The 108,175-nt window shown below is 37.2% G+C and overlaps 5 protein-coding genes across 5 annotated transcripts; 3 read left to right on the plus strand and 2 right to left on the minus strand.

The window, feature by feature from the left end:
* Positions 1–3,949: 3,949 nt before the first annotated feature.
* LOC126973900 (probable actin-related protein 2/3 complex subunit 2) lies at positions 3,950–21,761 on the minus strand. The gene is made up of 9 exons (XM_050821268.1): positions 21,558–21,761; positions 21,050–21,143; positions 19,862–19,961; positions 16,867–17,053; positions 15,046–15,181; positions 11,953–12,037; positions 9,985–10,085; positions 7,682–7,788; positions 3,950–6,929 (listed from the first exon to the last, which is right to left on the minus strand). Exons 1-9 carry the CDS (start codon positions 21,629–21,631, stop codon positions 6,902–6,904), a joined length of 912 nt encoding a protein of 303 aa, XP_050677225.1. The 5' UTR covers positions 21,632–21,761; the 3' UTR covers positions 3,950–6,901.
* A 2,586-nt stretch (positions 21,762–24,347) lies between these two features.
* On the plus strand, positions 24,348–46,424 carry LOC126973762 (serine/threonine-protein kinase mTOR). The gene is made up of 10 exons (XM_050821079.1): positions 24,348–24,713; positions 25,540–26,337; positions 26,870–29,451; positions 29,523–29,695; positions 31,772–32,057; positions 32,340–34,220; positions 37,199–37,414; positions 40,076–40,441; positions 41,752–42,066; positions 42,889–46,424. The coding sequence occupies exons 1-10, from the start codon at positions 24,494–24,496 to the stop codon at positions 43,300–43,302; spliced, it is 7,251 nt and encodes a 2,416-aa protein (XP_050677036.1). The 5' UTR covers positions 24,348–24,493; the 3' UTR covers positions 43,303–46,424.
* A 7,077-nt stretch (positions 46,425–53,501) lies between these two features.
* LOC126973789 (cytidine deaminase-like) lies at positions 53,502–58,579 on the plus strand. The gene is made up of 2 exons (XM_050821110.1): positions 53,502–53,664; positions 58,057–58,579. Exons 1-2 carry the CDS (start codon positions 53,637–53,639, stop codon positions 58,482–58,484), a joined length of 456 nt encoding a protein of 151 aa, XP_050677067.1. The 5' UTR covers positions 53,502–53,636; the 3' UTR covers positions 58,485–58,579.
* A 4,016-nt stretch (positions 58,580–62,595) lies between these two features.
* On the minus strand, positions 62,596–83,361 carry LOC126973760 (serine/threonine-protein kinase Tor-like). Its single transcript, XM_050821078.1, has 11 exons — positions 82,891–83,361; positions 81,654–82,424; positions 74,362–76,946; positions 74,116–74,279; positions 73,722–74,007; positions 71,895–73,636; positions 71,318–71,477; positions 70,151–70,366; positions 68,175–68,546; positions 65,716–66,030; positions 62,596–63,983 (listed from the first exon to the last, which is right to left on the minus strand). Exons 1-11 carry the CDS (start codon positions 83,108–83,110, stop codon positions 63,549–63,551), a joined length of 7,266 nt encoding a protein of 2,421 aa, XP_050677035.1. The 5' UTR covers positions 83,111–83,361; the 3' UTR covers positions 62,596–63,548.
* Positions 83,362–101,458: 18,097 nt separating this feature from the next.
* LOC126973784 (ubiA prenyltransferase domain-containing protein 1 homolog) lies at positions 101,459–104,856 on the plus strand. The gene has a single exon (XM_050821106.1). It carries the CDS (start codon positions 101,683–101,685, stop codon positions 102,682–102,684), a length of 1,002 nt encoding a protein of 333 aa, XP_050677063.1. The 5' UTR covers positions 101,459–101,682; the 3' UTR covers positions 102,685–104,856.
* The last annotated feature ends 3,319 nt before the right edge of the window (positions 104,857–108,175 follow it).

A 108,175-nucleotide genomic window follows, 5' to 3' on the forward strand; every position in this document is an offset into this window, starting at 1 on the left:
CGCCATTTTAATTTGTCCCCGTCCACACACCCATTTCATTGATGTACCCAGCGATGGGCGTACGGGCGAAGACAAGAATGAAAGTTTTGTGTTAACGATAAACATCGCCCGCCTTATTCGTTTGAGTCACCGCGCGCCGATGTTATCTATACGCCATTGGACTGAGGTCAGGACGATGACCTTAGTTTACTGGTAGAATAAATAAGTCAGGGGTTTTCAAGATATTTGAAAACACATATATATTGAATTTATAGTGGTGTCCGCATTCTACTTCATATCCGTATCAATTATCGTACAGGGATTTTTTAGCATAGTAAATAGATAACTCCATTTTCTATTAAGTGTTACAGATAAAACAATATAAATCATTAGGAAGTCTACAATACATAACTGAATACAGAGAAAATGCCATCAAGACGTTATCAGGAGGAGACCAAGCCTCCCACAATTAAGGATGCGGCCACACTTGGTACCGGTTCTATGAACTGACCCCCATATAAAATGCACATTATATTTCCTTCATGAATTTGGTGTTGACTTGAGCATATACAATCTGTGCATTAATCTGTGTCCTGTAAAACCTACTTCAACACTAGCATGAATAAAATTTCATTAAAATCTCAACAAGAGCTATTTTAAATCATATTAAAAACCATTCATACCGGGGCCTAAACTAGCGACACTAGACCGGATTACTGAACTCGGGTAAATAAGGCCATATCGATACAAACCACCGCCCATGGAATACACTGAGAATATACACTTTCACTTACACGATAATAATTGAATGATACCTACCTAAAAATAAACAATGTTACATATTAATATTATTGTTCGTGAAACTAATTACAACGGTCATTATTATAACAAAGGATTAATTCGTAAGGGTTTGTGCATGCTCTCCACTCTTGTAAGTTGTAGTTCTAACGTGTAAGCATTTGTAGCGATAACAGATACGCCGCGAGGCGAGAGTATTATCGATAAAGCTTGCTTTCAAGCTGAGGCGAATTTCGCTTGATTAGGAATGACTCGACTTAAAATTTAAAAATAAAAAAAATATTCTTAAATTACCATTTTTTTATGTAATGTTCTATTTTTCAATCAAACAAATACACAGGGTTCTGTAACCGAAGCAGCAGAAAGCAGCGGAATTCCTACTACTAGGAGTTCGCTGTCCTTACGTCCGTTTGTCTGCAAGCAGACATGTTGCTGACAGAAGTATTTATAGTGTTATATTATTATTTACTATAATAGTACAGGACTGTGCGAATCAAGTCACATTGCTTTCTAACGGTTCGCACTAGACTGTATGTTTTTTTATTTAATGGGCCTGCCACACACTCGACGAGTACCATGGGAAGGGAAGTTGGTTTTTGAGCGCGAGTCAAAGGACCGGCAATATGAGCGCGGGAGGCTGGCCACACCACAATCGCAGTACGCATCAAAGAGAATGTAAATACTACGTAATAAGATGCTGGACTGCCTAAGTAAAAATTGAAATTTAGTTTAGTATGAAACGTGCAGTCATTTGACATAAGTTTCAAATAGTAGTAATTACAGTGTGGCGATTGGCGACGAAGTACAATCCGGCTATGTTTGAAAGCGAACAGTTGAACAGTTAAAACGTAGTGGGTTTCGACTATCTCCGTTCTTTACAAGATTATAGCCGTCATCTGTCAATCTATCAATGACTGCACGTTTCATACAATCGAGTGAATTGCTTTTTTCTGACAGTTTCGCTAATCATATCGCGCTGTAGAAAGTTTAATGGTGAGGAGCATAATGTGACGGGCCCATTAAAGGTAAGAGTTTATTACATTAATATATTATATTAAATAATCTGTATAAACTCAATTGCCAATGTCAGTAAAGGCTGAATATTCTTATTTCGCATGTGGTCCGTTTTTAATTAGAAAAAAAAGAAACGGACAGGGCATTACGAGCGGGATTCGCCTCAGTATGATAATCCTTAATTATATCAACAAAAGTTCATAAGCTAAAAGAACACACGTATGACACTACTGAAATAAATGTATCATTTGACGATGTACACAGTCAACGTTGAACCATCTACAAAATCTTAAACTGCAGTTCAATTACGAAATAATTGTTTAAAGAGTAGATCATTTATACGTCTAGACCAGTGGTGCGCAAGAGTCAGAATATGGTCCACGGACCGCGAACCGATTTCAAAATTCGCGGGTGATATGATACGTGCACCCTGCACGTTGTGAAAAGTTATTGATCTCACGAGAACTGGAAGCAACCTCAAAAGGTATCATCGTCCACATGAACATGATATTTGGCCAGCAATGTTGGGATCACGCTCCGGTCTAGCGACGCGGTTAGTAAAACAGAAGAATCCTAAGGCAGCAGCGCATTGTATCATGCACCGCCAGTTGTTAGGTTCGCAGACTCTTCCCCCAGATGCGTTGAATAGAATACAATGCAAGTTAAAGTTTATTTTCAGATTAATTCAGTTTCTTGTACATCTTGGTAACAATAAGGAGATCGAAGTGGTCCTTGGCCAGGAAAAGGTTGGGAACCACTGGTCTAGATAGACTATGACAGCTGTGAAAACTACGAAAAAAAAAGACTTTAGAGCTAACCTCTATTTTGAGCAATTCACGCACAATAACACAAAGTGTCATACAAATTGCGAGTGTAAGACGTAGCTTGTCACGCAAACAAAACTAATGTTCCTGGCCTGTTTTATCGGCTGTTAGCAGCAAGCGACTATCTAGGCGTATATATTATCTAAGGTTTAAAGTATAAAACGCATTTTAATCTATGTTTAAATATTCTTGTGAATATCAACATTAATACAATCTGAATGTTCGTAGGCTAAATTACACACTTTGTATCCATTATAAAAAAGAGTTTTATTTAAGTGTTACTTACGCTCATCAAATAATGAAAAAAAAAACGATAAAATAAATGAAATAGTTTGTAAAACAGCGACTATGCGACATTACTAGAAACTTCTAGATAAAAATCGATAAAATAGCATAATAGATTATTTTTCTATGATAATTCATTAAAACTATCTACAACCCTACACACCGATGAATTATGGTGCAACGGGCAGCCATTGTTTGACATTTGTCTGTCTGTCATATTTATTAATATTCACTAAAATTTTTTTATATTAAAAAAATTGTACTCACCCGACGTTCGTATTAGAATGGCAACGTTGACTGTAGACACGCAATAAAAATTAGGAACCCAGGTGATCACGCAGTGTCACCTACACATAAACTCTCACAGTAATAAAGCATTTTATTTTGTTAATAACAGTACCTACACTCCGGTCGCGGATGACAGAGAATGTCGGTCATTGACCCATGCGCTGACACAATTAGCATTACATTACACTCATGCATTTAAATAAAATGCATGAGAAATTTCAGTCGGTAATTTATGGACTCATGCATTGAATTAACTTACATGAGAACTTTAGAAGGACATTCTTTTATGGACTCATGCTTTGAAATAAAATACATGAGAAATTTAGGTCAGTAATTTATACTCATGAATTGAATTAGCTTACATGAGGACTTTAGAAGGTCATTATTTTATGGACTCATACTTTGAAATAAAATACATGAGAAATTTAGGTCGGTAATTTAAGGACTCATCATGGATTGAAATATACTTTTGGAATGGACTTTTATAGGAATAGAATGATTGGAGAAGGCCTTTTTAGGAAAACCAGCTGTTCACTAACAACCATTCTCAAGTATTTTTTTAAAGGAACTGCATATATTTCTTATAGAATGTGAACTAAGAACAGGAGTAAAGGTATTTTATTTTATATTTATTTATTATAATATAAGAACTAGCAGATAGAAAGTCCTGACTAAATTGGAACCAAGATTAAATCTATGACTTAAGTCAGTTGTTATACAAAACAAAAAAGGCAAAAATGATATCCATTAGTCTTCTGAGAATATATTGAGGTTTTACATTATTGAAATATTTTTTTCTACAGCTAAAGTCATGAATGACCGACATTTTCTATCCCCACGACCGAATTATACAAAAATCACTAGGTTAGTTTTGCGATGGGAAATTATTGTAATTACAATGTGCACATTTCACTGAATATTATTAAGTATTTTGATTATGGAGCATTACATTTGGCAATGTGCGGGACTTAATTTGATTCACTTTTCATCATATTACCTACATTACAATGACTGTAAAGTATTTGGGTAGACAACCGTCAGAAGCAAAGTATAGAAATAAATAACAATATTAAATAACTTATTGCTAGTAAAATAATTTTTACAGCGGGACGATCGCATGCAATTTACAGAAAGCCTTGTTGTTTATCTCAAAACATTACTCAACCGACACTAAAACAACAAAGTAAGTAGTACTTGTAAGTCAAGCGGCAGTAATATTTAATTGAGCTTGTATTATAATGCTGTTGAATGAATAAATAATGAAACTGTTGACATTTCTATGTTAATCATACGCAAATCTCTAACTGGGCTCACCGCTTTTTACTATTAATAACCCTCTTACTATCCATAAATTTGTATTATTTTACCTAATGGAACCAGCTTGGGTTTAAAAGTATTATGTGGGCCATAAAGAGGCAATGTGAAAATTACCGTGCAATGGCAGAACAATGTTTGAGAAACACTGCTTTAAGCTATTGATGTGCTTTAAGTGTGACTATTAGTAATAACAAAAATTTCAAGTTTGGTACTAAGTACTATTTTGTCCAGGTTAATTTGTTAAATATCTTATTTACAAAATACAGCGAAATAGTCATCTACCCTACGTGTTTTGTGTTGAATTGAACAAAATAAAAATTCAAATTACAGACAATCCTCGCTATAACGCGGTAGAATGGTTCTGCGTTATAGGAAAACGCGATATACTTGTATAACGCGTGTTTACTACCTCGTAATTCCTAATTCTTTCTTTTCTTTCTTTCTAATAACAATAAGTAGTCAAAATTCGTAATAAGTATTCCCACTTGTTTGCCTAGTTTTAATATTTTATTAAGGTTTTTAATACACAAATTTAATAAAATAATTTAAATTCGTATTAACACAATCGACACACGTGCAAAGGCACGAGAAGCTTATTAGGAAATGTACAAATCATTATAAACTTTACAGTACATAAAAAAGGTATGTGGGTAATCCTAGCGTTATATGGGGGAATATGCAATGGCGTAATAGGGAGGATTACTGTAATTGGAACCATTTTTTCCAAGTTACCTTCAATATAATAGAGTACTTTGTGACAGTTCAGGGATTAAATTTATATCATGAAATGATTAAGAAATTAGCACATTGTCGACTTTATCAACTCTGCATAACAAGTTCATTCCGATACAATCTTAACATTAAAATATTGCTTCGTAATTTAATAATAAATACACGTCTGTACAATTAATATAATAATATATTTAGCATGATCTGCATGACAGAAAATTAAGATACATGCCAAACTGAAACAGTCTGATAAATTATTTAAAAGTGTAGTGTGTATGTGCCTTTACATTTTAACAACCATAAAAGCTCATTCATATCATAATAAATATTTAAAAAAAAACTACAAATGAGTTTATTTTTTACAAGCGTAAAGTATATTTTTAACTATAAAATTCATTTAAATACACCAATCATTATGTCGACATATTAAAATTCCTCAGCTCCAAAGGCACTGAATAAGTTACAACTTTAAAAATAATTTATTTTTCTATTTAAAAACAACAACTAATTAATTAAAAAGAGAGGTCTATCTGTAAGTTATAAAGTCTATGTGCAGTCTGCACAAGGACTTTATACACAATACTTTTTCATGTCTAAGTTTTTTTTTAATTTTGACATGACTTAAGGGGTATTTTATTTTGCTATTAAAACACTTTTTTAATCTAATTTACGATTGCAGTATTTATAAAATATTTGCATAATAAGTTCCAAAACGTATCACTAAAGAGACAGGTTTAAGAACATAGTTTGAGATCAAAGGTAATGTGTCAATTAAATTTCTTACAAAAAATTATTTCGAAACCAACAAGCTTAATAGTTTAAACTTTTTTTAATTAATAGCCACCTGTAACATTGCATTCATCTATTTTAATCAGCCAGTCAACTGGACGGCTACCTATCTCATTAAATTCCGTCATTCAATTAATATTTGTATGTTCACAGAATTAACAAACATTTATCAACATAATATAACCTAACCAAACTCGGTCCAACACTATAAATTCATTAATATTCACTTCAACTAAACGGCTAAACGGCGTACAACTATCTATATGTATTTCAGTCGTTTCATTAAATGCCGGTATTTAACGAAAGAGCTAGCCGGACTGGGTGGCTAAACAATGAAAGGTATAAACCATTTCATGACAGCTTATATAAAGCTCATATTTTTACAAAAAAAAAATACATTTTTTCTTTACATTTCTATTATTTATAGACAGTGCGAAAAAAATCACTAAAAAAAAACCCCTAACTTTTTCAGTTGGAGCCATGCTAATCATTCAGTCTAGATAAAAATTATACGAAAATTTATTAATTGTACACCAATACTATTAAACACGACTTAGTTTTGTAAAGAAAACTGTATTATGTTTGTAATAAATTAAAAATGTGTCTAATTCTGAATTAAAACTAAGGCGATCTTGTGCGAGGGAGGTAAGCTAGCTTCGCTCGATTCCTCAAGGTCATTGGCTCAGTCCACAGCCTTAACATTTTTGAAAGATGTAGGAGCAACATATAAAAGAAACCAATGCGATAAATGTATATAAATGAGCTTTTACAGCCTGTTTGTTCGTAATAAGTGTATTGTATTGTAGAGAATATCGGAAAGTACACGTTACTTGATGAACAACGGAACAACGCCACTCGGCTTACGGGGCCACTCTTAATCAATCTCGCCTCACAAACGTTCGTCCCCTGAAAAAAAAAATACAAATATTTATTCAATATCAGTGGCGTAGCGTGCCTTGGCGGGGCCCCGTATAAAAATTTGTTTTGGGGCCCTTATTAGATTTCTCCACAAATAGAAAAAAAACTGTTTGCATAAAATTAAAAGAAATATTTATTCATCATCACATCTGTCACTTTTTACAAACAATCCAAATTAAATATACACTCTCCTTGCCTTTTTTTCGGCAAGTAGCAAATATTTTTATTTTCATTGATACGGCAGATACGGCGGTAGCTACGCCCCTGTTCAATATCCGATAGCAATAGTCTTGAACGAGTGTAAACTGATTGAATGACATTAAATAATAAAAGTTATGACAAACAGGTCATCTGATGGCATGTGCGTCAAAATTAGTTCTCTGGACGCTCGCGAGTGGCGCTTCAAATAGGCACAAAAAATTGCTGTCAAACATATGGAACAGCCTGCCCAGAGGTATTTATACAGGTCAGTGGTACATATGAACTCGAAAATACATTGGTACGTGGCGGGCGAAGAAAGAAGAAGAAACAGGGGTACTGTGGTGTGACTCAAACCAATTTCGATACCGAAGCAATTAAGATAAAAGTGCGATTCTAGGTGAATAAAAATGTAGGTTATAGCGCTGTGCGATCTGAATTGCACCTTATTGTATGGCTGCAAGAGTCCCTATTTCTTTAATTGATTTTGCAGCGTGAGACTTCTGTACTTGTACTATTATATATTCTTTGGTGTCACTTACGAGATCGTCTTCCGTTCAGTTGGCCTGGTAGTGGACTGCGGCCGCGCTCTGTTCAGCACCTTCAATAACTCCCCCGCCTTAGCACGCATGCGGGAATGCACGTACACCTGACAAGAAACATTGTATACAAATTATATATATCGAAATCTGTATAAGCTTCGATCATGGGGTATCTATGCACTTTTAGATTTCGACAACTACGACGATATCTGTATACGATTTAGAATGGAACCTCTGTTTATACAGCGAAAATAGCGATTTACTGATACTCCAAATGTTATGCTATAAGCTGATAGATTGTAATTATTTTATTTATTTTTATTTATTTATTTATTATATACAGACACTTTATCACATAATATTACATTATATTTGGTCCCTACACTAGGCGTAGCCTGTCCTGTAGGCAAACAATTTACATCCTAAGGTTAACAATATGAACCGAAAGGTCAAAAAGTGCACTCTGTATATGTGTGTGTGTGTGTGTGTGTGTGTCTCTGGGTGTGTGTGTGTTATTATGACGGGTACTCTTTTTTTACAAAATTTTTCTATTTTCTATTTTTTTACAAAAATTAATTAACTTAGATATTAAATTAAACATTAATTACAACTAAATTAACTATAATAAATAAATTAAGTAGTAGTTGCCTCTACGGCTAAGGCCTCCCCTAAACCTTTCCGATTTTTTACGATCTAATCTCTTTTCATCCAGTCCGGTCCAACTCATTAAGTATAAATATATATCTTATTAGTTTGATGCCGATATTTCGATCCAATTGCATGAATCGTGGTCGCGGCGGGAATGCGGAGTCTAAAACCATCCTCCCTATTAAAATACGCGTCATAATAACTACAGTGTTGAAGTTCTGCGATGATAAAAGTTGAAAAACAAACCTGATATATTGTTCAGAATTATTGGGATCTTTATATCTAAGTGTACCGGTCTATAGAACCCGTCACAGAGCACTATTTTAAAAAGTATAACATAACAAATGATATAATAGTGAACACACGGGTGCAGACATTTTCGTGTAGTCAAAGCACCGATTTTTACACGACCTCGCAATATTTTATTATCGTATAAAACGAAAACATTCAATCACCCACCCCCTCACTCACCTACACTTATACATACATACATACATACTAATAATATTATTAATAATGTGGAAATGGAAGAGCTATTTAACTACACGGAGTAAATTTTAGGTATACCTTCTTGATAGTACAATAAGTAGTGTTTTACGAAAAGTAACAATAACACACACCACACACACTCACACCTAAACATACTCACACACACACAGACTTCCTGTTTGCATAATATTTTTCTTTTGTTACGTTATATTTTTAGACTTAATTTGTAATCCCTAGTTTTTGGTACTGTTAATTTTAATTGATATGGAAGTGCGTGGCCTTGGTCAAGGTCACATCCACTATTATGTTTGTACCATTTTTGTTACCGAAATAAATATTTTTCATTTCAATAATGAACGTAATAATACTAGCATTAAATAAGATGTATTCCTATTAATGTTTTGTAATTATTATTTTTAAAGTTAAACATTTCTATATTAATTAACATTTTGATAAAATGCATAATACTTTAACTATATAATTACAATGTGTGGAGTTTAATGCACCTACTAAAGAAATAACATATGCATTGGAAAATTTAAAAAAAATCTGCGCACTTAAAACTTGCGCCGATAAAAACTAAAGTCCCCGCACCCTTTTTCCGTCAACTTCTGTATGCCAACATCCCATTGTTTTTGTTCCTATTTGTACAGAATTTAACGCAAGTTTAAATCAAGTTTAATTGTTTTTATTTGTTTTTAGTTTCAATTTTAGATCCGAGTTTCACTATTTTTTGTGCTTTGTGCTCATAGTGAATTAATAGTTTGTACACCTTCGTGTGACAGGACTGTGCGTTAGTAGCGCTCTCTGGGTTTCCACGGAAGACCAGCATTGTGGATTCTTTCGAAACCACAACTATGCTGAGTTGGGGGCCCATTGGCGTCATTAGATCGTAATTAGATTTGTATTATATTGTATTATATATATTGTAACTTTAAGAACTATTATGAGAATGTATAATGACGTCAATAAACATTTTTTCTTTCTTTCTAAATTTCGTCGTATTGGCCATACGTACCGTTGGAGTCATGTATAGCGTTCCTTGAATTGGTATTGGACCGGTGGAACGCTAAAAGTTAAGTCGAGTTTGGACGGCACCCAGGAAGTAGATTGGAAGATAGTTTCTTTAGAATAACAGCACTATGGATTTAGCCATGACACTATACCTTAGAACACTTGATGTGGTAGTGGAGATAGTCGCGGAACATGTGTAGTAGGTCTATGGTGTTGTCTCGCGCCGCCTCGCAAGTGTGTCTCGGGAACAATACTGTCAAGAAACATACTAAATTGCAAATTTTATTTTTATTCCATTTACATACAGTTAACGACTACACTCATAATAATTGTCTGAAGCAAAACGCGTCTATTAGGCAGAGTTTTTGTTCAGTTGTTTTGACCGCGCTTTGAATACAATACCACGCAATGACAAAGTATTAAGTGAAAAACTGTCCAAATAACAGTATATCCAAACCTTAAAATAATGAAGTGCCCCTTTAAATTATGTTATATTTAAACACCCTTGTGCAGAGTTTCCAGGACGATACGACATAGGTATATAGTAGGCGTACATCTTCCTTAAAGGCCGGCAACGCTTCTGTGATTCCTCTAGTTTTGCAAAAGAATGTGGGCGGCGGTGATCACTTTACACCAGATGACCTGTACGCTCGTTTGCCCTCCTTTTATAAAAAAAAATATGTAACTAACTTGACGTTTTTAATCATTTTGCTAAATAATTACATTTCAAATGCTAAAACAAAATTCGTCACATTCGCACAACCATCAATGAGCTTCTTATGAGCGTATACAAAAGACTTTCACCCCCTTATAGTAATAGCACAATAGTCTGCTAACTTAATGCATTGCTAACTCTCACTCTGTCTTCTTCTATTGACCTAAGTCAGAATGAGAAAAAACACTCCTTAGTGGCTGTTTAAAGTTAGCGGACCATTATGAATAAGGGGGTATATGTTTTAATGTTATCTGTATATTTGTCATCGCTAAAATTTAATACGACGCCACTCGGACATTTTTGGCGACCTTCGGGCCTACCATGAACTCTCATTGCAATTCAATTGACAACCTAAAATGAACTGCTCTGCTATTTCGTACCATGACTTGATTAGACCTATCTAATTTAGGTTGGCATCAAGCCAACTGATTAAATCGCAATGATGTCAATTGAATCGCAAACTGATTTAGTTCGTTCATTCATTCGTAACATGAGGTAATATTTCAACCTAAACTGGATAGCTTATGTGTCAAAGTGAGCGATTCGAAAATTTCCTTAGAGGAAAGTAAATCGTGTTTTGTTGTTGAAATGGAAATTCTTCATTTTAGGTTATCAATTGAATCGCAATAAGAGTTCATGGTAGGCCCGCTGATTTTGTTGAATCGTGGTTCTGTTACTCACTAATCCCATTTCTATGAAATGCCTTCGTTACTACGTTTGGTAGATTTTTATTAATAACCGCGGCGTAAAGTTATTACAAATTTAAACATTTTTATATATATCTTACCTTTGTCGCTACAGAATTACATAGTTTATTAGGTCAAAAAACACACCATGTATTGAGAACTGTTCGCGATGAACAAAAGAAAGATTGATATCTTCTTAAAGATTTATATTTCGTCTGTCTTAACAGGATTAGATGAAATAGTTCTTATGTAGTTGAGGTGTCGTGTGCAAGTAGCTGAAGTAGAAGGGTGAATGAATGAATGTTGTATTTGACAGATAGATGAAGTATGATTGACAGAGTAGGTAAATGGAGTAATATTAGAGTAATTGTTTGATAGGTTTAGGTATATGACTCGATATAATAATAAAATTAAATTTAATCCAGTCGACGATAGGAAATCAGGCGTCGACAAGACCTTTATAAATTCGTTCGGAATAAATGGCTGTTTAATTTATTTATTACGACCTGACCCCACATACGTTGTCCTAATAACAATAAAAAAAAACTCTTGCGGGCGGAATTTCACAATGTGTTCCTAGCTGACCTTTATTAAAGGAATATTTCTACCAAATTTCAAGTCTCTACGCCTTATCGTTCCAGAGATATCGTGATGAGTCAATACGTAGGTGGATATTTCTTATATATTAAGATTTAATTGTTCTGTATAATATAACTCACCAAATGTAACATAACTGATGTTTTCTCCCACTCTCGCGTCTGTATCTACAAGTTCTAATGGAGGCTCTTTGTGAGAAAATAGCACCTGGAACATAATTTTCACATTCAAATACTAGCTTACTCATAGTCTGTCACTACATATTTGTAATACAAATCAATCAAAGCCTACAAATATGATCATAATAATAAGAGTGCCACATAATTTTAAAAATAATAAATAATGCCAGTGGGAGGCTCCTTTGCACTCGTTGCCGGCTATGTTATGGGTACCACAACGGCGCCTTTGTCTGCCGTGAAGCAGTAATGTGTAAGCATTGCTGTGTTTCGATCTGAAATCTATCAATTGAAAATACTGGGCAAATGAAACTTAGCATCTTATGTCTCAAGGTGACGTGCGCAGTTGTAGTGCAACTCAGAATTTTTGTGTTTTTCAAGAATCCTGAGGCACTGCATTGTAATGGGCAGGGCGTATCAATTACCATCAGCACGTGTCGTCCCTTAATGTTATAAAAACTGTGAAAATTAATATTTCATCTTGACTAGTACTTGTAGGTGAATTATCTAACATCAGAATATATTCTAAAGGAATCAATTTGACAAAATAAATGACTTATGACCTTTTTACTCCCGTCATCACAGAGATGGTGGAGTTTTTGTGTTAGAGGTCATAGTTTTTTAAATTAAAATTAGTTATTTTATTATGGTTGTACGAGTGTACGAGTCCTGGTGTTAAGTGATCACCGCCGCCCACATTCTCTTGGAACACCAGAAGAATCACAGGAGCGTTGCCGGCCTTTAAGGAAGGTGTACGCGCTTTTTTTCAAGGTATCCATATCGTATCGTCGGGGAAACACCGCACAAGGAAGCTCATTCAGCTTTGTAGTACGTGGAAGAAAGCTCCTTGAGAACCGCACTGTGGAGGACCGCCACACATCCAGGTCGTGGGAATGATATCCTAATTTGTGACGTGTCGTGCAAAGGAATCACGTTAAACAGCTCTTCGGAACACTCCCTGTGATATATGCGGTAGAAAGAGACACAATGAAGCTATGTCTTTACACAACATCAAGTTAATCTAATATATAAAATTCTCGTGTCATGGTGTTAAACTTTGAACTCCTCCGAAACGGCTTGACCGATTTTCATGAAATTTTGAGTGCATATTGGGTAGGTCTGAGAATCGGACAACATCTATTTTTCATCCCCCTAAATGTTAAGGGTGGTCCACATGGATTTTTTTTTAATTTGTTTGTTTATTAGTCAGCATTAAAAAATACATACAACTTCAAATTTTCACCCATCTATGATCAACAGTTACTTTTGTATCGCGATTTTAATATCGGCAATACAACGTTTGCTGGGTCAGCTAGTCTTTATATATATAAATTACGTGACACGTTGTTAGTCCACAATGGACTCCTAAACTAATTAACGGATTTGAATGGGGATTACTTCATGGAGTGCAGTTTAGTCCAACTTGAGAGATAGGATACTTTTTATTTCGATTTGGGACCCATAATTATTTTTATTTCCAATATTTGTTTTGTATGCACATATTTTCTGTGAGAGAATTTATTGACGCACGGTTTGACAGTTCTGCTGTGAAACAATTTCACTATAACAACAGGGAGCATATTTTACGAAATAATTCTTGATGTTATGAAATATTATTGACAAATTCATTAAAAACAGTATTTTATTTATTACTAGCTGACCCAGCAAACGTTGTATTGCCATATAAAGTAAAAAGATTAAATCAAGAATTAAAAATTTTGGGGTATAAAAATTAGATGACGACCGATTCTCAGACCTAACAAATATTAAATCGTACATAAAATCTACCAACTGTAGGTAGCTAAAATTAAGTTTGTTTTACCTCCTGAGAAAGATAGAAAGATATAAAAATATTCTAATTAGTTATTCATTTTAAATTGTTTTTTCAATTTGATTTCTGAACGAGGGAGGACACATCAAAGGAAAAAACAAAATTGTTGTTTTTATTTAATTCCGAGCATTTTCGTATAATTATTCATTTCATTCAAGACTAAAATTAGCCAAATCGGTCCAGCCGTTCTCGAGTTTTAGCGAGACTAACGAACAGCAATTCATTTTTATATATATAGATGTACAGAACAACGTCTGTCTGGTCAGCTAGTTACCTATAAATATTCACTTATTAAATTTATTATCTAACTTCGAATTTTAGCAATACTAACAAAATAAGGAAAATGAGGCAATCTACATCCCATTTAAAACGTTGTAGTGCCATATAAAGTATTAAAAAAAATCCAATAGTTAAATTTTTGGGGTATAAAAAAAGGTGATGACTACAATAATCATTATATTCGAGTGCCATCTTGCAACTCTATTGCGTATCTGTGGATAGAATAATATTTAAATCGCGATACAAAAATAGGTGTTGATTGAAGACGGGTGAAAATTTAAAGTTGTATGCATTTTTTAATGCTGAATCATAATAAAATAAAAATAAAAAAAAATGTCAAAAAAAATATTTAGGGATACCCCTAAATATTTTTTGCCTTATCATTTAGGGGTAGGAAAAATAGATGTTGGCCGATTCTCAGACCTACATGATATTAAAACAAATTAGTATAGCTGTTTCGGAGGAATTTGGTAACAAACACCGGGACGCGAGAATTTTATAAACAAGATATTCTAGTTAATATTAAACATTCCTACCAATTCCACCTTCGCACGACACGCCACAAATTAGGATTTCATCCCCACCATCTGGATGTGTGGCGGTCCTCCACAGTGCGGTTTTCAAGGAACTTTCTTCCACGTACCACGTAATGAGCTTCCTTTGTGCGGTGTTTCCGGGACGATACGACATGAGTACCTTCAAAAAAAAGCGCGTACACCTTCCTTTAAGGCCGGCAACGCTCTTGTGATTCCTCTGGTGTTGCAAGAGAATGTGGGCGGCGGTGATCACTTAACACCAGGTGACCTGTACGCTCGTTTGTCCTCCTATTCCATAAAAAAAAAATTGGAGAGTTTTCATAACTCATATTAATAGGTGATAGGTTTATTTAATATTCATATTTAATTTATTATTCATAGTAATAGGTGTACCTGTGGAGCAGTATGGGAAGCTCTCCTTCCTTCTTTGAGCTCTTGCATGAACACTTTCCCGATAACCATGTCATCTTCATGTCTGAATACCGTCGAGAACACCACCGTAACTCTATCCTCCTGAGCTTCTACGTATCTGTAAGTATAATTATTACACAGTGCACTCATAAGCTACAATCTAATCTATTAATTACTAATAGTTTCACAGTATATCTAACTAACAACAATTAGGATATCATCCCCACCATCTGGAATTGTAGCGGTGTTATCCTCCACAGTGGGGTTTTGAAGGACCTCTCTTCCACGTGCTACAAAGCTGTGGAATGAGCTTCCTTGTGCGGTGTTTCCGGGACGATACTACATTCGGTACCTTAAAAAAAGCGCGTACACCTTCATTAAATGCCGGCAACGCTCCTGTGATTCCTCTAGTAATGCAAGAGAATGTGGGCGGCCGTGATCACTTAACACTTAGAAAAAAACTTATTTTTACTTTTGTGAGAGAAATCTTTAGCCTTCATAAGGGCCCCCAAACAAATTCTTATACGGGGTCCGCCATGGCACGCTACACCAAGTGATCTGTACACTTGTTTGTGCTCCTTTGCCGTAAAAAAATATTATGTACATAATACTAAATTCCATGACAATGAACTAAATTGTTGTTATATGTTTATCAATAATAACAGGAAATATTGGTAAAATATTACAGGATGTCATGTAATCATGTCTATTAAAATGCAACAAATATTGAAGTGCTTGTATTACTTGTGAATACTTAATACTTTTTATATAATATAATATTGACACACTTTTTACACAAATTATCTTGCCCCAAGTTAAGCATATATAGCCTGTGTTATGGGTTACAAGACAATGATATATTTAATACAATATACTTACTTAAACATACATAAATACATATAAACATACATATTAACATGCATAAATACATTTAAACATCCATGACTCGGAAACAAACATCCATATTCATCATATAAATGCTTGCACCTAACCGGGATTCGAACCCGGGACCTCTAGCTTAGGAGGTAGGATCGCTAACCACTCGGCTATACAGGTCGTCAAATACTTAGATCATTTATACGTCTAGATATACTAGGGCAGCTGTAGGAAAACGTGGAAAAAAAAATTGTTTATAACTAACCTCTATTTTGAGCAATGCACGCACACTAGCCTAGTAACCCTCACTTCTGGGATTTATTACTCAAATTAAATTTAAAACAAAATTTATGAACGATGCGGGACGCGAACCTGCAACCTCTCGCATTTCGTGCGAGCGCGCTTCCACTTAGCCAACCGTTCGAGTGGCGTAAAGTTCATAAATATTATATTATAATATGTAGCTTCATCTACAGGATCTACCTTACAGTTGATAACCTGCTCAACCCCAATATTTGCATATTAGGAAATTGACTTGAGATGTCACTCTTTGAAATCTAAACAATTTGTTATTTTTTAAAATGATAAACATTACTTCTGAGATTAATTATGCAGGGCTCGAATCCGCAAATAACTTCATATTAAATGAAGATATCACAATGTTTTTCTTTTAGATAACAGTCAAGTGTCTAAGAAATAAAACTTAAAAGACTTATTGAAATCTATCCAGTCGTTTTCTATGATATGCAAAATAATGAAAACTTTAAAATTTATTTATACAGATTACCTGAATTTTTAAGTTTCTTAATTCCTTAAATTAAAAATCCTATGCCTTTTTAGTGTATAACATTTAAAACAATCAGTGAATATAGTTACAATTTCTTTTATCATCACGATGACTAAAAGATAAATCTAGTTTTAACTCACAGAGTTTCATCCTGGCGATAATTGATAACAGCTCGCTTGTGACTAACATCACCATCTTCCTGCAGCCTAAAGTATCTCTCAAACACGGATGCAAAACAATTTCTCTTCAGCAAGCCAACCTTCTTCACTACATCTTCCCAATCATCGGAGATATTCTCCAAGTCCAATAAGATTGATACATTATAACCTTTAAGAAAAATTATCTTAATTATTAATTTTAATATAGACCTGTTTGAGCACTCAACAATGAGAGACAGGCACCGAGACAGGCTTAAGTACTGCCAAAGATCTATGGAACGAAGTATGACGGGAACACATAGATTAGACAAAATTAGAAATGAAGACCTGAGACAGAAAACTTTAGTAACAGACATACTTAATAAAATAGATCAGCAGAAGTGGAGATGGACTGGCCACATGTTGAGGGATGGCCGGGAGATTTGGAGCAGAATTGTCACAGATTGGTATCCATAGGTTGCACGAGGAGCCAGAGGAGACCAAGAACAAGATGGGAGGATGAACTCAAACTCACAGCGGGCCCGAACTGGAGAAGAGTGACCCATGACAGACTCCAATGGAAAGAGCTAGAGAGGCCTTTGCCAAGTGGCAAACTGAGTTAAGAGACACCCTCTAACTAAGAATAAAAAAGGGCTTAATAGATAGGCCTGTTTCCACAATCCAACTCGTTTGGGTGGCTGTCTATAAAGAATCTTGCCCCCTAGAAGCTCGAAGGCTTCCACATAGAGGCAAAGCATTGCAGGATAGCTGACTCTACAGAACAAAAAGGTCTGTCTGCCTTGTTCAGAGGAGAGTTTTTTTTATGGAATAGGAGGACAAGCGAGCGTACAGGTCACCTGTTGTTAAGTGATCACCACCGCCCACAATCTCTTGCAACACCAGAGGAATCACAGGAGCGTTGCCGGCCTTTAAGGAAGGTGTACGCGCTTTTTTTGAAGGTACCCATCTCGTATCGTCCCGGTAACACCGCACAAGGAAGCTCATTCCACAGCTTTGTAGTACGTGGAAGAAAGCTCCTTGAAAACCGCACTGTGGAGAAGCGCCACACATCCAGAGTAGCCTGTTATTGTCCATATCATTATTTTGAAGGTTGTTTGGTTTGACTACATTGTTGCATGGAACTTTGTAAAATCCACATATGTCATAGCAAAAGAAAAGACATTCACTACTATAAGAGATTTCTTAAATGTAATAAATCAAGTTAAACTTTATTCATTTAGGTCCACGAACTAACATATTTATGAATGTCATCTAATCTTTATATATATAATTCTTCTGTGTGTGTGTTGACAGTGAACTCCCCCTAAACGGCTGGACCGATTTGAATGAATTTTTTTTTTGTGTTCAAGTGGATTTTAGGCTGGTTTGGATTCACAATTGAACTACTTCCAAAATAGCTGGACAATTTTGATGTTTTTTTGTGTGTTTCAGTGAATTTGAGACTAGTTGAGATTCTCAATTCAGTCCATATATAATTCTTCTGCCCATATGTATGTTAGTGAACACCTACTAACGGCTGGACCGATTTTTAAAATTTAAGACACGTGTACAGGACAATGTCTGTCCATTTGTTACCAGTAGGTCGAGAATCAGCCAACACCAATTTTTCATACCAAAATTTTTTTAATTGCATTTTTTTTAATTAATTTATATGGCAATGTTTGCTGGTTCAGCTAGTAAATTATATATTTTATCATTTATCAGAAAAGATTGCTTGGTTGGATGATTTACACAAGTTAAAAAATAAATACAATGTAATTAGTGAGCATATTGTTAAAAATTATAAAAGTGTGGAGAGTGTCCATGTTATATTAAGTACAAAGATTTTCCAATCTTCTTTAGTCGATTAAAAGTATTCAAAACTTTTATCACTTCCATTCCAATATTTTTAACAATAATTTTAATCTTATCTGTTTAGTTGCTGATAAACATAGTGATAATTTCTACAAATCATTTAAGAAATGTGTTTGCATTATTTTCTAAACTGTTGCCTGGACTTATGTTCTAATAGACAGGTGGCAAGAAAAGATACATATAAGTCAACTCGGGTACTTATAAACCTACACTCTCAAATACATTATTCTAATGTGCTGCAACACTATATTTAAAAAAAAATTACTAAGTTGTACACATACACATGCAATCCTTAAGTAAATTGTGGAGTGATTTAGTTGGCATACCTCCTAAACCTACATATCTATGCCAGATAAATTTATCATGTAGCTATTTCTCGTGACATGATTTGTTTGCTCACAGTAGTAGTTTTTTTATTAAAAGAAAGAGAGACAGACAGACAGATACTAAGGTGGGCAGGTGATATAAAGAAGGTTGCTGGACCAGTTTGGAGTAGAGAAGCGCAGGAGAGAGAGAGAGTGCTGGAAGGTCTTAGAGGAGGCCTATGTCAGTGGACAAGCTAGAAATAAAAAATAGAGGAAATATAATAAAATATGCTACTAAATATTATATCTAGCAATAAAGGCTATCTTTATCTTTACTAGTTGATTGGTATGTCTCTGGTTTGTCTGATTCCTATAGCACCATAAGCTCTACAACCATCTATACCATAGGTTCTCAACGTGGGCGATAACGCCCCCTTGGGCGTTTGAGACTTTCGGGGGGGCAGTAGAAGACCCAGAGAAAATTAGGGGGCATTGAGATGGCGCAGATGGGGGAGTGGGTAGATTAAAAAATATAGTCTAAAAATGCAAAAAAAATACACGAAAATACTCTAGAAAAATCATATTCTCAAAGTGGGCGGTGAGCAAAATAAGGTTGAGAAACTATGATCTATGATTATGTATGATTTATTACTTCTGAATAAAGAAAAATATCCAGTATGGATGAAAAAACACTGACTCAATCTGGGATTTTCTATACAAATTCACAAGAAACATAGTGTTGCCAAGTATAAAAAACCTGCACACAAAAACTTCCATATCTATTTTAAATAACTATAATTTTTCTAATAAATTGTTACCCGTCTCTGGCTCCGTAAGAAGCGGCCCATATACTCTTTTCAATAATTCATCAGCTCCATGCTCTTCTAATTGCTTGTAAAACTTCAATGATATACTAACCTGAAACACAATTATTACATTATATTAATAAAACCTATTACTTTACTTGTTTTTTTGTTATAACTTACAAGTCTAACACAATATCTTAAATAGTGGTACTATTTAATACTAGCTGACCTGGCAAATGTTGTTTTGCCATATAAATTCTATGTGTAAACCTTCCTTGAGCTTCAATGAATCTATTACAAAAGATTTCATTGAGATCGGTCAAATAGTTTAGGAGTTATGACGGAACATACAAACATACATTCTCTTATATATAGAGAGATAATATGAGATTAGATGTTTATCAATACAAAAAAAAATATATTTTCAAATAAGTTAATATAGTACAAATGTGAAACACTATAGTCCCTTTAATATAGTATTGCAACATAGTACAACATTTAACAAAATAATCCTTAATAGTCTAACAGGATGTAAGTATATTTATTTCTTTAAGGCATAAAATAAAAAAAAACTTGTACCAATCTTTAACACCAATCACTACCATTAAAATAAGAAACCAAATACGCTAGGCATTGTGGTCTTCTTTATCATAACACTAGCTAACTTGTGGTATGCCTTCCACGGAAACCACAGTAGGAAGAATCTAATAGAAATGATTATAACATTGACATTTTTTATAAAACATTTAGATTTTACAGGAAAAAACTATTAAAAATATACAGCCATGATATATGTACTAAGATATTATCCTGCTTACTAAGCTAGAGGTCCCGGGTTCAAATCCCGGTAGGTGCAAGCATTTATATGATGAATATAGATGTTTGTTTCCGAGTCATGGATGTTTAAATGTATTTATGTATGTTTATATTAATTTATGTATGTATAAGTAAGTATATAGTATTAAATATATAATACCATAACACAGGCTATATATGCTTAACTTGGGGCAAGATAATTTGTGTAAAAAGTGTGTCAATATTATATTATAATGATTGATATGTTACTGATGTATTGTTATTTCTTCATTTTATAACATAAAATATAAATGTGTTAATAGCAAAGTCAAACTAATACATTATTAGTTACCAATCCAATAATAAAAGTGTCTTGAAAATTTATAAAAACTTTGTAAAACTTACCCTAACTTTGGTTTTATCCCCATTGACATTGGATATGTGGAATAGTACTCCATCAAAGTCTGCTACAGTTACATCAATTGATTCTGGTTTTAAGCTGAAAGATGATATATTGATGAATCATTGTATAACGATACAAACATACTTGACATACTCCAAGTTACAGCATATATCCACACTACAAACAATATTATGACTCATCATTGCTGATACCGACCGATTATGAGCGTCATGTTTGGAATTCTATTTATGCGAAAGTAAGCCATGAATACATCATGTACAATACAAATGATATTCTAATTTTGCATAATCCGCGTCCAACGTGGGCCCACCCAGTGATAGTATTTGACACTTGTCAATTTACAGCCCGAAAAGGGGTTACTATGGGTCGATCACTAAGCATTTATTTAAATAAAAATAGATTTCTAAACGTTTTAAAAAATATCAAATACACACCACACGTACTAATTATTTGTAAGAGAAGTTAACTTTCTAAGCGTAACGTACTCACCGCGCCAGTGCATTTTTATATTTAACAGTTAAGGTTTCTTCTATTATTCTATTGTTGATCTCTAGCAAGATCATTATTTAAAATTTATTTCCTACAATTTTAGCATAAAATAAACACCTAAAGCACCTTCATTTAATAATTCTTACGAATTATATACAAAATGACGACCACACAGTTTCCTTACGAGTTACGACCACGGACCAATAACTTACAAATACGAATTACGATAGACAAGCGATAGACAGTGAAAGAAAAAGAAGCGTCAAATGAATGAAATGTCGGTCAACCGTCAAACAAAGGGTTGTCAGATCATAAAAATGAAAAAATAAGATCATAAAATTGACCAGTTTTTGCATTTTTTTTATATGCGTTCAACTTCACTGATATTAACACAATAATACTCGCTGTAGCAAAAGTGCAGGAAATCTGCCCTTGCACTTAAAACATATTGTGTACCTAAATTACTTCTAGCTTCATCTGTATATATTTTTTTAACTGACTTCATAAAGTAGGAGATTCTCAATTCGATCGGTTTTTTTTGTGTATGTGACACCGTGTACTCTGAGATTTATGACCCGATTTACGTGATTATTGTTTACGTGAACGATGCAATTTTATTTTGTGTACAGATTTTTTAGGAGCTTTCATTTATGTTGGTTATTTATTATTATTATTATCCCCTTTCCCGATAAGTGGGTCTTCTCTGAGAAGAGGAAGACGCTACCTACCATTCATAGCTAAAAATCGTTTTTCGTGATATTTCACTCACTAGAATGTGAAATAAATTTTCGAACGGCATTTTTTTGGAGTTGATTCATTTTTCCATTCCCGTTTATTGGGATCTATATTGTTTAAGACGCGCGATACAAGGGATATAATATATTAGTAGGCCTACCCATAGCTAAGCACTTAAAAAATGACTATTAAATATATGACAAATTAAAACAACAAAATATTATAGTTTACATGATTTAATCGAGAAAAAATCTACTGCGAACATCCTATTGGAGACAGAAAAAGAAAAAAAAATCTGTTTAGAAAAAACGACTTCATAAACTAAAATGTATAAAATAACTTAAAAATATTTAATTTACTAGTACATAAAATACTATTATTTGTATGTGCCATATTATTGATGGCATGATACCTACACTCTCCACACGGAACTGGAACGGTTGATAAATTTACAGTTAGTAAACTGATTATAATATTATTATTAAAAGTTTTATTTTGTTTTAAGCTTGGCACCGACTTAAAATCTATGAATAGGGAGCACATACAACTAATAGTATTTTATTAATATTAAAAGTAATTAATTATGTTGAATACGACTCGTATTAAATTAAATCTGTTTTGAGTTATTTTATACTTTTTTAGTTATAGTCGATTCTTTAAACTAGTTTTTTATGTAGGGCTGGTCACCAAACAATATGTATAGAGGTATACGAGAAATGTATAGGGACAGGGTAATAATCGGTAATAAGAGGTATTTTTTAATTTTCTGGTTGGATTACGGGAAAACGTGATCAAGGCAATTTTTTACGCTGGCAAAGCAAGTCTACACTTGCTAATAATTCAAGTACAGCATGTAAAGTCACCGCTCTTCGACAACACTTCCCTTACAGCCTCGCTTAGTATCGGAATACTGGGTCTCGAAATCTCGAGTGATTGCCAATTCTGCGGCTATCTGGAGGGCAAAGCCAAATTAGCTTCAAAGAAACTGGGCGTCATAAATAGAGCATGGCAATACTGAAAGCCGGCCCACATTTTCGCGGCCCAGCGCTCTACAAAGTGCAGGGCCAGACACATATGGAGTATTGCTTTAATCTCTGATCTGGCGCACCCCAGCTCGATCCATTTGACCGCGTGCAACGTAGAGCAGCACAAATTGTCGGGGAACGTGTGAACAGCTGGATCACTTGGTGTTGCGTAGAGACGTCACTTTATTGAGTGTCATCTAGAGCATTTATCACGGAGAGTGTTCCGAAGAGCTGTTTCACCTGATTCCTGCCGCCGAATTCCACCTCCACACGACACGCCACAAATGAGGATATCATCTCAAGTCTGGATGTGTGGCGGTCCTCCACAGTGCGGTTTTCAAGGAGTTTTATTCCGCGTATTACGAATTTCCGGGACGATACGACATGGGTACCTTTAAAAAAAGAGAGCGCCCACCTTCGTTAAATCCAGCAACGCTCCTGTAATTCCTCTGTTGTTGCAATAGAATATGGTCAGCGGTAATCACGTAACATCAGGTGAGCCGTGCGCTCGTTTGTCTTCCTTTTCCATAAAAAATTGTAATATATTCATTTTCCTTTCAAGTTTCATTTCCTGTCAAGGCTTTGATGATATAGTGCATCAAATTTAAGTTCATGTCCCCGAAAACAACAACATTGTTTGAATTTGCAATTGATGTAAGGATATTATTAATATCTCTCTATCTAAAATGTAATTTGTGTTGTGGATAGGTAGGTATTAGGTGATCAATCGATTACGATTACTATTTGACATTTAAATTATTGTAGTGTGCAAGTTATACAGTTAAGATCAGAGTAATTAAGCTTAGTAACAGACTGTGTCGAGTTTAATTTGATATAAAATGTAATAACATCATTTTGAGTCCTGTTTTATTAAAAATCCCACCAATTGAGAAATGACAGTGATATTTAGATAATAATAAAAGACTCGACTTAGAAGCCTTATTTACCAAGTCATAAAATCCCAAAAAAAGTCAAATTTCAATAATTGTCACTTGTCAGTGATACAATGAAGTAAAAAAAGAAACGTGTTTGTTTATTTACAAAAAATCAAATATGATTTTTAAAATTTAGTAATACTAAGATTTATAAATTAAAATTGATACGCCAGCAATGGTGCTTAATATCTTGGACTTCTTAAACCTTTTTCACTAACAGTGAAATATAAACAATAAAAAAATGTCGAACTTAGTAGCTACTTTTGTAGCGGGCCTAAAGTCTCGAATTGTTGATGTTCAAATAAAAACTGCTAGGGAACTATACCATTATGCCAAAACTGAGCTGCGGGAAGTACCACAAGAGGAGCTCACTCAGTTCCTTGATGAATTCAATCACCAAATTTTTGAAATGGTATCAAGCAATGATGTACACGAGAAAAAAGGAGGAGTATTGGCTATAGGTATCTCTTATTTTAATCTGTTAACTCAGTAATTAAGCATCTATCTAATGGCGTGTCCCAAATAGGTTTTTGACCTATAGATGTGTTAAATACACTACAATAATTACAAAGAGTGGTGTTCATTCACAGTGCAGTTCTCAATTATCTTTCTCCCATGTACTACATTGGAATTAAAGTCCTTGATTAGTGTTTCCAGGTCAATATGCCAAGCACAACATTATTTTTAGTATTTTATTTGGTAAAGGATGAGATGACACAAAATTGCATTATAAACAACCTCATATAACATAGATCTCCACATCATCTATGTAAAGAAGGTATCTCATAGCATGTGCAGTGTGGGCTTAAGAAATTGGGCAGAAACAAATCCAATCATCCATTCATTCTCTATCATCTTACCATTCTGAATAGCAAATAATCATGAAATTACATATAAATAAATATAAACCTTACTGGGCATCAATATTTGCCTATTGCATTTGGTGCCTTCTGGAAGACTCTTTTTTTACACATTTTTTATTAGCTTCACCTGTATGTATATTTGTTTGTGAGTGATTTTGATCCACTTTAAATGATCAGATTTTGTTCAAACTTCGTAGATTAATTGAAGACCGATGACAATACATTAATTTGATAAAATTATTCCATTTATCAAATTGCTAAAATAAAAAATTACATAATTTTCATATATAAGGCAGGAATTGGTGTTAATTTTAATTTTATTTTCTATTTTCTAGATCAGTTTTCTATAAAAAGAGTGTTTTTTAATTTTTATCTATTATTTATTCATGTTATATTCAAGTACTTAAAATATTTCAAATTACAGTGTGTCTAATTGGAGGTGATTGTGATACAACAAAAACTAGAATAACTAGATTTGCAAACTACCTGAGGAACTTGTTACCCTCTTCTGATGTAAGTGTTATGGAACTTGCTGCTAAAACTGTTGGTCGCCTTGCAACCGTTTCTGGTGTGAAAAGATCTGAATATGTAGATTTTGAAGTAAAGAGGGCTTTTGAATGGTTATCAGAAGAAAGAAATGAAGGTAGGCGGCATTCTGCTGTTTTGTTGTTAAAGGAACTGGCAATAGCAATGCCAACATATTTCTATCAACAAGTTTCCGGCTTCTTTGACCACATTCTTGTTGCTTTGAAAGATCCCAAGCAACAGATAAGAGAAGCTGCCGCAAAAGCTCTTCGAGCTGGTTTAGTGGTTACAGCTCAGAGAGAAACAGCTAAACAATCGACAGCTAAACCGCAATGGTATATGCAATGTTATGAAGAGGCAATGCAGTCCTTTGATGATGTCCCTATTAAGGAAAAGGGTATGACAAAAGAAGATCGGGTCCATGGAGGGCTTTTGATACTTAATGAGCTCCTGCGCTGCTCAAATGCTGCTTGGGAAAGGAAATATACACATTTGATGAGGAGTCTTGACACACAGAAAGATATAACTGTATCAGATGATATTATATTCATAAGCACTAAGTTACACAGCCCATCAGTTAAAAGAGGATACTTGTGTGATGGATTTAAGACTGAAAATGTACAATATCCTGTTCCCATTTATGAGTCAGAAGTAGGTAAAAAGCTTTTGATGGAAAAAATCGAAAGAATTTGTCATGGTGAGTAAACAGTGTGTTTTAATAATAAAAAAATATCTACAGTAAAACCCGTTTAAGAGAATTTCACAGGGACCCAATCAAAAACGCGTCTTAAGCAATACTAACATATTATTATATATTAAGTTCTAATTTCGTGTTCGTATTAGATTATACATTTATAAATAAACATTAACGTCCTTACAAATAAACTTAATATAAAGTTATACTTGAGAATAAACCAAGAATATGCTAAATGTTTCCAAATATACATTTTGATTGAGATTTATTCATAGGACAACATTTCCCGCGTTTATTTGCAAGTATGTGTGTCGTTCGGAAAACTTCAGAATTGTCTTTGTATTGGCAGTGTTGTCAGCTATATAGTCAAAATTTTCATATTCTTGGCTTATTCTAAGCTACAACTTTATACTTCAGGGACGTCGTAAAAGTGTTATTCAAGCAGTTACATTGATATTCCAACATAGTATTCCAATATATAAATATATATATTCCAATATATAAGTAAATACTCATTTATATTGACATGTTTTAGATGTGATGGCTCAAAGATTACTGAAGATACAAGGTGTACCTCAAGTTTTACTCATTATTATACCAAGACTGGCTGCATTTAATAAAGAGTTATTTATAAAGAAATATTTAAATTCGACAATTCATTATTTATTGTCGTCTATCAGGAGCAGGGACAAGGATAGAAATATGGCTTTTACAACTCTAGGTTTATTGGCAGCAGCCTTAGAGGGTGAAATAAGAAATTTTATTCCCAGAATAATGGATGTTATAAAGCAAGCTTTGCCAGTCAGAGATACCCAAACCAAAAAAAGAATTTGGATTGATCCATCCATTTTTGCTTGCATAACTTTGCTGAGTAGTGCTGTCAAAGATCTTGTTGTAAGTGATATAAAAGAGTTATTAGACTCGATGTTTGCTACTGGCTTAAGTGCGCCATTGACCATTTGTTTAAAAGAGTTAAGTCAAAATTTACCATCACTAAGAGCAGAAATTTCAGAAGGTCTTCTGAATATGTTATCATTAGTATTGAGAAGCAAACATTTTCTGCATCCAGGCGTTCCTAGAAGCTTGGAACAGCAAATGAACAATATGAGTCTGGTTGTAGAACTTCAAGACACAGCTACCATTGTGCTGGCTCTGAGAACGCTTGGTACATTTAACTTTGATGGTCAGCACAATTTGTTAATGTTCGTCCGCAGATGTGCAGACCATTTTCTTCAAAGTGAGCATCAAGAAATTAGAGTAGAGGCGGTCAAAACTTCGGCCAAACTCTTAGCTGATTCCGCTAGGAGAACCAGAAAAACGCCATCCAAAACACTTGCAGTATTAACAGCTGAAGTGGTCGCTAAGATGCTTGTAGTATCTGTAACAGATCCTGACTATGAGCTTAGGTACTGGGTACTCGAATCATTAACAGACGTGTTTGACACACATCTAGCACAAATAGAAAACCTTAGCTTTCTCTTTATAGCTATGAATGATGAGCATCTCGAAATTCGTGAATTAGCTGTTTGTACAATTGGTAGATTGAGCACTGTTAACCCAGCATATGTAATGCCTGGGCTTCGTAAAACTTTGATACAGTTTCTAACTGAATTAGAACACTCGGGGATGAGTCGAAACAAGGAACAAGCAGCGCGGATGCTGGATAATCTAATTTTGCACGCACCTAAGCTTGTTGAACCTTATATGGAAACAATTCTAAACGTACTGGTGCCAAAGTTAAAAGAGCCAGATGTAAATCCAGGCGTAGTTATCAGTGTTTTGAAAGTAATTGGTGACTTGGCTGATGTTCACGGTGATAATACAGGTCTAAAAAAATGCTTACCGGAACTACTAGGACTGCTTTTAGAATTACTTTCTGACGCAACTCCAACAGAAAAGCGAAGCGTCGCCTTATGGGCCTTTGGTCAGTTAATAGGCGCGACGGGATACGTCGTTACTCCGTATACTGAATACCCTAATCTTATGGATGTGCTTTTAAACTTTCTGAAAACAGAACAACATCCGCAGGATAGACGGGAGACAATAAGGGTCTTGGGATTGCTTGGAGCATTAGATCCATATAAACACAAGGTCACGAGGGGATTGATTGGCGGTAAACCGGATTCCAGCTTAGTTCCTGTCGCTGATAGCAAAGCGGAAGAAAACAATTTTGACATGACAACAAGTGAAATGCTGGTTAATATGTCCTCCTCCCTATTGGACGAATACTATCCAGCCGTTGTTATATCTACGCTTATGCGCATACTCCGTGATACGACACTTCAGCAACACCATAAAAGTGTTGTTCAAGCAGTTACAGTCATATTCCAATCGCTTGGAATAAAATGTGTGCCATACATTTCTCGGGTAACACCAAGTCTCCTCTATGCTGCTAGGGCAACTGATAACAACAATTTCCGCGAATTTCTTTTCACCCAACTGGCACAACTGATTGCAATTGTGAAGCAGCACATTCGGAATTATTTGGACAAAATTTTCGATCTTATTAAGGAGTTCTGGACTCCGAATAGTCCATTACAACCAACATTGATATTATTAATAGAACACATAGCGGTTGCCCTCGGCTCTGAATTCAAGGTTTATCTCCCTCAGCTAATGCCACAATTATTAAGAGTCTTGGCTCACGATACCAGTACAGATAGGTTTGTTACAGAGACATTGTTGTATGCGATACAAAAATTTGGGGATAACCTAGATGATTATATGCATTTGGTGATTCCGGCGATAGTAAAGCTATTCGATGCGAATGATTGCCCAGTAAAAGTGGCTAAAGTTGCGATGGAGACGGTAGATTATCTTTCCGATTCGTTGAACTATAGTGAGCTGGTCTCCCGAATAATTCATCCGATTGTACGGAGTTTGGACACTAATTACGCTTTGCGACCAACAGCCATGGACACCCTGTGCGCATTGATCGCGCAGTTGGGACGGAAATACATTGACTTCATACCTCTTGTCCAAAAAGTCTTGACTAAGCACAAAATTCAACATCACAATTATGAAACCCTGGTAGCAAAGTTGCAGACGACACAAACTTTGGAGTTTGATGAGTTCTTACAAAGCTTTAGACTTAGACCATGGAATAATAATCAAGAGGTTTGTATGTTTACATTTCTTGTCGTTTTAGCGAATCCGCATGTCATTTTAAACTTTTTTTTTCTGTACAGGCTCGTATCGTTGTTTGCGACACCTCTCAATCAATCCGCAAACTGGCCGTTAACGCACACAGTCTGAAAGAGGTGTGGACAGTTAGCAGTCGTGTGTCAAAGGATGATTGGTTGGATTGGCTCAGAAGATTCAGTATTGAACTACTTACATGGTCGCACAGTCCTGCGCTTCGGTTTGTAAACAATTCAAATGGAGTTATTTTTGGCGTTATTGTAAAAATACCCGCTCCGAAGCGCCTAGCTATGAAACCTAATATTTCGGAATGTACCTACACCAATATATCCGTATACCAGTGGGAGGCTCCTTTGCACAGGAAGGCGGCTAGATTATGGGTTCCATAGCGGCGCCTATTTCTGCCGTGAAGCAGTAATGTGTAAGCATTACTGTGTTTCGGTCCGAAGGGCGCCGTAGCTAGTGAAATTACTGGGCAAATGAGGCTTAACATCTTGTCTCAAGGTGACGAGCGCAATTGTAGTGCCGCTCAGAAATTTTGGGTTTTTGAGAATCCTGAGCGGCACTGCATTGTAATGGGCATGGCGTATCAATTACCATCAGCTGAACGTCCTGCTCGTCTTATTATCATTAAAAAATAGCAGTATACCTTATATTTATGATAAAACATCAAAATTAACCACTATAGTTTTATTTGTAATTTATGCTATATCGGTAGGTATGTACTATATAGGCGTACAGCGCTTATATCTACGTACAGTACAGGCCAAAAGGTCGAACGTGTCGGAAATTTATTGGCGCTTATGCGTTCCGTTTAACATTTGGCAATACCTGGTCGCTTTAGATGACGCATTTTAATGAACATTTTGGCCTATGGACTTGCATCCCGTGCCACTAAATAAAAAAAAAATTAGATGACGTAGCATTTTAATGGACAATTTTTAATTAGTATTATATTACGATATTAATACCTATTTATTCACTTGAACAACAAGTACATAATCTTACATATTTGACTGTTGCATTGTTATCTATTTATTAGCATGGCCAACACAATGATCACTAATTAACATTAATAGAGCACGACAATACTTCAAGCTGGCCCACATTCTAGCGCTCTTCAAAGCCCAGGTCCGGCAACATATGGAGTATTACTGTCATCTCTGGTCTGGCGCAGTATCAGCTCGTTCCATTTGACCGCGTACAACGCACAGCAGCTCGAATTGTCGGGGATCCAGTGCTCTGTGAACGGCTGGATCACTTGGCGTTGCGTAGAGACGTCGCTTCGTTGTGTGTCTTCTACCGCATTTATCACGGGGAGTGTTCCGAAGAGCTGTTTCACCTAAATCTAGACGAATTCTACCTTCGCACGACAGGCCATAAATTAGGATATCATCCCCACTATCTGGATGTGTGGCGGTCCTCCGCTGTGCGCTTTTCAAGAGTAGTCTTCCACGTACTACACAGCTGTGGAATGAGCTTCGCTTGTGCGGTGTTTCCGGGACGATGCGACATGGGTACCTTCAAAAAAAAGTACACCTTCCTTAAAGGCCGGCAATGCTCCTGTGATTCCTCTGGTGTTGCAATAAAATGGGCGGCGGTGATCACTTATTATCACCGGGTGATCCGTACGCTTTTTTCCTTAAAAAAAATAAATATTTTTCTAAACAAGTCCTAAGTGTTATTGCACTTACAGGCAACGACCACAGGCAATTATAACATACCTATACATAATTTTTGAATTTTAATAATTGTGCAACATAAGAACTAATACTAAGATATAATGTAATTAGTTTCAATAAGGTGAAAATTAATTTAAATGAACAAAACTCATTTTAATTAAATACGGCAGAACTAAAATATAACATTAAATGAATAATTTTCAAAAGCAAATTATATTCCTGTCTAGCAACAACAAGCTTATACCGAAAAGCAGAGAACTTATCATTAAAAATGTCTATTATTAATATATCTACCAGGTTCACACTTTGATGCGTATTCTCGTATCGCCAGTACCGCTCCGTTTGCGCCCATTTCGTGAATGTCGAAGCCGCACAAATTAAGATGTACGGATCGCGGTACAGTTCAGTCGAAAATAGAATGTTCAGGTCGCGAAATCTAATGTGCTGTACAAAAATACCGATATGACAGTCCTTGTATACCTTTTGGTTTTATAGCGCGAATACACGGCGGCGACTACGCTTTAAATCTGATTCCGCGCGCTGCTGTATGGAATTATAATATAGCGATGACTGAGGGTCTTAATGAAAGTATCTAAATGAAAATTATATTTCAGAGCATGTCTTACGTTAGCCCATAACTACTCTCAGCTACTCCGTGACCTATTCAACGCCGCGTTTGTATCATGTTGGACCGAGCTTGATAGCAGGTCACGCACAGAGTTATCGAATGCTCTAGAACAAGCTCTAACTGCCCCCGATGCGGCCGAGTTAGCCCACACTGTCCTGAATCTGGCCGAGTTTATGGAGCATTGTGATGGAGGCACTCTGCCGATTTCTACCCACCTTCTTGGTGAAAGAGCTATGCATTGCAGAGCTTATGCGAAGGCATTGCATTACAAGGTGAGTTTAGAATGATTCTTATAATCTGAAGGCAATACTGCATTGCATTTATGAAAAAAAAATTTTTTACTATTCAACACGACATAATACATCAACAAATATTTCGTTGTTACCAAAAAATTGTCTCAGAAATCTTCATTAAAAAAAATCTTAAATCTTATTTCTTAAGTCGGACCTAAATGCACGCAGTGTAGAATTTTATTAAAATCGGTTCAGTTTATCCCGAACAAACCTCCTGATATTTTTATCTATATAAGTATAAGAGCTAATGTACATTTTCAGGAAGAAGAATTTCGGAATGGTGCAACTTCTCAGGTAGTTGAAGCCTTAATTCATATAAATAATAAGCTACAGCAGAAAGAAGCAGCAGAGGGTTTACTCGAGAGGGTCATGACACAAAGAGAAGCGGGCGACACCAGTCTCAAAGTTCAAATAAGATGGTATGAGAAGTTGCATAACTGGGAAAAGGCACTTAATTTGTATGGGGAGAAATTATGTACAGAACCAGAAAATGTTGAAGCAAGCCTAGGACAACTCCGATGTTTTGAAGCTCTAGGTGAATGGACAAAATTGTATGACAAAGTTTCTAATACTTGGACTAAAATGGCTGATGAAGATAAATTCAAAACGGCGAGATTAGCAGCCGCTGCAGCTTGGGGTCTTAACGAGTGGGAATCAATGGGGAATTATGTTAACTTCTTACCTGAGAACACACAAGACGGTGCCTTCTATAGAGCTGTTATAAATATCCACAAAGAGGACTACAAAGAATCGAAATTGTACATAAACCAAGCTCGGACACTATTGGATTCTGAACTCACAGCTGTAGCAGGAGAGAGTTATCAAAGAGCTTATGGAGCTCTTGTTAATGCCCAATTACTAGCAGAGTTGGAAGAAGTTATGACGTACAAACTAGTACCAGAGCGAAGAGAATCCATTCAACAAGCTTGGTGGACCAGACTTCAAGGAGGGCAGAGGCTTGTTGAAGATTGGAGCAAAATACTGCAAGTACGAGGACTAGTGCTTACTCCCAAAGAAGACATGGCGACTTGGCTTAAATTTGCTTCTTTGTGTAGAAAAAGTGGGGCTCCTCGACAAGCGCATAAAACCTTGGTGATGCTTCTAGGAATAGATCCCAGTGCAAATAGAGACAAGCCTTTACCCACTCATGAGCCACGGCTAACGTTAGCATACGCTAAACATTTGTGGGTCGCGGGTGATAAACAATTGGCATACGACCAACTGCAGCGCTATGTGGACAACGTTGAAAGCAGGGAGCATTGCAGGTTACTTGCAAGATCACACCTAAAACTTGGGTCTTGGTGTGAATCTCTGCTCGGCATCAACAAGACCTCGATTCCGACAATTCTGCACAACTATAAAGCCGCTACACAGCTTTCATCAGACTGGTACAAGGCATGGCATGCGTGGGCGTATATGAATTTTGAAACTGTCCTTTTTTACAAGCACCAAGAGGCGGATTCTTCATCCACATCTGACGACCTTAAATCTGCGACTGATTACATTCAAACATACACCGTTCCAGCGGTGGAAGGTTTCTTTAAATCGATTAATCTATCTCACGGCAGTTCGCTCCAGGACACATTGAGGCTGTTAACATTGTGGTTTGATTACGGACACCATCCAGCAGTGCACGAAGCGCTCGTTGAAGGTATAAGAACGATCGAGATCAATGTATGGCTTCAGGTCATACCTCAACTCATAGCTAGGATTGATACTCCCAGAGCTCTAGTGGGGAAGCTTATACATTCTCTACTGATTGATATAGGGAAATACCACCCACAAGCACTGGTATATCCATTGACAGTGGCTTCTAAATCGTCCTTTGTGGATCGCAAGAATGCTGCTAATCAAGTTCTGAAGTCAATTTGCACGCATTCAAGCAACCTGGTCAGTCAGGCGGCAATGATATCCGAGGAGCTAATCAGGGTCGCTATACTTTGGCACGAGCAGTGGCATGAAGCGTTGGAAGAAGCATCGCGGCTGTACTTCAGCGAACATGATGCTAAGGCAATGTTTAAGACGCTGGAGCCACTACACGCTATGCTGGAACGTGGCCCGCAAACGCTGAAAGAAAATTCGTTCACGCTGGCTTACGGCAGAGACCTGAATGATGCGCAGGAGTGGTGTAATCGGTTCAAGGTAATATAAATAAAATATTGGTAGCACCCACGGACGAGTAAAAAAATAAGGACTCCGTGGTCTTACATAACAGTGAGGCACCAAAACAAGCCGGTAAACGTGTAAATACAAGCCCCACGCATACACTTACATTAATACAAGCCGATCGGCCGCCATTATGAGATTTGCCATCGTCTGTGACAGATCAGTTTGCGTCGCAATAAAATATTTTAAAAATGCCGTCGTGCGTTGTGAAAAAGTGTAAAAACAATTATATAAAAGTATTTGTGGATATATGATTATTTAAGGGAGAAAAAAATTTGTAACTAACCGCACACACACTAGCATAAAGGTGCTTCACTTGCTAATATCACGGTGCGGAGTCCTTCTTGTTTTACTAGTCCGTGCTTGCACCACGGTCGAATTGAGTGTGCATCTACTGCAAAATTCTCCATTATTTGTGGTAATCTTGTAAGCATGTTTCAATTAGTGAAAATTTCCCCAAAGTCCCTCTTTTATCATTGGTTCTATAAACTGGGGATAGACTACTAGAATAGAGACATACTTGTACAAGCCCGAATAATCAATTTGATTTTTTTTATTACGGGTCGCCTGGACTTATCACCGCTGCCCACATTCTCTTGCAATACCAGAGGAATCACAAGAGCGTTGCCGGCCTTTAAGGAAGGTGTACGCGCTTTTTTTGAAAGTACCCATGTCGTATCGTCCCGGAAACACCGCACAAGGAAGCTCATTTCACAGCTTTGTAGTACGTGGAAGAAAGCTCCTTGAAAACCGCACTGTGGAGGACCGCCAATTTGATATTGGCATTTTTGGGTGGAGTGCGTTTAATACATAGTTTCTCAACCTTATTTTGCTCACCGCCCACTTTGTGAATATGTTTCTTTCTAGAGTATTTTCGTGTATTTTTTTGCCTTTTTAGACTATATTTTTTAATCTACCCACGCCCCATCTGCGCCATCTCAATGCATCCAAATTTTCTCTGGGTCATCTACTGCCCTCACGAAAGTCTCAAAGTAAGTAACAAAGGGGCGTTATCGCCCACGTTGAGAACCTATGGTTTAATAGTTGTAGATATAGTTCAGAAAGGTTTAACCAAGACTTACTCGACCTTGATACGATCTCTCGCACCTCTGTCGCAAAAACTCAGTATGGTTTAATATTTTACAGACAGGCACCGGGTTTCGTTATCGTGGGTGTCACATCCTCAATTTATTTCTTGAAAAGTGTTAAGACGCTTTCATTTTTATACGACAATATTATGTAACTCCTTATGAAGAAACTGCCCACGAGTGCAGGAAGTGTTCGCGTTTCTATATTCCACCTCGAACTTACTGCATAATTTTATTCTTTCCAGTTTCACTGGTTGCCTAACCTATCAAGGTCTGATATGGCGTTAATAACGTTTTAGGCGAGTAGTTTATCGTGTTTAAAAAAAACAAATCAAATTAAAATCACCTTATTCATGTAGGTCACGGAAATGACACTTGTGAGTGTCAATTTTTTTTTTCATATTCAACCTAACGCTACTGGGTTCGGTGTTGAGCTAATGAGAAGAAGTAGCAAGAAACTCATTGCCACTCGTTTATATCGTTATTTACATTTTCATCTATTTACAAATCATTTCCATTACAATATAATATGTAAAGTGATGCAAGAAACATAGTCAAACGTCAAATAGTCAATGCCTTACACGAGTAAGTTAAAAAAGTAAATGTAAATTAATACAAAAGTTATTGAGTACAGTAGCTGCATCATCCACACACACCGTAAATAAATAAAGGTATTCTGCGAGCATTTTATAAGCGATTATAAATAAAAAAAAATATATATAAATAATAAATTTTAAGAATCTGAAGCCGAGCCTCCGGTAAAAGGATCATCCTGCCACCACAAGCAGCGCCCGTTCACGAGCATGACGCATGAGCCAGCCATCGCCTCCCTCAACAATATTTTAGGAAAGCGAACGACCCGTTACGTGTCGCCGCCACAAGCAGTGACTTTTAAGCACATGTTGAGTTTTACAGTGAATGGGTTAAATAAGTGAAAACGATCCCAGGAAACGTTATTTACCTACCCTATATATAGATAATGCCCTGCTAATAATTCATTTTCCTTATTACAAAGTTGTCTAAAGTCTACATCTAAGCAATATCCGAATTCCGAAAGGGTACGAAACTAGAAGGTTTACTTCTAGTTTTTGACCGATGGATTGTTTTAATGTGTCTTACAACCTTATTAGCATGAGATCTTTATTAACGTTCGTTAAAATCGTTAAAAGAAACACTAATTTGAACTCATTCGTGTATCGAATTTTTATCGAGCTATATTCGAAATTAGGCGCTGGGCGACAGAAGTTGATTGGACATTTTTGAATTTCTTGTTTCGAGTTTTAATATCAAGCATTACTAACCCTCGTGCGAATGAGGCTTAAAAAAGAGACCTGAAGGCCTACCATCTACTTTTAATTAGCGATTCAATTCCGATGCAGTTCAGTTTAGGTACCTAAACTGAATCGCTAAGATTCGTACCATGAAGTGCATATAACTGAATGGCGTTTGAATCGGATAAGGAAGAATGAACGAAAGAAATTTGTGAGTGGTCCGCGGTGTGAGAAATTGATGACGCTGTACAGTCGTTGCATAAGTCTGTCTTTCTTACTCAAACCATATGCGCTGCGGTTTGAAACCTAAAATAATATGATTTTAGCGGCTTTTTTACGTAGAAATTACTACAAATACATTTTAAAATTGCGCTAATGGTATGAAATAGCAAAGCAGTTCATTTTAGGTCGTCAATTGAATCGCAAGAAGAGTTCATGGTAGGCCCGCTGATCAACATATTCCATTCCCTTTTTGATTACCGCTTGCGATTGCCATATATTTAGATTTGTAACCGATCCGCGAATAAAGCGCTTTCACTGCATTTGTAATCTATGTAGTTATTCTTCCTGAAATTGAAAAAAATCGTTACTGCAGGAATCTGGCCAAGTACGGGACTTGAACCAAGCATGGGACCTTTACTACCATGTCTTCCGACGGATCAGCCGCCAGATGCCGCAGCTCACTAGCTTGGAACTTCAATACGTGAGCCCTCGTCTACTCAGCTGCCGTGACTTGGAGCTGGCCGTTCCTGGCTCCTACGTGCCTGACCAAGAACTGATCCGCATTGCTCATATACAGAGCAGTCTGCAGGTGAGATTGTGCTTAGTCAATAGTATATAGTCCGTTGTTAATTTATGACCTCTCGGGTTTCATACGAGCGCTCTAACCAAAGTATACCCAGATTTACCGAACCATGTCTCAGAGCGCTCGGACGGAACCCGTGATATCGCGGGTTCGAGTCCCGCATTGTTCATTAATTTTGGTTACAAATTTAATTAGTGCGTAGCTCTCTGGAGTATTGCAGTGTCGTATGGAACCCTCACTACGATGTTTTCAATGAGCGCTTGGAGAGTGTACAAAAGAGATTTTTATGGCACCTATCTTATTCGTGTAATTTAGCCAAAAAACTTCCAAACTATAAAGATCGTTTGCGATCTTCGGTTTAGTTTCGTTAAATAACCGCAGAAAAATGCATGATGCTGTATTTTTGTATAAACTGGTCAACAGCACAATCGACAGTCCTTACCTAATTTCAAAATTAAACATTTTTGTTCCAAGAATACTGCCCAGGTCCAAGAAATACACCCCATTTATAATGAGTCCAGCACGGTCTAATCTGGGCCTCAATTCTCCTTTGAACAGAATTACAAGAACTTACAACGCTGTTCATAACTGCACTGTTAATGGAGATGATAATTATATTAAGGGTGGCCAAGCTATTGATATCTTCTCTAATCACCTTCATAGCTACAAAAGAAAAATACAGCACTCTGTTATGTCCTCACGCTCTGTTACGTACTAGCTTTCGCTAATATGTGTAATATGTCTAATTTTGCAATTGTAATCGTTTTAGTTCTAATGTACTAACAATGATTTATTTGATGAGCTCTTTTTCCATAGGACTTTAATTTAAATTTAATTTCTCATAGTTTTAATTAATTTAAAATTTTGAAATACATTTTTTTTTATATTTATTGCTTATTAATTTTGCTAAAACTCTGTTTGTGTTCGTTTGTTAATTGTTCTCGATTTGCACCTATAATTGGGGTGTCACTTAAATTGTTATATCTGTGTTAGTTCTTAAGGAATTGTATTGGTGTTCACCCTGTTGGAGCAATAAATAAATAAATTGTATAGTCAATCCCAAAAGTGAGGGATATCACTTTCAAAATAACAAATTATCTAAATAATCAGTCTTTACATTTCTAATTCGTTGTTTGGATGGAGACATGGTAGAAATCTATTGTCTTAATATTTTGAGTTTTTGTTAATTCCGCCAATATTTGTCTTTAAACAATTCGACACGTGTTTCACCTCTACACGAGGCATCCTCAGGAGATGTTGACTCGCCAAACTCTGGCACGAGAGACAGTCACACTGACTCAGTCGTGTAGAATTGTTTAAAGACAAATATTGGCGGAATTAACACTGAAGAAAACTCAAAACATTAATTGGATAATTATTATGGATTCCCGCAAAGTATCGCCTAACTCAATAAATTTTCAGAAATCTATTGTAAATTATTTTTGTTTCTTTTTGTGTAACAGTAGTATATTGCTTTGAAGGGTGCAGTCAGCCTATCGAAACTCTCTAAGGAAAAAAGTGATTCACTCGATTGTATGAAACGTGCAGTCATTGACAGATGACGGCTATAATCTTGTAAACAAAGGAGAAAGCCGGAACCCACTACGTTTTAAGCAACTGATCGCTTTCAAATTTAGCCTGGTTGTAATTCGTGGCCAATCGCGATACTGTAATTACCACTATTTCAAACTTTTGTCAAATGACTGCACGTTTCATACTAAACTAAATTACAATTTTTACTTAGGCAATCCCGCCTCTTATAACGTAGTATTTACATCCTCTTTGGGTGCCGTAGCTAATGAAATTACCGGGCTAATGAGACTTAACATCTTGTGATTCAAAGTGACGATTGCAATAGCGATGCCACTCGGTTCTTTTCGGTTGGTTCAACCTTCGGTTCAAACCAGAAATCCTGAGCGGCACTGCATTGTAATGGTAGTTTTTCATAAAAAAGCTCTTGTTCCAAACAGTATTTTATCTTCCTTCGCCTATAGAACTATATGCTTTTACAATATGATCACAGAAAATGTAAAAAATATATTTAAAAGTATTGTTAAAAACGTTTGTGTGGGAAAGGTTATATAACTTAAATGAATTTCTTAATGATACCACAGACTGGGAATTAAGTGAACACCCTCAGGCACTATAATTAAAAATATTTATTGTATGATATTACATTGTAATCCATATTTATATAAAAAAGGCCGCTGAGTTTCTTGCGCCCGTTCGTCTCAGGTCTGAGGCAGTCCATTTTGAATCATATTTTCAATAAAAATATTTGAATTTATGGAATAAAATTCACAATTTATGAAATAAATTTTACCAGTGGGCTCCTTTGCACAGGATGCCGGCTAGATTATGGGTACCACAACGGCGCCTATTTCTGCCATGAAGCAGTAATGTATAAGCATTATTGTGTTTCGGTCTGAAGGGCGCCCACCTGAAATTACTGGGCAATTGAGACTTAACATCTTATGTCTCAAGGAGACGAGCGCAATTATAGTGCCGCTCAGAGTTTTTGGGATTTTCGAAAATCTTGAGCGACACTATATCAATTACCATCAGCTGAACGTCCTGCTCGTCTCGTCCCTTATTTACATAAAAAACATACCTGAAATGGTGTTCTTTTACCTAACGGAACTTTGAAATTCAATAATATTTTTCTAGGTGATCACATCAAAGCAACGCCCTCGCAGGCTTTGCATACGCGGTTCCAACGGAAAAGACTACATGTTCCTATTGAAAGGCCACGAAGACCTTCGGCAGGACGAACGAGTGATGCAACTCTTCGGTCTCGTCAATACATTGCTGCAAGCCGACCCAGACACGTTTAGAAGGGACCTGGCCATCCAAAGATATGCTGTGATACCCTTATCTACTAATTCTGGCCTGATTGGTTGGGTGCCTCACTGTGACACGCTGCACACGCTGATTCGGGACTATCGGGAGAAGAGGAAGATCTTGATTAATATCGAGCACAGGATCATGCAGAGGATGGCGTCTGATTTGGAGAAGCTGATGCTGATGCAAAAGGTATACTAACATACTTAGATAATTTATACAACGTAGATCTTATAGAGTCTTTTAGAGTCTCTTCCTGTTAGACACTGTTCCCGTTACATATAAAGACAGGCCAGGAATATTAGTTTAGTGTGCGTCATACACTCGCGATTTGACACTTAGTGTGCGTGAATTGCTCAAAATAGAGATTAACTCTAAACTCAATTTTTTTTCGACGTTTTCACAACTGTCATAGTCTATCTAGACGTATAAATGATCTTAGTTAACATACTCCTTATTCATAATATAATGTATACACTTTTATAATAGAGTTCCAGTCGCTGTGCAGGCATTATCTATAAATATATTCAAATGTTTTATTAAAAAATGGCACTATCGTAAATACACAAATAAAATTTTAAAAACAAAATTTTATAAACGATGCGGGATTCGAACCCACGACCTCCGGCGTTCCGTGCCGGTGCTCTAACCAACTGAGCTAACCGTTCGAGTACCGCCTCGTTATAAAATTCTGTTTGCTTTGTTCAACTCTCAGGTTGTGGCTTCATCTACAGGATCTACTTTACAGTTGATAACCTGCTCAACCCCAATATTTGCATATTAGGAAATTGACTTGAGATGTCGCTCATGTAAATCTAAACAATATGTTATGTTTTTAAAGTAATATCCCTCACTTCTAGGATTAATACACAAATAAAATTTGAATTTGTATTAATCCTAGAAGTGAGGGTTATCACTTTAAAAACATAACATATTGTCTATCGTAAATGTTACTACTCCACGGCTGAATATCTAAGCCATCAGACAGCCTGGGACTAGATTATATGATTATTTTATAGCAATAACAAAGACAGTACAATATCTTATATTTTACTTTACTAAAAAGAGCGCAAACAGTGTTTGAACTGAAAAAGAATCCTAAAGAAATAAAATTATGAGAAAATAAATGCCTTTTATGCCTTTATAGTCTTCTACTGTCTAGACTGCCGATACAAGTGAGAGGTTAGAACTTTTAGTATTCAAATTTTTAATTTATAATGTTTGAAAGCAATTAAATTATTACTTTCAATTTATTTTTAAAACTTATTTTCAATAATATATTAATCAAGCAAAAACACTATTTCAATAATGCGCAGTTTATACATATTGAACTTTTCACCCATCCAAAAAGTGTCTAACTATATAATATATTTATAAATTTTTTTTATGGCCATGTGGCGTGAACCCATTTTTCCCTCCCCAAAAAAGTGCTCAACGCTAAATAAATATTTTAAATTATCACTTAATTGTTTTTTTTTTTTTTTTCAATATTTTGGCACCAGGTGGAAGTATTTGAGCACGCTTTAGAGCATACGGCTGGCGACGATCTCGCCAAGTTACTGTGGCTCAAGAGTCCTTCATCGGAGGTGTGGTTCGAACGCCGCACCAACTACACCCGGTCCCTGGCAGTGATGAGCATGGTCGGCTACATCCTGGGCCTGGGAGACAGACATCCGTCGAACATCATGCTGGACAGAGTGACAGGAAAATTCCTGCACATTGACTTCGGCGACTGTTTCGAAGTGGCAGTGACCAGGGATAAGTTCCCGGAGAAGATACCTTTCAGATTGACCAGAATGCTTATTAACGCTATGGAGGTAAGGCCGCAGCTGTTATAAATCTTCGGCGTGAATGTGAAGTTTTCAAACTAATTATTTTTTGATTTACTTGCGTCCACAATAGCCAACAACAAGTTCACAGCATTAACTTTTTTAAATTTACCTCGCCAAATGTAAAAAATGTAGATGCGAATATTTTATTAAACGGAGAGGTGGTAAAACCAGTGGAATCTGCTATATTTCTTGGCATTCGTTTTGATTACATTATAAATTTTTATTGTACGAAATTACATTGTCATCCATATTTTTATAAAAAAAAGCTCGCTGAGTTTTTTTGCGCCCGTTCTTCTCAGCTTTGAGGTAGTCTATTTCGAATGGGTGGTAGATTTTTCACGTTCAATAAGTGGTTTTAAATCCTATTTTGAATCAAAATATTTAAATTTATTTAATTACTTAACTTAGTGCGGTGTTTCCAGGACGATAAAACATATGTACCTTAAAAACGTTCCTGTGAATATTCTCGTGATGCAAGAGAGTGTGGGCGGCGGTGATCACTTACTCTTCCATAAAAAAATGGCTCAATACTCTATCGATATTTATCTTATAAATTCACTTATTCTATAATTCTAGATATTCCTGGAAGAACCTTAGTGGTAGCGAAGTACCTTTGTTTGTTTTTGAATAAGAAATTAAGTCCTAACGTATAAATATATAAACATTCCTAAAATCTTTATAATCACTTCAGCAATAAGTAGTCACCTAGAGGTTGTTATTCAATCAAAAAAAAGCGGTACGCACATTATCTTATATAGGACTCTGAAGTTTTTGCGACGCTTAATAATATAATGATTTATCATCTAGGTAACCGGAATTGAGGGTACATACAGACGCACATGCGAATCAGTCATGGAAGTGCTTCATCGTCACAAAGACAGCGTAATGGCCGTGCTGGAAGCCTTCGTGTACGACCCATTACTTAACTGGAGACTCATCGACGCTGCCCGCAGGTCGAGGACCGACGAGCCGGCAACTGACTCGCCTCAGCCCAGCAAAAGTAGAGTGAACGAGAGCATAGACCAGCCCGCGGAAGCGAATCTCAACAAGCGCGCTCTGGCCATAGTGAATAGAGTTCGAGACAAGCTGACAGGAAGGGACTTCCCCCATATTGATGATAACTGTGTCACAGTGCAGCAACAAGTTGATCTGTTAATCCAACAGGCCACGAGTAACGAGAATCTTTGTCAGTGCTACGTGGGGTGGTGTCCATTTTGGTAATTTGGATTAAGTTTGCTTCCATTTTGTTGATTACAAGTATCATATGCATCATAGGTAAGTTGATGTGAAAGTGGTGTATCATCAGAAGAATATACGGTAATGGTGTGTGGAAAAATTAAGGTAAGTCATAGGACAAAGTTTCATTTTAACTTTGGCTTACTGCTCAATGGGTTAAATAGGAAGACGATCTATGGCGAAGGAGTACGCCAAGAGATTTTTTTAATGATTATTTATAATTTTCATCAAATTACAGATGTGTATCTCAATAACTAACTTTGAGACGTGTTATTGTCGCAGATTTATCCACTAATGTATGTTATAGTCTTATACCATAAGACCTTGTCCACATATACGGAACAACAGCGAACGAAAAATAGATATATAGGTAGGTCTCCCGTCCCTTATACAACATATTTGTATCTGTACTATGTCTTTATGGTACATATATTTTTTTTCATAATCATGTCTTATTGAGAGCCTAACATAATTAAAAATTTTGATCTGCCCGTGTTTGCCTCTCTCGGATAAAATGAGGTAACAAATGGATGTTCTTACAAACCAATTTCAATTCGATTACATAAGTCTAAATTTAACGTCGCATCTTCATCAAACTTACCACACACAGCCTTTAGCAATAAATATACTTGCATGGCACTTTTTCTTTTCCTTCCGCTTTTTGATCATATCTTCTAATACTTTTTTTGTATAAGGCAATGTAAGACAGTAATAATCGCTGCTTTTCCTTGTTTACACGCGAAAGCATTTGTTACTTGAATGAAAGGTTTGATATCCCATACCCACTCAAGCCGAATTGAATCAAATATTAACCTTTAAAAATGTATATCCTACCAACAATTATGAATGACTTTATATGTTTGTGTACAGAATAAACACGTTCTAAATAAATTTAAAAGCTTTAAGAAAAACTGTTTTGTCTGCTACAAATAAAAGTTGTGTTTCAGTGATGTCTTTAACTTTAAATTATGATGTAGACGCTTATAATCTTAAGTCTCCAAAAAATCTTGAGATGTTAATTGGTTTATAATTTAAGGCTTTTGTCCGCCACCCGGTTTTAACCGCCTTCCCATATCTCGATAAATTATTATCTGAATTGATTTCTGAAATAATGCCATTATACCAAAATAAATGATTTTAAAGATTTACTTTTACAAGTTCCTTTTTATAACGCTGATAAATCGTTAAGTTACTTGGCATTTTTGCTTTTGAACGTCAAACTCCGGTTGGAATCTTTGACGTTCGCAAGGAATATGGACCCTTTTAGACCGGGTTAACATATAACAAATATACGACGAAAGTAAGCTATGGAAAGCGTATTTGTAGCGAGTGTATGAGAGAGCAGAGAGATTTTTATCTAGCTTTCGTTCGCCGTCCTTCTTTATATGTGGACAAGACTTAAATAAATGTTGTATTTCATCTGATCAATTGGCACGGCAGAGTAAACCAATTCCGAGGAAAGCTCGATTGATATGACTAATTACTAATATGTAACAATTGATACTTAGTATTTATATGTATAACTAATTTTATATGAATAAAATAATAATTATTATTATTATATACAGCGTGGTGCAATGGCGATAGTAAATAAACACACAGGTACGTACTCATAAGAATAAATTAAAAAATAAACCAAAGTAAATAAATTATCCATAATATAATTTCGGCACAACCTGTAAGTATTCTAGTAGCGGTGCACTAGCGTTTTTAATGACTGTCATCTTGAGCGACCACATAAGGGTGATTAAAATTATGTTTCCTAAATTTAGTTTGTTTGAAAGTTTCAATTACTTACTTAATTTTTTTATGATTTAAGGATATAGCAGATCTACCCCATGTTCATTTAATGTCACTATTTTAGCGCCATGATGTATTTAAAATTAGAATAATTTGTTTTTGTTTCATGCATTTGCACTACAGATAATCTGAAAATTTCAGATTATTATAGTAGAGTGTGCAAAAGGCGGAGTTCACTTGATAGTAAAAGGTTACCGCCGCCCAAACTCTTGAAAGAGCTAAGAAGTAGTCGGTAGAGGAAAAAATAAATAAAGTTATTAATTTATTTAATATTATTTGTACTCATAAGCAGTTTCTGTCAGACGTTATTGCCAAATAAATCGATATTTTTTTTGTTAGGGCCCCGGGCTAAAGCTTAAAATATCTCATATAAATCCACCCCTGCCTAATACCGTTGCAGAATTCGAGCGCTGTGACATATTATATCAAAGACTTAGTTACGGCTTTAGTATACTATTTTGTATAAAATTGTTATTTATTATTAGTTATAGTCCATGACTAATAAATTTGTGACTTAATTTTAATAAATTGAAGCTCAGATAACATTCTGAACTGTGACAGAACTAAGATACCTTGGGGTATAATTTATTTCGTAATATGTATGGGTATAATGAATTCATATTAATAAGTAATGATAGCTGTTAAGATAGTTTTAGAATAAATTGTTGAATATAGTGTACCTAATTTGCGTATTGATATATTTTTTTGGTAATTTAAGTTAACTTTGCTAATGTCAAACACTCCCTGCCCGCGTCCTGAGACAGGCGCTGCCACTTTTTTGTTTTTACATGTTTTTAACAAAAAAAAAATAATTATTGAAGTAGGCGTTACTTTACGGAAATCCATAATTATCCAAATGATTTGAGTATTCTTTAGTGTTAATTCCGCTAATATTTGTCTTTAAACAATTCGACACGTGTTTCACCTCTACACGAGGTATCCTCAGGACGTGTTGTCTCGCCAAAATCTGTAAAGAAAACTTAAATCATTTGGATACATGTTTTTAACATCAACATAAGCAGACATAAGTGTGACAAGGTCCCGTCCCTGTTTCAACGCGCAGGGATTATACGGGCGAACATTTAATCTCTAAATATTAAAGAGATACAACTTCATTGGCAGAAATATTGTATTTGTATGTAAAAGTGCAGCGAGTGTTTGATATTAGCAGATATAATCGTTTGTAAATCTTCATAATTTTGTTCGAAACGAACATTTAATATTCCTATAGTGCTATAAAAGTTATAGTGCGCAAAAAGTCATTGTCATTATTGCCTTATTAAATAAAATATAATCATATTGCGGTAGTTTGTTTTTTAATACCTTTATCCTTAATTGCCCTTTCTCCGATGAAGATTAATTCAACTGTAAAGTAGTAGTAACTACCTACTGTGGTCCATAAATTTGTATCTTGATAAAAAAATATAAACCGGTTTAAGGGTAAATATAAAATGGCTTTATTAAAAAACAACAGGAAGCCGAAAATTTCAGTTATAGTTTAAGGAAATAACTTCCCATAAATAAATATTTTTCATAATTTAACCATAACATTTGCAACTCGATTTATATCGATTTTCGCCCTGTACTTTCCCCGGGGCATAAAAAGAATAGGGGAGTCCCAGGCCCATGGGTGTCGTAAGAGGCGACTAAGGGCTTTTTAGAAGTGGGAGAGTCACGCTGCCGTCTTTTGACGTCAGCACAATCGGGCCAGACTCGTCCGGGTTAATTACCACACTCGCACAGAATAAGAATACCGGCGTGAAGTAGCGCCCTAGTGCCGCTATGTTTCGCATGGGTTAGTGTCGAAAACCGGTGGCCATCCTACCCTTGGGGTAGAGTTTGTTTCCCTTCGGATGATCCTATTGCGCCGATGCAGTAGCCGATGTGATACTGCAGGGCATGGATATTTTTATACCAAGCTCTGTAGTACCGATCAGTGGCAGATCACAGCCCTGGTTCGATGCGTCTGTTAAAGCAGCATCTGACTGCAAAAAACAGGCGTATCGAACTTGGGTTGCGGCGCTGGGCACAAAGGATCCGAACTGCATAGTTCTCCAGAGGAAATACAACCGTGCCTCCAGATTTTTTAAGCGGCAAATCGCCCGTGCAAAATCAAAACACGTCGTCAAAATCGGCGATCAGCTTTCCAGTTACCCGACCGGAACACGCAAGTTCTGGTCGTCGTCGAAAGCTGCTCTTGGTAACTTCAGCCAGCCGTCCATGCCTCCGTTGCACATGAGGAATGACACCCTGGCCCATACGGCAAAAGAGAAAGCCGATCTCCTGTGCGCTCTTTTCGCCTCCAACTCGACTCTTCACGACAACGAAAAAACACCGGTGGCCATCCCGCGGTGTCTGAGCTCTATGCCTGAAGTACAGTTCAGACAGAAAACTGTTAGGCGAGCTCTGTTTTCGTTGGACGTCAGGAAGTCGAGCGGGCCGGATGGTATTTCTCCAATCGTGCTCAGAACGTGTGCCCCTGAGTTGACGCCGGTGCTAACGCGATTATTTCGGCACTCTTATTCCAAAGGCGTAGTCCCTGACTCGTGGAAGTCAGCCCTTGTCCATCCGATCCAAAAAAAAAGGAGACAGTTCGGATCCGGCAAACTACAGGCCTATTGCTATTACCTCCCTGCTCTCCAAAATCATGGAGAGCATAATTAGCCGTCAGCTCTTGGTATACCTAGAGGGTCACCAGTTGATCAACGACCGACAATACGGCTTTCGCCATGGTTGGTCGGCAGGTGATCTTCTGGTATACCTAACACATAGATGGGCTGCGGCTAATGAAAGCAAGGGGGAAGGCCTGGCAGTTAGCCTGGATATAGCGAAGGCCTTTGATCATGTATGGCACAAGGCGCTCCTCTCAAAACTTCCATCATTTGGGCTTCCCGAGAGCTTGCGCGAGTGGACCTCCAGCTTCGTCACTGGGCGCAGCATACAGGTCGTTGTCGACGGACATTGCTCGAATCCGAAGCCTGTGAATGCTGGAGTGCCCCAATGCTGTGTGCTATCTCCTACGCTGTTTCTTCTGCATATCAATGATATGTTGGACACCTCCAACATTCATTGCTATGCGGATGACAGCACTGGTGATGCCTTATACACGGGCCATGCAGGTCTCTCTCGGGAAATCGTCGACCAGTGCCGGGAGAAACTTGTGTCTTCTATCGAGTTCTCTCTTGAGAAGGTCGCGGATTGGGGTAAATTGAACCTTGTCCATTTTAACCCCCAGAAGACTCAAGTTTGCGCGTTTACCACTAAAAATACCCCAGTTGACGTATCACCGCTCTTCGACAACACTTCCCTTAAAGCCTCGTCTAGTATCGGAATACTGGGTCTCGAAATCTCGAGCGATTGCCAATTTCGTGGTCATCTGGAGGGCAAAGCCAAATTGGCTTCAAAGAAACTGGGCGTCATTAATAGAGCACGGCAATACATCAAGCCGGCCCACATTCTAGCGCTCTACAAAGCGCAGGTCCGGCCACACATGGAGTATTGCTGTCATCTCTGGTCTGGCGCACCCCAGTATCAGCTCGATCCATTCGATTCCGCGTGCAACGCAGAGCAGCTCGAATTGTCGGGGACCCAGTGCTCTGTGAACGGCTGGATCACTTGGCGTTGCGTAGAGACGTCGCTTCATTGTGTGTCTTCTACCGCATTTATCACGGGGAGTGTTCCAAAGAGCTGTTTAACTTGATTCCTGCCGCTGAATTCCACCTTCGCACGACACGCCACAAGCTAGGATATCATCCCCACCATCTGGATGTGTGGCGGTCCTCCACAGTGCGGTTTTCAAGGAGCTTTCTGCCACGTACTACAAAGCTGTGGAATGAACTTCCTTGTGCGGTGTTTCCGGGACGATACGACATGGGTACCTTAAAAAAAAGCGCGTGCACCTTCCTTAAAGGCCGGCAACGCTCCTGTGATTCCTCTGGTGTTGCAAGAGATTGTGGGCGGCGGTGATCACTTAACAACAGGTGACCCGTACGCTCGTTTGTCCTCCTATTCCATAAAAAAAAACATTAAACTGACACATTGGCACACACTCATATATTTATACAACACACACACTCACAAATACACAGGTTGATGCATTTAAAAAAAGTTTCGATTTCTTTATCTGCATTGTAATAGTTATTAGTTTGCCCTCTCTTTACTATGTATCCAACAGGAGCTCTGGTTTGTGTTGCTAATTTTAAGATTTATATAGTTATAAACCTTCTAATGTTGATTACTTTTACCATATTCTTGAATACCGCTAAAACGTGGACACGGCAAGAGGTTGAAAAGTAGAATATAGACGTTCTGGAAATATGGTGCTACTGAAATACGTACTTGATGATTTAGGTATATGGTATGACAAAAGGAACGCATTTTAGATGCGTGACAGCTATGGGTGACAGGAGACAGTGTATTAAACGGAAATTTTAAAACATCGAACAACAGCTGTTGGGATGACGCAATGAATTTTTGATCTCCATTTTGTTTGAATTATTGTCTGAGTTTTTCCTAAGTCGTCGTTATGGTGGACTTAAGTGCAAGCTAAGCTTATGTCTGAGTAAAGTCTAAGTTCGCTCTATTCTTAGTCTGGCCATAAATACTGTTACAATTAAAAATAAACAAGATATTACATTTGAATTTGGAATCTGTCATTTTTGTATGATTCAATGAGTTTTCTCATTTTGGCGGCAATACATTGTACAATATTTTGCGATATTGAAATGGAGTGGGATGATAAAGAGAACCGAATCGCTGTGATTGCATTACACAAAGTAGGTATGGAGCCAAATGCAATTTGTAAAACTCTCCATACGCTTGGTATTAGTAAAATGTTTGTGTACCGGGATATTAAAAGGTACAATAAGACCTCCTATGTTTGCGACAGAAAAAGATCTGGCCGTCCACTTAGTGTTCGTACGAAAAAGGTGGTCAAAACAGTAAGGGAAAGAATTCGAAGTAGTCCTGTCCGATAGCAAAAGATTTTATCTCGGGAGATGAAGATAGCACCTAGAATTGCTTGACTAATTTGGAGTCACTAAAACAATCCGTACGACTGGCAGTAAAGAATTTTGCCATGGAAAGAGTGCGTGCTTCTATTGACAACTGGCCTCAACGTATAAAGGACTGTATTGCAGCCAATGGAGACCACTTCGAACAAGCTTTTTATATTTTAAATTTTATATATTTATCTTTTAAACTAAAACACTGTTAAACTAATAAATGTTATTTACAACACGGACGAGTAAAATAAGAAGGACTCCGTGTCACCTTACATGACAGTGAGGCACCAAAACAAGCCGGTAAACGTGTAAATACATAGCCCCACGCATACACTTACACTAATACAAGCCGATCGGCCACCATTATGAGATTTGCCATCGTCTGTGACAGATCAGTTTGCGTCGCAATAAAATATTTTGAAATTGCCGTCGTGCGTTAAGAAAAAGTGTAAAAACAATATCTACTATAAATGTATTTGTGGATATATGATTATATTGTGTATCTGGTATACCCCGTAACCGCACACACACTAGCATAAAGGTGCTTCACTTGCTAATATCACGGCGCGGAGTCCTTCTTTTTTAACTAGTTCGTGATTTGCAATACATTTTTTTTTCCTTTGATTCAGTATCAATGGAAAGACTAGGTAAGTATATGGCGTTTCTTGTCAGAGCCCCAAATTACCGGGCAGAACATTACGAGCCTGACCATACATAAATTATACTCAAAGGGAGTAAAGCACCTACTGTATTCCGTCATCATATTGGATTGTGAGTGCACCGAAGTATGTAAGGTCCGGAGTGAACACAGGTATTGAAGCCGCCCAAGAATAAGACAAGTTTCATAACAATACCTACTCTACTTTTTTATGCGAGATAATAAAAAGAAAAGGCTACAAAAATAAACATTAAATTTTTTCTCCATTGATCAAAGTCACAATGTTTCATAATGTAGATACTTATTTTGATATACAGAAGTTAGGTACTTATTTATAAAGGCGCCTTTTTATGATCTAGGTACCTACTCGTAGGGCTGGCTATAATAAGTAAATTTCGTTCATTTCTAAGATTACATATACGTTTTTAGGTGTTGAGACTTCCCAGTAAGTTGTCTTAGGACACTTGTATTGGGAATATCTCGCAACTTCCTTAGCAGATACATACTATTTAATAAACAATATAGAAATAAACAGAAATGATTAAAAACCAAATTTTACAATTATCGCACAATGAAAAAAAGTCTGAAAACTGTGTGTGTGTGTGTGTGAGTGAGTGTGTGCATGTGGGTTTGAGTTTGGACCTTTAATTGGGTCCATCTATAGAATGCGTGTGCTTGTCATGTCAGTCTGATAAGAAGATTTTCCACTTCATCATAAGCACGTCAAATTAGCCAATAATTTAAATATGTATATATGTACTGTTAGAGTATGAATTCTTCGCCTACCCTTAAGGGATCATCTATAAATTACGTGAGGCAATTTTCGAGTCCGAAAAAATAACGTGATATTTAACCAGATACTTGTGAGATTAGGTGATATTCGGTTCGACCCCTTCGCCCCTAAATGTCTCACATCGGAGTTCCGATTTAGTTAAAAAAACAAAAAAGTCAGTGTGTCTTCGTCAAGTGAGAGAGAATGAGTGTATTATAGTGGGTCAGTGTTTTACCTTCACCCTTGAAGAAGGCAATATTGCATGCCATGACAAGTACATTCTATAAATCGACAAATAATTATTCACTACTAGAAGATTATTTTAGTTGTATTTCCAAAATTTTTCAAATTTAAATATTATCCTCTAATTATTTCTAGCACCTAAATAAATATGAGATAAACATATTTTCTCATAGAGGTGATAAAAAGTGGAATGTCCACCACGCGCCAGTATTTACTCGAGTGACGTAGTATTCTTTCAATCCATCGATTGGCACAGGTTAAAAAAACTCCTTAAAAATATTGGTTTGCTCCCGAGACGAAACAATCTACATTTGCCAACTTTTTTGTTGCGCCTAAAGACTAATAATAATCTACCATTTCCTACCAGCCTAGCGAAACTCTCTAAGAAAAAAGTGATTCACTCGATTGTATAAAACTTGCAGTCATTGATAGATTTGCAGATGACGGCTATAATCTTGTAAAAAAAACGGAGATAGCCGAAATACATTACGTTCTAAGCAACTGTTCGCTTTCAAACTTAGCCGGATTATACTTCGTCACTAATCGCCATACTCTAATTACTACTATTTCAAACTAATGTCAAATAACTGCACGTTTCATACTAAACTAAATTTCAATTTTTATATAGGCAGTCCCACCTCTTATTACGTATTTACACCCTCTTGGTTTTCTACCTCTGTAAAAAAAACACCCACCTGTATAGGCTTTAATATCTTCAGCTTTGGTAAATAGCATTGAAAGTATCCCCTTGACGTTATCGCTCCTGGCTCGAGCTGCGACCAGTGCCGCATTAACTATGTAGCAATCGTAGCAATTGCTACGGGCCCCATGCGAAATGGGGCCCCGCATATTTAAACCCATTCATCTCTGCCTGAGCATATTTTTTTGATTGAAACTTATGAAGATGTGGTAAATTGAATTGACTTGATGTCACAAAAACTTAAACGTTACAACTTTTCCAACTTAGACAATCCACGTCACTCGGAAACTACTACTTCCAATATAGCTCAAGGGTTCTTATGTTATGTATATAAGCACATACCTAAGTGAATTTGTTAGAAACTTTCATAAGCATAATGTTAACACCAGGAACAAACATAAACTTATAATGCTACTACTCGGCAAAGTCGAGCTAGTAAGTCTTTTGTAGGGCCTTATTTTTATTCAAAATAAGATGTGACATTACTTATTGAAAGTACCACCACCCATTCCAAAATGAATGACTCAGTATATGCTTTTACAACAAGATCCCAGAAAATTCAAAACAAATGTATAACGAAATTCAAAAGTATTATAATTGTAAAAGTTACTATAATCCCTTCTCAATGATACTACAGATTGGGAATGGAGCGCCCGCTGTCAGGGTTTTAAATAATGAGATGAATTGTACGATATTACTTTGTAACCATATTTTATATGAAAAATATGAAGGCCGCTGAGTTTGTGTCGCCCGTTCTTTTCAGGTCTGAGGCATACTTTTTGGAATGCGTGGTAGTTTTTGACTTTCTATAAGTGATATCATATCCTATTTTGAATAAAAATATTTAAATTTGAAAGAATACGCTACGGGCCCCGCGCTTGCTTAATCCGGCACTGGCTGTGACTCGTTTTAGTCATTGCAATGAAACTGGTAATAATCCAATTGGCTTTATTACGCCCGCAAATGCGGTCAATAATAAGTTTGGAGCGGCGCGGAGTAAAAGGAGCATTCAATTATGACGTACTATATCTAATCAGAGATCCATTCCATTGCCATAATCAGTTGGCCGGTGACCGCTACTCGGTAGCAACGTCTGACGCAGACACTCCGAGTTTCAAGTATTTTACGAGACACACGAACACAATGGATATCAGAGATTTTGAATCGTTGAGTAAGTATTTTATTACACTTCTATTATTTAAAAGAACAGAGTCTAAACTATATAGGAAACTCGAAGGTTTTGGAGTTTCACTCCCGAAAAGTTTATTTTCGTTCGCAATGACCTGAATTTCACATATTATATTCTGTTATTTAGGACATTTAGAATGAATTGAATATTTCTACGTCAACAATAAAAATCATATCTGGTACATAGGTATCTTTAGTTATTTTATCATCATAATCATAATTCATTTATTATTCGCTACTACCAATTGGGCCTTATGCATAATAACGGTGGCATAACAACAACCCTTTGAAGTGATAGTGCGAACTATAAAAATAGTTCAAAAATTTGTATGGATTTTTTTCAAACCGACACTAAAAGGATGCAACCTTCACCCACAGATTATATTATTTTGTGAAAATATATAAAAATCCTAACACTCCCAAAACTATAAAATAAACATAGCTTGCACAGTAAAAAGAAATGGGTGGTTTTCTATGTTTTCACATATTAAACTATTAATATTATAAAGTATAATTCTGTATTGTTCTACCTAATTGTTTTTTCGGACATACTACTAATGATAGATGACAATGTTAATATAATAGATAAGTAATGGGTTGGAAACAATAATGTAGATTATGACAGATAATACTCGTGTTAAGTTTTATATATGTATTAATACGTACACAGAGATTTAATCCAACGTAAGTATTTATGGAGTCGATTTTTGGAAATTGGCTTCGAAGAAGCTGGATGTCATAAATACTTCAAGCCGGCCCATAGAGCGCTAGAGATCAGCACAAAGCGCAGGTCCGGCCACATATGGAGTATTGCTGTCATCTCTGGTCTGGCGCACCCCAGTATCAGCTCGAACCATTTGACCGCATGCAACGCAGAGCTGTTCGAATTGTCTGGGACCCGGTGCTCTGTTAAATGCTGGATCACTTGGTGTTGCGTAGAGACGTCGCTTCATTGTGTGTCTTCTACGGGGAGTGTTTGAGCACGTATACCTTTCTAAACGGCTAGCAACGCCTCTGTGATTCCTCTGCTCTTCCAAGAGAATGTGGGCGGCAGTGATCACTTAACATCACGTGACCCATTCACTCGTTAGTCGTCCTCATCTCTTCCTCTTCCATAAAAAATGACGAAAACTGAATTTTACTTGGCGTCTGTTAAGTGCTCTAATAGTATTTTTATTTGATTTACGGGAGTGTTACACATTTAAATAAAACACTATAAGCTAATCCGAAGTCCCGTCGCTAAAATTTTACGCAAAAACGAATGTAGAAGCACAGTTACAATTACACACATTTAAATCCTTTAGAGAGTGTTTTATTTAAAGATGACACTGTAAGCGATTTCTACAAGGGTAAAGTACTTAGGCACGAGGCGAATCTGAGGGTCTCAAAACACATGTATTTCTTAAGCACATAGGCTTTATACTACACCTGTGAGGAGAATAACAATTGAACCTATCATTACTTAGGAAATTAATTAAAACTATAAATTATTTAACAAGTGGACGCCAAGACCTGCCTAAAATCCTTTTCACAACTTTTAAGAAATATTATTAACACGGTTAAAAATTGTTACTCTCTCGTTTTCCGTCAAAATACCCATTCAATAGCCAAGGACAAAAACTAGTACGTAAATTTAAAGTTGTAGATAAGCATTTAATGCTTCATTCAAATGAAAGGTGTTTTTATAAAGTTTAATTATAAGTACTTAGATATTGTGATGGTCACAATGTTAATATTAAGTAAAACGACTGATTTATTATAATATTAGCCTTGTGAGTTCTGCAGAGTCTTGTTCATGCAAGGCCGTTCGAAAGAGTAATTGTATTTACGTGGGTAAAACCTAAATTTTATACTCATTAACTCTGGAAGGAAAAATACAGGTACAGATTCTATAATTATTATACTTAATACGCAATGAAAAAATACTACTTTAAATTTTGTTTATAATATTTTAACTTATTAAGGAATTGTATTACTTATATTTTATTTTTCAACACACTTGCTCGTAAAGTGAGCCTTATTACATTATTCTTAATAATTATAATAGAATTATCCTTACAAAGTTAGTACCTAACTGCAAATTATATGAGAGGAAACAGAACATTTTCAATTTACCAGTGTATTAAAGTTTTTTCAAACAACAAAGAGGTTTTATGCCGCTAAAATCCATTTACATTTTTGGAAGAAGTAAATAAATGTGTCTCTAATTAAAACGAAAAAACATTTATCATTATCAAATTATTTATAATGTACAATAATTTGTTATAAAATCTATGCATTTTTCACTAAAATTATAATTTTGAAGTAGGCTATATGTAATCTATCACCTTACATTTAGCGCGTACAAAAAAAAATGCGCGCCATTTCCATAATTTTCTTATTTTGTTTTGTCTATTTTCCACGCGAGTGTGTTGAAAAAGTGCGAAACTCGTAACCAACTTCCTCACTAGACACTCGGCTGATTTACGCCCTCGCGTACGGCTCAGGCTGCAACTCGTGTATAATGAGCAACTTAGCTCACTTGTACTCTAATATACTATCATTGCTGTGTCACTAATGGAGATGCCATATACCTAAGCTCGCGGAATGGGGTAAAATGAACCTTGTCCAATATAACCCCGAGAAGACTCAAGTTTGCGCCTTAACCAAAAAAAAAAAGTGCCAATTCCGTGGTCATTTGGAAGGCAAAGCCAAACTGGTTTCGAAGAAGATGGGCGTCATAAATAGAGAATGGCGATGCTTCAAGCTGGCCTATGGGCCAGTTGGATGGATTGGATGGGAAATTGTTGAGGGCTAGAATATGTTCTAGCCCTCAACAATTTCCCAAATCGCAAATTTCAAAGCGCAGGTCGCATATGGAGTATTGCTGACATCTCTGGTCTGGCGCATCCCAGTATCAAGTCAATCAGTTATACCGCGTGAAACGCAGAGCTGCTCCATTTGTGCTCTGTGAATGGCTAGATCACCCGCTCTGCCGCATTTATCACGGAGAGTGTTCCAAAGAGCTGTTTGTCCTGATTCCTGTCTCCGGATTCCACTTGGCAGGACACGCCATTAATTAGGATATCATCCCCTATATATGGATGGGTGGCACTCCTCCACATTGAGGTTTTCACCACGTTAAACCAAGTTATAGAATGAGCTTCCTTATGCGGTGTTTCCAGGACGATACGAGATGGACACCTTCAAAAAATGCGCGTACACTTTTATAAGGAGCCGGCAAGAGAATGTGGGCGGCGGTGATCATTTAAAATCAGGTGACCCGTACGTCGTCGTCTGTCCTCTCTTCCAATTATAAAAAACAATGGCCTACAGTGGTCCACCCACCACCACCACAAGTTAGTACCAAAAATTAAATCTTCATAGGTAATTTGAAAATTAGATTTTGATAATCACAGAACACAGATAGTATCTAGATAATATATCTACTATTAATTTTAGCATGTTAATAACGATTTATTTTAAAGTGACATCCCTCACTTTTGGGATTAATTATACAAATTAAATTTTTTTACCATAATTTTTGAACGATGGGATAGGGACTCGAATTCGCTACTTCTCGGGTTCCATCCGAACGCTCTTGCCAAATGAGCCAACCGTTCGAGTAACGCATGGTTCGTCAATCTGTATGTCTTATACAAATCTCAGGTTAATATCTGCGCTGCAGCTGTTAAACACGCCCTGCGTGTAAAAAAGCGTTTATGATTAAACCGTGATTGATGCCAATAGGTGTAATCTTCACTCTTCTCGCTACATCTAGGTACATTTTACATGTTTTATTCCATAGGAGCAATTCACCATTGTGTGTTGGAATATGTTTACCCTGGTTAGGACTTAGGTACTGACGTAGGTACCTAATCGCCGATGACTTGACTCTGCGAATCACCCTAATATTTTTATTAATACTTGACGGCATAAAGGAACCTTGACCTCAGAGTTGTTTGTTGGTTTATAGTATACACAAGAGTATATTACAACTAACTCCAGCGATGTGTATGATTTCATGATCAGCCTACCATACCTATTCTCTCTTACAAGTTTCAACACAAGAAGAATCACAAAGCTTTTTAATTGAAGGTACACATGTCGTATCGATCTGGAATGAAGTTCGCTCCAAGGATCGGTTAAAACGTAGTGATATTATGATTGTGAGTATATTCCCTTGGGATCGGTTAGTTTTCAGTAGATTTGACTGCCAATATCGTTTGCTGACTGTAAGCCAATGCTGGAATTTACTCAAATAGCTATTCGCGTCTTAATAAGAAATCTGTATAAAAGACTCTTGCACTTCACTATGCCATAGTATCAACCGGTACTAAACGTAGATTTACTGTGGAGTCAATCCAAGAGTTAACCAACACATGTTTGATTCCAGGTGAAACGGTCCGGAATCTGATACGCGAAGCCGTCGAGATACGAAAAATGGCCTACTGTCCTTACTCAAACTTCGCGGTCGGGGCTGCTCTTTTGACCGAAGTAGACGCCAAAGTGTACACCGGATGCAACATTGAGAACGCAGCGATGACACCTTGTATCTGCGCCGAACGCGTTGCAATACCGAAAGCAGTATCAGATGGTTATCTCAAGTTCAAATCGTTAGCAGTTGTTGCGCACCAGAAAGATTCCTTTACAGCGCCTTGTGGTGTTTGTCGGCAAACGCTGAGCGAATTCCGCGGTTCGGACGGTGACATAGAAATATATATTAGCAAACCAACCATGGACAAAGTGTTGTGCACCAAATTGTCGCAGTTATTACCTTTCGCGTTTATAAGTTACAAAGTGGACAGTATAGCGGAGAAATAATACCACAATCAGTTCAAATTATATTTATTTTTACTTATTAAGTATTATGTACATTTTAGTAGGAGATAACTTAAAATAAACGACTATAATGTAAATGTGTGGTTGTATTAATACATAGGTAGGTAATTACATAAAAATAAAAGTAGGTACATTATTTAGATGACTATAAAAATAATATTGAGTAGGTTCCTACATTTACTAGAAATTAGATGTTCCCCTTTTATAGAAATATACGGGGATCTCGAGCTGGACAGTTAAATGCGAGAGGCGCTACCGGGTTACATTTACCACATACTTAGTATTTAAACTCATAAATATTTTATATCTGTTTAACTTTGCGCCGCTTTAGGTACCTTTCGAGGAACGTGCGATAGTCCACCATTTTGAATAAACAGACGCTTAAAGTCCGTACGGATATTTTTTACAAAAAAAAAATGCTTAATTAATACTTGTAACAATCATTACTATTTTAAGAAAGAATATGTAATATTCATTTGATATTGATATTTTTTAAATATATTTAGAGTCAAATTTTTGTAAATAATATATTTACACAATGTTTGTGGAAAATATATTAAAATATAATTTAAAAATTGGTTACGTTAAAATGCCCATACGATTAGAAAGTCGCGACAGTCCGTGTGGGGTGTGCCTCTCACCGAGTCAAAAAAAAGAAAAATTATCGCAATTATAATTGCGTCGGGGTGTTTCTATTGATATTTAAGTATTTTCCAGTTATTTAATCACACCAAAACAATGCTTATCAATATCTATATAGCTTATCTATATTTACAATAGGCACTTATTCCTGTGATTCCTCTGGTGTTGCAAGAGAATGTGGGCGGCGGTGATCACTTAACACCATAAAAAAGCGTGTGTCAGCTCCGACGCACGACTGGAGTTTACTCCTCAAGAACGATTGTCTTTGAACAGGTACTAAACAAAATCAAGTCCAATGGAGTCGGTAACAAACAGGCATACAGCAGAAGCTAATAAAAGCGTATTAATTAAAAATTAATATAGATAAATATTAAAAAAATAAAATAACACCATAGTTAATACTGATTTTTCTTATGGTCATGCGCCATCTATCGAAAACCGTTATTTATTTATTTATTTTGAATAAATCGGTCACAACAATAATTACATTAACCAAGTACATTATACTATTGCTAGACGCTATAATGCGAGGACTCACAAAGTTGGAGTAGGAGAGTTAGGTGTATGCAATCGAATCAGCTCATTATGAATATCAGGGGCATCTATTAAGCCCCGGCTAACTTTAACCAAGGTAGTTGCCTGGTCAAGAGCCCGTCTGGTTTCCAGAGTGTTCCGAGGCAACCGATGAGATACGCCGTCGGGTACAAGTACGGGTAGTAACCCAGTTTCTGCATATACAGAAAATGAAAAAAAGATTTTTGTATTTTTTTCTCTAGCATAAGGGATAGGTTACTTCGTAGGGATTCCATACGCACGAGCTCGCTTCAAGCTTACTACGCACAAGAGTAAAGCAGTTGTATTATATTGACGCTGTGGAAATCGCGCGCATTCCTTAATACGAACCGTAGTCTCATAAAGGACTCTTGAGTGACTGTTATTATATCGTGATCGTGTCGTGGAAGGTTAGCTTTTAGTCAAATGTCACACCCAGATCTTTCATTGAATTTCGTCTACGTATGAGCTTACCATTAATGCGGTACTGAAAAGTGATTGGTTGTCGCATTCGACACACAGTGACAATACCTATAGCATTTAGTGAGATTAAATTCCATTTTATTATGCCAATTATAAACAGCATCTATGTCAGCCTGAATAGCCATATTGTGCCTCATTTTGGATGCTCGCATATAATTTTAGGTCATCGGCGTAAAGAAGCCTATAGCACAAAGTATAGCAAGCAGGATGTCATTATTAACCCTGTCGAAGGCCTTACGAAGTCAATCAAAGAAAAGCACATCTACTTGTAATCGTATATCTAATTGTGTTGTTATAAATTCTGTTAATGTTAACAAATTTGAATTTACTGACCTTCTGCATCTAAAACCATGCTGAGCATTATTAAGAAGTTTAGCTACCTGTAAATAAATTGGTCTGTGGAGAACATTTTCAAATATTTTAGCTGGTGAAGATAGATTTGCTATGGGTCGATAACTTTCAACATCGGATTTATCAGAACTCTTCGGTATAGGCGTTACACGCGTTGCTTTCCATTGGAGGGGATAGCAACTTGTTTTCTAAGATAAATTAAATGTATGACATAAAGGGGAGGCAATGCATGTCTTTAAATCCTTGAAGAGAAAAGATGGTAATCTGTCAGGTCCTTCTGAACTGGAAGATTTTAATTTATTAATACTTGTTGTTATATTATAGTTGCTATTATGAGAAGTGTCATTATTATTGGCTTGTGTTGTATTTAGTTAGGGAATATCAGTAGAATACACACGTTGCAAAGAACCTGGCAACTGCATCAGCAGCTGCAGCTCCCGTAAAACTGTCACCCTGGAACTTTACCGTTGGCTCAAAACCTCCTTTGAAACGAAGACTTACTATGTGCTTCCAGAATTCAAGCGGATTAGATTTGATATTGTTTTCTACGCGTATTAGATATGCTTTGTAAGCCTCAGCAGCTCGACGTTTTAATGAACTTCTCATATCCGAAAAGGCCCGGAAGTCATCTAGCCGCTGGGTTTTCCTCCAATTTCTATGTAATTTAAGTTTATAATATCAATAAGTTTATAATGTCTTTTATAATATCAACCGATATAAATATAATAAAAAGTTATGTTGTCGTATTACTCGAAAGATTCAGCGTTCGATTTGGAAATACGAAATAGTTTATGAAAGTGACAATAGATGACGTTTAATCTAGTATTATTTGTTTTTAATTTGAACTAAGATGGGGTCTGTGGTTCAACGCCATCTAATAAAGTTTAGGAAACTAACAATCATTAGTTACTATTCTTATTGCAAAATAAAATAATTTAAAAAGTAACGCTAATTGTTGCCTTATTTGTAAGCTGACAAAGTCTGATTTTATTTAAAAGATAAAAACGTTACTATCATTGATGAGCAGATTTTACTCTTCATATTTTTCTCATACCGGGCTTCTTATATAAAAATCGATTCTAAGGGAGTAAACTCCAAAAAAAAAAAAATGAAACTTCTTTAGAAGCTGAGCACGTTTCGTGGGTATCAAAGAGAACTGAATCTTCATGCTAGGCTATGTAAAGCGTAATCGGCTAGATTAGGCGAGTCGGTCACGGGAGACATGTGTTTTGACTTTCGAGTCGTCACAAAGTGGCTTTTTGGATTTAATTCAAGGTTAACTTATCAATCTATTCTCGAAACAAAAAAAACGTGGAAAGATGCAGAGAAAGTGGCAGATTTTATAATTATCAGATTTTTGGCGTAATATCATGACGTTGTTTAAAAACATTTAGCATTATATTCCCAATGTATTCAATAATAAATAATTACGGTTAGAATATGTATTTAATATATTTTATGTTACAAAGTTCACGCTCAACGTTAGCTAGAGTTAACTCCCTCATTCATGATGGTCCGCTAACTTTAAACAGCCGCTAAGGAGTGTTTTTTCTAATTCCGACTTAGTTCAATAGAAGAAGACAGAGTGCGAATTAGGAATGCTTTAAGTTAGCAGACTATTATGAATAAGGGGGATAGTATTTGACACTTACCGGCGTATAATAAATAACCTACTGAAAATACAGTTAGGTGTATTTGTAACCAAGGTATTTGGTATACCAAGATTTACGAACGATACGTCACCATACGATTTGCTCAGTTGGAAGACCACTCTGAGGTTTGAGTCGCGCATCGGTTATATATTTTTGGTTACAAATTTAGGAAATTTATTGATGTAGACAAAGTCAAATGTCTCGTGCCAGATTTTGACGAGTCAACACGTCCTAAGGATGCCTCGTGTAGAGTTGAAACACGTGTCGAATTGTTTATCGAATATTGGCGGAATTAACACTAAAGAAAACTCAAATCATTTTGATAATTACGGATTTCCCGCAAAGTAATGCCTACTTTAATAAATTTCCTTCCTAAATATTGGCGGAATTAACACTAAATAAAACTCAAATCATTTTGATAGTTACAAATTTAATTTAATTAATCCCAGAAGTCAGGGTATCACTTAAAAAAAATAACATATTGTTTACAAAAACATGTTTTTCTGTCTTGTTACCGACTGTTCGAGAACATTCGAGACCGTATGCTAATTTGTATATTTTAAATGGAAGCAGCCTTGATTCATTCATTTATTCATTCAATTGAGCAATAAAAATGAATATTCACAGCGATACTAATGTGTTATTGGTGAACAGTATTAGGCTGAGATCTATAGAGCTTACTCAGACTAATCTAGAGAGTTAGGTCGCAGTCCATTTTTATAAACATTGCTTTGAGTGCGAGCTAATCTTAAGCTTAAGTACACCATAACGACGACTTAAGAAAAACTCAGACTTGCCTAACAATGAGGAGATCAACAATTCCTTGCGTCATCATAACAGCTGTATTTTGACGTTTTAAAATTCCCGTTTAATACACACATCGCCGTAGTTAGGTTTTTTTTATGAAAAAGAGGGACTAGACGAGCAGGGCGTACAGCTGATGGCAATTGAAACGCCTTGCCCAGTACAATGCAGTGCCGCTCAGGATTTGAAAACCCAAAAATTCTGAGCGACACTACAATTCTCTAACTACAAGTCTTGTACGTGTTTGTACAATTTCCTGTCACGTGTGTAAAAATGCGTTCCGTTTCTCATACCAAATAGGTTAACAAGACCGCATATCGCAAAAATCATTCATAGATTTCCACTTGAAGGTTGATCTCAGCTGAGTTTTACGTGTCTAAAATCTGAGAAAATCTTTTTTTTTATTTATTTAGTGGCACGGGATGCAAATCTATAGGCCAATGAACAACAGTATATTTCTGAGTGTTGCTACATGTAATAATTAATTATGTGCGAAATTATACTTGTTTTCTAAACCCTCCTCACGCGTAACATTTATTTTCTTGACAGCAAAGATTTCGCATTACCAAAATGGGCACCATCCTATGTAACACTGGCACAAATTCTCATTATTAGTAGCCATAGTGATGAGAAGGTCGACCTGTTTGGGTACGCTCACAACCGCCTCGATATGGGGGAAGTCCCGTCCAGTCAACTTATCTCTGATCCTATTCAAAATGGCCAAAGCTCGCTTGTTAAGATTGGATTCAGGAGGCATTTCTAACGACTCGTAATGGAGTTGGTTGCGACTTCTGCTCGGCAAAGAGTAGGATGTATCACTGTCTGATGAGAAAGTGGATTCCGATAGGGAATGTTTGTCGTTATCTATGAGTCGCCAGTTGAGTAAGGGGTCATAGACAAACGCCTCTAGGACCGCCATGACGCTATCTCTGTGCTTGTGCAGCACGTGCATTACAGATTCGCACGCAAAGCGGTAAGTGCCTTCGATACCCGTTACCTGGCGAAAAATAATTGCTTTCATTATAATATTCAAAAAATAATATAAACTTGTGATACAATTTAAATTTAAAATCTAACATTTAATAGTAATCTAAAACGTGCAGCGACGGCAAACGAGAAAACTGAAAAACGCCCACTACATCGTACCAAACCATGGCCGTGAGTCTGAGCAATAAACATGACACGAACTTAAATTTCCCTATAAGGCCTTGGACCATAGACCAAGTATAGTAACTAGACATAGGTTTGGCGTGGCCAACATGAGACAGGTAATATCCTATATATATAGGTATAATAGGTACATAATATAACACAAGTAATCTTTCACTATCACTTTTACTTCATAAAACACAACATCGCATCGTATTTCCTTTGATTATACTTACAATTGTCACTGATTTTGAATAAATAGTGGATATTTCACACGTTTCAAAAGTGTTCTGTGCAGCGCTGTCAAGTTTGTTTAGCACACCGGCTGTGCTGACTTTGAAAAAACCAGCACACACGGCGAAACAAAAAATCTAATCACTCTATCTCATTTCTTTACATAAGACTCGCATAAGTTTTTCTTTTTCTCGTGTGATTGAGACGGAAGCTATCAATTAGTCTAGTTACTATACTTGGTCTATGCCTTGGACACATACAGAGAAAGACAGCTATAAGTGTATCAGCTGGGCCAGAAGTTCTGGATAACTCGCATCGTAACAATATTATGTTCTTTCAATTCTTAGCTTTGGCGTTATAATATATTATGTTTGTGGCATCATACAACAATTGTTTGCTTTCAAATTCAAATATTTTTATTCAAAATCACTAATTGAACGTCAAAAACTACCACCCATTCAAAAGATACTGCCGCAGACCTGAGAGAAAGAAGAAAGAAACTCAGCGGGCTTTTTTTTAATATAAAAATATGGATTACAATGTGATATCGTATAATAAACATTTATAATTAAAGAGCCTGAGGGTGTTCGCTTTATTCCCAGTCCGTGGTGTCATTAAGAAGATCGTTTATGCTATAGTAACCTTTCCCACACAAACGTTTTTTAACAATTCTTTTAAATTTCGTAACACATTTGTTTGGTAAATTTTCTGGGATCATATTGTAGAAGCATATACATCGCCCAACAAAAGACTAACTAACTCGACACAACCGAGTAGTGTTAACATTATGAATGTCACAGTTTCTAGAAAATTCCTCAATGTGCTTATGAACATACAGGACATTATCAAAAATGTATTGAGATGCAACAGTCAAAATGTTTATTTCTTAAAATTTTTCTCTTAATGATTCTTTAGGACCTAGGTTATCAATCCCGCGAATAGCCCTCTTCTGCAGCACAAAGATGGCAAAATATCGGCCAAACTGCCCCATAACAATATACCATAGGACATAATACTATGAAAATAACTAAAGTATACAAGTCGCGCCGTATCTATGTCAGTTAACAGTCTAATTTTCTTAACCGCATATGCTGCAGAACTAAGCCTATTCGCCAATCCTTCAATATGGAGGCCCCATTGCAATTTGGAATCGAGAGTAATGCCAAGAAACAGACATCTTCATTTTTGACATTTGGCGCGGTAAATTTATATATTTGGTTTTATAACTATTTAACAATGTACTTTGTATAAGGTAGGTACGCGACGGTGTTAGTGGACAGATTCTCAGATCTGCCAGAAACTGCTCAGAAAATGTCATATTGCTGAATTTATCATGAATAGCTCACCTCCATAGCATTTATCAACATCCTCGTCAACCTAAACGGGATCTTTTCAGGGAACCGTTCTCGCGTCTGGGTCACTTCGAAGCAATCGCCAAAGTCTATATGCAAGACCTTCCCCGTGACTTTATGCAGCATGATGTTCGAGGGATGCCTGTCTCCCAGACCCAGGATATAACCGACCATGCTCATCACTGCCAGGGAGCGGGTGTAGTTGGTGCGGCGTTCGAACCAAGATTCTGCCGAAGGACTCTTTAGCCACAACAGTCGAGCCAGATCATTTCCCGGCGTCTGTGATAGAGTATATTCAAAAACTTCCACCTGAAAATTTTAAAAAGATTTCGTTTTATACAGAGAGATACATATATATCTCGGAGAATTAGAATATAAAAGTAATATGGCCTGTATGATTATATTCTACTCTGTGTATTGGGCTGAACTGATGGCGAACGTCATCTTTCAAAGTGTCTTTGAAGTTGACACTGTGTACGTCACTGTCGGTGACGTGATTGAAGTTAGTTATTATTGTCCATCAGTAGAGCGCTCAGTGAGAAGTCGCATTCGTCTTCAAGCTAGCGCCCGCGCCGGTTGTGCGCACTGATCGACTTAAATAACATGGTGGATACCAACACCGTGACGCCCGATTTTAAATCCAAATTAATCTCCGAGATATAGATATATATATATATATATCACTTATTGAAAGTCAAAAACTATCGCCCATTCGAAAAGTACGCATCAGACCTGAGATGAACGGGCGCAAGAAACTCAGCGAACATCTTTTTTTTTTTAAATAAAAATATGGTTACAATACAATAAAGCTTATTATTTAATAGCCTAAGGGCGGTCGCTCCATTACCAATCTGTGGTATCATTAGGAAAGTAATTAACGTTATACTTAGTAACGTTTACCACACAAACGTTCTTTAACAATTCTTTTGAATTTCGTAATACATTTGTTTTGAACATTTTCTGGGATCTTGTTGTAAAAGCATATACAACGCCCCACAAAAGACTTACTAACTCGACTTTGCCGAGTACCTAGTAGGCATTAAAAGTTTAGGTCTGTTCCTGTTAATATTATGCTTATGACATTTTCTAGCAAATTCACTTACGTGCCTATGTACATACATAGTATTATCAAGAATATATTGAGAATATACTAAGAGTTGAACTGTTTAACGAATAATTATGAATCTAATATGTACTCTCAACTCCTAATTAATACTTTAACAAAACAGCTGTAAGTGTTCGAAAGGTTCGAAATTCGTGTAAATTACAAAGCATAATTTCAATTACCTACCAAGCGACGCTCGCGAATCTCGAAAAGAATCAACTTTTTAACCGACTTCAAAAGTAGGAGGTTCTCAATTCGATAGGTATTTTTTTTATGTATGGACACCGAATTTAATCTTTTTCCTTCTTTAATTTGATGCAGAATGTTTGCTATTTGGTCGCATAAAAATTAGACATAGTTTGGCCCCATTTTTTGAACATTTTTAATGAATATTTTTGCTTACGTGGATGATTTTATTATAGTTTGTGTACTGCTTTTTCTAGGAGTTTTCATTTAGTTTGATTATTTATTATTATAAACCCGTTTGCCGATAATCGTGTCTTAGGCAACCTGTCATTCATAGCTAACAAACGTTTTTCACGATATTTCAGTGTCGCACGTGAACGTGAAATAGGGGATCTATATTGTTTAAGGCACGCGAACCATTCGTACGCCTACCCACAGCTACTTAAAAAGTTACTATTTAATATGTAACCATAAAAAGCAACGAAATATTTCACCTGATTAATGACACTAAAAATTAAAAAAAAACAACGATTAAAAAACCGACTTCATAAACTCAAAAGTATAAAATAACTTTATAGAGATTTAATTTAATACACCTCTTATGCGAATCTTATACCTTTAATATTAATAAAATACTATTATTTGTATGTGCTACATATTGATAGGTTTGAAGTCGGTGCCAAGCCAAATGTAATCGCAGGTACCTACACTCGCCTCGCGTGACTTTGAGCAGGATAGCTTCGTCTAGAACCAAATAACCCATACGAGCATGCATATATTTTCTAGCATTTGAATTATCAATGGAATGCGTGTTTATTAATCCTAAGACAATCTACCTGCATCATATAACACCTGCGAGGAAATTCAAAGAAAAAAGGAAATTCAAAAGTTTGTGAAGGTGACAAAATTCCACTGGGCTCGAAAGGGCTTACCCCCTTATTCATAATGGTCCAATAACTTTAAACAGCCGCTAAGGAGTGTTTTTTCTCATTCTGACTTATCTCAATAGAAGAAAACAGAGTGAGAATTAGCAATGTTTTAAATTAGCAGACTATTATGAATAAGGGGGTTAGCCTATTGCGTTTTTATACAAACCAGGCACACAGAAGACTTGTGAGTCTAGAGTGTAAGTAAATTAAAACTGAAATGTATAATTAATCACCTTATGCACCAACATGAGTTTCTGATAATCGGAAGCCATCTTCATCATGATCTGTTGTTCGGTGTTGAGCGTCATTTTATTGGACTTCTTGTCTCTGTAGTCACTCACTAGGTTATAGAGAGTATCGCATTGCGGAACCCAGCCGATTAGCCCAGAGTTCGGCGACAGCGGTATCACAGCGTATCTCTGTATGGCCAGGTCGTGTCTGTACGTGTTAGAGTCTGCTTGCAGCAGCGTGTTGACGAGGCCGAAGAGCTGCATCACCCGTTCATCCTGCCGCAAGTCCTCGTGACCTTTGAGGAGGAACATGTACTGCCGACCATCTGACCCTTGTATCACTAGGCGGCGTGGACGCTGTTTGGACTTTATAATCTAAAACAACAATGTCAGTTACCAACGGACGAGCTTGGGGTTTACTTAGTGGTAGTTGAACATCCGCGTCCATTAAATCATCATAAATTCATAAGCTTAATCTAAAATATTCACTCAAATGATGGTTTATTTGCCTCGTCATAATTTAGTAATTTAACAATATAGGTACACCCAGTTTGGGTTGCCTACTTTTTATAGAAGAAATAGAGTAGGTTTGTCTTATTCCAGAGGAGATAAATTAAGAGAGAGCAAAAAAATAATATCACGTATCTCTTTTTCATCGAGCAAGTTGTCACATTGATACTATATTTTGAGTTTATCGTTTTGGGTACCACCAACCAGAATATTTAGTACACTACTAGTATTCTGGACTACTAATAGTAAGGTTTTTTTTTGTGTTTTGTTAATGGGTATGGCTGGTAGCCTCCAAAAAGTATTTTAGCGTACTCTATTAGCTGTTAAATTGTAGAGTACAATACGCTATTTTAGAGCAAAGATGCCTACTTTACACCCAGATATAGAAAAAAAAAGCCAATCCTGAAGAAAAATTCTCTATGATTAGAAGCCTTAAGCTATGGTCTAAATATTTACGGTAAAACGTTTAAGACTTACTTAAACGAGATTGAAAAAAATCAAATTAGACTATTAAAACTAATAATTGGAAGCAAGGAAAAGGAAAAATACGGAAAAAATTATGACAATATATTTAAAGACTTAAAAATACTGCCAGTAACTAACAAAGTAAACTATTTAATAACAAAAGAAAATTATTACCCAAATATATTTAAAAACCCTGTTAATCTGAGGGAAAATTTGAGAAAGAATATCAGGAATATATATATAATACCAAAAATATGTAACTACTATGGGGAAAGATTAAGGGAATATGTTGTGCCAAAAATTTTTAATAGTATAGAATGGTTAAGAGAGGATAAAAAAGACTGTACTCTCCACATAAGCCTTAATATTTAAAGTAGTATAGTTTAGTTATATGTATACAGGTAAGATTTTAATATGTTTTAAGGAATATTATGAATTGATAACTAAGTAATTATATGTGTGTAATGTTATATGTGTATTAGTAATAGTGTATAATATAACGAACAAATTAGGTATAATTTATTATAGATGCACAATAGTATAATATTGTCTAAGAGCGTAAACTCGCAAACAAACTGTTGCAACAGTTTGGCGAGATGTAAAATTTAAGTACCGACTGTGCATTTAGTTATGATTAAATAAATTTATAAAAAAAAAAGTGTTCCGAAGAGCCATTTAACCTGATTCCTGTCGCCGAACACGCCACAAATTAGGATATCATCTCCATCACCTGGATGTGTGGCGTTTCACCACGGTGTGGTTTTCAAGGAACTTTCTTCCACAAACAACCATATAGAATAAGCTTCCTGAGATACATCAAGAGTAGCCTGAAAAGAGCGCGAACACTTATTATAACGGCCGACAACGCGGCGGCGGTGATCACTTAACATGACGTGACGTCGAGGAGCTCGTTTATCCTCCCCATTCATAGAAAAATCTCTATTCATGCGGGTTCCAAACGAAGTGGCAGATTTAAATACGACTGTAAGTAGAAGAAGACTTGCCTGCAGCTGGCTGTGTATGTTAGATATCCTGATGACGGGTTCGTTGGGCACGTACGAGCCTGGAACAGCCAACTCCAGATCCCGACACGTGTGCAGCCGCTTGCTCACGTACTGGAGCTCCAGAGACGTGTGGATCCGGAACTGCGCGCCAATACGACGCACCACGTGGCAGTATAGATCCCACGCCGAGTTTAAGTAACGATCTTCATTCGTCTCCTGAAACCCAACTTGGCGTCATATAGGATCATGCGTTCAACCTTCGTTTGATTTTAAGGCTATTGTCAAACTGACAGCGAACCGAAAGCGTAGCGAAGCGTTTTCATTTTGTTATGTATAGTATCGTTTGAATCTAGTCACATAGATAAGCGAAAGCAAACCGAACACGTGGCGAAACGAAAGGCGTGTCACGCCAGGGCAAACCAAAGGCGAGCGCGCGAAGCGAGGCGTGAGCGAGATAGTTGTATTAGCTGGCTTTGTATGCACGACGTCAAACAGAGAGCGAAAGCGAGACGCGAATCAAGAGCGAAACTCGATGTTTGTATTTATTTACAAAACTTTGACACGAGTGGCGTTCCGCAACGCTTCGCTTTCGGTTTGCTGTGCCTACTTTGTAGTTTGACGTCTCCGCTTTGTTTCGCATTCTCCATGCTTCCATTTATGTTTGACAATACCTTTCTCCTGACCGAGGCAAGGGTTAAGTAGAGTTCTGAGTGAAGCGAGGAATTCAAGCCACCTCAGACTTAAACAAGCTTTATTCCAGAGGTGAATTCCCACTATTCTTTACACATTTCTATGAGGTAATAAAAAATCTATAAGCATTTATTTAGTTAATAATTTGTACTTAAATGTATATAACACTTTGATTATTAAAGTCCTATTTTGTTAGTCTTGGTTAAATTAACCAAATTCTTTTCAACGGCGACTTTTTTTGCGATCTTATTTAGGTGCTGCCTGTATGGTCTTGAACCATATGCCTGTTTTTTTTTTACAAATACAGTATGCTAGGTAATTATACGAATTTCGCAAAGTTCCAGTTTTAGACAATATTACTTATTCTCTGCATTCTCGAAATCGCGATTCTGAGTAAGAGTGGTAAAAATAATAATAATAGTATTCATTACAAATGTTTCTTTTTGTATTCTGTCGTCTTCGTGTACTGGAACTGACCTTATAGAGCTCACACCACCTTTGCGCCTCTTGCAGATCCCTCCCATACATCTGTAGAAAGGAGACTTCCTTCAACGTTTTCGGAGGTCTATCCAACATAGCGTGCATCTTCTCAAGAGTCCTAAACATGCCGCGGTAATCCTTTTCACTAAAGTACAACCTGCAATATTATAATAATACTAAGATAGAGTTCGTGGATACACGACATCAGAGAAAAAAGTCAAAATTTTGGTTTTATTGAACTCCTCATGGAGCGCTTGAGAAAAATATGAGAATTTTTAGATCGTCACGATTATCCGACACCATGAAGTTAGTCGATATATCTCGCTCTAATACACTGTGAAATGATATACAACTAGTAAACGACTATTAAACATACAATGATTTACGAATCACACGTAACGCGAACTATTGGCTCAGTTTGTAACAACGCTGGGACCGCAATCAGGCAAATATTATTATTTTAGATTTTTCTATAAAACAGCATACTCGTCGTCATTATAACTTACTCGGCTAAATTTGTGGTGTGGCAAACAAAGTTCGAGGCGAATCACTGGAATAAAAAATGTCAATTTACCTTGACGCATCTTCTAAGGCTGTGTAGACCTGATCATGCCATAACATTGCAATATTTATCAACTCCTCGGATATTATAGCTGCCTCTCCAACTAATGTTTGCGAATGTGTGCACATAATCTTCAGTAAATAATTCGCCGCGTTTTTCCGTGTCACAAATGAGGACTTTGTGGCGACTGTAAGTGGATAGACCAACGCTTGTGGGTGCATTTTTCCAATATCTATCAAAAGAATATGCACTAATTTGGCAACGAGACTTCTTGGAGAATCTATTCGCGCAATCAGCTGCGGTATTACTTGCAACCAGATCTTAACATCGATTTGTCTTGTACCTTCGAACAACGCGTCGTAGATAGCAGGATGATGCCCGTGATCGAACCATAAAGTCAACAGTCTCAATGTATCTTGTAAAGAGTTTCCATTCGATAAACTTATCGATTTAAAGAACCCTTCTATTGCTGGAATTGTGTACGTGTTTATAAAATCTGTTCTCGACACTTTCTTATCACCAGAACCACCCGCAACACTGCTCTCAGATAAATTATCTTGTTGTTTATAGAATAAGACAGTTTCAAAGTTCATGCAAGCCCAGGCATGGCATGCCTTGTACCAATCAGGAGAAAGGAATGTTGCTGCTGCGTAGTTCCTTAAAATTTCCGGAATAGATAATTCATTTATCTCTTGCAAGGATTCACACCAAGATCCGAGTTTTAGATGACACCGCGCGAGTAATCTGCACTGTTCTTCGCCGTCGGCTTCAGTATTGTCTACAAACCGTTGTAGCACCTCGTAAGCATATCTCTTGTTGCCAGCGTCCCATATATTTTTGCTGTAGGCTAATATGACCCGTGGATCCAGCGCTCCAAGCAAAACATCTGGATTCGTGACAGGATCAGAACCGAGAATCGACAATACAATTTTATGGGCCTGATTTACTGAACCAGTTTTTCTGCACAGGGATGAGAACTTAAGCCAGGCTTGGCTGTCTTCTTCGTGAGTCAAAACGAGACTACGAATTTGGAGTATTTTCCTCCAATCTTCAACCAGAGGTTGACCCCCCTGTAGCCTGGCCCACCACATTTTTCGCATCGTTGCCCGCCGATCTTCGACAAGCTTAAATGTAACCACTTCTTCTAGTTCAGTTAACATCTGAGCATTCACAAGTGCACTATAAGCTCTTTGATAGCTTTCGCCAATAACAGCTGATATTTCTCCATCTAACAGTGTCCTTGCAGAATCGATGTAATGTCTTGAATCTGCCCAATTTCCCTCACGAATAGCGAGTACTGCTCTGTAAAAGGCACCATCCTGCGTATCTTCATGAACACAGTCAACAAACTTTTTCATTGAATCCCATTCTTGTAGTCCCCACGAAGCAGCTGCAGCCATTTTCGCAGAGTTTTTCTTGATATCATCTGCCATGTTATCCCACTGCTCAGTTAAAGTATTATATAGTTTACCCCATTCTCCCATAGCCTCTAAGCATCTTAGCATGCCTAACTTGGACTCGTTATCCTGTGCTTCTAATTCAATTTTCTTACTGTACAAATCTAAAGCCTTTTCCCAGTTATGTAGTTTCTCATACCATCTAACATGGACATTGAGTGATGGGTCGCTATTCTTTTTCTGCGCTATTACTTTCTCTAGCAATCCATTAGCAGATTGTTTCTGTTGCAATTTATTGTTTATATGTATAAGTGCCTCTACAATCTGTGTGGAAGGATCCCGCCTATATTCTTCTTCCTATAATAGAAAAAGTAAATTAATACAAGTTAAATTTAAATAATTGTTTGCTGATTAGACAAAAGACAAATGTTTTAAATCATACCTTATAATAAAGAGCCTTTGCAAAGGCTCGGCAACTAATAGCTGTATCACCTAGTAACTTGATTGAAATAGGTAAAGCGCCTTTGTCGCAATGTTCCAAAAACTCAGCAAGATTCAAAATAGTAAGAGCTAATTCAGGCGCATCTGATACACTGAGTGCTCTCTCTAAGGACACTACAAGTTCCGCACGTAGCTGTTCGCTCAATTCAGTCCAACATGACATAAATGCTGCGTTGAACAAATCACTCGCCAGTTGCGGGTAGTTTTGAGCTAAACTTGCACATGCTCTAAAATTATAGAATAGTATAAGGACTTTGTAATTTATTAAGAATAAACGCTAAAGATTAATTATCATTGAGTTAAGAGAATTAGAAGAATTCTAAAGGCTAACTTACCTAATTGCTGTACTATTTGATTCCGTCAGTAATCCAATGCTAAACTGACGAAGCCACTCCAACCAATCATCTTTAGATATGACATTATTCACTGACCAACATTTTCGCAGATTTTGTGTATTCAGTACCAATTTTTGAATATTTTGTGTATCATTCTTTACCACCTAAAATCATTCACGGTTAGTTAGTAAAAATTTCAGTGTGAATGAGTATAGTGAATATTTAAAAAAGAATTATTATAATTACATCAGTCTTCCGATTTCTCAATCTGGACCTAGTTTCAGCTAAATAATCGTCATCAGATGCAAGTGTTGAGGTAACTTGAAGTCTCGATACCAAAACGATATAATTAATACATTGTATTTTATGCTTCATTATTATTCTATCGACAGAATTAATATAATATATATAGTCCCGTCCCAACTGAACTATTAAAGCGCAAAGTGTATTCATCGCTGTTTGTCGTAAGGTTGGATTGTTCTCCAAGACACGTACAACACTTTGTATCAGGACTGCAGAATAAGGTTTTAGATACAAATGTATGGATAAATGTTCAATTGTCTCCATTGCCAGTTTCGATATCGAGGTTGGGATATTTCTGCCGTAAAACAACGCCGTGATCGCCGGAACCGTCGTTAAAAGAACATCATCTAAATTGTTCTCGAACTTTTGCATAGTTAGCAGCATTTTCTCCGTCAAAATGCGGTCCTTGCTTTTGTCATTCTTTAATACTCTCAAAATATTCGGTAAAATTTTTCTAATGTACACTTTGAATTCAGTACCAATTGCAACTGTGATATGTTCCAATAATAGAATTATAGTCGCCTGCATTTGACTGTCTGGAGTCCAATACTCGCGTATAAGAACAACAATGTCTTGTAAATACGGCCGAATATGTATTTTCACCACCGAAATCAATTGAGCTAATTGAGTGAATAGGAATTCTCGGAAGTTCTCATTGTCCGTGTTGCGTATTACGTAAAGAAGACTCGGCGTTACTCGCGATATGTATGGCACGCATTTGATTCCCAAAGTTTGAAATATAAATGTTACAGAATGAACAACACTAGTATGATGCTGTGCTAAAAGAGGATCTCGTAATATTCGCATCAGTGACGTCACTGCAATCGCGGGATAAAATTCATCGAGAACAATCGGCGACATGCTTACAAACATTTCACTGACGCTCGAATCGAAGTTTTCTATTGTATCTATAGTTTCTGGAATCGGTATAAGTGTAGAAATGGTCTGAAAATCTATATGTCCTTGATTGATCCGATGTTGATATGGGTCCAAGGCACCCAACAAACCTAAAACGCGGATCGTCTCCCTTCTGTCCCTACTTTGTTGTTCGGTTTTCAGAAAGTTAAGAAGAATATCCATCAAATTTGGATGATTCATGTACGGCGTTACAGCACATCCTTCGGCGCTTATCACCTGTCCAAATGACCACAGAGCAACACTTCTCTTTTCTTGTTGGTTTGCATCAGAGAGTATTTCCAGATGTTTGGCCATCAACTGTGGTATCCATTGAGACAAAGCAGCACCACTTCCATTCACTTCTGCTAAATCACCAATGGCTTTAAGCATTGTTGATATCATCACTGAACTGCTTTCATCCTCCATTAACTTTGGTACTAAAACATTCAGGATAGTGTCTGCATATTGTCTTGTAAGCATCGGCGCATTTATTATAATATTATTCAGCATTCTTATTGACTGTTCTTTACAACGCGAAGATTCTGAATGTTGCAATTCTAGAAGTATTTGTACAAATAGTTGCCGCAACATAGGCGTAGTAAAGCTTGGATTCAAGTTGCTGAGTCGGCTTACTATACATAGGGCCACATCGCAAACATCAGGATTCGAATCATGAATAGCGATCAATAGACACTTAAGATGGTCCTCAGTTGCTAAAAACTTGTCAAAAACAGGATTTGTGAAAACTTCAAGAACCTTAAGACGAAATTCGTCATTCAAATCAGATTGGCCCACTGAAATTAGTTTACCCAGAGTTTCATCAACAAGCACATACAAAGTTTGTGAATTTGTTTGTGAACATCTATCAACAGCTTTTATCAGCAGCCTGGCTATCGTTTTTACCGACTCCAACCTGACGTCATGCTGCTCGCTTTGCAAATAATGGTCTGTACATCTCCTTATAAAGGACATCATTGTGTTATTCCATTCAAAATCAAAAGCACCAAGTGTACGTAGAGCCAAAACTAGTTTAGCTGCATCATGTGGTTCCATATACACAGCAGTCGAAAAATTATAATTTTTCTGAACATCACTATTCGTGTTCAAGAGATATGGCTTTTTGCGTAATATCAACGATAGTATATTCAACAGTCTGTTAGCTATTTCTTTCTGTAATGATGGGACATTTTGACTTAGCTCCTTAAAACATGTGGTTAGTTGTGGACTTAAGCCAGACGCACACATAGGATCTAATAATATCTTTAACTCACTCGCTATATTTTCCTTCATTGCAAATCCTAACAAGGTTACACACTTAAATAGAGAGGTATCGATTCCATTCTTCTTTTTAGAAGCATCTTTGATCGGCAGTGTTGATTTGATTATCTCAATTATTCTGTTTAGATACTGATCAATATTGGTTTTTATGGCAACACAAATTAACCCTAATGTAGTGAAAGCCATTGCTTTTTCTTTTTCTTTACCACATAAGAATGTAATCAGGTGATTGATAGTCGACTTAAGGTGTTTTTTTGCAAATAATTCACGGTTGAAAGCAGCTAGTCTTGGTATAACTAAGAGGAGCATTTGATGAACATTATGTGACCTTGAGATCTGTTGAGCCATAACATCTAAAATAAATAAGAATAGTTTAGTTAATTTTGTACGTTATATAATCCCCGCTGGTAGAGAATGGGAATTGGCACCATATAAGTGATGGAGCATAAAATGGAGCAAAACTATCACTATGTGGTACACAAGAGGTTGCAAGAGAAATAGAGGGAGGCAAATTAGAAGATGGGAAGATGAAATAGTGAAAATGGCTGGAAGAACATTGAATATGCGTAAATAAAGAAGAGCAGAGAAGAAAAGGGTAAGCGTTTTACCAGAGGCACACAGACAATTAAGTAATTAAGTATTTCGATAAGCGTCATGTATAAGGATTTAAAAGTACCTTTTAATCGCGATAGTAATAGTAATTTGTAACAATTAAGTTTGAAATTTTCCAACAATGTTGATAAGGTCATTGCGTCAAAGTCTGTCCACGCGCGCGCAATTCCTTAATACATAGATTATTTTTATACTACATTCTAAGTTAGGGTTTGTACCTTCTACCACATGATTTCTTTGTCTATGAAATATTTTACTCTAGGAAAGAAGTATTCTCTATAATAGAGAATTCTATTTTTAAAAAGTTCGTTATCGTGGTCCTTATGCAACCACTTACTAACGCCTATTCTTCAACTAATTAGACATGGATATTTATAGATTTACCCACCACAGCTAGTCCCCACGGGAGTACTAGGCCATTACCATCCAACTAAACGATGAAATGTACTTTATATTGCAACACTAAAAATGAAAACTGTCAGAACCCACGAAAGTTTACTAGAATTAGAAAAATTACTGGAAAACATAAAATATGACATAATATGTAGTATACTAGCTGACCCGACAGACGTTGTTCTGTAGATAAGATAAATACTGTATTATAGGAATTTGCCAATAATATATCAAAACATGAAGATCTATTTCGTTAAAAATGCTCCCTGTTATTATAATGAAATTGTTTCACAGCGACACTGTCAAACCGTGCCTCACTAAATTCTCTCATAGAAAAAATGTCCATACAAAACAAATATTGAAAATAAAAATAATTTAGGGTCCCAAATCTAAATAAAAACTATCCTATCTCTCAAGTTGGACCAAACTGCGCTCCATGAAGTAATCCCCATTAAAATCCGTTCATTACTTTAGGAGTCCATCGTGGACAAACAACGTGTCACGAAATTTATACATATTAAGATTGAAAATGAGAATGGGCGAACAAATAGAAGAACATGGCAGTTACATATTCTTACAGAATTATTATGTCCTTCCATCGTTATTCGAGGCGTAATACACAATATTGAGATGACATCTTATGTTTCCGGCTGACTTTAGTCGTTGTAGTCTATTTAATTTTCGTAAATGTGGCCGCCTTGTTCACCAGGTGAGTACCATCGGCCATTGGACTTCTATTTAATTTTAATATAAAAACAAATTTAAATACTACAATTTTAAGTACGTCCTTTGAACATTTAAAATTATTAAATTCACTTCAATATTTTGATTTTGAAAATTGGACTAACATACGTTACGCCGAAATTCAAAAGTCATTTATTGCCCATATGACTATTTTTGGCCTGGTTTTGTAGAACTTGAGGTGAACGATGAGATTAAAAAGTTTGATAAAGGAAATAATTTAGTTACAAGTGATAAGTTTTTGGGCGCGATTACACATGTGATAATCATGCAAAGTGATGCTTTAAAGACGGAGGTATTTAATTTATTGCAGTGGGTTCAAGACAATGCTAATTTTGATGAAGATGGGTGATTTTCAAAAAAAAATCTCTTCACTGTTTACAGCTGTCTCGGTTGCTTTGTGGGCCTCGAGCTGATATAATTGAAGAAAGGCGAGAAGCATTCTTAAATTAGGTAAACGATAAATTATTAAGAACTTTAAAAAAGATACCTCCTCCATCTTATGAATTTTTATTTAATTTGTTTTTTTATGTTATTAAAGTGATAAACCTCATTCTGAAAATATTATTACATAGTATTATTATATTTCAAATTTTATTTGTGAATTTTTATTTAATAAAGCACAATTTTCTGACTTTATAAAAAAAACAATGGTGGTATTAATAAAAGTTTTTCAAGGACCTCCTTTTCTGCGCACGAAAAGATACTGTCTTTTGCCCTGCATCTCAAGCTGCGCAACCTGGATCCAGTGCCTATAATCAAACCGGTCGCCCCACGGCTCCGTTTGCATTACAATATAAAGCCCCTAAGGCGTACATATCGTATGCTCCTATGCAACCCTATGCATTTAATTATAACTTTCCAGCCTATGCCGGAAACCAGCAATTTTTTTGACCTCAATATAAAACCACAATCATTTACCGCGGGTTCACAAGCCCCGGTCATTCCAAGAAATCCATTTAATCAACAAGGCTCATCTGGTAAGAATTTTTGACAAAGAACAGCAGTTTCGCGGAGCCAGATTAGGGATGTTCCGGGACAAAATTAGACGCGCCGACTTCGCTGTTGCACATAATATCAGGTTATAAAATTCCTTTCCAAGCGCAACCCGCGCTTGTCTTACCGCACCTCACTAGCCGTTGGTATCAGACTTCACCATATTGCGGGATGGATCTAGCTATAAACAATCTAATAACGGAGAATATTTTTGAGTTTGCCCCCGAAACACGAGGTTTTTATCTACCCTCTTTTTAACACCGAAAAGAGATGGCACTTTGCGTCTTATTTTAAATCTAAAGAGACTGAATTAGTTTGTAAAAGTGATAAAGTTCAGACTTATCTCGGTTCATCGCATTCCGCACTTTTTACAGCCGAACGATCGGATGATAAAAATCGATTTGACACAGGCCAAATGTCTTTGGAGTATCTAGGTCTGGTATGGGATACGTGGAACAACAAGAAAAGCTCGGAACCCTCTGTATAGCAAAGTTTCTGATACAACAAAAAGCGACACTTCTAGAAATTCAAGTCAGGACCTTGAATATTGACCATCGTGACCATCCGTTATCCCTTGGCACATTGCAACTCTCTGCTGCGAAACAATGTTGAGAGGAAATTCCACTACCAGTACAGGTATTGAAAGAACTCACGTGGTGGAGGCTGAGTTGCAACAAGTCGTCTCGACTTCACCTTCCACCTCTGACTAACTTCTAAACAACAGACGCAGCCGATGCCGGGTGGGGAGCAGAATTGAACGGGGTTCAATTGATGGGCGATTGGTCGAAAATAGAATATCCTATTCATTCGAATCAAAATGAAATGTTGAGCATACAAAAATGTCTACCAATTCGGTCACCTACTACGCCATTCAACGTTACTGCTTCAGTGCGACAGCATGTCAGTTGTGGCGTATCACAGAAAAGAACGAGGAAGTCGATCGGTGCCACTAATGAGCCTGACACTGTTACAACACTCATTTAGTTGCACATTACATTCCTGGGAAACTCAATGGCGTAGCACATCGCCTGTTTCGAAAGTAAACTTCCCAAGTGGCATCATCTTCTTGCATTGACAGAGGTAGTTTTTCGAAAATGGGGTGTGCCCGAGGTGGATTTGCTTGCGTCCAGTCGTGCTCATGTCGTCCCAAAATATGTCACTGTAGACCATAGGTTCTCAACGTGTGTGCGTTTGAGACTTTCGGGGGGGCAGTAAAAGACCCAGAGAAAATTAGAGGACATTGAGATGGCGCAGATAGGGCGTGGGTAGATTAAAAAATATAGTCTAAAAAGGCAAAAAAATACACGAAAATACTCTAGAAAAAACAATATACTCAAAGCGTGAGCAAAATAACGTTGAGAAACTATGCTGTAGACCAAACAGATCGTGCAGCGTGGAGACACACTGCATTTGTTTGGGAATGGAGATTCAGCCTAGCGTAGATATTTCCCTCTCCAAACTTAATACCAAGAGTTCTTATGCATCTCAATCTAGCGGTAGGCATATATTTAATAATAGCACCGAGATGGCCCCAGGCATTTTGGAGAGCGGATTTAATGACTCGTGATATAGCACTTCCATTTGTATTCCAGCAATGAGAGTCCAAATTGATAGATCTGTCAATGGGCCGTCCCCCACCCAAATTAGAAGAATTGAAGCTCGAAGTTTGGAAATGTGGGGGTGGTTTGAGTCAGTAGAATCATGGTCTAGTCAACACTTAGTCCACTCTTAATATATTCAAAGCATGGCATTGATGGGTAAATTGGTGTCAAACTTCAAACATAAGTATTATTTATCTAGCGGGCTCAGAATTAGCATAATATTTGGCCGATCTCCACCTTAGAGAAAAGTAATCTTATAAAACTATATTAGAGCACAATATTGTTCACCAGGGGACAACAAACAATGTCACAATATTGTTTATTAGGCCTCAAATAACAGCGGAAGGACATAATAGCAGAGTTTTACCTACCATGAAAATTCATATTATGTCCAGAGCCTCTTTCGAGGCTTACAGTAAATTCTGCCTGGTGATAGTTAAGTTAGATATAAGTAGCTAATTGAGACCATAATGAAGTTCAATGGTCGATGGCACTCACCTGGTGAACAAGGCAGTTGGAAGTTGCCACATTTACGAAAATTAAAGAAACAACAACTAAAGACAGTCGGAAACATAATATGTCATCTCATTATTGTTTATTAGGCCTTGAATAGGGCTCCGGACATAATATTTAATAGTTTCAATGGTAGGTAAAACTCTGCTATTATTATCTTAATCTGTATTAATGGCTACAAAATTAGAAAGAATGCAATCTTACCACTAGCAATTTTATCATATTTATCCGTAATAAGTTGCCTGCATATACTTGATTCTAGAATTACAACAGTCTGAATTTTATCTTCCGAGTCGTTTTGGTATTGCCATGTACTTTGTAATTTAGAATTAAATGAAGACATTTCATCTGAAGTATCTTGACCAGCATCTAGTTTCTGCATCAGTGATGTGTACTCCTTTTCCCAAGAAGAGTTAGCACATCTTAATAGCTCATTTATTATCAAGAGAGCTCCATGAACATTGTCATCTCTACTTAAACCTCTGTCTCTAGCATTATGATCACAGAATGAAGACATTGCTTCTTCGTAACACTGTATATACCAATGAGCTCTTTTCTGCTGCCCTGGAACTTCTCTTTGAGATGTTACAACAAAAGCAGCTCTTAAAGCCTTAGCTGCAACTTCTCTTATTTGCTCCTTTGGATCTTTCAGTGCAATTACAATATGATTAAAGAAGCCATTTATGTGTTGGAAAAAATATGAAGGCATAGCTATCGCCAATTCCTTTAAAATATAGCAAGCAGATAGTCTCTTGGACTCACTTCTATCCTCTGCTAACCACTCAAATGATCTTTTGATTTCATTCTCAACAAATTCACCTCTTTTTATTCCAAGTGTTACTGTTATACGACCCATCGTTTTGGACGCTAACTCCAAGATATTAGTATCACTTGTAGGGAATATATTTCTTAAGTAATGAGCATAGCGTGATATTCTAGTCTTATTTATGTCATTATCTCCACTTATCAAGCACACTAAAATTAATAAAAAAATCTTTCAAAATCTTCATTTCAATCATTAATGACATTTTATGGATGATGAGGTCAAGCAAGCATACACATAGGTCACCTGATAGTGATGTAATCACCAGAACCCATAGTTTCCTGCATCACCATAGGTATTGCAAGAGTGTTGACACCCCCTTTACAGTATGAAGTATAAAATATGAATTTGAAAACTGAAAATACAATGTATGTAGCGGGTAGGATAAAACTATGGGCTCCATAGTAACAGTCAACAGGTCTTCCATTGAGCCATTTTCATATTGTAATCACTTTTTTGATAAAGTTACTTATACCTCCTTAAGTAATTTCATTGGTTTAAATGATAGATGTAACTTTTTTTTAAACAATGAAAGCCTACATAAATGCAAAGAAGGATAACTAAGTAATAATATATTTTTAAAATCACTATTCATGAAAAATAATCATGTTTCCTTACCTATAATTAGTATACCAGCTTTTTTCTCATTATTATCATAACCCGATGTTAAAATGTGAATTTGTTGATTTAATTCGTCGAGAGCTTGTGTTAAAGCTTCTTGGGAAAGCTCTCTGAGTTCTGTTCGAACGTAATGAAGAAGATCTCGAATAGCATTGTGTCGGGTGTCAAAATTGCGAGATTTGAGTCCAGATACGAAATCTGAGATGACTAAATGCATAATGTTTGCCCTTTTCCACAGTAAATTTTATTCATATACCTACTTAAATCTTCGTTGGTACGTTTTGGTCTTAATTACTACCTCATGTATGTCTTATTTAATTAAAAGGGGCGAAATTCATAATGAACAAACATATTTAGCCCATCAGGCATTTAGTATAGTAACGGTGAACACAAGAGTTGATTAAACTCACTATGAAATATAAATTTAAGCTTTTTAAATTATAAATATTTATTTACGTTTCCCATCAAATCAACATGCACAATTATTTTTTTTTATATTAAATGGCTCCGTCGACTAGAGGTGGTCGTTAAATCAATAAACTGTTTTTATTAACAGCGTTATATTCGTTAACGAATTAAATGTTTTTTTTCAACGAAAAAACCTGTTGAACATATGCTAATAAATTCAATCAACGTCTTCACCCGTAACTCACAATAAATTAAGAAATTTATTGCCTCACTAAAACAGCTTAATTCAAAACAGTTGACGACTTTGCGAACGAAAACGTTGACTTGATAATATAACATTGACGTAATGAAAACCTATTAAAAACCTAATTTAATTAAATACATTAACCGATTTTTCAAAACCCGTTGACAAATTAACAGTTTTTTCAACCTGTTGACCATTGACAAAAAACAGTTAAATTAAATTAATAATTTAAAAACCTTCAATGACACACCTCTACCGTCGACTGAATGTCGACGATACGGCCAACGTGAAGGTGGAGAGATGTTTTATTTTAATTTAGCTGATTGCGTTATATAAAGAACTGATTAAAAGGAAATGATCGGTTGATATATATCTGTGGTTTTTTTTTGTGAACTGAAGAATAGGCAACAATAGTTAGTACGGATAGTAATAAGCACCCATTATATTAACTACCTTGTTAGTATCTAATCTAAATTTAAGGGAGAAATGTGTGGATGTAAGTGGGAATATGTGCATGTAGAAGCGTAGAAAGTATGGAGGATAGAAATTACAATTTAATATTATTGCGGGAAATAAATTTGTAAAGAATCTTTATGAAAGGGGAATGGCATAAATTTAGAAGAAAAGGGATGTTGATTGGGCGAGGGATATCCTTCGGTAGAAGGTCATATAAAGGAATCGACATATTAAGGCAATAGAAAAAAATAAAGTCAAGAGTACCTTCCTCAAGGCCACGTTCACATATAGAATGGTCCCTTACCCGGATCTTGGCCAAAAATACTGGGCAGGGGTGGGACAGTCGCCTTATAGTGACGTTTTCAGAAAACTGTAGTGCCATCTGTTAGTTGGCCCCAAAATTAAAGCTTTGTCAGCTGTCACTCACCTTGAACCTGCCCACTGGTCATAAAATGGCGGCTACTTCTAGCGTTTGCACTTTGCGCATGTATGTAGCTCTCGTGTTCCATTTTGCATATTTTTGGTATTGAAATCGAAGTGTAAGTGCGTCGAGTCGAGCCTTGTGTTCCACCGCCTTGCTGTTGCGAATTCACTCCAAAAATCTCCTTATTCTGTGAATTTCTACTTTTTGTGATAGAGACACTTTTTTTTGTGGAATTTATGAACTTTGGTGTAATGCCGAGACGTCGTGCTTTCGTTTGTGCGCTCCGTGGTAAGTAAATTATTCTCTTAAATCTTAACAGTATAGTTTATTGACTTATATTGTGATAAATAAAGTATCATATAAGGTTTGTTCTACTCTCAGGTTCTAATACCGGTCCGTAGATTGAATTTGCAATCATGGTTAAAACTATTATAAACATACCGGTTTTCTGTATCTTGCCCCAAAGATTAAACTCCAATCCCTCAAATCACCTTATGTCAGACTTCAGACTCCCCCTGACTTATATGGTTTAATAATAATTGAAAGCTGTGCTGGCTTTGCCACCATTTTTATCAAGAGAAAGGTCAATATATGAGTCCAAAATCTAATATTAGCCCAATGGTCATAACACTAGGTTATCACAATTTATCTGATGGCTTTAATAGTCACTCAATTTATTTAATAATGTTATTTATTATTTTCAGAGATTCCAATGCATCGTTTCCCAGATGCTGTCAAATTTCCTGAGCAGTTTAAAACTTGGGTCAGTCTTGTTGGTGGAAACCCTTAAACATCTGATTTTGAATGTTATAAGAAGAAGAGAATTTGTGATATACACTTTTCTGACAGACACTATTTCCCTATATACTATTATACTCTTTGATACTGTGGAACAGACAAATTCCAAGCTCAAGAAAGTTAGCCCCCCAGTTTTTTTTTAATTTTTTAATTTTTTTTTATTACATCGTTAGTTCGCCATTTGTTCTTGATTGTTCTCTATAATTATTTGTTTGTTCTCGATTTTTTGTTTTTTTTTTTAAATTTGCAATTCATTAAAATTGGTTAGGTTAGGTTATGTTAGAACAGTTAAAACAACGCACGAGCCGAGCGTAGCGTGCCGCGGCAGCGGCCGGCGAGTGCCAGAACCAAATAGTAGGCATTTTCCCTCATTTTTAATTAATTGTTTTTAAATAAACAACAAAAGAACAAACAATTATTTATAGCGAACAATTAAGAACAAACTACGAACTAACGATATGCGATATTGAAAATTCAAAAATAGGAAAAAAATTTTTTTTGGGGGGCTAAGTTTGATGAGCCCAAATTCCAAGTGACGTCGTATGATGACAGAAGTGAGAAGTTTATTTTGTTTTTTTTTTTTGAAGAAAGAACCAGGGCTTAGAGGGCATAAAGGGTTGGATAGAAACAGAAAATTTACCTTTAGTTTGTTTTGTGGTTTGCCATTCCTTGAATCAACCAGAAAGGGTTTAGACATAGCGCGTAGATCTCGAGGAAAACAGTAATTAAATTTTAATGTTCCAGACTGAATCGCGTCTTTAGCGCACGAGTCTGCAATTTCATTGCCAGTTATCCCTAGATGGCTAGGTATCCAAGCTAATGCAACTTCTATTTCCATTATGTGACATATTTTGTACAGGGATGCCTTTGTTCTTAAATTAATTGTGAAGTTGTTTGAAGATTTGAAAGGATTTTTTGTTAGGTCCATTACGCAGCTCAATGAGTCAGACGTGATTAAAGCCTTGTTGATCTTATGTGATACAACATATGACACCGCCTCTGACAGGGCAATTGATTCGCCAGTAAAGATGGAATTCTGTGGGGGACTTTTGCAATTTAAAATTATATGGAACTTAGGGATCCAAACTGGAGACCCGACCCAGCTGTTATTGGATAATTTGGATGCGTCCGTGTACATCGTCACCCAACAGATAAATCAGAAGATAGAATGAAATTTAATTTTCTATTGGCTTCAGGGCAGTGTTTAGTAATTCCAAAGTCAAAGAATATTTTAGGTTGGAAAATGAGAGACTGATATTCTATTTCAAAGACTGGGCATAAGGCTGATTGGAAAATAGGAAAAGGAAAGGCTTGAAATTCAGTATAAGAAATAATTAACGGAGGCGGATCTTTATGAGACCAATATAAAGAAGTTTGAATAGTTAGAGACATAGAGTGCAGAATATCAAGAAGGGGGTGTACGCTAAATTGGATTACGTTAGGTAGGAATCTATCGGCTAGGTACTGACGGTGAAGGTGAAGAGGTGCGTCTACACACTCCACTTGGAGAGCGTTGACGGGAGAACATTTCATAGCACCAGTTATGATTCGTAAGCATTTGGACTGGATTTTCTCCAATTTGGACAGGGCTATTTTGCTTCACGGCTCAAGTAGAAAACTACCGTAATCAAAATGACTACGAACATAGCACAAAGGGCCCTCATAACGTTGACCGAGTAATGTGAAACCGAGGGGACATTTCTTAACAATGTACTTCAAGTGGTGAATACCAGAGAGCTTAGTATCAAGAAAAAGACCAAGGAATTTAACATTATCCTTAAACGGGACTGATTCATCACCTACTGAGAGATTTATGACCGGTATAGTGCGTTTTCCGGAAAAAATAACCGCAGTACATTTGGGAACAAAAAGAGAGAGGTTGTGGTCTAAGAGACATTGATTCAGATAATATAAAGCATAATTTAAGCAAGATGAAGAAAAGTTGAAAAAAGTTGAGATGGAGTATAGTGAAATATTATCAGCATATTATTGACGAATTTTGCAGAATGGGCTAACAGTAAGGCGTAGGTCAGAAGTATATATATTATATAGGATAGGACTTAACACCGAACCTTGTGGGAGGCCCATCCAGACAGTTCGAGGTGGGAGGAGGAATCCTTGATGGCGGACGGAAATAGAGCGACCCATTAACATATTACAAATGATATTGATCAACCTAACAGGAATGCTCAGCTGGTGCATTTTCTGCCTGAGTAGAGGAAGGTGAACAGTGTCATATGCTGAAGCTGAGACATCTAGAAAGACCCCAACAACATGCTCGCTTCTAGAGAATGATAAACGAATTTTAGAAATAAGGATGCTCAGGCTGTCCAGCGTACCCTTACCTTTCCTAAAGCCATATTGACTATTAGAAAGGAGATTTTTATTTTCTATTATCCATTCTAATCTGTTTTTTATCAAATTCTCCACAATTTTGGCCAGAACTAAACTAAAGCAATGGGACGATAAGAGGAAGAAACCAATGGGTCCTTGCCCGGCTTAAGGATGGGTATAATAATTTGTGTTCTCCAAGAATTCGCGAATTACACAGGAGGAGTAGAACGAATTGAGAATATTAAGAAGGACGTTTTTGCTAGTGAGGATTTACAAATGAAGGAATAAGGTAACTATACCATCCGCGCCAGGAGAGGAATCACAAAGGTGATCAAGAACAGAATTGTTAGTTCGGAGAAGGAAAAAGGAACGTTCATTTTCAAATCAAATCAAATCACATATTTGCAAGATAAGGTAATAATATGTTGTTGGCTTATAATTAACAAGTGCTCTTATCCTAACCCACAAGGCATGCAAACTTATAGAGAAATACATAGTTCACGTTTTAATTTCTGTAACAATTATAATATATTGTACTATACTAAAAAAGATATACTCCCAAGCAAACTTAGATTAATATCAATCATACAATATTTATTATTTCATAGGCTTATTAATTTAAATTTTGTCTGAGTCGGCAAGAGGATCTGAAGGGGAAATGAGTCGGATCGGGGGTAAAAAGGCAATCAAATTCAGGGACGAGGGAGGAGCAAGAAGGCAATAGAAGTCATTAATAAAAGATTTTGGGTCATTGTTTGAAATGTCCAGCATGTTAAAACCTCTACGATACGTTTTTATATTGTTCCAAATGAGGGAAAGGGGAGAACGAGGAGATAAGGATTCACAGAATTGACGCCATCCAAGGAATTTTTTTTTGGAAAGAAATCTTGATGTGCGAGCAGAAATCTTTTAAAAGGCATCTAATCTAACAGGCTACAAGATGTGGAGAATATTTTCTCAGCTTCTTTTCGCAAGTGGACCATGGCGGAGCATTCAGCATCCCACCAAGGAGGGGAAGAAGTTAATTTTCAGTCAGGATTTTTTATGGGAATGGAAGAATTAGCAGCTTGTAAAATTGACGAAATGAACTTCTCATATGTCTGGAGACAATTAGATCTCTGTAAAGGTGTCACATTCTGAGTCCAATGAAAATTGATGCCAGTTGGCATTGGCGACTCGGTATTTGAGGAGAGGTTGAGAGGGAGAAAAGAGGGGAAATGGTCACTATCCAATGAACCTGGTAGGACTAGCCAAGAAAAGAGGGATTCTAGAGAAGGAGATGCAAGAGAAAGGTCTGGCACACTGATATTTTGTGCTGGTGAAACTCTACGAGTGGCAGATCCATCATTGAGGATGCATCAATTTATGTCATCAAGGAGATCTAAAAGGAACGACGAAAATGGGTCAATACAATAAGAACCCCAGATGGTGTGTCGGCAATTAAAATCACCTAATACCACCATACGTATTGAGGAGAGGATAGTATTTAGTTAGAGAATGATGTTAGAATTGGGATGAGGAATATAAATAGGAACAAAAGATATTTAGCAGCTCTAGCAGGTACTACATGTAAGCCTGGATTACGTATAGGCACAATAATTTGGGAGAATGTCATACATGTATTAATCAGCAGTGCACATCCTGCCCAACCTCATCCCTGTCATCCCGGAGACAAGAAAAGCCTGTAATCCTAAAATGAGACCCAGGCATGAGCCACGTCTCCGAAATGGCAAGGATAGACAATTTGTGTCGATTAATCAAATATGCTTATGACGGCGAATGCTTCTACAATTCCGTTGGGGAATTTGGAGACCTATTGGAGCCATTATTGTGGGAAAGGACTTCAAGTAACTGTTCAAACAGGACAGAGACATTGTCCGGTAAGGCGGCCGAGAATTTTGACAGCATATTAATAAGAGAGCAAAGAAGTAATTCAGCAAGATTATTATTTGGAGAAGGGAGAGGGGTTGATTCAATGGATGGTAATAGCTGTAAGGCACAGCCGTTTGGCTGGGAAGAGGAGGGAGAGGAGATAATATTTTGGTGAGCCTGACGGTCATAGGATTTCCCTAAAACTGGTTTAGGTTTAGCTGCCAAGTGCGAGGAGTGGAGGTCGCTGGTTGGAATTGAGAAGTTTGAGGAGTAACAGCGGGGGAATGAGGTCTAGAGACTTCAGAATAAAGTCGTCTTGGTTTATTAAACCTGGTTGAGGCTTCCGAATAACTTATATTTTCCTGTGATGCTACTTTAACTGTACTACAGGAAAATATAAGTATAACACGTTTTAAATGTGCCTTCGTAGAACGAACCCCAGCTTCCCATAATCCTCCGAAATTAGGAGCTGATGGTGGAATAAAACTCCATGTCGTTCCATCGTTTGCTAGTAAAGCACTTATTTCGTCAGGTACCTTTGATGTGGAGCTAAGAAACATTGCTTTTAACTCTTTACTAGCTCCTACAAAATTAGTACCGTTATCACTGTACAATGTTTCACAATGACCTCTTCTCGAAACAAATCTGCGAAAAGCAGCAATAAAACCTTGGCTAGACAAATCTGACACTGCTTCGAGATGAATGGCCTTTGTGAACATACACACAAATACGCAAATATATCCCTTGAAGGATTTTGAGCCACGTCCAGGTGAAAATCTGATGTTGATACATCCAGTAAAGTCGACTCCAGTTACCTTGAAAGGTCGTATAGGTTTGAGTCTCGCTTCAGGTAACTGGCCCATTAATGGATTGTTATTTTATTTTCTATATCGAGTACACTTTACACATGATCTGTAGCACTTCTTCGCTAACTCGCGCGCTCGAATAATCCAGTACTTGGACCTTAGTAAATTTAATATTAATTGGGGACCCCCATGAAGTAATTTGATATGAGCATCATCGATTATTAACTTAGTGAGATGACTCTCACTAGGCAAAATCATAGGGTGTCTCCTATCAAATCCCACTTCAGCCTCATGGATGCGTCCACCAACTCTTAGAGTCCCTTTACCATCGATAAAGGGAGTAAGAGTGAGGAGTTTACTCGTTGAAGGCAGATCTTTGCGAGCTTTCACAAGTTTTATTTCTTCTCCGAAGAATAATTGTTGTGTTTCACGAATGCAGTCTCTTAGTACTTCTTCTCTTTCTTTTGCCGTAACAACAATAGTTATATCCTTTGGTCTATCTTCCACTTTTAATTTGTAATGTAAAACTCTCTTACAATAAGATAGAACTCTCAGCATTCGTGGTAAACTCGAAAATCTTAACCAAATAAACTGCTCTTGACGCACAACGGATGCTATAAAGGCTTTAACAGGTCTCATTTCTTCGGCTGTGTCAAAAGTTTTACAGTTCTCGCCGATATACTCTTCCTCTCGTAACCAGTGCGGACCATGCCACCACAAACTGTTTTTAATCAACTCAGCTACTGACATTCCACGCGAGGCGCAGTCAGCAGGATTCTGGTGAGTAGAAACATGATTCCACTGTTCTCTGTCTAATATTGTAAGAATTTCAGAGACCCTATTACTGACAAAAGTGGTCCATCGATTCGGTTCTCCGGAAATCCACGCTAGCACGACTGTACTATCTGACCAAGCCCACAGATTTTCTTTGGGAACATTCATCACTTGTGAGACGTCAAATACTAACTTAGCAGCAAGTAAGGCAGCACATAGCTCCATACGTGGAATCGAAATTTCCTTTTCCACCGGTGCTACTTTAGTTTTAGCTGTTACCAAATTAACCTCAACATTACCATTACTGTTCTTAGATTTAATATAGACTACAGCAGCATAACCTATCTGCGAAGCATCAGCAAAAGTATGTAGCTCGATATCGTCGTTACGTCTCGTTCGCAGCCATCTCGGTATTTTCACCAATTGGACATTAGCTAAATCATCTCGAAAGCTATGCCATTCTCTCATCAACTCCTCAGGTAAGCTATCATCCCAACTCAGGCCCGATTTCCATAGCTTTTGTATGAAATACTTCGCCTTTATAATTATAGGTGCGATCCAGCCCATCGGATCATACAACCTAGCTATGTCAGATAATACGTTTCTTTTCGTCAGTGTCTCCATATTCTCAGTCAAATGCAAATTATATTCGAAATTATCAGAATTTTTATTCCATCCAATTCCTAAAGCCTTAACCATGTCGTTGTGTTTAAATACGACTGACTAATCTTTATTTTGGCACTCTATACTTATATAATTAAGTAAGTCTTTACAATTCGTACTCCACTTCTGTAACTCAAATCCACCAGCTTTCATCAACTCACTCATTTGGTCATAAATCTCAATGGCTTCAGGTACATCTTCACATCCTGTGAGCAGGTCATCCATATAATAGTCCTGTAAAGTAATTTGAGCAGCAATTGGATACCTCTCACCCTCATCCTTGGCCAACTGTTGCAGAGATTTTACCGCTAAATATGGTGCACATGCCGTTCCAAATGTAAGTCTTAATAAGCGATAATGCTTAACTGGACCATTTGCGATCGGTCGCCACAATATTCTTTGGAAATCTGCATCTGTAGCGCTGACCTTCACTTGCCGGTACATTTGTTTAAGGTCCGCCACTATGGCATAATTGTATCGCCTCCACCTCATTAAAATATGCCTCAAATCAAACTGAAGTTTGGGACCAACAAGGAGATTATCATTCAAGGATACATTATTCGTACCTTTACAGGACGCGTTAAAAACAACTCTCAATTTTGTCGTCTCCTTATCCTCCCTTACTACTGCATGATGTGGAAGATACATCACCAACTCATCGTCAATCTCACTTCGCTCTACAATTTCTTCCATATGACCTTGTACCACATAATCCTCCAAAACCCTTTTATACTCCTCATGTAGCTTTGGATTTTTATGTAGCCGTTTCTCTAAAGACTTTAACATGCGTGTAGATATTTCATATGACTTTCCCTTAAAACACTCTGGATTAGGACCGTTAAATGGTAATCTGACTACATAACGCCCACTACTATCTCTCTCAGTCGTATTTTCAAATATCTCTTCACATCTTAATTCTGTTCTTGTCATTCTCTTCCCAATAAAATCAGGCTCCCTTTCGATCTCCCAAAACTGTTTTAATAACTCATCTTCTTTCACTTGGACGGGTAAGCGAACAACTCTTTGATTGCTGGATGAAACATCCAGCTGTACCTTTCCCGACAAAATCCATCCGAATTGAGTATTTTGCGCGATCGGCCCACTCATTGTTGGATGTTTCATCAAGCCCTCCATAATTATTAGGCCGTAGACATCAGCTCCTAAAATCATATCAATTTTACCAGGAGATCCGTATTGTGGATCTGCTAAATTCAAACTATTAATCTCTGGCCAATTAGGAATCAACATATCTCTACATGGTATAAGTGATGTTACTTTTTTTAAAACAAATGCATTAACAATTACTGAAAATTCAATATTATTTAGTGACTCTAACTCGACAGAAATCATACTTTTAGCTTGAGTTATCTCTCCACCTATCCCTGATATAACCCCATTAACAAATGTCTTTTTAAGACCCAAAAACTAAGTAATCTCCTCAGTTATAAATGATGACTCGGACCCCTGATCTATTAAAACTCTTACTATTAATGACTTACCCTTATGAGACCTTACTCTAACTAAAGCCGTAGCTAATAACACTCTACATACTCGTTGCTCAGCAGAAAAATGTGCTACGGCTTTCGTTACTTCTGTATTCTCAGACAAAACCTGATTTGTCATTTTCTCATAGTGAAGCATCATGTGATGTCTCCTACCACATTTTCGACAGCATATCGGATGCCGGCATTGCCTCACTGCATGACTTGACGCTAAGCAGTTGAAACAGAATCCCCTTGTTCTCACAAACTCTGTTCTCTCGTCCGGGGTTAGTTTTTCAAACTGCTTACACTGATAAAGTGCATGTGCTCCTTTACACATCACGCATACTCTCTCTTTCTCATTGTGATTATTAACACTCTTCTCATCAACTGCAGCATGAAATACCTTTTTACTAGGTGAGTGTTTAAAACTTTTGCGTACAGGTTTGCCACTATCCCACATCTCCAATGTCCTGAATCGCGTCTCCAAAAAGTTTCTCAACTGCGCCCAGGTGGGTAAATCCTCACTCTCATTTTGATTTACCTGTAGTTCCCATACCTTCCTCGTCTCTGAATCCAATCTAGTAAGAACCAAGTAGTTTACTATAGGATCCCACGTAGACGTATCTATTAATAAATTTTGAAGGGATTTTAAACAGGCAGCTGTAGTGTCCAATAAATGTTTTATACCTGTGGCTGACTCTATACTTAAACTTTTCTGTCCAAACAAATGTTTCATAACTTCATTACAGTTATATCTTTTATTAGTATAACGTCGTGTTAATTGTTTCCATGCCTCTTCGTAATTAGAATCAGTCGTTGAAAGACTTTTGAGCAACTGTTCTGCTTCTCCACTCAGACTACTCTTTAAATAATGTAATTTCTGAACAGCATTTAAAGATTCATTTGTATGTATAAGAGATAAAAACATATCATGGAAAGCCTGCCAATCTTCATAAATACCAGAAAATCGTGGCAGCTGTATTTGCGGTAGCTTAACATCAGTATTTAAAACTGCAGTCGTAGCTGCTCCAGTCACACCAGACCCTCCCGTATTTATTTGTAACTTTCGCATATCTTCCTTCATTCGTGTTTTATAATCTATGTAAGTGTCATCAAAATCACTATACAAATCATCCTTAAAATATGATATCTCAGATTTTTTTCCTTTATCTACACTACCGATTAAGTCTAAGTGTCTCTCTTCAAAATCTCCTTTCATCTTTTCCAAATTCTCTAAGCGCGACTCAATATAAGATATACTTATTCGCTCCTTCGGTGATTTTTTATAATTGGTAAACGCCTTTGTCACACGTTCTAATAAATCTTCTTGCTTTAATATAGAATAATTCATTTTGCAATCAACAATAGTATTTCAAACTGAAATTAGTAGACTAATAAATTATAACAAAGTTCGATAAATTTTCTAAGTTCCAATTTATCCAAATTTTTCTAAGTCCTTGTGGTATTTCTTAAAAATTTAACAACTCTAAAATCACCAAAATTTTTCTAAGTCTTTTATAATTCTTGAAAATTTTACAAGTCTAAAATCACCAAAATTTTTCTAAGTCTTTTGCACTGATTAAATTTTCTGAGTTTAAATACACCAATAATAATTGTACTCACGAATTTTCCTAAAAGTCCTGACACAACTTTGATTTAACACACTTCCACTTACGTTACACTATTCACTAGACACAATGACTTCGTTCCCGGGTTTCGGCACCAGATGTTAACGCGAGATGTAAATAATACGCACACACACTTGTCAAATCACAAACTTTTATTGGTACCATATTTATGCTTAAGGCTTCATGCTAATAAAAGCTATAAAATACTAAAAGCGCGTTTCATTCTTAAGCAACTACATTTACAGCGCCATCTATGATCTAGGCGGGACAACATATTATATATACTACTGTGAGCGTCGAATTACACATGCCTTTTGATGTTTTGGATATCTGCCATATGTTGGACCAACTTTCAAATATTCTAGGTGTCAAGGTAGTGCACAAGGCACGGAAAAAGATTTGAGAATATTGTAGGGATCCTGTAAGAGTAGCTGACCTGGCTGACAAGCATAAGCATTTTCAATAACAAGCATGCCCGAATAACCTATAATCCATTTTTTTTATATGAGAGGGGGCAAACGGGCAAGAGGCTCACGGGATGGGGAGAGGTGAGGAAACCGCCCAAGGACATCCGCAACAACAGGTGTGTCAAGAAATGCGTTGCCGGCCTTTAAGGTATCTGTTCGGGAAGACCGCTGCCGGTAGTTGATTCCACAAAGTGGCTGTGCGAGGCAAGAAATTACGAAGAAAACGCGTGGTTGTGGAATACCAGACGACTACGTGATGCGGATGGTTCTTTGCACGTAATGTCCGATGGTGGAATTCGGCCGCTGGAATCAACCCGAACAGCTCCTCTGAGCACTCCCCGTGATAAATGCGGTAGAAGATGCAGAGAGAACCCACATCTCTACGCAATGCTAGAGAATCAAGCCGATCGGAGATGACTTGATCGTCGATGATTCGAGCCGCTCTTCGTTGTATGCGGTCAAATGGAAGAAGCTGGTACTGGGGAGCACCCGCCCAGAGGTGTGAATTTGCGCCTTATAAAGTTGCAGGCGGTGGCTTTTAGTGAAGTACTGTCTCGCCTTACTGAGTACACCAAGCTTTTTAGAGGCCAGTTTGGCCTTCTCTTCCAAGTGACCACGGAACAGAACGTCGCTCGATATATCGACGCCAAGTATGCCAATACAGGCTGTGGCAGTTAGAGGAGTGATCTCGAATCGAGGGGATACGACAAAGGGAGACTTTTTAGTGGTGAACGCACAAACTTGTGTCTTCTTGGGGTTAAATTGGACAAAATTTTGTCGGCCCCATTCCGAGACTTTGCAAAGCATAGTCTCGATTTCAGACACAAGTTTGATCCGGTTCTCGTCGACGCTATCCCGGGACATGTTGGCACGGCCAGTGTAGGAAGCATACCCCGTGCTGTCGTCTGCATAGCAATGAATATTGCTGATTTGCAGCATATCATTGATATGCAGAAGAAACAGCGTAGGGGATAGCACACAGCCTTGCGGGACACCAGAGTTTATGGGTTTTAAGTCGGAGCATGCACCATTGATAACAACCTTGATGCTCCGATCAGCCAAAAAGCTAGTGACCCATTTGCACAACTTCTCGGGAAGCCCACAGGATGGCAGTTTCGCTATAAGCGCTTTATGCCACACCCGATCAAAGGCCTTCGCTATGTCCAAACTCACCGCCAACGCCTTTCCCTTTGACTCAACCGCTTGCGCCCATTTATGGGCAAGAATATCACCAGATGAGCGACCCTGACGGAAACCGTACTGGCAGTCGCTGATCAGCTGGTGCCCCTCTAGGTATCCCAAGAGCTGGCGGTTGATGATCGACTCCATTACTTTGGAGAAAATGGAGGTAATGGCAATGGGGCGGTAGTTGGACGGATCTGAGCGTACACCTTTCTTAGGGATCGGGTGCACTAAAGCCGCCTTCCATAATTTCGGGACTACGCCTGATGAGTAGGAGAGCCGGAAAAGACGAGTAAGGACCGGCGCCAGTTCCGGAGCACATGTCCGCAGCACTATCGGGGGAATGCCATCGGGTCCGCTCGATTTGTGAATGTCCAAGGTGAGAAGCGCCTTAAGCACGGCACCATGCCGGATTTTTACCTCCGGCATATATGAATCGCACCGCGGAATATGCGGTGGTGGTGCACCTTGGTCATCCAGAGTCGAGTTGGACGCGAAGAGGGAGCCCAGGAGATCAGCTTTCTCTTTCGCGTCATGGGCCAGCGAGTCATCATCCCTGTGCAGTGGCGGAATGGCTGGCTGGCAGAAGTTTCCTTGGACAGCCTTGGCGAGCGACCAGAACGCACGAGTTCCCGAGGGAAGGCGTGCAAGTCTCTCGCCAATTCTGCCAATGTGCTTCGACTTCGCGTCAGCAATAACTCTTTTGGAGGACCTGGAGGCGTGATTGAAGTGTTTTTTAAGTTTGCTGGAATTCACATCCTTAGATACCACCGCATTGACCCAAGCCTGATAGCACTCCTGCTTTCGGCGAGAGGCCATTTTGCAGGAGCGGTCAAACCATGGTTGGGACCTGCCACCGATAGGCACAGAGGAGGATGGAATGAAGAGTTCCATACCTTGCAGTACCACATCAGCAACAGCATCAGCAGCGGCATCTGGATCTCCCAGCGAAAAACAGATCTGCCTCCACGGGTAGGATGCAAAAAAGCACCGCATCTCGTCCCACTCTGCTGACCTATAGTGCCACACGCGGCGACAGCCTAAGAAGCGGGGCCGTGTTGGGCGCGTGATCGGCACGGTGCTCCGGATCAGGCAGTGGTCCGACGATCCCAGAGGAGGGTCAACGGAAACTAGGTAGCCGTCCGGATGTGAGGTAAACAGAAGGTCCAACAGTGAAGGTGTATGATCTTGCACATCTGGGATTCGCGTTGGCGCAATAACCAGTTGCGTCAGACCATATGCTAAGGCGAAGTCGTGAATAGATCTCCCTGCATGATCGGTGGTACGTGAGCCTAGCCATTCGGCGTGGTGGGCGTTAAAATCGCCAAGAAACACGATCTCTGCAGTGGGGATCTGCTCCAACACGGAATCTGTAGCCATTTGGATGTGTTCGAGGAGCCGGTCAGTCTCTGCGTTACCGCAATGGGACCTATACAGGCATGCGTAGATTCGCGGATGGTCATCGCAGTCTACACGCAGAGAGATGATGGATAGGTCCTGTCCTTCAAGAAAACTCAGGCGTCGAGAACAGACATCCTCCCTGACGTAAACGCACACGCGTTCAACACGTTCGAGCAATATCCGTCGACAACGACCTGTATGCTGCGCCCAGTGAGGAAGCTGGGGGTCCACTTGCACAAGCACTCGGGAAGCCCAAATTATGGAAGTTTAGAGAGGAGCGCCTTGTGCCATACACGATCAAATGCTTTCGCTATATCCAGGCCAACTGCCAGGCCTTCCCCCCTGCTTTCTACTACTTCTAGTACTGCCGGTCGTTGATCAACTGGTGACCCTGAAGGTATACCAAGAGCTGGCGGTTAATTATGCTCTCCATGATCTTGGAGAGCAGGGAGGTAATAGCAATAGGCCTGAAGTTTGCCGGATCCGAACTATCTCCATTTTTTTGGATCGGATGGACAAGGGCTGACTTCCATGAGTCAGGGACTACGCCTTTTGAATAGGAGTGCCGGAATAAACACGTTAGCACCGGCGTCAACTCAGGGGCACATGTTCTAAGCACGATTGGAGAAATGCCATCCAGCCCACTTGACTTCGTGACGTACAACGAAAACAGAGCTCGCCGAACAGTTTTCTGTCTGAACTTTACTTCAGTCATGGAGCTCTGACACCGCGGGATGGTCGGTGGTGTTTTTCCGTTGTCGTCAAGAGTCGAGTTGGAGGCAAAAAGAGTGCACAGGAGATCGGCATTCTGATTTGCCGTATGGGCCAGGGTGTCATTCCTCATGTGCAACGGCGGCATGGACGGCTGGTTTTAGTTACCAAGAGCTTTCGACAACGACCAGAACTTGCGAATTCCGGTCGGGTGATTGGAAAGCTGCTTTGACGACGTGCTTCGATTTCGCACGGGCGATTTGCCGCTTAAAAAATCTGGAGGCACGGTTATATTTCCTCTTCAGAACTTTGCAGTTTGGATCCTTTGAGCCCAGCGCCGCAACTCAAGTTCGATACGCCTGTTTTTTGCAGTCAGATGCTGCTTTAACTGACGCATCGAACCAGGGCTGTATAAAAATATCCTTGCCCTGCAGTATCACATCGGCTACTACAACGGCGCAGGCACGCGAAGGGAAACAAACCTTACCCAAGGGTAGGATGCAAAAAAGGAACGCATCCTATCCCAATCTGCTGACTTGTAGTGTCAAACGCGGTGGGTCGCTGCTGGTCTGCGACGTTGGCGTCGGATAGCCACTACACTGCTGACCAGGCAATTGTTGGACGTTCCGAGAGGGGCGACAGAGACCTGGTAACCATCGGGATGTGTAGTCAGCAGAAGATCTAATAAGGACGGCATGTGGCTATCCACATCCAGGAGCCGCGTTGGCGACTCAACCAATTGGGACAGACCATACGCCAATGCAAAATTATGCGCAGATCGCCCGCACCTGTGGTACGTGATCCAAGCCATTCGGCATTGTGCCCGTTGAAATAACCCAAGACTACGATTTCAGCGGAGGGGATCTGTGCAAGCCCGTCATCAAATGCCGCTTGAACGCAGCCAATGAGGTGATCCGTTTCTGCGTTACCATTATGGGACCTGTAGACACACGCATAGATCCGGACGCGGTCCTCTAAATCTACGCGGAGCCAGAGAGTAGACAGGTCCCTACCCTCAAAATTGCCGAGACGGCGACAGCAGATATCCTCCCTAACGTACACACATACCCCGGCATGAGGCAAAATTTTATGCTCAATTTTGTACCCGGAGTACGTTAAATATGACGTATCGCTAGGTCTGAGGAAACACAAGGCCGGCTGCGCCGTCTCAAGGTGGTGGTGGTTTAAATTGGAGTGAATTCCCCTGATGTTACAGAAGTCCACATTAAGTGTGGAGCGGGGATCCGTGGTGTTGCTGCCCTGTCTGTGCTGTGAAATGCGCGGTACTGTGCCCTCCCCAGAATACAAGGGGCAGCCCGAGCGCGAATGCTCGGGGAGGGATGTGTGGCGGTCCTCCACAGTGCGGTTTTCAAGAAGCTTTCTCCCTCGTACTACAAAGCTGTGGAATGAGCTTCCTTGTGCGGTGTTTCCGGAACGATACGACATGGGTACCTTCAAAAAAGCGCGTACACCTTCCTTAAAGGCCGGCAACGCTCTTGTGATTCCTCTGGTGTTGCAAGAGAATGTGGGCGGCGGTGATCACTTAACACCAGGTGACCCGTACGCTCGTTTGTCCTCCTGTTCCATAAAAAAAAAAAGGGATTCTCCGGGTCATTGTGCTGACGTCATAGGACGGCAGCGTGACTCACCGACTTACAAAAAGCCCGTAGTCGCCTCTTACGACACCCTTGGGCCTGGGACTACCCTATTCTTTATACGCCCCGGGGAAGCACAGGGACTCGATGAAGGATCTCCTAATCACATCGTTTTTTCTTGCCTTCGACTGTCCTCTTCTCTATGATCTCCTTCCTCCGGATATCCCTCGCCCCACTGATTTCAAATCCTTACTTTTCTTTGTTAATTCCCCTTTTGTTTATATTTTATGATCATTCATTAACCAAAATAATATAAAAGTTTTGTTTGTTTGTCTTTTAACCAACTAACCCTTTGTATATATTGTGTGTGTCTTTTTTGTTTTAGATACAACAACAGTGTTATTTGCGGTAGATGATCTCGGCAGTTAAAAAGTGCTTAGTTTCAGTAACAGCTGTTACTGGTTACCGATAGGAGTATTTAGTAACACCTATTATTTTGTCACAGCTATTCTTTTAATTGTGGAAAAAGAAGAAAAAAGGCCCTTGGCCTTTTTTAAGAAAACTTCTGTTTACTTATTACCGACTTCAAAAAAGGAGGAGGTTCTTCGTCATGTTTTTTTTTCTATGTTTATCACCTCAAACTTTCGACTAGGGGAACCAATTTTGATAATTCTTATTATATCTTAATTTATTTGAAAGCTGGTGCTTCCCGTGTGGTCACATTGTAATTTGGTCCAGATCTGACATTGGTATCATCGTATGGTATGAACAATACTCCTTGCCTCCTCTACCCTCCATTAAAGATAGCAGTTGAGTTTGGCTCAAAAAAATATATAAATAAAAGAGCAACTTGGTTAGAAGTCAGCAGTCATTTGTCAATAGCTTTTTTTGTGAAAATAAGGGATGAGACGAGCTGGACGTTCAGTTGATGGTAATTGATACCCTGCCCATTATAATGCAGTGCCGCTCAAGATTCTTAAAAACACAAATATTCTGATCGGATACAAACGCGCTCGTCACCTTGAGACATAATGTTAAGTCTCATTTTCCCAGTAATTTCACTAGCTACGGCGCCCTTCTGACCGAACCACAGTAATGAGTAAACATTATTGTGTTTAAGCAGCTTCGCGGCGGAAATAGGCGCCGTTGTGGTTCCCATAATCTATCCTATCCATCCATATTCTATCTAGCTTGCCATTGTAAGAGTAAATATTCTTTGGTTGTTGTGTTTCTCAATTGTCACTAATGTGCACTCATTCGCACTTGTCATTTGACAGTCTCAACTCTCCTGAAGTCAGTCTTCAAGTTCGGCGTCAGAACGTCGCACGTCACACGTCAGTCATGTGTTAAACGTAGACGAGAGAAATTCGTTCTATTTTGCATTTTCTAAAAAATATTAGTTTTATATTATCGTTTATTTAAAAATTGTACCTTTTTGTTAATAAATCGCTGCGTGAATTGACTCTTAACATGAAGCTCAGTTGTAAAGCCTAGACCAATATTTTTATAAGGAACTGGAAACGTAGCCAAAATATTCGTGACATGGAAACGGTAAAGAAATCTAACGATGTTGCTGACGGGTCTGCTGAAGGAAACCTTTTACAACCTCCGCAAGAAAGTATGTTACACCCACGTAATCCTTTAATGAAAGTACGCACATACGTATTGGCTCTGCGACCATGGTCTCTTAGTGGGAGCTTACTGCCGACTATGCTGGGAGCTGCACTAGCGTATCGTTTGCCTGGAGATAACGGCTTCAGCTGGGTAACTTTGATGTTAACCTTATGCACGATCATACCCGTACATGGTGCTGGCAATGTTGTTAATACATATTTTGACTTTGTTAAAGGAATAGACAATCGCAAATCCGACGATCGGACTTTAGTTGATCACCTATTGAGTATAGACGAAGTTGTATCACTTGGAGCAATACTCTACATGTCTGGATGTGTATTTTTTGTGTTATTAGTTATTGTGTCACCAGCTCAAATGGAACATTTAGCCTTAGTGTACTTTGGAGGACTCTCCTCGTCTTTTTTGTATACAGGGGGTATAGGTTTAAAGTATATAGCTTTAGGTGACATTATTTATTTAGTGATATTTGGACCAGTGTCAGTAGTGTTTGCATTTTTGGCTCAGACTGGAAGAGTGGTTTGGCCTATATTTTGTTATGCGATCCCTCTGGCTTTGAATACAGAGGCTATATTACATAGTAATAATACTAGAGACTTAGAAGCTGATAGTAAAGCAGAAATTGTTACATTAGCAATATTAATTGGGAAAACAGCATCACATCTACTTTATGCATTTTTATTGTTTACACCATATATTGTGTTTGTAGTTGCTTCAGTGAGATGCTCACTTTGGTTTCTACTTCCTTTGCTAACATTACATCAGGCATTTGAAATTGAAAGAAGGTTTAGACGTCCTGAGACTATGCAGTATGTTCCCAGACAAACAGCAAGGCTGAATTTTTATTTTGGAATGTTATACGTTATAGCATGTTTATTTGCATCTAGACTACCGTTTCTTATTAGAGAATAAATTTATATCTTTACAAAATTTCTGTTTAATGATGTTTTTGTACTTATTATGAGTTGTACCAGTGTTTAAATTAGCATAATTTATTATATATTATATAACAAAACATATTTTTGTGCCAAAATAGTTGTTTTGCTTGGTAGATTATTTTGAAAAAAAAAAAATATTTCATCTATGTTTATGACACATACATATAAAGCTCTTGTTAATTTTGTTTGTTGTGAATGTTGTACAAATTGAATTGGCAGATGTTAGTTATAGTTTATTTATATCATAATCATCACTAACCGCTAGAGATCTACTGCTGGACAAAGGCCTACCCCAAAGATTTCCACAACAATTGGTCCTGTGCTGCCCTCTCCCAATGTATTCTGGCGATCTTTAAAAGGATTGTCGGTCCATCTTGTGAGGGGTCTGGCCTACCACCACTGCATCTTCCGGTTCACTGCCCCAACGGCTAATTGTATGTTTATTTATGTGCTTAAGTTATTTTTTTTTATATTATTGTCATGCATTTACATTACAACCATATTTACAATTTCAAACTGAGTAAAATAAAGGAATGTTAAATTTAAGTTTAAAATATTATATTACCTATGATTGTGTATATATTTTAATCACTAAAAAAAATATACTGCTTAAGGACCAAAAAAAATCCAGTAAACGATAAATCTAATCAACAATTCATATTCATGTTGTACTTACTTTAAAGCTAAACTTTAAAGGTAGTAAGTAGTAATATCCATTCATGTATTTGAAACTTGAATAATCTTGAACAAAACAATATGTAAGTATGAAGCTACAAAAAATATTTCAAATTTTAAAATATTATTTCCCTGTTTCTTTGACTTGATGTCAGCGAAGGTCAGGGACGTCAATTCAAATGTAAAACAGGATCTAACAAAATTTTGTGTAGTAGTCATTGATTGATAATATCTACATTTGGTATAGATTGATACACAATCTCCTACATAATATATCCTTAATGAAACTACGTCTTGCTGTTAGACAACCGATTAAAACAGCCAAGAATATTATTTTAGTCTGTGTGACAAGCTATGTCTTACACTCGTATTTTGTATGACACTTTGTGTTAGTGTGTGTGAATTGCTCAAAATAGAGGTTAGTTCTACGGTCTATTTTTTTCAATGTCTTCACAGCTGTCATAGTCTATTGAGACATACCTATAAATGATCTATGGTCTTATGGTAGTAAGAAAGGCATTTACAAACTTGAATAAATCATGGTAAAAGTTACTTGACTAACTTTTAACAATTATTTGTATCAATACTTGTTATTTTCTAGTGCCTTATACTGGGTAAAATGTATCCTGAATTGTTTTAAATTATAATATATATACACAAATAAAATTCGGAAAACAAAATTTTATGAATGATGCGGGATTCGAACCCACGACCTCTGGCGTTCCGTCCCGGTGCTCTAACCAACTGAGCTAACCGTTTGAGTACCGCCTCATTACAAAATTTGTGTATTAATCCTAGAAGTGAGGGTTATCACTTTAAAAACATAACAAATTATAAAATATATAATTATACAACATGATTTCTAATAGCATTTCTGTACAATAAGATTTACTATGCTCATTTTTCAAGTATAAATCAGACTATAATATAGCTAATAAAAATATTAAATTTAAGTTGGAAGTCTCATAATTTTAACATAAAAACTTTACTGCTGTAGCATGATAGCTATTAATTTCTTGAAATAATACATTATTATATATACTTTCAATGTTATCATAATATAGTGAGGTCAAACAAGGTGTTGTTGCAATTTTATGTTTTAAAAACATTTTCTATGTTGTGTATTAAATGAACATTGCATTAATTGAAATGTGTTTGTGTGTTTGTAATTTATTATGTTTAATATTATTATTATATAACATGCATATGGTTTGACCAGTCATTGGTTATGACTGGGTTTCATAGTATGTATTTTTAAATGGTACATACACAATATTGTCAAAGTGGTATATTCTATGTACCACCTTTGAATTGGAAGAGGGATAGAAGTTTCTAATGATAATGTCTGTGTAAGATGGAATTCATTATTTTGCAAATAGTATTCTTAATGCTGAAGTGTCTGACTATCCCAAATGTCAACATGGTTAGATATAAAATATGGGCTTAATTAAAAATGGATCGGTGGTTAAAATGATTGTATGTGTTAATCTTGGTTCTAACCCACTCGCGAATAGGGATGGACGATTGTATTTTGTACCACCTACCATCCGTTTTTGTTTACCAGTCGGAGGCTCCTTTGCACAGGCTGGCTAGATTATGGGTACCACAACGGCGCCTATTTCTGCCGTGAAGCAGTAATGTGTAAACATTATTGTGTTTTGGTGTGAAAGGCGCCGTTTCTAGTGAAATTACTGGGAAAATGAGACTTAACATAATATTATGTCTCAAGATGACGAGCGTAATAATAATTACGCCATAATTATTATAGTGTCGGTCAGTAATTTTAGGGATTTTCAAGAATCCTGAGCGGCATTGAATTGTAATGGGCAGGGCGTATTATCATCAGCTGAACGTCCTGCTCGCCTCGTCCCTTATTTTCATTCAAAAAAAAATAGCAACTCTAGTTAGTTTCGATTGGCGAAGTGTCTGTTTATGAAATAAAAAGAGTATTCTAAAACGATTGAACACATTATTACATACAATATTATTTATGATAATAGTAGGTAGAATTTGTGTCATTACATAAAGTACCTTAATGGAGTACAATACATGTTTTAATAGCTGCACTATCAGTATTTTATTACATTATACTGTAAATGAAACGGTTAAATGAAGTATTATTAATCAAAGAAAATGCTAATACATACCTACATATTTATCCCGAATATTGAAAAAAAAAATACGCATATACAGGTGTTACAAAAACCCGTAAGCCGAAAGGAGGTTAAATGGGGCCTTATATTCCATTCACAATATTTAAGAACCGTAGTAATACTGTATAACATACCCCAAAAAAATATTATTTTCACTGATGTGTAAACTGCAAACCCTATTTCAGTAAAATTAAATATTAAACTACGCAGAATGTACCTGAATTTCTACCAAATTTCATTGTTTTTTTTTTTTTTTTTTTTCAAAATTTTAAAAGACCTAACCTAACGAAACAATTTAAACGAAACTTAATTTTTCATATTAAACGTCAAATTTACACAAAACGGCTCAAAGTGTGCTTAATACACAACCTCGCTCGTCGGGATATGGCTTGTGTGGCATTTCGCACCATCGTCGGTGTTATTGATGCGAAATCCGATCCAACACACTTCCATCTCGGCATTGAGCAATCGGAGAAATACACTCTGCCCTTCACATAACCTTTTTTGGAGCCTGTACTTGAGTATAATGACATCCTTGTATTTAGGTACAAACATTTATGAATAAAAAAAACTATTAAAGTAGACAATTATTAGGTAAAGTAGGTACGTAGGCCTTTCTGTTTAACCCTAGAAGGCTAACCTTATTTTATACGCCTTATATGCTACCCATCCGTCGTAACGACGGGTATTTAAAAATGTTCGGTTTTTACTATTAGAAAGAAAATAAAATGCTCTAGTAAACCATATCAGGAATATTTTTTATTTTATAGTTACATTTTTAAGGCCCTATGAAAAATTATATCAATCGGTACTAATCTTTTTGACATGTAAACTCAACTAGGAAAACTTAAACACTAATATCTTTATATGACATATTTGCAATAATATATAAGTATCTAAATAAAAAAGCACAAAAAAATTTACTTATCTTTGGCACAACTATTGGAAAATTCAACTTTCTGTTCACTACTTATTGGATTCGTACAATTAGCGCACGTGGTTTTTAGTCATACGTTTTTTTATAGTGGCATATGCTGCACGTTTTCCTTTTACGGGTTTCTATTCCTGTAGATGTCCTCTTCATTGGTACCAGGCTCAGTTTCCGATGATGTACCAAGGCGTCCAAGGTCTGCTCTTTGATCGGCCGAAGCTGAGTATCGTAGCAATTGAAAGACAATAAGAATGTTCGCTTTTACGTGTCTAAGCATTCTAGTTTCTGCCTGCTTTACTTTCAGCCAAGGTTCTGTAAGCTGCAAGTATAATCCTTTCATGAAATCTCTGCTGGGTACAATATTTGATCAGATGTTGACAAAAGTTTGTCCCTTGGATGTTGCCCATACGTGCCGATTTCTACCTCCGATGTTCGCTAGTACCTGTATAATCCGCGAAGATGGAGACCTTTCGATTTAATATAAGGAAGACCTAGAAGAGAGAACTTGTTCCTGAACTGGAAGGTCTAATTCGGAATCCGAGGAGTCATAGATTTCATCTTCACTAGCAGATTGGCCCTCTTAATTGGCTAAATACAGCTGCTCATTTATCAAAGCGGATATTTCGTCACAGTTAAGCTGTACCTACTCCTTGACATGCTGAAAATTTACAAAGAAAACAAATTAGAAGACAAAATTGTCTCTCACTTTGATACGAAATAGTTACGTTAAAGCTAACCATCCGTCACAACGTCGGATAAAGTAAGCATTTCTCGATAACTAAAACACTTACCTGAAAGACGCGTGCGCTGATGCTTCAATCCAGGTGGGCACTGAGGTTATCAGGGCAAAATTAAAAAGAGACATCGATATGGGTGCGCGGTACCCGTCGAATCGACGGAGGTTAGCCTTCTAGGGTTAATGTCATGACAGCTTAGTAGGTTTGACAACATGTTTGGCTTTGATATTTGATTATATTTTAACGGGGTATTTTGTAACACGCCGTATAGGTAGAATAAGCTTTAATCCCCGCGGTCTAAGCGGTCAAATTACGGTCTACGTGACGTCATATTCGAATTGGTGCTTTTTAAATTGTAAGGCTGGATCTGGCGTCACTATAATAACAGCCAACCTCTTAACACAGCAAGGAAACTACGTAACCTATAAAGGGTAAACGATCGAAGCGACGCGACACACGCACGCATACGCAGGTTCAAGTTTCAACGATGCACACGCAGGGCACCGGCACTGATAGCACTGCGACATACAAACGCTTAACGTAGTCGGAAAGCCTTAGCTTTAGCTTCTAATATACTGAGCCCTTAACGCAAAGACTATTAGGTATTATTATATCTAGTCTTTTTTTTAACGAGAAGGAAATACATTTACGTACTGCACCTGTGCACTATGTGGCACAGGGAGTGTGGGACTCAACCACTTAGACCATCTTATACGCAGATAGAAGTTGGCCAAGTTTGGTAATAAACCACTAAAACCTCCTCGAAATCAGAGGTTTTTGAGAGGTTCTGCGGGATCTTTGCAGGGCATTTCACCGGAGAATTATTATATCTAGTCTATGGTAACTCTTTACTGGTACATAGTAATTCTTGTTAAGTTGTAACACTTGAGAATAGGCTGATTTAATTAGAATAATAATCAATGTGTTGGGGAGTTCGATATTCGATTCTCTTGGTTAACTTCGCTGGCA

This window comes from Leptidea sinapis, chromosome 30, assembly GCF_905404315.1.
Source record: "Leptidea sinapis chromosome 30, ilLepSina1.1, whole genome shotgun sequence".
NCBI classification, from domain to species: Eukaryota; Metazoa; Arthropoda; class Insecta; order Lepidoptera; family Pieridae; genus Leptidea; species Leptidea sinapis.

Coding starts and splice junctions, on each gene's coding strand:
- LOC126973784 (XM_050821106.1), top strand. CDS start 101,683: ATGGAAACGGTAAAGAAATCTAACGATGTTGCTGACGGGTCTGCTGAA.
- LOC126973760 (XM_050821078.1), bottom strand. CDS start 83,110: ATGCATTTAGTCATCTCAGATTTCGTATCTGGACTCAAATCTCGCAAT. Junction 76,947..81,653: donor ATATGATAAAATTGCTAGTG/GTAAGATTGCAT, acceptor TATTTATTTTAG/ATGTTATGGCTCAACAGATC. Junction 70,367..71,317: donor GGTGGTGTGAGCTCTATAAG/GTCAGTTCCAGT, acceptor GTTGGGTTTCAG/GAGACGAATGAAGATCGTTA.
- LOC126973789 (XM_050821110.1), top strand. CDS start 53,637: ATGGATATCAGAGATTTTGAATCGTTGA. Junction 53,665..58,056: donor CAGAGATTTTGAATCGTTGA/GTAAGTATTTTA, acceptor GTTTGATTCCAG/GTGAAACGGTCCGGAATCTG.
- LOC126973900 (XM_050821268.1), bottom strand. CDS start 21,631: ATGATCTTGCTAGAGATCAACAATAGAATAATAGAAGAAACCTTAACT. Junction 21,144..21,557: donor TATAAAAATGCACTGGCGCG/GTGAGTACGTTA, acceptor ATCATCTTTCAG/CTTAAAACCAGAATCAATTG. Junction 19,962..21,049: donor GGGATAAAACCAAAGTTAGG/GTAAGTTTTACA, acceptor ATTGTGTTTCAG/GTTAGTATATCATTGAAGTT.
- LOC126973762 (XM_050821079.1), top strand. CDS start 24,494: ATGTCGAACTTAGTAGCTACTTTTGTAGCGGGCCTAAAGTCTCGAATT. Junction 26,338..26,869: donor AATCGAAAGAATTTGTCATG/GTGAGTAAACAG, acceptor GACATGTTTTAG/ATGTGATGGCTCAAAGATTA. Junction 37,415..40,075: donor ATATACAGAGCAGTCTGCAG/GTGAGATTGTGC, acceptor ATATTTTTCTAG/GTGATCACATCAAAGCAACG.